We start from the raw sequence: 104,281 nt of genomic DNA on the forward strand, positions 1-104,281 counted from the left end.
GAGAGGACACTCTAGAGAAAACAAGGCTTTAAACATTGCTTACTGGTTTTACTATACATTGGCGACACATTTTAAAGGACATTGTGGTTGTGGCTGGACTGAACCAACATCTTGATCAATGATGCCATCTGTAGGTCACAGCTGTAAACACACTTGAAGAGCTGTCTCACTGTATTTTCACAGCGAACTGATGTGATTCTGTTAAAAACATCAAATCCTAAAAAACAACACAAGCAACAAAAGTCTAAGTTTGAAAGTTTTTTTTTTTATTGCTTTCATTTCCAAAGAGCTCTCTGTTGTCTGGAAAAACGCTGCATTTCTAAGCAGAACTGAGGTTTTCCATCTCATATGCTTCACTGCAAAACCCTGTCAAATGCATATTTCCATTCATTTAGACCCATAAAAAGATCTGGTGTCTGTATACGGGAGCAGCCTAAGTTCAGTGAGGGCAACGGCGCTTGGAACTGAAAGTTTCTATTTAGTTTCACACATAATCTTTAAAGCTTTCAATTACACTTACCTTCATAATACAATGATTATGAACATGTCTCACATTTTCTCATACAGAGTTAATTTAAAAAAAAAAGCAAAACTGAGACGTATTTATACAACAAAGATCAGCAAATAGAATATTTACTTGAAATGGCATTAGTGTTGATGGCAGCTACCCTGGCCACTTATTGATCAATCCTAGGATTATGTCAATAATACAACAAAATAGTTTATATTTTCATCTTTCTTTTTTTTTGACAAGAACACATTGTGCTGGGCCAGGTGTGGACAGAGCATTGATTTTTAAAGGGTGGCCTGTTTGACATGATTTTAAATTTTATGGAATACAGTATAGGAGACACTCCTCGTCCCCGATGTAACAAAATAGCATTAAAAAGTCCAGCAAATTGATATAAATCAGTTTGGCACTGAAGTTGCAGGACATTTTCAAAGCAGCCGTTTTCAGTAAAATGAACAAGTAGACAAAAACTTTATGACAATGCAGTGATAGTTTAACTATTGACGAAAGAATGCTGAATATTCATATCAACATGTTCCTGCTGTAAAAACAACCAATGACAACATGTAAAACCAGAAAGATAGGAAGTGGTTCAGACCATTAGAAAACAGTATAAAATGACATCCTTAAAAAGAGGTTTCAGAGTTGAGTAAAAATGCCAAAAAATGCAGTCTTTGATGCAGTCTAAACCAGCGGACATGTCACCATTAAAGCATTAAAAAGCACCAAATGTGCATGGACACATGTACAAATGTCCCAGATATGTGTAGAAAGAAAAGCAAAGAGTCCAGGTAACAGGAAGGGCAGATGCCACCCAAGGGAGACGGCGTGTGGAAACGAGGTGAGCCAACTCAGTGAGGATGGGACTCTTTGCTGTTCAGTACGCGAGCTCGACTGGAGGGGACCGTTGCACTGCGGATGACCTCCATCCACCTGCGGGCAGACAAAGGGTTTTTTCTTATCAGTTCTCTGATATCCAGGATACAACAAAAACTGCAAATACCTCTTAAAAATCTGTACAATAGGGTAAGCTGTACCTTTCAAAAGTGTATTCACTCTCCGATCGGAAGTAGTAGACGTGGGACTTGAAATGCAGTTTAAAGACATAGTCCTTGTGGATGTTTTCAGACTCTGACGGGATGGTGACGGAGTAACCCAGCAGAGGAAGGCTGGCAAGTGGATAATCGTCCTGAAGGCAGAGTTGAGATAAGAATTCTAATTAAATATATGTAAATAATTACACAACTGAGATAAAAATTAAAGAAAACTAGAAAGATATACACTGGAGTGCACCAACCCTTTTTACAAAACACAACCTATTTGATGTCCAAAAGCAACATCAGACAAAATTTTACAGTCCTTATTACTTTCCATATGATGCAAACATGTTATTCTAATCATACATTTTTACTGTCTTAAAACATTTTCAACTTCTCTTGCAAAATTCTCCCCTCTAACAGAAATATAATGATTTTCTATATTAGTTTTAACCCTTTGTTTTTTAAACATGCCCCTGACATTATATTGGCATTTTACATGATTAATACACATGAATTTTTTTACATGATGATACACAATTTTTAAATCTTCCATATCTGAATTTTAGAGCCTTTAATTTACAGTGGGGTTGCTGGTGGCGCTTTGTTTGACTGAAAAATAATCTAACTTGTCTATGGAAGCTTAAAACTAACAGTATCTGTAGCTCAAAGACATTCACCAAACATTTTCTCAGGCAAGAAGCAAGATGAAAAATTGCATGGGAAAGTTTGTTCATCTCTAATGTAGCGGACAGATTTGACATTCTGCACAGACATGTGATGCTTTTAAGGGCAGTGTAGTGTAAACACTTTGCCTGGCGCAGAGTGAGGAGGGATATTAATGTGGGGAAGAGGTTGTGGTGTGTTCACTGGATATAAAACAGGAGGTTGAGAGTGAATGTTCATCACCTGGTGTGACTTGTAGAAAAACAGGCTGAAGTTGGTGAAGACCACCCAGAGCTTCTGCCAGCCGTTGCTGTTCTTGAACTTCCTCAGTAAGTTTCCTGACAACTGATTCTACAAATACAAAAGACAGCAAGTTTGAAATCTGCAACTTTATAAATCCGCAAACATCATAAGACCACTAATAACATACTTGGATTTTTGACTGAAAATGTGGAAAAGGGATTCATGAAATTAAAGGATAAGTCTTGTAATATTCTATATTTTTCTTATTGTCAACAAATCAAAAGAAAACACTAAAACTTGACAACTGATTGATCCAACTAACAAGTACTGCTTGTCATTAATGTCAGGTTTAGCATACCACTTTGTGCCAGTCGACCTCCAATGTTGTCTAAAAACTATTTAAAACACTGTTGCACTGGGTGCATGTTTCTTTATTAGGATGAACATGGGAACTGTAGTTTATTGACCTACAGACACTGTCCTGCTGCCAGAAACACTCACTAGAGCAACAACTACTGAATGCATTAATCTGTAGCTGAAAATAGTCCCCCAGAAATACACCATTTACTCTTATTTGAGAAACATTTGCTAAAAACAGTACCCAGCTCTATTAAGTAAGTATTTAGCCTATTTAAAAATAAGAAAGTTAATTATTTGTGACCTGCTTTTAAATATTTACATCTTCAGTGGGTGAGTGCCACAGAAGAGCAGGTAAGTCAGAAACAAACACAAACACATTGTTGGCTTTGGTCATTTCATGGCAGTTGTTGACAATCACAAAAATACAGTATATGGCCAGCCTCATCCTTCTTATTTTGCACTTCCAAATAAACCTTAAATCTACTTTTGCTTTAAAAAAAAGATAAACATTTAGTAATTGTAAAACAGGAACTACATTTGTTGGCTCTTATTATTGTACATTATGTTTAATGATCATAGTGCCACGAATTTGAAGCTATGAATCACAAATGTCTATAAAACCAATCAAGAGGTCACTAATCTGTACAGTATGAGGCACCACATCAACTTTAATCCCATGTTTTATTTCTATAAAGCACTTTGTAACTTGTCTTCGTACGGTGCAGTTCAAGTAAGCACACACACGGGGCCTCTCCTGTCTGCCTGGCTCCTTTACCTCTAGACTCCTGCAGGATTCACTAAAGGAGAGGCTCTGAACACGGTACCAGCAGATAACACACAGAGGCACTGGTCCCTGGCCACTGGGGGGCCCCACCGAGGGGGCCTTATTCTCACTGACTGGACTAGGGTCCTCTACCACGGAGGAACGCACAGACGCATGGGGAAAAGAGAGGGAGAGACAGAGAGAGAGAAAAAAAACAGACAGGGAAGGGAAGGACAGAAACACAGAGACTGAGTAGGTGAAACACAAGCATGCAGTGGCAGGGATAAACACGAAGGCCGGCGGTGTGTCCAGGCAAAGCTGTGAAGAGGACGTGGTTACAGCTACAGAGGAAGAGCAGAACTAGATCAGGGCGTGGCTGGGTTGTAGGGAGGCTACATCCCAAAACAGGATCAGTTCTGGTGGTGTGAGATGAGGATGTTTAGCGCATCTACGTACTGCTCCTCTCTATTTACACACGATCAGAGATTTTGAAGTGAGGGGTGGGGGAGAGAAAAAGGAAAGAACCACACAGGAAAGCCACAGTTGTGAGTTAAGATAAGGACTGTTAGCCAAAGGAGGGAAAGGTGGGAACAGTATCCTCACAGAGTTTGCAATTGGAGAGAATAAACAGCTTTAGCATACAGTGACTGACTGACTGATCTAAAAACAGCTCAAACAATATTGATGCAAAATCCCTCAGGCCTACCATTTTCAGTTTTTAACAATATGTATGTGCAGATTTTCAGCTGAATTTTATGTCCCCATGCAGAAAAGTTGTTGAATTCCTGCTGCAAGAAGATTCTGTAGTTTAAAGTAAAGAAAGTCCTTTTCTTGGATGAAAATGCAAATGATCTGTTGTAATGTACCAGAGTCCCCCAAGAAAAAACGAGTACCTGCATTGCATTTGCACCCACATGTATCTATTATTTGACATGATTTTCACCAGTTTAAACCCCCCCCCCCAAAAAAAAAACGTTGAAGTAAACAGCAAATAAGAGGCCTTAAAAATTCTTTATGTGTATCAGGTCACAGTCATTAACGTATATACTTAAGATTAGAAATAAATAGGTGATGGGAGTGTGGCACAGGAGGATACTGTTCCCACTGAGACATTATCACAGTGAGTTAAGATACAGCAAACACTCATAAACAGAAATAGAAAAACAACGAGGCAGGAGGGGAAGGGCAGGTCTGAGGTTGAGGTTTGGCTGGTACCTCCATAGCTATGCTAAAGTCCACCATGGACACACTGGTGTTCCTGTGCCAGCACACGTGCACCATGGTGTTACCACGGTGAGGGGCGGGCCTCTCCAGGGAGGTGTGTGACGCTGTCATGTCGTCCTCAGACTCCGCTTCCACCGAGGACTCCTCAGGGCATTCTGGGAAAGTCAGGAGGTTGTTACTGCTAGACAATGAGCGGGGTGATGAGGGGAGAAGGGCGCTAAAACACAGACAACGTGAGATCATTCACAAATCGATGCAAAGCTGACACTGAGCGGCTTGTAATTCATAAAATCAAGCTGGGGAAGGGAATAGTTTGTTTTACATTTTTCAAGATTCATCAAAACCTCTGTATTTTCTAAGTTTTTTATCCTTTTGTTGGGCAGCAGTGCAAATTAAGGTTTGTCATAGTTACATGCTTGTCAGTTTGATTGTTTGCCAGAAATCAAGAGGGAGAGAGAGCAGCGTGTTGCTAATAGCGCAACACTGTTTTGTTGCAACCGTGAAGGACGATGAATGGTAACTCTCATCCCTGCAGTATTTTTATTTTGTTTCTGTCTGCGTTCACTTGTTAATCTAAATGAATTGAAACCAAAACTGAGTTAAGTGTATGATTGGCAACAAGAAGAGCGTGTGAGCCGGCTCAATCATGTGGCGCTGCGGGGAACAAGTCGAGCTCATCTGGGTTCAGGTAAGGCGTGTATCCCTTCTTGTTGTTGGCAAATGAAGGCATTCAGTGTATGTTGTGGCTTGTTAATAGCTGGTACAGCCATAAGGCAAGGTGGTAATTAAATGCCCTAGACCGAGCAACAAATAACTTTACCACTACTTCCTGTGGCCTGACAAAGTGTGCATGTCATATTCAACAGTAGGTTTATGTAGTTACTTACTGTTGTCAGTCAGATTGCTGGTAAGCAGGTCAGATGAAGGCCCGTTGCTGGTTTTTGCCATCTCTATCGCCATCTTTATGTCTTCCATCCAGTTCTCCATCTCTGTCAAAGAACTACCGGGAGAAATGCACAAATAGACAAAAAGCTCAGAACGTCCGAGGAGCAAAACAGGCATGATGTCACAGCGGGAAGGCCGGGTGGTTAGAAACTGTTCCCTTAACATGTGTTTGATCCATGTTTGTCCAGGTGTCCTGCCAACAGACACTAAGCCGCCATCTGCTTATTCATGGAAACCGGATTAGCAAAATGTTAGTTTGAAGACAAGAAAAGAAGTCATTTTTTTGCTTTTAGTCAGTGAAAATAGTACAATGCAAATGTAAAAATGTTTTTCTGCAAGTTTGTGATTATTAGTGATAACTCAACAGCATGTGCAGAGAGCGCACGTGTGACAGTTCTCAAATGACTCCACACCAAACTCTTGACATTCCAGAGGAAGAAATGCACACATGGCCACCCTGAGTTAACTTTAGATCCAGGTACAAGGCCTCTGTGGGTTGAAAACTGCTGTTCTTACCTTGCTGCAACCACCACCGACTGCTGCTGTCCAACCAATGTGAAGGCATGAGGCACACCCCACTCATCCTCACTCTCTCTGATCTGGTGGAAGAACACAGAAAAAACATTAGAGAGCGGCGGTATCTAGGACAGCAAAGACCAAAATAGACAGAAAGGGAGAGAAGGAGGGAGGGAGGATGAAAAGGCAGTGAGAGAGAAGGACATGTATACATACTGAAATAAAGTCGTGTGTGTGTGTGTGTGTGTGTGTGTGTGTGTGTGTGTGTGTGTGTGTATGGGTTGGGGTGGGGGCAGATGTTGAAAGAGTTGCAGTTCAGCTGTTTGATGCAGCTTATTTTCAGTAATGACAAACTGGTGACAGCCGTTTGAAACACTTTGCGCTCAATTGAGAAACACTTACTGTCATGCCATGGAGCGCCAGCTGCCCGTGCACTTTGAACTGATTGGTCGCCGTCATCCCTCGACTCGTGTACAAAATGACGTCGTTGAACTATCGCCAGAAAGTCAGGAGAGAGGAGAGGGACAAAAAAAAAAAAGAAAGGGAAAAGTTAATGAACGGTCTTACAAAACAAATGGCAATGAGGGTTTTTTCAGCTCAAATTAACTTAATGTATATAATGTATATATCCAGTAAATTCTAAGGAGGCACATATGCTTCTGTCTGTTCTGACACCAAACAACTTGTCATAGCAACTACAAAATATATAAACTTGACCATATGGTAATACAAATGTTAATGATCTGAGAGCCCCTGAAGAAATAAACAGTGAATATAAATGAGCAACATGTGTTATTTTTCCCTACAAGAACCTTTGAAGTTGTAGTAGACTTTCCAACTGCATGATCTATAGCTGTATATGATAAAAGCATGATTATTTTTTCCACTGGGCTCATTCGGCTAAATAATTAGATCAATAACATGAACTAGTCTCAAAGAGTGCGGCTTTACCAAGAAAAACATTCGTTGCTGTAGGCCTTTTCCAGACAGTTTGCTGAGGCAGCCTAACCTGATGAACTCCTAAGAAAAGAGAAAACATGAGTCATTCATTAGACACAGACTGTACTTTACTGCTATAAAATGTAATATCAAGTAGATGTTGAAAAAGTCAGATATAGAGTTAAAAACCTCAATCTTTAAACTCACCCGACCAGGAACAACAAGATTGTCAGTGCCAATCAAATCTTTCCTCAGCTCCAAAAGCTTCTGGAAGTTCTCCATCTTGATTATGCTTCCCTGGAGCTGGTCCACCACCTCAGACACATCTGCCAGAGCGGCTACAGACAGTATAATGTTTTTAGATTATTCTGCTGCACTAGAAGACCTTGGTAAACATGCCTCTTTGAAAACACAAAGCGTGAGCGTGCTACCTCTGCAGTCTCTGAAATCCACATGAGTAGCTGGGTAGTGTTTGCACAGACGCTCCAAGATCTGCTTGTAGTGAATGAGGCGGTGCAGAGGCCGCAGAATGAAGACATTGAGGGGGATGTAGCAGACCTTTTGCAGCTCAAAATCCCTGCAGAGACCCTCTAACTTGCGGGACGCCTTGCACGCCTTCTCCAGCTCCACCAGAACTTCAGACTGCTTATGTAGGTTTGCTGTCAGCGGCTATAGACAGATTTAAGTTAGAAGATGTTGCACATACATGAGCATCAGTGCATTACTGTAATTACAGACACACAGCAGAATTTAACATAGAGTAGTGCCTCACTTTCAAGCCTTGAAGGTTCTTCAGCATGACATCTCCAATGCGCTGGTAGTCTCCTTTAATGTGAGCATTGGAACGTCCTTCCCTAAAACAGATAAACATCAGCAGTTTTTTATCTCTGAAACTTTATAGAGCGATCGTAGACAGGGAATTAATTGACTAAGCTACACAAAAGCACTTAAAGCTCATTGATTATTCAGCGAAGTGTCACCTTACACAAGAAAAATTCCAATGAAGTTGGTGAGAGGTCTTTAAAACTTTAAGAAAGAAATCCACCAGCAGGTGTCTCCCTTGAGCATGACTTTCCCCATACAGGGTGCAAGAGTTAATGTGCTGCCATAACCGGATTCATTCAGAATATTTGATTATTTGGTATGACATTATAACAGTAGCCTAACAGATCTTTGGTGAAATATTTCTCTATCTGTCTGTAAAACAACACCTTTCCTCACCTATGACACACAGCTTTCTAATCATGATCACAACAACAATGGTACATAACTACTAATATTTGAATATGCAAAATGAAAAAAGAGACACATGCAGTGCTAGATAATTTACATGCACATCTGAGTGCGGTTCCTATCAGCGGAGTAGACTCTAATATCACTTTCAGTTTTAATTTGGATACAGGCTTTGAAATAAAAATACTGCATGTCTGCACTTAATGGCTGTAAATTCTGACAGCCTAACGAGCTTTATGCATCACTGTGTGCATGTCTGTGTGTGTGTGTGTGTGTGTGTGATTCAGTGTGTGTTAGATAAAGCACAACATCATTAAGGAGATCAGACAGCAGAAACCCACCGGCAAGAAAAGGCCAGCATTGGTGCAGCATGACTGTTACCATGGAGACGATAGCTCCTAAGGTCATCTAAAGGGACCGAGTTGCCCTGTCAGACTAAATGCCAATAAAACTCATTAAAAAGGGGGCGTATAAGTTGTGAAAAATCGGATCAAAACCAAACCAACACATCACTGGATGTCATCTAAACCCTGCGGGGACAAATCGGGGGGGCGGTGGGGGGGCAGAGTCTCACCACAGAGCCAGCCGCTGCTCCACCTCCCTGAGAAAGCCTGTGTGGAACTTGTGCAGAGGCTCGAAGGTGGAGAGGATTGTGTTCTTCAGAGAGTCTGGAGTCGCCTCATCCTGCCCTACAGCGCTCTGGAAAGACTGAGATCAAAAATACAAGCATATAGTGAGCACTCAAGCAATTTAACATGGTGCAACTCAGAGAATTATGAACCGTGAACATCTCTTGGGTAAAGTTAGAAACCAGAGATGAAATCTTTTAATCTTTCAGTTGGTCTGTGATGGCTTTGAGAGTCCAGAACCTCTCCGCTCTGAAATGAAAGGGAATTCCACAATTACCAAGAGCGATGCCAGAGCTATTTTAGACTATTTTCTGGTTCAGAACAAAGTGACCAGTTACTTGGATGTAATAGGTATGAAAACCTTTAAAAGTGGACAAATCAAGTATTAAACTGCAGTGCAATGGTTAGCTCTTGATGACATCAGGTAACTCAAGTCCAGATATTCTGGTCTCAAGCCTGTAAAGGGTTGTTCAAGATCATAGAAATGGTCAAAGATCAATGACATGCTAATGAAGATTTTCCCAGGATGCCTCCAAAATCCTTCTGTCTTTGTTTCTGCTGTTGCACTTCAGCCTTGTAAGGTCTCTTAAATCCTTTAATTGCCCTAGGATGAATGGAAGAATCAATAGCCAATCATTCTTAACACTGTTGTTTCATTAAGTCAGATTGAAACCAAATGTTGCATTTTGTGCGTTTGGGCACAGCAGACAGAAAATAGCCTTATTAAAGTGACGTGATGGGAAAGGGAAGTGGGTTTTTTGGAAAAGCGAGTGTTTCTAGAAGGGTTTGAGAAGAAGGCCGGGGGGGCACCAGCTGTTGTTCAGATGACTTCACCGGCAGCAGCCAGTGTATGGGAAGGGAGACAGCACGCACACACACGGCTGAAAAAAGAACAAGGACAAGAGCCAACCCAAATATTTATGAGATGTGTTAAAGGCTTCTCTGAAAATTACAAGATGAAAAAGGCTGCAGCTTTTAAAACAGTCGGTGAAAAACAGGAGTGATGCATTTTCTCCACATGCGTGTATCGGATCAGACAACAGCAGCACCGCCTCCTAAAAACGTCCTCCTCGTTTGCAGTTGAAGGAGTGGTGCACATTTAATATCCTGTTTTCTACTGCATCTCCACTGAGATATGATCAAATTAAATGATGTCCATATGCTTGTACTCTGCCACTGAAATCCAAAGGAGCGGACTGAAACAAGGGAGTCGCATGCAGAAGGAACATGCAGCTGTATCCATCTATCTCTTTAAACACAAACACAGTTTAGTATTCACGGCCTTGAGTGAGACAGATAAATGCATTTCAGAGCGCGAGTGTGGTGAATGAATAAAAAAAAATTTAATCGCATCTGCCAAAATATTCCTGTGTCACTGCCTGCCTGTGTTTTGGCGGGTGCTCTGTAATGGAGCAGCTAACCGGAATAATCAATGTTTTCTCCCCAGAGGACAGCGCAGGAGACAACAAACAGTAGAGCGACGTGCTGGCGTGCAAACTTGGCCTGTCTTACCACGGTCACCACCTCCAGGTCCTTCAGATACGTCCTTTCTGTGGTCAGCAGCTCCTTTGCGATGAAGTAGGCTCGATCTGTTGGAAACCTCTGCAAAGGCATAACAAGAGAGAGAGGACACTGAGCAAAAACACAGTTCAGCTAGTGTTTGGTGCTTCGTTTGTTGTATGACCCGTCCTATTTCCCGGAGTGGATTTAGTGGAAAATACTCCGCTTCAGTCCCAGTGGAGAATTATTTAGGACAGGTAGTCTAGGTCTGGAGCTATTTTGAGCATATGACAGTAGCTTTAACTACAGAATTAGCTTAAATGTAAGAACTGATGCAACAAAGCATCTCATAAGAGTATTTATTGCTGATTTTATTATCAGAGGCTCCTCATTAAGCAACAAACCTTCCTGCGAACCTCGTCTTCATCGTCAGTGCGAACACTGCAGGCGTCATTGAGGAGCGGGCTGGTGAGGGGTGAAGGTTGCCGGCCGTCTGGACTGTGACTGCACAGATCTAGTGACTTCTGACCGTTGACCATGCTGTGCGAGTGACCGGAGGATGCAGACAGGTGAGGGCTGTTGGACACCACTCCTGCACGAGGGTAATTTAGTAGCAGCAGTGAGAGGAGAAAAAATCAAAAGTTAGTGATTCAAGCACGCATGAAAACTCAACAATATACCAGATCTGGGCAAAACTCTTCTTAGCATTTGCACTCAACTACTTTCACTTTCTGAGAATTCATATGGAGTCAGGTATACATAATCAGTCATTAACCTGGCTTCAATTCATAATCCAACATGATAAACTTCACTCATTCTGCGAGACTTTACCAACCAATTATTTACAGAAGCTGTCTGACCCAGGATCAGTCTTCCTCAGCCACACAGAAAAACATAATGATGTTCTGCTGGGGACTTGCCTTTAGAAAGTGAAAAATCAGCCATGACTCACTCTATAGTCCAGACAGCTCTGACAGCCTTTGTGCAACGTCAATCAATACACAAGCTGAGACACATACTGCAGGATGATCAAGAGGAACAGCTTACTTTGTGTCATCTACACCCACAATGCCCACTGAGCTTACTTACTATGTTTTAGCAGAAACTTGCCCACCTCTCTCTGATGTCGTCTGGTGCGTCGGCACAAAAAAACACAGCAGCAATTACATGTACACAGACCAGTGCAACTCCGGGGCTGCAATTTGCTCAACTCTGGGAGGGATTTATTTTTAATACTACAGAGGGAATGAGTGGAAACCACAAACTCAAACAAATACAAACATCTACAAGATTGCTTCAAATGAGTGTAAGCAACAAAACCCTCTACAGTCATTCAGAGGACCAACCAACGCTACAACACTACACTACAGGGAGGATGAGGGGGAAAAGTCTACAATGTTCACCAGATGACATTGCTGGGGTCACACAAAGAAGATTCTGAAATCCCACTTCATAAAGGTCATCTTTATTGACTCTAGTGTGACATATATACATTGTTAGATTAATATAAATCTGGAGAAAAGCAGCATAAAAAGGTCCAGTGAGCATCTGGAGTGAGTGAACAAATGAGAGACTGAGTGAGAGAGACAAGGGGGGAAGGGTAGAAAAATAAGAATTCATGCAGTACGTTCTAGGTCTTGCCAAAAATTAAATATAAAAAAAGATTACGAATGTTAAGATCTGAATAAACAGCCTTGTGACACTGTGATTCTGTTATTGTTGGTAATGAGGAAACATAAAGAAGATTCAGTCAATGAATACTAATCGGTTTTACATTCAGTTTACCCGTAATAGTGACAAAGTGAGCTGTAAAAATACTGTAAACTAATACACTGTTTTGAAATGTAGTCCCTGATCATAGTGCAAGGTTTTCTAGTCTTCAGATTTGCTAACATGAATTCTACAATCTGTCATATGAAATGATGAAATCACAGTGAAGTGACAGTGAGTGCTAACTGTATATTACAGCACATACAGTCCATGCAGAGAGCAGCAAGAGCAGAACAGCATGATGTGTACCACGCCTGGTTTAGTGCAGCATGCATTGGAAAAACCAGTGGTTGCAAACACACACAAATCTCACCCACAGACCTGGGACTTTGAGTCAGCCCAACACACAGTTTCATGTAAAACGGATTAGAGTTAAATTATCAATTTTACCCATTTTCCAACTGCTGTAAAATTCGTTGTACAGCTGATGATCATTGTAGGTCTATGGGAGAGCTTTGTGCACCAGACAGGGTTCCCTCACATTGCAGTGATCCAGTAACTTTCACAAATACAGTATCTTTTCATAGATTTCTTAGAGCTCATGGTTATTAATCTATTAATCTAGAAATCTAAACCTTAAATCAGTTGTTAATATAAAAGTCTTGTCGAGAATAGCTATCCATCCAAGTAGGCGCCACTTAAACATACGAATAAACTACAAAATCTCACTATAAAAAATGCCGCTCGACGTCAATGCTAAAAATGTCTGGGAGCACCGCAAAAGCAGTTGACAGTGATGGATGAGCCAAGAGATTTGGTGCTTTGAGGTGTTGCCCTTAAACTGCCTTTCACACATACAGTACACACACACACACACATACTAAAAACTGACTTTATTTTCCTGCATATTCCCAAGCTCCTGTCATCCTGCTCTCTCTCCTCTGGAATTATTAACTGTTAGCTGGATCACTGCAGAGATGGAAACCCAGATACTGGTAATCTTGCCCCCCCCCCCCCACCAACACACATAGTAAGTGACAGAACAGGTTTACATGCATTTTCAGTTTGGAGACAAAAAAAACAACAACAAAAAAACACAAGATACATATGACAGTTTCATGCTGACAGACAAGTGCTTACATTGGACAAAGAAACAGAAAGAACAGAAATGTGAAATAGAGATCATCACTTTCTAAAACAGATGAAACAACACAAACAGGAAGACAGAAGTGCAAAAGAAAACTGAAAAGGAAACTAAAAAATATCAAAGTGCAGTGCTATTTTTGCCAAAAAGATTGCAGACTTTGCAATCTTTTGAAACAAATAAATATGTGGACACCATAGCTTTTAGAGGACTTTGTGAGTATGATATCAAATTACACAGATTGCCAGAGATACTCGAGCATGAGTGAAGTGCAGAGGGGGACATCAATAGTGAGCGTGAGAGCTATAAATTGTTGTTGAGTGGCTAAACTACCTCTGCAACAGCATTTTCCCTTCACCTCGGTCTGACCAGGCCACTGCTGGTCTCTAATGCAATTCTGTATTATTCACAAACATATTGTGGGGTTGTATGAAGTCCTACTGTAGTATTTATTGTCTATTCCTACCACTTTTGTGACTACATCATGACGTAATGGATGTTTCTGTTTCAAGTAAGAAAAGAGCAGAGACTACTGTAAACATTAACAATACTGAACACCAATCAGACACTCAAATTGGTATTTGCAGCATATGGATTAATTTCCACTCCGATATCAAATAAAACAGGACATACTCGAGTCACAAGTCAAATGCTGCAAAAAATGCCTACAAAGTCGAAATTACTGCCATAATTATACATCCACAGGTCTTTGAAGACTCCACAATAGATTGATAATGAGCACAAAGCTCATTTGCAAAAAACGGTATAAAAATTAACCAACTTTGTCTATGTCTATGGACAATTATGGAATGATACTGTATGTTTATTTCCCTAAAGGAAGTCAAAAGGCATCTTAGACATAGAAAACTGAACCAAGCATTCAACAACTCTTACTCTACAAACAGTGTTGTAGACTTTGTTTTTAAGTCCAGTAAACTCAAAGAATGTGAGAAAAAGTGCAACTGGAATGATAATTTCTCTTTTAATCATCCTCAAGTTTAAAAATTGCAAAACAGACTCATTATCTAGCATCTCTGTAGTATCTTAACGACTACAGTAGCAATTAAATGTTAAATCCTAACATGGCACTTGTATTGTTCTGCAGGGACATGTTAATACAATCAAAGAACTGGGAGGCTGAAAGATAACGCTACTCGACAAACAAGAAAACCCTGAACAAATTCCTTCCTTTATGCAATCTTGCAAAGGGCAGCACCTCCCAATGAAAGAGAGACTTAAAGCTAGGCTGTGCTTCTGGTAGGAATGTGGAGATTTGAGTGCTCCCCCTGACAGAAATAATGTGTCACCTAAATGGACACTTTTTCCAGATTACACCATCCTGACCCAGAAAAACCTTTTAAACTCTCTTGTTGGAGAAGGTTTGTGTGCACTAACAGCTGAATATCTGTCCGCCTTCCTCGTCACTAAATGCATGGCATCCGTCCTCATCTGCCTCCTCATCCAGCTGGAGGCTGCCAAAGGAAAACTTGTTTCTAGGTATAGGGGAAGTGGAGTTGGCCTCCACTGGATTACCAAACATGAGCGGGCTGCTGCAGTTGCCCCTGTTGGTCTCCACCTCAGACTCACTGGACTCTGAACCACTAGTAGTAGAGCAATCATTCATTTGAACTGCTCCCACATGTGGGCCACCAGCCTGCCCTAAGCGTTTCTTCCCCAGACTGGTTCTGGTTCTGCCTGGGGCTGAGAGGCCATTTGCTACCATGCGGCGCTCAAGAGCAGCCATACGTTCAGCCCGAGACAGGACAGGACGTGATCCTTGCCCTGGCAAGGATGTTCCCTGGTTTGGGTCTGTGTCAGATTGGTGACGTACTTTGTGTAGCTTCTGTAGGAGAGGAGAGCGGCTTGGGATAGGGGAGTACCTACCCTCATCAAAGTGAGGGGGAACAGAGCTGTAGCCGTTCTGCTCAGCATGACTGAGGGGACTTGATTGATGGAAGGTGTCCATGGCAGGTCTGGTGGAGACACTCATCTGTGGGACTATATGAGAGCTGCTGCTATGCCTTTCTCTACTATGACCACTGATGTCCACCATAGTGCTAGGGAGAGGACTTTGGTGAGACCTTTGGAATGACTGCTTGGTGGACTGGTCCAACTCATGGCTCATGCTGAACGATGGTTTAGAGGAAGAAGGGGAGTCCCTATGCCGCATCCTACCCAGAGAGTGCTCCTGCTGGGCCTGCATAGGCCCGTTTATGCCCCCAGAGCCGGAACCACGGCGAGGCATGGCGTGCTCCCTATAGCTGTGATTCGACCAAATAGCCTTGTCCCTGCCCATATTATATGCACTATCTGTATCACTGCAGTCAATGTGGGCGATAGAAGAGATGCTGCCTCTAGCAGTCTGAGATGCTGGACCTGTATTCAGATGTTCTGGGTGGGCCTGCCGTGTTGAGCCTCTTATCTCCTCGGTCCTGGACACAGACCCCGTTCTGTCCTCATGGCCGTTTCTCTGGAGAGATGGGCTCGCCCTTGTTGTCCGCGATGCAGGAGGGTCTTCTGCACTCACCAGCACTGATTCCTGCCAATGACGCCGAGGAGGAGAGTCAACTCCGTCCCCAGGAGCACCACTCTGACAGAAAGAGGCAGATAATCAAAGAATTCAAGTACATTTTATTCATGATTATGTTCAGTTCAATTACCAGTAGTAACTAAAAGCTAGTTTTTTACATGAAGGAACCCCATGGAGTTTTTGACCCCCTGCGGGGCCATTAGGCACTGTTTTGATGACCAGGTTTGTAGCTTGTGCTCTACTAGCATATGTACATGTACACATATGTGCACAGTGCTGGCACAAATAACTTCCTGCTGGTTTCCTTGTCGACAGTTAGTGGTGATAATGTGCCAATAAATGTAGCTATACTCTTCCAAAAGGCAGGGAAGAAGAAAGCTGCTTGCCAATTTAAACATGGATTTAAATTAGACCTGTAAGCAAATATATCAGGGTCCAAGCACTCAGATGCAACTAGGAACCTGAAGGTACCGAGCAGAAGTGTCAAGAAGTATGAAGCCCTTTCTAAAGAGGGCTTAAACAGATGGCTTTACACATTTATTTGTACGTCTTGGCAGGCTCAGGAACTCTCCTGCAGCACATACTGCCAAGATCTGACCCTGCCTTGAAGCCCAAGGGAGTGTTGAAGTGTCTGCCTCGGGCATTGTTCCCTGTTATTCACTTGACACTTAATAATAAAAATATAAAACAAATGTGAATGGTTCTATTTTTTTTACATTTTCCATTCCTGTTCCAATTACATAATATTATGTACAGAAAATATGACCAGGAATTACAAAACACCAAGAGTGTACTCTGTTGAACAATGCAGATTGTAAAATACATTAAAAAAAACAATGGTCTTAAGTTAAAAAAAAACAAAAAAACAACTTTCCCTGTAAAATAACTGTTTGTTTTTAAGAAAACTCCACAGGGTACCATTAACAACATGATCATAATGAGATGCATAAGGTGATATGAGCCACTCACTTCTGTTGGCACTTCATGGTGGCGTGGTGAAGGCAAAGGCGACAAGCGGATGTTGTGTTGGACCCGACTGTTGTGTTGGACACGACTGTGTTTCCTGGCAGACAGGATGTTGAAGGTCAGTGATATACACTCTGAGCACCCTCTCCTAGACCAAATATGTCAAACGTGTGTGGAGCCCTTTACCTTTCAAACGGGATCTTTTTAAACTCAGACTCCCTTACATAATCCATCACCTGCTTCTGTGTGCGACCACTACAGAGACAAGTACAGGAGAGATAATGATGAGCTGTTCGGGCAAAGCTGTACCAGACTGTTAATGTGATGAGCAGATGCTGCTGTGACTGCAGTCCCGGGAGACTGACAGCAGCTTCATAATGCAAGCACTCACTACCTGAATCTGAAGGAGGAGCCTCGTGTGAACAGCACAGGCTTGGGCTTGGCCTTAGGTTCCTCAAAGAGACGGAAGAAAGCGTGGTACTCCACACAGATCTTCCAGAAGACTTTACAGCAGTCCCTGCTGGCCATCAGAAACTCCAGGGTGTCCTGATATGAGCTCTGGGGAACACATAAAAGACATAACTTACAACACCGACCACTGATGGGTTTTGTATTGTACACAATATGTTTCAGCGAGTTAACTTACATTTAAGTCTGGCCTCAGCTTGATGAGGAAACGTTTCCTCTTGAAGCTCAGTTTACGCACTTTAGACCAATTGAAGGCGTTTATCTTTGTGTGTCCCTGCAACGATGAAAAATGTTATTAACCTTTAACTCAGGCACCTCTTACGCCATCCATCATTAAATCCACCAAGTGTTGCCCCACAAACTAGTGTGACTAACCTGAAAGACCAGAACACCTGTGTGTGCCACAGCAAGGCTCAGCCTCGAACCTTCGCGGTCCTTGGCAGGGTGGAGGCGAATCCCATACATCTCCAGCCTGCGCGCCACTTCTAGTAACTGATAGTCTGATTCTGCTGGTGTTTGACCTCTAGCAACACAAAACACAACAGTCACAATTTCAAGGATAAGCCTAGGGATACTTTATATTTTACTTATTGTCAACAAATTCCATGAAAAGATCAAAAGCAACAATTCCTTTTGATACTTTAAAACCAGTATTGTCTGCTCAGTGCCACTGGCCTCCATTGTTGTCTGAAAACTATTAAAAATGTATCATTGCACTGGGCGGCAGGTTTCTTCAATACTTTGAACGCAAACAATGTAGTTTATTTGAGTCAATCCCAGACACACCATCCTGCTGCTGCATCAAATGTGTATTAATCCACAGGTGAAAATAGTCCCCAACAAATGTACTACTTACTTTTCTTTGAGTAACATTTGCTAAAAACTACAGTGCCCAGCTGTTTAAGGTAAATACTATGCCTATTTTAAAAGTGAAACTATATATATTTGTGACCTGTTTTTTAAGGATTTATGTCTTCAGGAGGAACTATTGAGCTCAGTGCAGAGAGTCAGGAACAGAGTAAGGATGTCAGAAAGTCTTGAGAGACAGTGACACATTGTTACTTATAGTGTTTTCATGAGATTTGTTGACAATAATAAAAACTTAGAATAACACAAGTCTTATCCTTCAATCCATATTGGAAAGGTGTTCCGCAAAAGACTACAGTAGGGTAGGCAGTAGTGAATTAAGATAGCAAAAAAGGGTTAATCTTGCTTCAAGGATTTAACACTTTGACTTGCTCAGTGCAAACTGCAGCCTTCATTATCCTTTCAGCAAATTTTGGACAAATAAATTAAATCCTGGCTCATCATCCTGCTGTGTGTCTCTGAAATTGAGGTGAAATGAGGCATGAGGCATGTCCGAGTGGATTCAGGTTTCTCATATTTATCCGAGCTTTTGGAGAGGTGGTGGAAGGTTGGGGAGGGGTGGCAAAAGCTAACTAACTTTCCAAATTCTTATCAGTGGATAAGCCTTCCTGTTTCCTGTGTGTGGCACTTAATAAGAGATTTAATTCAGCATGGCACCCAGCCAGCAGAACTGCAGCTACAGTTATCAACTACTGTAAGAAAGCCTTAGGGGGATGGGGCAGAGGGGGGGCAGCCTGTTGAAGGTGGGAATGCTGCGCTTTTATTCCACCTCGCTGTTCTGTATAAACGGTATGGACATGGAGTCAGGGGGCTGAGCTGCTCCATCAATAAGCTGGCTACGGAGGTAGTCGCAGAGCTGGATTGACGACTGTGTAAAAGGGAAAGCTGGCACGGCAGGACAAGGAACTGACAGGAAGCTGACGCTGTTATGTTACACGTCACGCCTCTGAATCTGGAACGCCGGCAAAGCTATGGAAAAGCACACGCAGGGGCGGCATTATGCTGGCTTTGTTTGGTTCAGTGTAAAAAAAAGCAAAGGTGGCTTAATGACAGATCTTCTGTACGGCTATAATGTAGGATCTCTGTACACAAGAGCCTAAAGAGAGCAGTCGCATCTAATGGAGCTCTTTTCATGTAGCAGCCGCCCACTATGTGTCCATCTCTGGCACGGCCCACTGTAACATAGAGGTGAGACAAGGGTTGGCAAAGCTTTGGCTCGCATTCAAACTTGTGAACTGATGAGGACATTTTGAGGGAGGATGGTGGGAGGGGATTAGGAAGGTTTCCAGTACTCTCAAAAACACACCATTCTTAAACTAGAGGCAGATACTTGGAAAAGTACTGAGTGAAAAGTGCCAAATTCAATAACAAACTTCACTTTATAGAAACTCGTGCTTTAGACACCTGAGAATAGACTCTGAAAAATCAGTGTTTTTTACCTACAAACTCAGCTGACAATAGCTGTTTGAGTCATTTGGTGGATTGGAGGAAGATTTCAGTATTTAGTGAGGAGCAATACAAGCTGTTGTTGATAGAGCAATAGACAAACTCATATCCACTTCTCAATATAGAAGCCATGCAACAGCATACAAAGACTGGCTTTTTAAAGTTGATATAAACAAGTGCATGTAATTCTCTGAGAAAGAACCCATTCATTTGATGGCTGCTTTCCTGAATGGGTCACCAGTATAATAAAACTTCCCCCCGGGACATGCACAAGGTCTCAAACAACTTTTCCTGTTCACAGGAAGAGAGAATAGAATAATTTGTGTTCAGCCATGGCTTTAGTGACCTTATGAACAGAGCTAAAAAAAACCTACTACAGGATCCAAGTAATGCCTTATTTTAGGATCGACACAGGACACAGTCTCGAATCAAGAGTACTTCAGGCCCAACCTGGCAACTCACACATTCTTTGAGTGAAACTCCATGATCTTATCAATCAGGGGCATTTGATCTGGGATGTAGTTATTGTTGAGGAGGTGTGACCGGCACTGGCTCTCCTCGAAGTCCCCAATCTCAGCTGAAAAGTGAGAAAGGAAAAGGTACATGTTATTGTAGTAAAAGCTGTGAAAACAATGTAATAACAGGATGCACCACCATTCTTCCACAAAATATTTCCTAATATGGTGTTTTTGTGACAAAAATTGCACTCTGCTGCATTCCTATTGTATATGCAGACACAAGATTTATATGATCTCCATCAGCGTGCATGTCGTCTTTGATCACTATTGGGAGAGCTCCCACGGTAACAGAAATGTCAGGTTATGAAAATGCACCATGCTGTGCGGTTGCTCTGAAGCAGTTCTGCAAGATTATGTTCAGACATCCGACTGAAAGGTATCCATAGTAACACACAGATAATCAATTCGCAACGGCGCACAGTGTTCTATATGACAATGTTTGATGATAAGCTCTGTGACAGTTATCTGATCAGTTGACTCTTTGGTCTCTTGAGCTAAATGAGGAAACAGTCATGAGTCATGGGACTTACACTGGATAATGTGGGAGACCATCAGTGCGGCACTGCTGTCGTTGCAGGTCAGACGTCCACAAGAAACATCCTGTTTGATCTGGAGGGCAAACAGGTACCTGGACACAAAACACAGGTGGTTTTCACAGACTCAGAACCTCTGCAGCATCTCAGGAACACCACGTAATGCTGCATTCAAATGTAACGTAATGTAATGTATCCAAGAGAATAACTAGAACTGAAATTCTGATTAAATACAGCATACACGGGCTCTTTCAAGGTTATGCAAGACCTTCTTTGACACACATTTTGGATTCAGTAATAAATAAGTTAAGTGAAGTAATTTAATAAGTTATTGAACATTAACTGAATGTCATGTGTTATACTGCTGCCTCTCTTGGCTGCAAGCCAGAGCAGGAACCAATATAGTCTTAATAAAAGCTGGTTTAAATGATAAAAAAATATACATTGCTAATATCAACAAGCTTGATGAACACAGTATACACAGTATATACACAACTGTGGCAGAGGGACATGACTTTCTTTATGCCCAATATATCTGCACTTTGACTGTGAAAACATCCAAGTCATGAGCCTGTTCTGCAACGAGGAAACACAAACCAGAAAATCATTAATTCCACACTAATCTCCAGAGATCTAAATCAGAAATGTGGCAGCCATGACATATGAATTGCATAGCTCTGGAGGGAATAAATCTTTTGGGAATCGGAGCACATGTTTCATTTATGCCTCCACAATCGCTTTCCGTCACGGCTGAGGTCATTTACATAGACTTATTGTTGATACAGTACATGCGGAGTCAAATGCAAACTGGAAGACAAACATGATGTAGAGATGAAAGGGGTTTAATTATGTGGAGAGGAGCTCACCTCGTCAGCTCCTCCATTAGCTGAGCATGGTCTGGAGGAAAGAACTTCACAGCAAACCTCAGGATTGTGTGCTTCGGTCCTGTGTGGGATAGATGAGTTTTGTAAAAACATGAAATAGATCTACTGTAGTGGACTTTGCTTGGTTGCAAATTACACAGTGTATTTCCTCTTGAAAGACAGAGTCACGTGGATCATACTGTGTAAGTACTCTTAACTGATTTGATGGCTATTTTCTCCGAGACATTCAAAGAGAAAGCTCTGCTAAAAGAAAACGTAACAGTAAACCATTTTGAAACACTTACGCCTGAGCTGCTTGATAATGGGCTTGATATGGTCTACCCAAACCTGTGGAAAAGAGAAAAGCATCAATGTGTAGCTCGTCTAAACAAAAAAAAAATTCTGAGATTTAAAAGATTTGCCTTTCATTTTCTTTCCTCACTCACCATCATCTTTTGATGGTTCTGAAACTCCAGGCCGAAGTAGTCACCCTCGATAAGGTTCATATGGGAGCACACCAGGTCAAACAGCACCTTGCCTGAGGCTTTTTGCTGTGAATGAGAGGATAAAATAAACAAATAATGTTAATTAAAATAACACTCAGCTGGGTTTTTATGACCATGTGCAGTAACTATTCCTATTTTCAATCTGAACATTTGTCCCGAGCAATCAAATCCAATGACTAGGGCTGTAGTCAACCAAAGAAAATCTTGGTCGACTGAAATCGTACATAATCTTCGCAAACATACTAAGCACTGCCCTGTTCCTAAACGGAGTTACGCTACCGATATTTAGCGTTATTTTTGGCATTAAAAAATATCTTTTGGCCTGGCAGGGGTTCGTTGATATTATTACAGAAGAAACGCTGATACAGTACACATTCAGTACGTTCAGTAAACATTGAGTACAGTTAGACCCAGCAGTCTAAATTAGGTTTGGGCAGTTCAAAGTTGTGAAAACAACAGGGGTGTTTTGAATACACCCCCGTTTTCACAGGTAATTTGTTAGTCTGTCCCTCCCGCCGCAGGAAATAATGGGTTAATCCTGGAGGGCTACTGATGTAACACTTTTCTTCTTCTGAAAGTAACACAGAGATTATTCGACCAATGAGAATTTAGTCTGACTAGAGCATATCGACCAACCGGTCGACCAGTCGACCAGGAGATATTTATGTAAATGAAAGACAACCAAGCTCCAGGACACCCCAATGACGAAGAGCAGCCAGAAACAAAACAGAGCTCTACTTTGTAGACCTTTCAAACTCCCTGTCACCCAAATAGATGACAACTCTAAATCCCATCCTGGCCCTCAAGGGCTCAGTTGGCCACTAAAAAGCCTCCATCCTACCTGCTGCAGCTAAAGGCAGATTGATCTGTGATTTCAGTGTCATTGCTGTCAACGATGATGGACTGACGGCCTTTGAGGCTGTTACAGTATCAGGATGGGGAAAGAGACTCCCTGATCACCCCCATCCTCCCCCCACCCCACATACAGTACACACATACACTTGAAGACTGATTTAACCGCCCACTTTCTGACAAATAATTGCACTATGACCACACACAAACCTTAAAAAGCCACCGCATCTTTGGATGCAGAGTAACTTTCCCATGTAAGGTCAAATAAATGTCAGGGATTTCCACAGAAACATTTCTTCTGTTGTGCACGCTGTAAAGACACACAGAGCTCTGTCAGGCACACAACGGGAGAGTTTCTGCCTGGCTGCTTCCTCGTGACTGGTTTGCACCAGTGCAGAGCGTATCACAGCTACAGAATGTGAGTGTTTATAGTAGCAGTTCCCCCTGGCTTGGATAATGATCCAGAGCTGCGTCTGAGTATGTTTATAGGGATCAGTGTCTCCTCTACTTCTACACAAAAGGACAGTGGGTTGCTAAGGCACAAGTTACTTAAAGAATCCCCTTCATACAGCTGAGCCGAGTTAACATCCTACCAAATAAAGGGTTTGCCCGCCTGTGAATCAATGCAGTGTTTTAAAGGCAAAGAATGACACTGTCTGTGTTCCTATTAACGCTTGGAGAATAAAAACTTAAGCTCTACCAGCTTAGTGAGAGGGTTTACACTTCCACAACCGCATCCATAATCTTCCCCAAACAAGCTCCCCCCTCCTTTCACTGCTCCTCCTCTGTGACAGTCCTTCCTGTGAGAAGCGCTACTACTGTGTCTCTCTCCAGGCTGCCTCATGCAGTGCAGAGGGCATCCTACCACTGAGGACCAGCTGTTTCCATATGGTGATGAAGCTGATGAGGGAGTCCTCAAGGAGGCTGGAGGGAAAAAAAACATACCCTTCCCGTACACACACACACACATTGCTTCCTAATGGACTTCTGCAGCCAGCAGGTCGAAACAGCCCCTGAATGAATTATATGTCTCATGTTTTCTGCACCGATGTGGACAAATGTGCTCTGTAGAGGCTCCAGAAACAGCAGAGAAAAGTGAGCTGAGTACAGTGAGGGCTAAAGAGTGTGTCTATCTCACTGGAGCACTCTAATATCCAGCCTTATAAATCTGCTGTCAGTGTAAAATGACCATGAGCCAAGCAGAGATGGGTAAGGCAGAGGCTGATTAGAGCCGGGCAGCGCTTGATTAAATGCAGCTGTTGCACCCCGGAGTTATGGTGCTGCCATTTGACACTGCTGTAGCCGACACAATAAGACCGCTGTCGTTAATGAAGCACAAGTCGCTGAGATTGAATGTCATCATGACGCAGGCACTCAGAGGACACTATGTAACACAGTGTTCGCTCTAAAGTCGCTGAAGTCTAGTTGCAATAATGTAATGATGGAACCTGCCATAAGAGCAACTTGTCTTACACAACTGGTCACGACTGATTACAGACCCAAACATGTTCAGGTGATGTAATACACACTGCATGAGACGTTGGACACTCAAACATCCCATACGTGATTGTTGAATATCTCATTACAAAACCATGTGTATTAATTTGTTGCTATAACAACCTCCACTCTTCTGGGAAGGCTTTCCACAAGATTTTGGAACCTGTTGCTCCTATTCAGCCACAAGCGCATTACTGAGGTCAGGTACTGATTTTGGCTGATAAGGCCTGGCTCACAGTCAACTCTCCAGTTCTTCCCAAAGGTGTTGTGGTGATGCACCCAAATTGAAAAGAACATATTTTTATGGGGCTTGTTTTGAGCACACAGCAATTGTCATGTTGAAACAGAAAAGGATGTTCCCCAAACTGAAGCTCTTAAATATCATTGTACTCTGTAGCATAAAGATTGACCTTAATTTGGACCTAAGGAGCCAAAAGCTCCAGACCTAAATCACACAAAAGTATGTAGACAGAGGGTCCACTTGGCCAGCTACAGATGACTGCATTCATTTAAAGACTCAGCTGTCTCAGTGCTAGCTCATTTCTGTGTTTTTTTTCTTTGCCGTGTAGTCAAAGTTTACAGTCAGGGTGTCACAAAATAGCACACTTTACCAGTGATAATGCCTAACAGCTGTATGATACTATCATTAGTTTCTTTGCTGACTTAACTGCCAAATGTTGTCAAAAACCATGCTAAGACAACCAAGCTAGCAGACATGTAAGGCACAGCAGTGCTTTGAGCTAAATGCTAATGTCAGCTTGCGAACTTACTCATGAAAATATTAATGCTAATGTTTAGCAGATAAAATGTTTACCATCTTCAGTGGTAGTTAATCATGTTAGCATGCTAATATTGGCTAATTAGTACTAAACACAAAGTACAGCTGAGGCTGACGGGAATGGGATTAGTTTTGCCATTAATATTTTGCCATAGGCTATTTATATGACGAAAAATTGTTGGTCATAAATCAAAGTAGTGGAGAAATTGAAATTTTAAGCTTATGATGGCAAAAGATGAAAATGGTATCACACAAGTTATTACAACTCATCCTGTGGGGGAATATTAATATTAAAATCTGTACCAATTTTCATGGTAATCCATCCAATAATTGTTGGGATATTTCAGACTGGACAAAATTCCAGACCAACCAACCAACATTGCCATTCCTAGCTTGAAACTTCACCTCAGAAAGATGGTTTATTGTTAATTCTACCTTGTTGAACCTTTGAAAATACTTACTATAAAAGCAACTTTTTACAGTATACTCCCTATTCATCTAGACTCTAAACTGCTCTACAACAATCAATACAAAAATCTGTTTTCAAATCACACCCTATGACAACCATGTAAAAATACGCAAACTGTAAAATCTGATGTTATTTATCTGCCTGTGGACGATTACACAGTTGTGTGCAAATACAAGACTGTGTACACAAAGCAGAGACTTTGACTTCTTCACCCCGCCACACAGCCGAAAACATGCTTCTCCATACATGTCGTTCGGCCTTTACCCCAGCGGAAAGGTTACAATCTTAAGGAAACACCATGCTCAGCAGCTGACATTTCTTTCATCAACCACAATGCCAAGAAAATGCCACCAATCTCCCTTTTTATGACCTCTATCTATGAAAGCGCCGGAGCTAGTTTGCATAGGGGCAGCCAATTCCCGAGTGAGACGATGCATCCTGATTCAGCGGTCTCAGTTCCAGGCCAGACGTGCAAGAAGAGGCTGTCTGGGCTCATTAGGTTTCAATATAGGCTCATAGAATGCTACCACTGTTTACATGTGTATGAGCCCTAGCATGCTCGCATCGCTACACCGACCTCCACATGCTCCAGCTGACAGCGGAAGGCTAAATAAAGATGACAGCGATGTCTGCACACATGTCCGCTTCAGTTTCCACTTCAGGGTAGACCAAATAACCCCACCCCCCTCAACCCCCACCTCTTGTTAGTAAGCTCCTGTCAGCAAAAAACATATAAAGGTCAGGTGTAAAGTAGGCTTGTGTTCCCTCTGCTGTTCCCCTCCAGGAGTTGTTGGTATGGTCCACTTCACCCACAATGAGCCAGGCCAGGCAGTGCTTACAGTCCTGGGGTCGTGGGGGGTGGGTGGCATGGGTGGTAAACAGACTGCCAATGCCTTTAGGCTCCAGATAGGCAGACAGAACAAAGGGAATCGTGCCCGGTTGAGTCTTTGTAGTGGTGCACTGGAGGAGTTAATGATGGCATTCGAGCCAACTGCTCAGCCACTGTTGGACTGGATATCAGCAGGGATTTAAAGGTTTAACAATTTGACTTGATTTTGTGTTTTCATTCATCTTGGGTCCGGTGGCCCCCGTGGGTTCTGTTGTACTTTGACAGATAATGGAGCAGTCATCTTTCAGTGGGAGGTTTTCAGTGGTGATATTCAGCCACATCAGAGGAAGCTGATCGAGGTCAAAGATGAAAGAGACTGTGTGATTTTAAAGAAGGGAATACGCAAATGGAGAAGTGGGAAAAGGTCATTTTTAGAGATCCTACTTTCTGCAGTACTCATCTGATAAGACGGCAAATAGGCTTAGCAAAATATTGATGTGTTGACTCATGAAGTGATATCAAAAACATTCTGGGACTGACTTTTGGAGGCCAAAAAGTTACTTGAGGAGATGCAGTTTCACCGGTCAAAACTTCTGCATTGCAGCAGCAGTGGCAGTGGAAAACCTCGGGAATGATTTTAGATACTTTTAAGTTAACCAAGGCTCTTCTGCTGGGCTGAGATTACAGAACTGCTTACAGTACAGTAGCAGGCAGATACATTCTCACACATTATCATCCTGGTGCTGTTATTAAAAATATATGTGACCGCCTGTCCCATACTCCCATTGGTTCTGTCGCATTAAAGCAGAAGCACAGCTATTTAAAATATCTTACAGAACATGCAGGCATCTTTGCATGTGTTGTGGTGTGTGCACAAGTGTAAGTGAGTGTGTTTGTGTGTGTGTGTGTGTGTGTGTGTGAGCAGGTATATGCACTGTAAGGGAAGGGTAGGACAGAGAGGTCAGTGGCAGCTAAACCTCATTGAGATTCAGGTCATGTGCTGCAGAGGTTCCCAGGGTGATTCGACTACAGCGGGAAGCTGACAAAGAGAGAACGGTGGAGGGAGGCAAACCTACTGCTAATCCTGTCAAATTACCTGCACGCTCTCACAGCACATATGGATGTGTGACCACGCATATGTTTGTAGTAGCGTGTGCTCGTAATTAGGACAGCTTTACTGTCATTATACTTAGAGGAAAACAAAGTATCAACATTCCTCCTGCTTTTCAGTCCTTTGTTTTTTTTCTTCCCAAGCTGTAGATAAAAAAAAAACAACAACAACAAAAAAAAAATGAATGGAAAAGTGATGATTGGGCTGCCACAGCTGTCAGAGTCATTCTGTCACAGCAGTCCGGCCTCCAGGCCCCGAGAGGACAACCATGAAAATAATGTCCCCTGCATTCAATAGGGGTTGAGGCTTAGATGGAGGTAGCAACCCTCAACAGTCACCGCCTCCTCCTCCTCCCTTCTCGGGACAATTTTTCCCCCCACTTTGCCCGCCTGCCCTCCTAGGAGCCTGCTGCTGCTAGATACATATTGCTTTGCATAAAGAATAATTAAGTGTCCCGTAGTAACCGCTGTGCTGGTGAATACCAGCGCAGAGCTCTGAGCGGGGACCTCCCACTGTTATTCAGAGCATCATAAATCAGAAGACAGATCTAAAAGTTGTGGGTTTACATTGTTAGTGGAGACAGTAACAAAGCAGCCGCAGCAGCAGAGATTCAAACAAACATGCCAACATGTCTGCAAAATACTAAGTTAGGCTATTATGTTAAACATACACTGATGTAAGACATCACAAAATGCTTTCATGCCTGAGCTCAACTTGGAGAATCATTAAAATAAGCAGAGGGCAAGAGGGGGTTTTAAGGCAGCTGGAATTACCAAAAAGATTGGCCTCTTTTTTCCCTTCATCTGCCTGAATCCTTTTCAGAGCGCTTCAAATTTTGGACCCATGCTGAGATTAGTCTCCACAAGCAGCCCCTTCCCAGAGCGGGGGATTACTGTCACTCAGGGGGAGGATGCATCACTTCACATTTAGGCAGAGAATCCACGTTTAGTTTAGCTAGATAAAGGCAGACTGAGGAACTGCATAATACATGTTAAACTCCTATTACCATATAACCATAGGAGATATTCAAGAAAGAAATGAAGAGTTTTGTTCCAGATTGAAAGTTAATATCAAGTTATGTCAAGTATTTTGTTTCTATATTCTTTTTTTATTTCATGGATCGATTCAATCACCTGATGAGCCGCATGTAACAAGTTTCTAAAATCAACGTATTTCATTTTGACATTTGTGGCGAATAAACTGAGGGGAAACTAATATAGCAAGCAGCTGCAACTACGGTTTTCATCTGCATGTGTGATCTCCACCACCTGCCGTATTACAAAACAGCAAATTCCCTCATGCAGCTGTGAATACTGTAGAGCACAGTAACTGTGAAAGTGAAGGCAATCAATAGGTTAATTAAGAGATTAATTAAGTCTAACTGTGAAAGGCAACTCCCACAAGGTCAGGCCAAGAAGGAGACAAGTCTTTCATATATTATTTGAATACAAAAAACATGCCAAAGAGGTAATTCTTCAGGTCAGATGGCATCACGACAGAATACATCAGAGAGCTAATTAAAGAGATTATCAAGTGGGCTACACAGTTTTAAGTAACATCAGGTATGGGCAGTATAGCAGGCGGATGTTTAATGTGTGTACAAATGCATCATGAGGTTAATCTGAGAAATAAACAGCCCAACTCTCAAAACGGACATAAAAATCAGGACCTGGAGGAAAAACTGAGTGAAAAACAAGAACAGCTTCCATAATGGCACTCAGTCCGCATCAGTCCTCTGCATAACAAGCTGGAAGAACTACAAACCTGAAAAAGTCACATTTCCAATTCACAATTTATCACAGTCCACCAAGTCCAAGCCCAAACCGAGCAGGGCTGCCTTCCAGTTTCATGCACCTATTCCCAGTAAACACAGCCAGTACACAGCAGGATCATTTACGTCTCCACTGAGTGTGCCACTTCTTCTCAGATCTAAATTTTAGATGAGCTGTGGAACCGTAAGCTGAAATCTACGTGTCTATTTTTGGGTGGGCACGTGTTTCTAACCCCACTGTTTCAATATTTAGTTTGCTAATGTGCAATCTTATTAAGTATGAACAGTGTTGGAGCTGTAAGACAACATCAGAAATCTCAAATTAACAGGAGATAAGTTTAAGAGGCAGACCAACAGCTGTTGCATCAGTAATCTGGGCACTGGCTTAGACAGATGAGAGGTTGGCCAAGCCTCAAACCCGGACAAATTTATCAGATACGAAACAGATGGGACACTTTCTTGTGGAAAAATTAATATCCAAGGTATGTTAATTAAGTATAAGTTAATGTGTCACCCTGCCTGTAAGCAGCAGCATGCTAATACTGGAACATGCACACTGATCTACATAATCACTGTGATGCTGTGAGATCAGGAAAAAGTAATATTATGGGATGTTATTAAGATATGGCGCACAAGCAATGGCATAATTAATATGGATTTAGATCCTGGCTTGGCAAATTCACAGCCAAAGTCAACAATAATCCTAATGTACAATAACAGTCAAAAGTTTGGACACACATTCTCATTCAAGTGAATGGGAAAGTGTGTCTAAACTTTTGACTGGTGCTGTATACAAATGAAAAGATACTGTAAAATCTGCAACAAACTAAAACAACAGAGAGTTCAAGTGGGACTGAATTGGGTTATATGATGATTTATATACTGTACCAGACATTTTGCCATATGGTTTACACTGAAGTAGCTATCTCTTTAATATGATTGGTCGGGTTAGGTCATTGTGGGCAGTGCTGCAAATTAACGAGCAGGACTGCTTTGTGGCAATATGGGATTTGATGTTTTTTTTGCATCTGTGTGATGACATGCCTCCATTAGTCATGTAGCTACATTAGCCAAAAACAGACTGTTTGGTTATTTATCCTTCAACAGTTTCTCTTTTGATTTGCCAGACGATTCTCTGTATAGATATGACAAAATACATCAATATTGCAACATAAAGCCACTGAGGCTGCAACTAATGATTATTTTCATGATTGATTCATTTGCAGACTACTTTCCAGATTAATCAATTACTTATTTTTTCTATAAAATGTCAGAAAATAATTTAAGATCGCCATTATAGGGCGCCCTCGCCTCAAGGTTAATGTGCCAACCATGAACCACAACTTTCCCAGTTTGAGTCCAGCTGCGGTACTTTGTTGCATGTAATTCCCAGTTTCTCTCCCCTCTATTCCATCTATAAAAATGCCCATTAACATTTCTCAGAGCCCAAGGTTGAATGTTGAAACTGCTTGTTTTCTTTGACCAACAGTCCAAAACCTAAATATATACAATCTACTCTGGCAAAGAAAAGCAACAAAAAAACTCTCCCAACAAAACTTTGGCATTCTTGCTTAAAAAATGACTGAAACAATTCATTATCAAAATAGTTGCCTGTCAATTGACTAATGGATTAATCAACTAATTATTTTGGCTCTAAAGTCTACCATCCATGAGAGATAATTGAATCCACCGCTCCTAATTAGGGCTGAAACTAATGATTATTTCAATTACTGATGAATTATTTCTTCCATTTATTTGATTAATCACAGTCTGACTCATATTGATAAATCAGTTAGGTTCAATACAGTAAACTGACATTTCACAAGACATTTGATGAGTAAGATGAAGATTAATGCGCAGTGTCGGTTTTCAACTGCTGCAGTGCCAGAGAAAAGCCTTTTACTGACTGACAACATCACTCATGATTTAGCACTGTGGGAACCAACTACTGTCCAGAGACAAAGTGTGGCATCAACACAGCCTGAATCAAAGTCTGGGAGAGCAGCTTTCTGCCTCGCCACCTCACTCCAGACCACCGCAGGTTTTATGAGTGGGACACACTGTGAAGAAGATGAGACTAGGGAGTCTGGGTGGTGTTAAAAGAGATTTTTTTCCAGGGTTGGTAGCAGGAAAAGTCTCTTGAGGAATGTGTCAGTACTGTCCCGCCGCATTTTCCTTCCCTTCCCCATAATCTCCACCAGTAATAAATAATGACAGCTGCACATGCTGCTTTACTGGTGAGGCCAATCAATTGGCTTCCTTGAGATTAGCCTTAAACTACTTAGCCCTCTGCGCAGCAAATCCAGAGGGCCTCGGCCCTGTGATGTAGAGTAAGTTACTGTAGTGATGATAGCGGTTGTGACTTGAGCTTTATCAAACATGGCTGAATTCCATCCCACTTTCTGATATACTGTACAGTAACAATCTTCAACAACACACCGTCCACACAGTCTGAAAGCCTCCGAACAAACAGACCGAGCATAGGCTAATTCTTTGTTTTAAAAAGTAGTTTAGTCGGTAGCTGCAAAAACACTCCAGGGATCCTCAGAGGCCAAAAATCCATAAATCAAAGATCATATTTAAGCATTTTATTGTATTTACAGTGAGCCTCTAATTATCATTTGGCCAGTGCGGGGGAGTATGCTGGGATTTCCCTGTCAGAGTATAGTTGACCTTAGGGCACGCAGATGTAGAGACAAGAGCTTCAGACCATGGCTGCACTTCCTGTCGACAAGGATTAAGGTCAACAGCCAGGAAAGCACTTTCTGTTTGAAACAACCGCCGCTGATGTGTACAGTAAGATGCAGACTGAATTTTAATTATGAGTTCATTAGACTGTAGAAACTAGTGTCTTGGTGTCTCTGGGCACACACCGGATGAGACAGCAAAAAAAACACATTAATGAGACACACACATACACAGCCACCGTATTGATGCTCCAATCGAGACAGATTTGTACTTCTGAGACTTTTTTGAGGCCACGGTGACCAATGCTTGGCTCCAATCAATGGCACCCAGCTATAAAAGGCTCTTCCTCCACTTCCACCTCTCTCTCTCTCTCCAATAGCTGTCAAGACATTTAACTCAAAACCACAAATGTCAACCTCGTGGTGGCACTAAAGGGAAAAGTTAAGATCACAAAAATCAGTGGCATTCATCTGGGAACCATGAATGTCTGTATAAAAATGAGATGATTTCATAAAAAATATCCTCTGTTTGGGTCGACTGCAGTTTGACATAGAAGAGGTGTCGACGTATGTGTGCAACTGAGCGGCACTCAAGTAAAGCACTAAACTTGATGGTACAGTAGGAGACTTGCATTGAGAAATATAGGGTTCAGAAACATTCGGAGGCACTTACCTGAACGGTTTGGTGCAGATGCCAAGTAATTTTGACACTTAACATTCAGTGCAGCATTATACATCACATTTTAATGCAGCACAGTTTTAACCTTCAGCCCTCTGCGAGAAACAACCTGCAGCAAGAAAATTAGCACCCGTTTTCCACTGCATGACAAATGCGGACGCTGTCCTGGGGTGAAATCTCACATTTAAGGTTGTCGGTGGAGAACTGGGGCACAAACACCAGGCGGCAAACAAATGCAAGATAGGCGCAGCCTCAACGAAGGCAGCTGTTGCTCCATGTCTGCAGGCCACTGGGTCCAGACGGAATTTAGGCCTCTGTGACTACAGAATACCAATTCCTCTCCACTGGTAGACAGAGCAAGACCAGTAACCATGGCAACATAAGAAAAATGTGATTCCTAATCTCTGAGGGAAAAAAATGTATATATATATACATATATATTTATATATATATATATATGTATATATATAGTAGAATCATCTGGAGCAGGATGGAAGCATGTGTTTAAGACTAAATAGCGAGTAATTATCTCCACATAAATGTTGCCATTTTAATCATTATATATGTGTGCTCTGCATTTAGTGGCAGAGTGTTTAGCTCCATTTCTCCGTTTGATAACGTTATAATTACTGTGACCATAACCAAGGTTTTTGGAAGCTAAAATACATAGGGTGCAAACACCACACCCTGTTCAAGGCTTCTCAAGCACACCCAACACCATTTCTACTTGCTGTAAGGTCAGTGGGACTTAAGCCGAGTAGAAAAGATGTGACACCTTCACAAATCTGGCTCAGGAAATGGGTGCACTGGACTCTTGCTTTAGTGTTGAGGTTTAAGGGGCTCTCAGAGACTGAAACAAGCAACTCTGACTAATTTAACAACATATAAACAATAGATGAGAAGTGAACATGAGTGTTTCTGCATGTAAGAGGTTTAAAGAATCAGCAGTGTGCCCATTCAAGTGTTTTGGGTTCAAATGCAGGTCTAGGGGGTTGGTCTTATCAAGTGAGGTTAGCAAGTCAACGCTTGGTCCAACCTAGGCTTGTAGTCTCACAATGCTGGCTCACTTTTTTTGACTGGGAAGATCTCCATGGTAACCTACAGTATGCATTATGGTTACCTGGCTCTTGAAGTACAGCTCAGAAGATCGGATCAAAAATGTGTAGAACTGCAACCATCAGTTGATTAATCGATTAGTTGCCAACTATTGAATTAACTGCAATCTACTTTGATAATAAATTAATTGTTTGGAATCATTTTTAAGAAATTCTCTGATTCCAGCTTCTCAAATGTGAATATTTTCTGGTTTATTTAGTCTTTTATATAGTAAAATGAATATCTTTCGGTTGTGGACTGTTAGAGGGGACAAAATAAGACATTCGAGGATGTCCCCTTGGGCTTTGGGAAATAGTGATCAAGATTTTTCACCATTTTCTGACATTTTATGGACCAACAACTATCGACAGATTAATTGATAATGAAAATAATCATTAGCCTGGCCTACTAACCAATCACCTCTGTGGAATTATTTGTCCCAGATCCTGACATGGATACAGTGCCTTCACATTTAACCTTTGTGTTGTGTTCTTGATCAAATTTGACAGATTGAAAATGTTTCACTTTTAAAAATAAGATCTTTTGTTCATCTGATTGCTTTAATACTTGATCCATGACCCATGTCTCTGATCTTTGTTGTTTTTGTCGTCTCTCTCCTCTCCTTCAGTGTGTTGTGCCCATATTTGCGATAATTAACAAAAGCACAACATGGGATAACACAATTTTAAAAAAAACTCCCTACTATTGGTTACTCAGCAGCAACACTTTGACAAACTCAAAGCACATGGTTCACATTACGTTGTGCAGTGTTATCACTTCACTTACATCGCAGTCATTTGAATGTAAGTTAACTAACCAAATATATCTGTATTAGGCTAAACGCTTCCATGCTGCTTCTCTGTAGAAAGGTCAAATAAGCTTACGTGAATGAGCACCCTGACAACATTACTCTGTAATAGGTTTAAATGAAATAAGATGAGCGAATCACATTAAAACCACAGACCAGTGTCTCCAACAGAAACGTAAAAACAAGATGATTAGACTGCCAATCCCTAATCCCACTACTCTAAAAATACAAAAATATCTGCAGATTATTCATGTTTACAGATGATTACCCCCACAAGAAATCCAACCTGTGCACAGTATAATACCATGATCACATTGTGCTCTAAAACGAAATGTAATCATCCCAAACCGTAAAGTGAGCTCCACAGTGTGCACTGAACACAGGGTGTCAGCACTTAACATGGCTGACCTTCTTTGGCTAACAAGGACGCTAAACAGACTATGACTTTGACAACAGCTATCTATGCTACAAACCCTGGCAATGACAGATACTCTGAAGCACTCTGGAGAACTGAAACGACCAGAACAGACCAACCCCCACTGGTTGTGTGAAAGAGGACGTCCCCTGGGACAAATCCTTTGATATCTATTAAGGGGCATTCCCACACTGACACCCATTGACAAGAGCTTTGACTCTTTTAGAGCTGAACTTCCGCGCATCACTTTTCAATAGAAACAGCCAGAGAAAAGCTCAACAGTTCTAAAGCTAAGGTCTAAAGCTTAAAAAAGAAGCCCAATCATGCCATAAGAGTACAGAGAAAACCTGAGTAAAGCTATGTGAGTCTTGGGTGTGCTGTTGCCCCTGGACAGATGATTCTACTGGTTTTCTCCCTGGTAGCTTATGCAACAGTTCCCACTTTAATAATGGTGGGGGGCGGGGGGGGTAGTGATGTCAGGTCAATATCTTTCCAGGAGGCATATGTGCAGCTGGGGCAACTGGTTTGAGATTTTCCTCTCTCTTTCCCTCTCTCTCTCTCTCTCTCTCTCTCTCACACACACACACTCTCTGATGCCCCTCCTTCAATCTGTGCTTCATTCATCCTCACTCTCCCTCCCACACATCTCCTCTATCTGCCCAAGAGACCCCAAATTCAATTACCGCCAAGCAGCAGTGGGAGGCAGACTCAGCTGCACAGGTACAAAGGAATTCTGATATGCAACATGTCAAGCATCAAGGGAGAGACTTCACTGTAGGCAAAAGCTACAGCACTGACCGAAAAACGCATCCAGAAATGCGGCAGTTTCTGTTTTAATTACAGCTGAAGCGTGGCAGGAAATAACATGCAAAAAGGAGAGAGCGGCATATGTGCCGCAGCAGAAGCAGCACAGCCTGATAACTTTCTAACAGATGAGGACGGTTCAGGAGATGAGAGCAGCAAAGGTGAGGCCAGAGCACTCAAGGTAAAAGAAGGCACTACAGGATAAGAATAATCCCATGATATTACACTGCTATCGGTTCTAACATATTAATTAGGCTTCTGTATCTCAATGAGAAATTCATAATTCATTGAAGAGGGGCAGCGGTGCTGTGAAGCTGCTGTGCAGCTGAGGCGTACCGGTTCCCACGAGGATTTCGCCCTTTATTTGAGTCCTGGGGGACATCACAGAGAAAGGGTAGATGGCTAGGAGCAGCACCATAGCCACACCCATCATGTACTATGATGTCTACCAACCCTGCTGCTACAGTCAGTGGGATACAGCTCCACAGTTTAAGGGCTTAATAAAAGGATCAGAAAGCTGTCATCAAAGGGTAACATTCAATGGAATAATGCATGTGCATGGGCATGAAAAGTCAGAGGATCCACGTTCATGCATCCGTCATAAAACCCTACAAAGAGATCACAGGTAACGTTTGCGTACGTCTCGTCCTTTCTTTGTGAATTGACACAAGCAAATGGTCACACAGGCAGATAGAGTCGACTGGCGCTTCACAGCTGTCTGAACCAAACAAACATGAGGATCTTCCACAAAGAGACACCCATCTTGGTTACCATAGGAACAAGAAAGACTTATTATACAGGCATTGCTTTTTCCCAAAGCACCTGTGCACAGTATAGAAAGCAATGCAGCATAATGTTCGTCAGATGTAACCTGACAGCTTTCATCAGTAGCTCTTTCAGTCTGTCCTTCCAAGAAATGGCATGAATGATGCAAAGTAAATGGGGTTTCTAGGTAGGATTGTCACGCCATGAATCGTACTACAATTGCTGTGTTTATAGCAGTTTGCTTGTGACGAGTCTTTATGGGAAATGGAGAGCAGACACATAATGAAAGTATTTACTATTCAAACAATGGTCAATTGTTCCACATTCTCCTAAAAAGTGGTTTTCTTTAAGTTTCAGTATCTCTCACAGGAAAGATGTAACAAATATTTCTGAAAGGGAATCACAGCATTTTGTTACAGATGCATGGTGGACATCTAAGTGCAGCATGCTGTTAAGAATATCCCAGTAGCTACACGGGAGGCATTTCAGTCGTATTTTTCAGTCATCCATCTCACACATGTCTCACGGACAGATACAGTTCTGTTTTCATCAATACAACCACAATACACAGGCTACATAACAGCTTGTGTTTCACTTGCAGTATTTACACCAGCGTATTCCAGTCTTCTTACAATCTGGGAAAACCCAGGCTGTTGACAGATGATCATTATTTCACACAGTTTAACTGGTGTGTCCACTAAACCACAAATACTGTTGTACAGCAGTGGTTCCCAACCTTTTTTGTTCGACATTGCCTCACAACCTTGTCAGATGTACTCAACTACCCCTTCGCTGTATCCCTTTGATAAATGGAAGGGCCTTTGTGGAGTGTTGTTCACATTTTACTTTTTCAGTAGGTTTGATCAAGTTATACCACTACCATCTGGAGTGGCAGAAGTTGGACGTTTCACTTTTAGCTTTCCATTTTGATTTTTTTTTTTGCAAAGTTTCTAACTAATTTGTAGAGCTGTAACTAAAGATTATTTTCATTATTAATTAATTTACCAATTATTTTCTTGATTAATCAGTTAATTGTCTTGTCCATAAAATGCCAGAAAATAGTGAAAAATCTCAGTTATAGTTCTCTACAGTCCAAGGTGACCTCTTCTAAAGGCCTTCTTTTGTGTGACTAACAGTCCAAAACCTAAAGATATTCAGTTTACCATGATGTGCAACAAAGAAAAGCATTAAATCTTCACATTTAAGAAGCTATTTCAACATAAACCAGCAATTGTTTTTGGCATTTTTGCTTTTTGTGTCAATCAACTAATCACTTAATCAACTGATAGTTGCAGCTCTGCTAATTTGAGGCAGTCTGCCTATTGAAGCTGGAAGGTAAGCAGTTATTGTGGCAATACAATTAGTAATAAATAAATGTACTAAATATCAGAATTAACACAATTCCCCTTGATTTTCCTTCAAAATGTTTTTATATTTTTCATTGTTTTTTTAATTAGCTGAGCTACTCCATAATCTTTCCAGTTACCCCCCTAATAACTGCAGAGTTACCTGCTTCCATACAAGTACCCCTGTTTTGGAATCAATGAAGTAGATGATTCAACAAAAGTGATCTGATGAAAATGGCGTTTATCTTTACGAGTCAAATCAAAATGTGGTTTCCTTCATTCTCTAGCATGTTAGTATTCTCAGCCATCAGCCACCACATAATTCCCACTGTTGCTCATCTCCTGTGGCTCTCATCCTCCACAACCCAATTACATTTCAGGATGTGAGGGAGGAAGATGGCCGTATGTGGGAAAACAACCACCACCCCCCTTACATCCCGCTGCGGGATTTCAATTTCATGCCACGAGAGAAAGGCAACCAAGGGTTCAGAGTTCATGTAAGGAAAGTATGAGAATATTTTCTGGCAGACAGCAGACAGTCAGTGCAAGAATGATGGCCTGAATGACATGATCACATTACAGCCTCAATTTGTACCTTTCACCAGAGAAAAAAAAAAAATCAGAAAAAGACTCAACATTAGCTCAACACAAACACACAAATTTTCCATTTTGTTTTTATGGTGACACAGAGCATATAACCCCCTCCCTCCCCAAATCCTTGCCATCTCAAACACAATACCATCTTTCAGGGGAAACTGGGTCAATCAGTAATGAAACCAAGATGAGCTAATAATCCCTCAAAACTTATTGTCAGTCATATTTGCAGTCAGGGGATTTGAATACAAAAAAAGCAACTCGCACACGTAACCACAGCACTCAGCGAGGTGGGCTGTGTCTCCTGAATATGTTAGTCATAATTGGTGTGCAGCAGCGTATCCCCATGCTAGCGCGCTACACTCACATTAATGCTCTGCATGAAGACGCCCCCCCCCCCCCCCCCCCTCTCGCCCCCCGCAACCCCCCCATCCCCACCATCCTCCAGCCTCCCCTCCTCCCCGGCAGATATCAGGGGAAGACAGAACTCTGCAACGCGGCAACCGGCTCAGACGCTCCTCATCCACCTCTATGTGTAGCCATGGCAACCCACACGTCGACCGGCACCATTCCATGTGGCCTTTCAAAGATGAACTCGTATAGAGACGAAATTCATAGCAATGTATGTATGTTCACAGAGAGAGCATCATCTTAGAATCCAAGCTGGCACATCAGAGGGAATATAGAGCTCAAAGGCTGTGGTAGTCGTGCCAACAAGGTGCTTTCCAGCAGCAGAGGGATAAGATGGTAAATGGCAAATTCCTTCCAATGGCAGGAAGCCACATTAAGCAGCTGCAAGTGTTTTCTAAGACAGAATTACAATATATTTAAAAAAGGCTGGAACAATGCGATTGGGGCAAGTGTCTTTAAGAGCAGAAACAACAATTTTATCTATTTTAAGACTTCCAAAAGTGAACAAATGCAATGTGTTAGCAGAACAGACAGCAGTGACGAACATCAGACGTCTGGATGCTAGTAATTCCCAACCTCCCTGCTGTATCAAGGCCTCCCTCTGATTGTCTCCCAAGCCAGGCTGCAAACACTTTCCCGGGTGACATGGGAGATAAAAATCAGAGGCGCTATTTATCTGTACACTGTCTCTAACAATCCTTTCCTTCACAACTTTCAAGCTCACTCTAAGCGGGGAGGGGGAGATTGCCATGGTCACCATCTTCATGCATCTCTCTACTGGTTTAATCCCATAGCTCCGTAAAATTAGCCTTTAAAATTCAGTCTCCACAACAGTCACACTATATGAACCTAAAACCGACCGTCTACATTAGAGGAATGCAAGAGTCACAGCACAGTTAATCTAAATAGATCTTACGGTTACTCGTGCATGACTCTTATTAGAGAATGGGGGAGTGACAGTAATGGGTTTAGAAAACTCACTGTAACAAAGAAAGATGAAGGTCCGCACACTGTAGCTCCCTTAGATGCAGTTTATTTAGATATCCACCAGTGACATTTCGAGCCACATGCTCTTCTTCAGGGATCTACAGTCTTCATCTTTCTTTGTTATACTGTTTCTTTGGTCCAGCACCTGTTTGAAGTTTATTGGACGTGTGAGTCTACTATTCTTTAGAAAACCCATTGACATGGTGTAAAAGGTAGATAGATTTTTGGCTTTGGGCTGTTTAGCTGTTGCCCCCTTCTCCCGAATACTGCAACAGCCAATCGAATCCCATTTGTACTCATATTTGGCCAATGAAAACTCATCAAGAAATATTGGTGCCAAATCGTCCTCTGAGCCCAAATCATTTAACCACCACCTCTGTCAGTTCTCCCCCTCAAGCGCTGTGAGGCTGGAGAAGCAGACCGTGTCCCCACCACAGCTCTGAGTTTAACAGGATTTAGTACACTGCTTCGAGACTAGACTGTCCCCCTCCCTCTGAGCTCTGCCTTCCTTAACAGTCGACATGTCATACTTGAAAATACACAACATGAAACATGAGATACTGAGAACCTTTGGGGGTCTGTAACGTTCACAAATAATATGCGGTTTGAATTTCAATTATGCCAACATGTCTCACCGTGCAGAAGCAATGTTGCAGAAGACGAAGACGAAATTCTTCTTTTTCTTCACATATATGTGAGCTTGGATTGCATACCGACTATATGTTGATTGTAAAGCTGACAGTTAGTGTTTAAGCCTCTCATTACAAGATTAAAACTTCCCAGTAACAGAGAAAACAAACAAAATACCAACAATTGCTCACTAACAAGGGGTGATTTCCCTTCTTAAAATACAAACTGCTTCAAAAAAAATAAAAAGTTGACATAGCTAATCTCATGATTTAAATAAAAACTAAAAGACCAGCAAAAATGGAAGAATATATGGTTTATATATGAATCTATCGCATGATAAACAGACTAGTATTTACTCTTACAAGCACGGTATTCCCATAAATCCCTGATAATGTTGCATTCATTGCAAGTAATGATTTCATGATGATTGATGATTTTCATCATTGACTAATCTGCTGGTTATTTTCTCAATTAATCTATTATAGTTTGATCTATAAAATGCTTGAAAATAGCAAAAAAATTATGATCATAATTTCTTAAAGTCCAACTTGATGCCATCAAATTATTTTTTCATTTGACCAACAGTCCAAAGCCAAAATGTATTCAGTCTAAAGGAAAGCAGCAAATCCTCACAATTGAGAAGCTGGAAAACTAAAACAGTAATTTTCTGTCAACTATCTATTGTAATCAATTAATTGATTAATCATTTCAGCTGTTGTAGCTTCAGTATTGGTTTTAGAGCTCCTTTATGTCTACCCTAACCAAGAATAAGCTTTTTCTGTTGTGGTGTGTAGATGATTTACATTGTGAGACTGAAAACATAACTGAAACACAGATTTGTGTAATTAATTAATTGTATTGCATACTAATGACAATGGAATGGGTGTCAAATTTGATAAGTACTCTGCATTAGCCAGTGCAATTAATGAAGTAATTGGTATTCAAATTGGCGCTTAGAAAAAAGGTATTGATGCACCTCTAATAGCTGAGTCTCTGTGTGAATCTGGGCATTGATCCACAGGTGGAAACAGTCCTGCAGTAACACCTCAGCTCTTCTTCAGTATAGCTTAGTCAGTCATTGGACAATCACACTGAAGCTGTTGAAGACAGAGCTGAAAGAAGCCCTTCATCATGTTTTTCTCATTAAGTCAGGACCTCATTGCCATTCAACTGACAACAAGGCACACTGAGGCTGCTCTAATTGCTTCCCATCACAATAAATGGGTGACAGCATATGGGGGGAAAGAGTGTCGAGTGTTGGGATGATGGTAAGCCCTCTGGACTGGTGTGAGAGTCATGCTTTAAAGCTTGGAGGTCCTTCCTTTTGTAGCGTGGCCCCCTTTTAGCCTGGGTGGTCCCTGCTGCCCTGGTTTCTTTGCCCAGTTTCTGGCTATAAACATGCTTTAGTTATGGGAACGGGGAGAATGAAAAAGCATCAGATGCCTCCTCTATGGCCAAATATAAAATTCAGTCAGTGGCAGATTTGTGGTAACTTCACTTCAAATCTCACTCATGTGCACATCTCTAGATCTACTTTGCTTTGAAAAATGTCGGAAACGGTAGTGATAAACTATTGATCTTGGGGATGAAGCATCGAGTTAACGGACAGCACAGTCTGATTCTCAGTAAAAGATGAATTACACCCTGTCACATGAACTCTGTAGCTAATATCATTGTGAGTCAACAAGCTGACCTAAGACCCGCTGCGGTCGAGTGTGGGGAGAGGGCTAGTTTCAGTGTTTTCTAGTATCTTTAGACGGATCACAGTATAATTTGTTATAATGATGGATTATCAGAGGTCAACTGAGTGCAAACACAGCTAAGAGTGGCGTCCAAAAACGTGTTCATCTTTATCCGCTGATTTGTAATCTGAACTTGCTGATCAAAAGCTGCTGCTGAGAGCATCAAAGCCCCCCACAATACCGCTCTGATGCTCCCCACCTATTACGTGCTGTGCTCAGAAAACAGTACTGAGAACATTTTGCTCCATGTTCTGCACGGTCAGTGAATGTGTAAAAACTGGTTTCACTTCTGTGCACTTTTTAATTTGCTGTTGACTTCATCGGTAATTAGCAAAGCAAAAAGTAATATATTTTAGTCTAATGAGACTGTGCTGAGTAAAAATCTCTTCAAATCTCGTATGGACAGCAAATGAAAATACAAAGAGAGGAAGAGGTTTGTAATTAACGAGTTCAGGATTTTTCCCTGCTCAGCAGCCTATTGCAGGGGCTGTCCCGTAACTGTAATGGACAAAGTGATGGCTGGAGAGGACAGATAGCAGTCCTCAGTGGCTCATTATAGTAAGAGATGAAGAACAGAAGTACTAGTGCAACATGAGAGAGAGAAAAAAAAGGGATAAGTGTGTGTCTGAATTTCTACCGCCAGTATTACACAGAAAGTGGAATATTCCATGTTAGGTTGTATTCGTTGGTATTCTACCAGTAAGGTTTGGCTAATGGAGCCTGACTGCTTCCTTCATTCACAGGAATGAGCATGACTCTCTGCTCTGCCTTCACCATCCCATCCCCCACCTCCTAAATCCACACTGCAATCACCCTCCTCACAGGCAACTTCTGCAGAGCTTCCACCAGCCATCAGCAAATATAAACGTCAAAACATCAGCACAGACTGCGTCAGTCTATGTTAGCCTAAGGACTGCAGGACAGACTGGGGGCTGCAGTCTGGATTTCCTGCTCTACTGAACTCGCATGAGCAAAATGGACAGAAGCCGTCCAGTTTCATTTTTAAATAACTCCATGAGACACAAATAATGAAAAGGTGGAACAAGACTGATATTTTAGCTTAAGTGTGCCGTCTGATCAGTGCCAATCTGCTGTTGTCCAGATTTTGTGCAGTCGAACATCATCAGCATTGACACAAGTGTGTTCACAGCAAGTATGCTAAGTAGGCCACAGCATGGTATGTGACCCACGAGATGGCTAGATGGCCCCTTTTTGTTTCTCAAACATCTGATACTCTGCCCGCTGAGGTGGAAACTTGACCCTCTGAATCAGAGGAACAGTAACTGAAGCCTTCAGTATCAGGTATAGGAGGAGGTTGGAGGTTTTATGTTTTCTTAAAGAGACACATAAAATATTCCTGCCTTGAGTCACTTTGACTAGAACATCATCCGGGATGAACCACGTCTCAAACAATACTCTGTGTTCCTCTTATGACATAAAAGACTAGATAATTGCTTGACAAATGTGTTTTGTGGACCATACAGTTATCTCACTTCACTGCTGCGGGGGAAAGATTAATATCAGCAGGATCTGAGCCAAGTTGACGTATGTTTTTGTAATCCCTGCCTCAGCTGGACCCAAAAAAAAAAAATCAGATTTTTGAGTTGAAACTGGGTAAAACAAAAGTTACAGCTAAAATTCAGCAACTCACTCCCTGCCTCCAAATGTCCTTGCCAAGCCAAATTCTTGTGAGTTATCGATGCCTTCAAAGTGGACTCCTTTTCAGCAACTAGATACTTCTGTTGCAAAATATATCCATTCTGTCTTTTGAATCTTGAAGCACCCGGTAATAGAAAACATTTTTACACAATCCAAGACAGAGAACAATTGTGAATTGTGAAAAAAACATTTTTTTTTTTCCAGTTTTCCATCATTTTTTTTCAAGAGGAAAACAGATCTTTCCACCCTGAGTGTGAGTCTATGACTGAGGAAGATGAACTCCTTTGACACATCGGGGCAAAATATCAAGCCTGCTGAGTTTTTTATCTCAAGTGCTGACTTGAGATAGAGGCTATAATGTGTGTTCAATTGAGCATTGAATACAGCTTTCTGTTAGCGGGGGCCTTTTGTTACCCTCTCCTGAGCAGCATCTCCAGCTTGTTTCAGCAGAGCAGTGACAAAAGCTCTATCTAACTCAGTGACAACATCATGGCCCTGCTACTGTACTTCCACAAGAGTGTCAACTTAGTAGTCATGGCCTAAGGGCTAGGGTCATATCCTATGCAGCATTTATTCAAAAACAACACAGGTATCTCACTATGGTGTTTCTTTTTATGGGTATTAAACTGTATGAAACCTGATACAGGCTACAAAGAAGACAGACTAGCCTGAAACTGTTGTATATATACAAATCTCATGTTTCAAGTCAAAAAGTACAAAGAATCAATGTGTTTATAGAACCAATAACAATTTTAGTAGAAAACCTCTGCTTCACGTACATACCTATAATGCACATATCCAGTTCATATCCAGTACTATATTTGTGGACTTCACTAGAGTAGTTTTCTATGATTCACAGTTAAAAAAACTCCTTATTTATCTCATACTGGCCCCTTATGCAACCCCTCAGTTCAGCCTCTGTCTCTTAACAGGCAGTCTTAGTTCCTGCCTCTTTAAGCCCCCCTCCCAATGAGCCCACTCTGTTCTGATTGGCCGACTTCCAGAAGCCTGCCAAGGGGCAGCCATATATAAGTCATGTTAAGTTGCCACCGATGCAAACCCAACATTTCCTTTTAAATGACTTCATAATGGGAGACTTATTGTGAAGAATTTACTGGAAATGAAACATGATCCTCACCAAAGTTTTGTTAGTGCCACTAAAAACTGGTCAACAACAAATTATTGAGATATTTGGAGCTATTGTTCAGGGAATCAGTTAGAAATAATGCAGGGAGGAATAGTACAAGCAGAAACAGCCATAGTGATGATGATGTTTAATGAAGAGCTGCAGACAACCAGCAAACCTCCAACATGTAAACTACTTATTTTACTTACCCTTTATTTCTTGATAAATCGTTCAAGCGTTTTGTTTAAAATGTCAGACAATATTGAAAAATGCCTTTCAAATGTCAAAAACACAGTCCAAAACACAAAGAAATTCAGCTTACTGTCATATATGACACAGAAAGCTTCAAAATTGGAGTGTTTTAGAATATTTGACATTTCTACTCAAAAATGACTAAAACATTATTCAACTATCAAAATAGTTGCCGATTCATTTTCTGTCTATCGATTAATCAACTAATTGTTGCAGCTCTGCCTCGTATTAGAGCTAAGAATCACTGGCTGGATGATATTCACTTCTTAAAGGCTGGTATTGGTAAACTGACTGTTCTAACCTAAGAAAAGAAAAAGCCAAAGGGAGCGCACAAGCATGCTGTCCTAACAACACTGTGGAGCTGAATAGTCCCAAAAAATGTGGGGATGAGGTAAAACAAATCAGGCTTTAATGCCTCATCTAACCCAAAGTACACACAAAATAACATGGGTTAAATGAGGGCAATCAAATGGGATCTTACTGTGAATCTAGTGAACCATAAGTATTAAATACAACACATGATACCACTAGAAAGATTAGCAGTCATGCACAGGGAGCTCCGCTGCCTGCTTAAGGAACAACATTTACCCATATGCCTTGGGAAACAGCCAGGAGGACACATCCAGCCCGCACTGCACACTCACTAACTGTCAGTAATACTCAGCAGCTTTACTGCCAAGCCCCATTCATACACATTAAACGGCTCCTCTGTGCCTGCCGCTCTATCTGTTTCTCTCCATCACCACTTTCCACTTTCCACTATCTGCTCATCTCGCTCCTCTATTCCAGGCAAGAAGGCTTGTGGTCACAGAATATGGCTGGTTCTTCTATTCTAAGACAAATAACAGTCTTTTCACTTACTCCACCCCGACGTCTCTGCCATTAAATCAAGGTCTGAGGACATCTTACCAAAACACCACAAATTCAAAGGAATGCAGGGGGAAATGTGTGGCATATATCCCAACATGATCTCATCTGCTTAAGGGATAAAACTGGTGTCATTCTGCCTTTTTCTCACTGTCAACAAATCGTTTATGCGTCTCTTGATACAACTTACCTACTCTGTATGTACTACTTGTTTTCTCAGCCCATTAGTTCTTAATGAAGACTATTTTTTCAAATGTTCATTATATTTTCTTATAAAAAGGCTCAGTAATTCTGAAAACAGCTGGGCACTGTAGTTTTTAGCAGACAGTACTCAAACAGGAGTAAATAGTGCATGTGTTCTGGACACAGCTGCAAATGATTACACAACTAGTGAGCATGTATGGCAGTAGAACAATGTATGTGGTTTTGACTCAAACTGAGGTACATGTCACTCAGTGCAACATTGTGGTTTATTTATGTGTTTTTAATAGTTTTTGGACAGTAATGGAGGTCTATGGCACAAAGGAATAATCTACATCCAGCTTTGGCTAAACAGGTAATACCAGTTAGAAGAAGAATTTCACTTTCGGTTTGGTCTTTTTGTGGGAAAACACCAGTCTAATCCTTTAGTTAGTAAAAGCAAAATTACAAGAGTTGGGATGATATCTGCAAATTGTCTGCTTTATGTCTACAAATTCAGTTTGTGTAACTTACTATGTCTTTATTTCGGATTTTAAGTGTTATAAGTATATAATAATAGGTAATTTACAATCAGTATCTAATTTTAGCAACATTTTTCATTACCTGTGCAAATGGCTGATACCAGTATGTCTAAATTTAGATCTGTGATGAGAAACTTAATCCTCTAAATCCTGAGATCATGAATGGGATTTATATGGCAGCTCTGCTCATTGAAAGACATTAAGAGGTATAATTGTCTTCCTGCCTGCATTCACTACATAAGAGAGCAGGAGTGTGTCCTTTCATGTCCTCAGTCCTCAGTGTCAGGAGGTCACAGTGGAAATGAAACCAGTGTTTTAATAGACAAAGTAGCAGTCGAGAACGTTTCAGACAGTTTCAGCGGAAGCAGAGATCAGACGGAAAAGACCACCACAATAAACTGGAAGGAAAGGAAAAAGATCCCTCCGGTTTCATCTATGAATTCAACAACTTACCATCATGCAGTTGCCATGCCAACCTGTTACCAGGCTGCTGCTGCTGCTGCAATGGTGAAAACGGAAAATGTTTCTTGGCTACTAAGAGTCAAAATCCCACAGAGAAACGTGCCTGTGCAAGAAGGGATTAACAACTCACCGAGATGTCAAAGAGCTCCTCCGTGTCATCTAACATACGGACCCTGATGGTGACGTGCCGTCCGGGGGGCATGGCTGGCGGTCTGTGCCCGGGGTCCAACGTACTGATGCCAAGAGTCTCTGGGGCTCCGAGACGCGGCCCTGCTCCAGAGGCCATTGGCTCTAGCTCTGGTTCTGCCATGATGCACTGCGCTGCTCACTGCCCAGCCTGCACAGAGGCCAAGACAGAAAAGTCAGGAACACACATACATGCACTCTTTCATTTGCCGCTGCATACATGTGAACACAAGTATAATAGTTAGAATAGTTACAAAAAATGGATCTAACTTGTAAGAAACATCCTCTTACAGAGTATCAGTGGCACAGTAATGCATCGGGGCCCGGAGTACAGGCTGCACAACCCTCTGTGTCACACTAACAGAGTAATTGCAAATTCGGTATTTGCACTCTCCACTAATGGCTGATAATTGTTGCCTGTGGGAGAGCCAATTATTGTGCAAAAAAAAAAAAGAAAAGACTTAAGCATGTTCTTGATTTCGAAGCACAAATCAGGCAGCCTTAATTTGATTTGACAAAAGAATCACGAGGCTTGAGTGTGAAATCAAAGAGTCAATAAAATGACAAAAAGTCGTAAAAGCAAAGCAGCAGGGCCAAAGACACACAGACATTATTTAATTGTTTGAATTGGTCTCATGGGCGTCGATTCAAATAGGTACCAGGACGCTGAATTGAATGTGTTGTGAATTTGGAGAGTAACAGTACAGAATCTAATTAGATCCAGCTGTGACTACAAAAAATAAACCAAACACTTGCATAGAATAGTTAACCATACACACATTTCCATACTGCATCCAGATATCTGATATTTTAATCAAAGTCAACATGCACAACCTGGAATAATCTGCAGAATGACTCTTTGTGTTTTTCCCAGGTGAAGGACTGTGTTTGGACAAAGTTGTTGACTCATTCATTCCTGGTTGACACACACGCAGACCACTATCCACCCCCCTCATGTATCCACACAGCAAGATCCCCCAAGGCCCTTCTTGTCCTGCTTAATTCTCTCTTCATTGCACATTCCAGCTGGCTGATGTCATCTCGAGACTCACCAAGTGGTTCATCAGAGTGTTGAGGCCAGTGGGCAGTTGTTCAGCTGCCGCAGAGGTGAATGACTGCTGCCAAGTTTAAGCTGGAAGCTGAATAAGGCATTTTCGAAGGAGTGGAGAATGTAATTCAGCAGAGTGTGCAGAGTAAAATAGGCCAAGGACAGTGGATACACTAAATTCAGAGTGTCTGTCTGATGATGGTCTGCATGATGCTGAGGACAGGCACAAGAAAAGTTTCCCGAGAAACACTGCAGACTGTAGTTGGAGTGGATTTGAGGAATAAAGTAAGACTCCACAAGTCGAGCTGCGAGTAACTATTATTCTTAGTATTGATTAATTGCAAAAATACTCAGACAGGTTAATCGTTTAGCCTATAACGTGCCAGAAAATTGTCGTAAATCTCCAGAGAATCTTGAATTAGCTTGTTTTGTCCGACCAATAGTCTAAATACAGAGATAGGCTACTCAATTCACAAAGACACCTTACCACATCTTTCTTATTTAAGCTTGAACCAGTAAGTGTTTGGAGTAATTTCTGCTTGATAGATGACTGTTTCAGATGTAATGACTAGAGTTGTGTTCCAGCAGCTGGTTCCTTTTTCAGATCTGGTTCCAAAGTATCCAAATTTGTGAAGCTCCAAGATAAATGTATCTCCTATCGAGTAGCCTACTTATCTTCTCCCTTTTAAAAACCAGTGAAGGGCAATTTGTCATTTAACTTAAATGCAAATGTACAATCTACCTGAGTTTTACATATTATAATATCAAGTTGAGATTTAGTTCTTAATGAACTTTGGTAACTTAAAATGTTTAAAGCTGGGTCAATTCTACATGATTCATAAGGATTTGGATTCAATACGCATATTTAACCATTTAACCACAAGAGCATGTTCTGATCATCTGCACCAGTCTGTGCACAGTCATCACAGAGCACTGGGTGCGAGATGTTGGGGTTTTCCAGCTTAAGTACAGACAAACGCTCCCTTGGGCTGATGGAAACCAGACCTAATGCGGTCACCAGGGGCGTGAATGGAAACATGCATATTTTTCATTTAAAAGCGCCAGTTATTTATGACATTTAATCCTCACACCGTCACCACTCAGCTGCCCTTGCCTCAATTATTGGCGAGTGTTTCATGTCGACTCTGTAAATTCGTGGCTTCTATGACCTGCACATGCATGCCGCGCAACCAGACACCCTTCAAATAAAACACCAGTGAATCAGAGGACAGTGAAAGAGTAGGCAGTGATTATTTCAACCAACACTTACCCTCCTCTGCACCAGGGATCATGAATCAACCAGTCATGAGTGCAGGTCTGAGTGTTCCTATGAATAGGTAACTCAGGTCCAGACAAACACACAAAACAGTCACCAGTTGCACAGCTGGCAGCTTGTTCCTAATGCCATGAGTGTCATGGTGTAGTACACTATACCAGAGGGACGTTTACAGACCCCTCAGTGTTTCTCAGGGTAAATCACCCTGCCTTTGAACTTGTTTGCTTGAAATTCCCCACAAGTGTGTAACATGGAGCTGTGACTGCTGGTTTGCAGAGTCTCGGGGGCTGTAACAGTAGTTCCTCTGTGTGCAGGGGCACACAAGGGCCCCTCAGTGCGGTCCAACACTGCACAGCTGGAATCCTTTAGTGACAGCTGAATGGCCAGAGGCGGGGGCTGATACAGCCAGCTGTCTACCTGTGCCAAGCTCCCAAAACACTGAAAGAAAAAGGGCTCAATTTCCTCTGTGTTCAGCAAAACCACTCTCCAGACACTGATACCTGGGTGTGGCTGGCATTGGCGTGAATCACTATAAGTTCCCACTGAATTATTGACAACATGACATCTGTTCATTAAGTGAAAAGAATGACAACCAAGCAAGATGCATGCGTGTTGTAACCAGAGCCGGGCTGCCATTTAAAAGCCTCCGCATGAATGATGATTGAGGAAAATAGTGCAGAAAATGGTGAAGTGAGGTCCTTCCCTCCATGTAGACTCGCCTCATACGGTCTGCTAGTGTGTTCACACCATTAATGCAATGTAGGTTAATAGAGCAGGCTGCTGTAATCCTCAGGACATGATCAGCTAGTACATGTGACATTAATGCACCGTATGGACTTACCTGGACAGCCTCTGCAAACTGTAAGTGCCAGATAGAAAAAAAACGCACATTTACAGGAGACATCTGGCTTATTTAAATGTCACATACACACACACACACACACACACACACAAGCATGGAGCATTTCAGCTACATAAGCGACTGCAGCGTTTGCGCACATCCATACAGCTAAAATGTATATCTGCGCAATAACGCACAGCGGAGGACACACAGGACAGTTAACCGGCTTTATATGAAGATTTTCCCACAGTGATAGTTATTTCCCTCCCCTCTAAAACCCGCAGGATCACAAAACAATACGGCAAAGATACTCCCAGGACTTAACCCTAATCTCCTCAAACAAGTTGAATCACTTCCCTTAACAGCACACACAGAGAGGACTTGGCTTTTTCTTACCCTCTCTTCTCTCTCGAAATGCGGGTTTATCCACACGTTACGTATTTCCCAGCTGAAAGGAGATATTACATCCACGTACAGCCGTGGTGGAAGAAATAAAAAAAAGAGAGAGACCCGTTTGAGTTTCAGATGCTGCTCGTACCGGAGAGGAGGCTCTTTGCGGTCGCCATGGCGGACGACTGAGTGAGCGAGCGAGCGAGCAGGGCAGAGACGGGATTGGATCCACTCCCGGTGCCTTTACTCAGACAATGAAGGAGGTGTAGCACCTCCACTTTCTTAGCAGCGCCGAGAAACAGAGGAGCAACAGCACCATCTAGCGGTGGAAGCGCGGACATCCTTTATCTGCTGCTTCCCGGATCTGAACTGGCACTAAGAGATATGAACATATTACTCCGGTACATTGGCACATTGATTTTAAACTTCTGCTTATCACTTTGAAAGCATTGAATTGCCTTGCCCCAACCTACATCAAGGACTTATTATTAACCCCCTATGTGCCTGGGTGTTCACTAAGATGGGTGGATGTGGCCCTGCTGGTTGTTCCCAGGTCTCAGCTAGTGACCAAATGTGACAATCTTTAGATATCTCTTCTTAAAACATTCTTTTGTCAGAAAGCTTTTATGAATGTTTGATATGTTTCTGTGTTTTATTATCTCACTTCTGACAGTTTATATTTTTGTGTAACTTCATTTTATTCCCCTCTGTTTTATGATCTCTATTTATTTATCTTTTGTTTTTAGTTGCTGTTTTTAACAGCACCCCCAGTTTTAAAAAAAGAGAGAGAAAAAAAATAGTTATATTAAGCATGTGGGCTGATACTTCAACCTCCTTAGAGCCCCGAGGCAAAAATTTGAGAAAAAACACATAAATATTTTTTGTTTAATCCCTTTTATCATCTTGTGACCCCTCTGATTTAACTTGACATGCGGTTTCCCAGTCCGCAGGGTGGGAAACATTGTTATAGGGTGTCAGTATAACCTGAATTTATTGCAAATTCTATGTATTTTTAATTTTAACCTACTGTATATATCCGATAGGAATACTGAGTGACTGACAAAATCTACATATGTACCATTACTGTATGATGCAAAGTTAAAATGTTAACACCCAGTTTTTGCCTTTTATTTCCCCTTAATGAACTTTAAGGTTGTTAAAATCATCAAATATTATTCCAAACTATGTGACAGTATCATAAACAGTTTTATTCTTGTTTTATTCTTTGTTCCGACTCTGCATTGAAGCCTTATGATGTTCACACAGAATGAAATATTAAAACACAAGATTTCGTGTTTTTTTATGACTGTACCATTTCATAAAATGGAAATATTTGAGATGTCTTGTTTCCCTGAAGTTCAGCTTCACATATCTGGTACCCACTTAGTTCTGTAGGTTTGAACAAAGTTTAGCTGCACAGCGTGAGCTTGTAATAACTGACCCAGTGGGGTTTGATTTTCTCTCTTAAAAGTTTGCTTTGTGACTATTTCTGCCAGACTGATCACTTTTTTTCCATCAGAGATTTTAAATGGCAGAAGTCAGTGTGTGAGTCAAGAAGCTAAACCGTCCTGTAGAATGAAGGAATGCAGAGTCTCCTGTCTGTTGAACATATATACATGTGATTATACAGAAGCACATTTCAAACACTGTCAGATAAGCATCTGCGTGGATTTAGTTTGCAGAATGATGCAGAGATGTGGAGTCACATCCTGAAGCAGATACTGGAGCGTACAGTGTACAAGGTATTGTGTGTGTGGCCTGTTCATTTGCAGGATAATAATAAGAGATTCAGCATTAGTTGTATTGGAACAAATCATATGATACTGACTCAGAGAGGTCAGCGGCAGGGTCAGCCACACAACAGCATCTTCTGGAGCTGACAGAGTTTCTTTATTTAGCTCAAGGACACTTATGCAAAACAGCTGAAAGAGTAAGAGTCATGAGTAAAATACCTTTGAACAATGTGGTTGAGAAGAGAGAGATGAAATTCAGCCTGCTTTGCCCTCTATGATGATTGTTGGTGGTCGTGATACCACTAAACTTTGTCCAAGGTCCTCTTGAGGGCACTTTGGTTTTCCATGGAGTTCAAGTGCCAGCAGCAGTGTAGCAACAAGACAGATGATGGTATGGCAATGGGAACTAGGGGATGCTTAAGAAGCATCGTTAGGCAGGAATAAGGTAAAAATGGACCCAGGGAAATTCAACAACAACAAAAAAAATTAGCAGGAGTAAAACAAACAATTAAATCTGCAGCCTCACAGTAAACTGCCACCTGCTCTCTCCTTCCCATCACTACAGACTGGCCTTTACCTTCTCAGCCTCACTTAACTGGAACATGCCATCTGTTCAGGTTACCATCGGATGAGCTAGACTGATACTAAGCTTTCAAAGCATATAGATTATCATTAATATACCATTTCTCCGTTACTGCTGACAATCACAATTTTCTATGGACACACACACACAGACATCAGTACACCAAATTTAACAGAATGTAATTTAACTACAGAATAGTTTTACCCAGTCACTCACTGCCTGGAGCGCCTAATAATGCACACCTGTATCCACGATCTGATTGCTTATGTAATCTGATTACTGTGGATGTAAGCGGATTACTTATGTAATGTAATGTCTGTAATGTCACAGACATTGCAATAATTTAAAGGAATACTCCCATGAAAACCTATGTTTCTGTATCAAAGATTTAAGCTTGATAGGCAGCTTGTAAATGTTTGTAACTTGCTTCTACATAATGGATTTTTCTGTTACAACGGATGTCAGTGGTTATCCAATTTCCATAGAAACTCTGAAAAGCATGATCCACTTCTGAATTGTCCATCCAGATGCTCAGTATGTTTCCTACAAGTTACAGTGGGATATTCAAAACACAGGTTTTTGCTGAGAATTCCTTTTTATATCGTTCCATTGCTTCATCTTCCTCACCAAACAATTTGCAGTGTTTGTGATTGTTTATTGTAAAACTATGGAGATTTTTTATGTACTTTCGATTCCTTAAACTTTTCTCTTATTTCATTAATTTTATGTATTGATTTTTTTTTCTTGTATTCATTGTTGTTAAGGCACTTTTTTGAGACTCTGAAAGTAATTGTGCTGCTAGTGGAATTATGTGGTTACTTTTTCCATAAACACACAGTGACAGTAGTAGTAAGAGTGAGCAGTAAGTGTTGTTGTTCAGCTTTACGGGTGTTGCTGTAAACTAGAAGTGTCCGGGGTTCTTTAATAGTAGTTGCCTCTAAATAAGGCCATTACATTTTAGTTTTCAATTCTCACTTTAATGGATGGCACTACTCATGTGAGACTATAGGGCTGCAGCTAACATTTTTTGTCTTTATTAATGTGCTGATTATTTTCCTTGATTAATCAATTAGTTGTTTGATATATAAAATGTCAAAAAAAAAAGGCAATCGCAATTTCTAAAGCCCAAGGTAATGTCCTCAGATTATTTGTTTGTCAGACAAACAGTCTAAACGCTCAAGTATTTTATTTGCTATCATATCATGAAGTTCTATTACAGGCAGAGCAGATGGTCACACTGAGCCTGATAGCATCCTGCTACACAACACAAGAGCCACAGACTCTGAACTACAACCCACATTAGCTTTCCTACTAAAATCTGCTTCTTATCTAACTTGCAAACATGAACACACATCTTGTCCTGTATCTTAGCTTATTGAACGAGCCACGAAACAAACATTCTACGGGGAAAAGTGCACTGTTAACGTCAGTTAGCAACAGTATTTTGACATACCTGAAAATGTCACTTTGGTCCTGTTTGATGCTGGTTTGGTCATTCAAAATCCATCAGTTTAGCTGCAGTCCTGGCAGCAGTGACATTAACTTGGCATGATCATGCTACTTTTGCTGCCCAAAAGAAAAACACACAGACAACAGTGTCCAAGTAGAAAATTTATTCCGTCTCTGTAATAGCCAACAAGAGATCTGTAATGCTAATCAACATGTGGATTGTTCCGCAACTGAACTATGTATGATGGGAAAACTGATGGCATGTTTTAGCCTGGGGATTAATGCTGTATGAATCCTGATATGTTGCACCACACTGTATCAAAACCCCAGAAAATAGATAAATCAGTGAACCTATGAATAGTCTGTTGTCTACATTATATAATCACAAGGGTGTAGAGCCTATCTCCTTCCTGTTGCTAACTGTTGCTTTGTATTCCCAGGTTCGACTCTCCTTTTTTGTAGATGGTGGCCTGGGGCTTTGGCTGGGACCGGTGCCTGCACATCACCCACTCCTCTATGTAGCTGCATGCAGGGACTGAGGGATGAAAGACAAGCAGTATGGTAGAAGGCTGAAACTCTGATTTTTTTCCCCCCTTGTCTCTATTTCATGTCTGCTGCTCGCCCACCTTCATACTGGCAGGAAGAGAAGTCTCCTACGCCTAGTGGTGTGGGGACTGAAGATGTAGAAATCACACTCGGTGTCTTGGCAGTTTCACAAGCCCTCTGGATTCACTGACTTGGAACTAAGGCAAAGATGAACATTTCAGCAAGAGCGTGAAAATGAGCAAGAGCTGCGGCGAGAAAGCGAAAACAGAAAAGAGACAATGCTGTTTTGGATTAGTTATGTAAGCAATTGAGATTTTGTGCCATGTTTTTAGTGATTTCTTATCCAGTTATGTAATGATGAAAGGAATCACGAGTCAACTTCACACTGATCACCACAGGGTGAAGAAACACTTGAACACAAATAATATTCTTAGAGTACTTTTTTCTTTGATATTTTCTTGAAGCAATTTGATTTCAGTTCAGCTAATTGTACATTTATCTGACTCAACTAGTGCTAATATATCTTATTTATATTTACATCAGCTGACTTTTACTTTTTAAATAAATTAGCTAAGTTTAGGCCTCTAGATTTCTTCTGTAGCTCTGGGCTAAAGGCTCAAATCACCCATGAAAGAAATGGAAAAACAACACGGTCCAAAATCACATCCCTCTGAAACTTGATCCACTAAATGAAATCCTGCCCTGTCCATTGATGTATCTGTATTAACTCACAAAACTCATAAATAACATCACTTATATAAAAATGTATACTTAAGGTTGAGTATGTAGGCAGAGTCATTTGGCACCATTATATACATAAAAATAGGCTTTTATTCAGCTAAGTAAGACTAATCAATTTACAGTCTTTTATCAGGGACGTGTTGCAAGCCAAAGCTCCCAGATGTGCCGGTCTCGTGTATGATCTTAGGAGGTTTTATATTCCAATGAGTCCATGAACATCTTTTAATCTATTAAAATACACCACACAGCATAAAATACACCAAGCATCCGAAATCACTCACACATGGAAAGAAATAGTGATTATAATATTGAGACACTGTCAGTCACAAAATGTTGATGCAGTGGTACGATTCAAGTGATAATACATGGGAGGGTGAAATGTACAATACTGACATTGGTATCAATTACTATCAATTTTATGTCAGCAGATAGGGTTTCACTATTTATGTTCTTGGTTTTATAAGCTCATGTTAGCTTTCTGAATGAAGCAAATGTATTTGAAACTCTTTTGCTACTTTGACAAAACCATCCCAACTCAATTTAGTTGTCATGGAGATGTATCTGTATCTGTTGACGTGCAAGCTCAGTAGCTGTCATAGCACTTTTTTAGAATTTTAATCCTCAACAGTTAGACATAAAGTTTATGTCAAACTACTATTTCCAAGGTCAAGAATGACTTAGATGCTTATCTGCGGGATCATTTATATACTAACCTTGACAAGCTGACATATAATCATCCAGTGGTCTATTCAACATACCTGACAGCCACCTGAAACACATTTTTTTTAACATTTCCACACTATATCTTTTCTGGGGGTGGAAGATGGAAATGAGATTCCATTTCTATTTTAATCTCTGCAGCAGCTGCTGTATCTCCTGCCCTGTTACTGTTTCCCACTAACATTGAATACCAGGTCATTAGAGCTAGAGCTAGACTTTTACATTTCTCCAACCCTCACTATTCCAGTCAGCCTCACACACACACACACACACACACACACACACACACACACACACACACACACACACACACACATATACACACACACACACACACACACACACACACACACACACACACACATGGTCATGTTTCCATCACTTCAGAGGACATTACATTGATTTGAATTCATTTCCTGGAGACTTATCCTAATCTTAACCATAACCACTACTTGCCTAACCCTGACCATGACCTTAATCTTAACATAACCCTAAACCTAAACTTTAAACCAAGTCTTCACCCTAAAATTAATGATTTACCTTCAGGGGACTTGTTTTTTGTCCCCATAAGGCACAGATTTATGTCCCCACAACATGAGGAATACCTGGTACACATACACACGCACACACACACACACAGCTGTCTGTGTTGTGCCCTAACTATAGTTAATTGCCTGTTCTGCTAGGTTTGGCTCACTTAAAATCATGCCGCCTGCTCTGTTTGGACTCAATTTGCAAATGCCAGAGTTGCATATATTTTATTACCATTGCAACTTTGATAAAAGGGAAAAGAGGGTTGAGTGAGTGTGTGTGTGTATGTGTGTGTGACAGGCTGTAATGCAATGATCAAAACTTAATTGACATCTCATTACAGATGGAATCTACCAAGATAAGCAACATTCGTGTTCATTTTTATGTTCAATCACCTTCCTGATTATTCTTTAATAGTCTTTACTCACTCTTTGCCCCTGCAGCTCCCATACGGCCATCTATTCTTCTCTGGTAATAAAACAAGAGTGGAAAAGTGATGACAGTTTCAAAACCGTAAATGAGACCAACACAATAAATCACGTTCATCTCATAAAACGCGTTACTTGTCAGATATTTAAAGCCTATAAGGTACAGTTAGTGTATCAAATCATAGCCTATTAGTCTCAATCTGAAACATTCAGTTGCTAATTAGAGAGCCAACCAATGATATGATGTTTTGGATTCATCATTATTGTCAGCAAGTGCACTGATTACGTCTGTCTTGAGAAATTTCACATCTTGGTATCTTTCCTGAATAGATATGTGACAGTGACATCCCTGAAATGTGCAAGTTGCCGGTAGGGTTGAGAGGTGGGAAGTTGTTACAGCTGATCAAGCAGAGGGTGGGAATCCGTTTTGTACAGAGAGACCATCCGAGGCTCAAGATTGAGGCTTTCTCCTCTCAGACATGAGCGTCGAAGAGCTCCCACTGAGCCCTCCACCTCCACAAGAGAAGGAAATCAGCGGGGGGAGGTGGGGGGCTCATCACATGCTCTATTAAAAATCAGGAGACAGGCAAAGACAAAATGCTCTCCCCACTGTTACTGAATGCACAGGCAGCGGGAAATAATTTCCTCCAGGGAAATACACTGGAGATTCTCTGCCTAACTACATAACTTGCAGACTTTTATACTACATTTAGTAGCATTTATTAAATACTTTTTTTTTTAATTTGTCACTTTAGTGTATTTATATAGCAGCTGAAAACAGTTTTAAGTGGAGCAAAACTGTGTTGCTATGTTGCCATGTGTTTTTTCTGTGTTTATGTTAACTTGAACAAATGTCAGTCTGGGAGTATTTTCTAGTCCCATGACTAGGAGTACATCAAATCCTTCATCTGTTTTATAAACTCATCCAATTAGTATTTCTATTTATAATTTCAGGGGACCACATGATACAGACAGATGGTATATATTTGGGCCCAGGGATGTGTGAGAACAATTTCACCACAATTGTCGAGAGGTTATGACAACAAAACAGAAATATCCATCAGGGACATTTTGCATGAAACTGTGAACGCTCCTGTCAGCTTTCCTCCATCTCTGAAGGAGTGCTTTTAAAATGTATTTTATTCATTTAAGATAATCATGTGGGAAAACTGAGAAATCAGGAAAAACTCTGTTACAACTTTGTTCCAAGGTGCATTGAGAAGGAAACAGATTTGGCCCCTTAAAACTCAAAGGATGCAGAAGTGCGTCAATTACACAATTGCAATGATATAACTGCAAAATGTTCTCTTGGTTCGGTTTTAGTGAATCACTGTTCTGGGGACTGCAGGCTTGGCTCCTCTCTAGTAATTTGTTTACATAACAGTATTATACATTGCTGTGCATTAGTGTTCATCTAAGCATGAAAAATACAATTAAACACAGTACGAGTCATTCATAATTGCAGATAATAACTTCCGCCCAACAGACAGACAGGTCACCAAAACATATGTGGGAGGTAGATGAAATAACATCAGTAGAATCTGTACAACTCCATGAATACATCTGTTGTGAAACATATAACATTACATTTTTGTTAAGACTGTGTGTGTGTGTATTGTATGGTGTGTTTCCTGCTCACAAGATAACATATTGCATCTTTTTTTGCTAAGCAGAGATGGTTTATTTAAATCCTGAAGCTCTTGTGTCAGTGGCTACAAATCATTTAAAGGTCCTCTCCTTAAATGGTTTAAAACATATTAAAAATACCCTGTTTGGAATAATAATGATAATAATAATTTTTCCACAAAATAAAAAAGTATAATTACCACCTTCAAATCTGTGCTCTGGAGACTCCAAGTTTCCACATCACACTTGGGAAAATTGACAATCGAACCAGGATTGGCTTCCAAACTGTCACTGTTGTGATGTCACAAATAATGCTCACAGGTAAACGCTTTGAACCCAGATTCAAGGTGAGCACAGAGAAACCTCCTACTTTCAGTGGATGAATGAGAAAAAAGTCTTCTAGTGTCAAACTCTGTGCATATACCATTCTGCAGCTCAAACAGTAGGGGATTAACATTCCTAAAGGGTCAGTTCACCCAAAATACAGATATGTATATTTTATCATTTACTGGTGGCATCTAGACATGCAGATAGTTCTTAGATAGTTTTATTTGTCCATTTTTTTTATGATATCTGGTTGAAAGATTTCTGCTGGCATACCAGTACAAAAAAATGATGGATTACAAAAGTCCAGAGTAACGTATCTTTCCAGGAATAATGTCCTAGTTAGTCTGAAAATCTCATAGACCTCATTCTCAAAACTTTTCATTGAAACTACTTGCTACTGAAGAAATATCCCTCACATGACAAAGTGACAAAATATGTTGGGTTTTTTTTGGTCATTTAGGTAAACTCACTCTTTGCTGCCAGTTGCTGATAATAGCAACATGGATTATGACATGAACGCAAGTCTTCAGTCAAAGAATTTTTCTTTGTTTGTACAGATCGTCCCCCGCACATACTCCTGTTACAGCTGCAAATTAGACTGTGAAATTGACATCTCGTGTTGCCATCTGGTTGCCATGACACCTAGCTATTAGGTCCTCTGACAGTCCTAGCTTGGCTTGTTTGTTCCCTCCTGTACATCAACATTGTTTCCCATATAAAAAGACATGAAACATCAGAGGGGCGTTGAGTGTGTGGGCTGATAACAGCAGGAGTGCTCTCTTCAGAGGTGGTGAAGGTACAGCATAATATACTATACCATTAGAAGACACCCTTACAATGTAAGTGATGGAAACAAAATCCACAGTCCATGTTTTGAGAAATAAAAGTCTGAGTTGTCTGAGTTAGTCAAACAAAGTGGATATCTTCCACAGTTACACTATTTTTAGTAAAAACTTCCCCATTTGTGTCTTTTTTCCTGTTAATCTCCAGTGGAAGGATTGTAACAAAAAGAGGGAATATGGTACTAAAAAGACTAACTTTGAAAGATGTTGACTTGATTTGACTTATTTCAGTGGCTGAAGCCTCATATTTGCTTCAAATAAACTTTTAAATACATTCCTGTGGGTTTTGTCCCCCATCACTTACATTGAAAGTGCATTAAGAGATCTCTTAATGGCCAGTATGAACAAGAGGAATGATTACAAAAAGAAAAACATGTGTCAGTGTTCATTTGGGCACCTGACTATTGTTTTAGGACAAACTTGAGAAATTGTGAACCCATCCTTTAACCTAGACATGATGGCATACAGTGTGCCGCTCTGCCTCATTGTGATAAAAAAGAGAGCGTTTCCTCTAAATGTGTAATTTGGCCCTTTACATCTTGCCCTATTAATTTCTACAATTCCTCTGGGCTGAACATGTACAAAAGCCTAATTTCCACACATTTCAGCCCATGTCTGGACCACAATGAGACTTTAATGCTCCAGTGATCAATGAGAGGATTAAAGCAATTTAAAGGACCAGTGTGGAGGATTTAGTGGCATCTAGTGGTGAGGTTGCAGATTGCAACCAACTGAATACCCTTTCCCTCCCCCTCCCCTGCCAAGCATGTAGGAGAAGGTGGCTACGAAACTCACGAAAATCACAAACGGCCCTCTTTAGAGCCAGTATTTGGTTTGTCTGTTCTAGGCTACTATAGAAATATGGTGGTGCAAAATGGCAGGCTCCGTAGAAGACGATCCGCTCTCTATGTAGAAATAAAGGCCTCATTCTGGTAATGAAAAACACAATGATTCTCATTTTCAGGTGATTATACACTAATTAAAGAATACTTATGAATATTATATTCCATTTCTGCCAAGTCCGTTCCACTAGATGCCACTAAATTCTACACACTGCACCTTTAAAGGCTCCTTTGGTTGGTCTGTACATTGGAATCTCCTTCATCTTCAAAACTGATGCGCTGGCAGGGTGTTTCTCCATTACTCAGGATGACACCCTCATGAACTGGCATCTCTTGGTGTAAGCGTGCACAGGGCAGACATGGGCTTTTCTTTTTTTTAATTTTTTATCATGGACTGCTGTATCCCATACAGACACCCCAGGGGCTGAGCTGCAGTCTGGGAGCGGTGGTGGTGGTGTGACTCATACAGCACCCCCCTTTCATCTTGACATTTGACATACTGATGTAGAGGATCTCAGCCGGAAACAAACACAGTGTGCTGTGTCACAGCTGCAATGTCTGTGCCTCTGAGCCCCTGGCGTAGAGGGCTGAGAACAGGTAACAATGAGTCAGCGTCTATTTAATTCATACACCTACATTGCGAAACTCAGGGGGTTGTTTTCAAGCTGATTTTATTTTTCTTTCCCTGTCTGTTCCCCACTGAGATCCAGCATCCTCATGATGCTGCCTAGGATTCATTGAAAGTCATTCTTGATTCAACTTTGCAGGGACTTGAGGAAAGGGGAGCTGGAGTCACGAAGACATTTTAAAATAAACTCATAAGCTGCACAACAACTATTAGGCTGACTCATGTAAACCATTCTGTAATTCATTCTCATTAAATTGCTTTCACCAGACAAGGACATTGTACCTCGTTTGACTATATGTTACCAGAAACACTAATGATGCTGCTGAAGAGTGAGTGATGCCAAGGGGAGTCTGGTTCCTAATGAACCCCACTGAGACCTTATCTTCAGGTCCTTCAGCCCTCTGGCCTGTCTCATCAAGGTGGATAAAGCACCTCAGCAAGCTAGACAGCACAAACAGACCACAAAGGGAAAGCAGGCTCTCTCTTTACTAGCTCACATACGGAAGAGCTGCAGCATCAGGTGGCTGAAGGTGGATATCGAGGAGCAGCTGGGACACACTTCCCAAGATCTATTAAATCGTGATTCCCCCAACAGATCTCTTCCACTCTGCATCAGTGATCGAAAAAAATATCTAAAATGAGTTGGGAGGCAAAACGAAGAGGAAGCAGAGCCGAAACATACTTTAGAGGAACTGGTCTTTTTTAAAACCATGTCATCTTCAAATTCAATTTTTGGTTCTTGTCCTCTTTAAATCCATGCCGCCAAGGATTTATTAAAAAATACATTTTATATGTATATACTTTATTTTATTATTGTGCACTAACAGGTTCTCGTATTTCTTGTTCTTGCTCATTTCTTTAATAACAGCCTGTCTCAAATAAAGCTTGATTCTCTCTTCAGGTTAGGTAGAGTATTTACAGTATATGAATACTTAAGTATTTAAATATTCACCATATCACCATCATATTTAAAGAAGAACCTCCATGTAAGTCATGTTGTCTATTTGCACAATCACTATCCTTATCAGTAATTCAGTTATACTAAACATTATGTGCTTTATGATAATTCAGGATGAATCATGATAACTTTGTCACTCTCATGCTCTCTGTGTTTGACAAAGCAATTTCATAGGTAAAGTGTAAAAAGCACTGTCTTAATAATTTTATTCTTTTTTGTATTGAGGCTTCGTGACAGGTCTGTGTGCTGCTCAGCTACAAAACATCAGGCCCATTGAAACTTAAGTCCAAAAGCATGGTTTAGAATTACTGAGGAGGAGGAAAGACACTGGAGACATACCCATACCATACTCAGGTTAAAACAGCAAATATAAAAAGCAAACAAACTGTCTAGTACAATGTCTTAAACCAGACACAGGACAGATAAAGTCTGTAGACGAAACCCTTTTTGTTAGTCCAAAATGCATGAACTGTAAACAACTGAAAATGAACTGTTGACAGAAATTATACTAAAGTCATGTTTCTGTGTCAAAGTTGTCTCATCCCCTTTTCCAAGCTGGCCTCTCCTCCACTAGCCTCTGCCTTACTGTTATAATCTATTTTTTCAGACAATTTCTGTCTTTATCTGTCCTTTTGAAAATATGAACCAGGGTTTTCTGCCACTCTTCTAAGCTAAATGGGTATCCTATGGTACTAAAATGTGAGCAGATTGTCATTTTAGGTGAGATAAAACAACTGTTACTTTGCATCTCCCTTGCACCTCGAGGCAGCTGTAGTCGCTGAATGCTAACAGTTGTTTTATCTTTCACAAGTTTTTGACAGGGTATTGCCCGTTTCCTGAGATCCCGAACAAGAGATCTGAAGCATAGTTGATTAAAACTGTGCAACACAGCAGTTTCTGTGGAGTGAAATCCGAACACAAAGACCTCTCCTGCTTGTGCAACTGAAAAGAAGGAGGACAAACATGCAGAAATGTCAGTGACTGTTTTGCCAGGCTAGAACTAGCCATCTTCAGTGACAAAGGTACTGACATATTCAGACCAGGCTGGTCTGGAAAAAAACACAAAAACACATGCCATTTGATCCCAGTAGTCTTGCTGGAATGATTCACAAGGAGCAGTGACTAAATTTGAACATTTTGCTTGAGTGTGACTTTCCTGCAAAACACCAATGCGCTTTGTGTTGGGAGGAAGACAGTGCTACCTGGCCCAAGAGGTAGCCCTCCTCACTTATCCTCAATGACTGTCCTGCAACTCTTTGTAGCGGCCAAGTGGTATCTCTTCCTGCTCTCCATGACTTGAATGCAGAAGGAGATTGGGACTGTGGACAGGAAGCAACTGCTAGCCAAAACTACTGAAGCTGCAGTAGCTTCTGTAGGTAGGTAACAGCAAAGGTTAGGGTTTGTATTCACTATGATGACTGATGTAGGTTCTGTTGGGGGCCTTATCACATCCTGTCAAGACCAAGTTGAGACACAATTGGGGACTTAAGTGGCCTAAATAGCCTGATAATGACACTAAATTGCTAAATTGACATTTCGTTTCACCTCATTCAGCCTGATGTGCTCATGTTAGCCAATTTCTTGTTGGAGGGTCACTTGGTTTTATTTTTTCCTAACCAATCAGTAGTGAGAGACACATTGGTCTCATCAAAATCCTTTTTAGTTGACATGGAAACTGCAGAAGTGATTTCTAAGTGCAGTTAGTGTTTCACATTTAGTATGTACAAAATATGTAAATTTAAATCTGTAAGTGGACTTACAACTTGTACAGCTGCTTCAATCTCATCTATGTTTGTCGCAGTTTCTCTGTTGGTATTAATCATGGTTGTAGCTAGGTAGATATTCAGCTGTGTAGGAAGATGACATGCCTATTCCTAATCACATCTGCTACATTCTGATTGATCCCATATGAATCACTGAACAAATCTGCAATGTGGGAAGCAATTCGGAGGTCTGACACCAGGCTATAGAGGGGGAAATGGAAAAAATTTGAGTTTAAAATGAAGTAAGTTTCAACAGCTATCACACAGTCAGCTTGGAGAGAGAGCGGAAGAGATTTTGCTGAGATGCAAATGAAGCTGGGAGATCCTCACAGCAGTCTTCTGGGTGGTACAGCTCTGCTCAGAATGATTTCTACCAAACAGGAGGAAGCACACAGCACCCAGCAGTATTGACTACCAGGGGATTCCTCCCAAGCAGATGTATAAGACTGGATGGGGATTAGCCACCTGTACGATATGAGACCAAGGGAGGCACCACAGCATCAAACAGAAGAAGGTCTTCCTTGTGTGCAGCGTCTCAACATTGCTGCTTTTTCAGATGATGGAAGGAAACCAGGTGGTGTCAGAGTGTTTGAGATATATTCTCATCAAACCCTTTTAGAGGGAAAGACTTCTGTGAAATGTGGAAAAAATGTTAACACAGTTATTATGCAGCATTATAAGTAAAAAAAAAAGAAGCAATTAGATTACAAAAGAAATCTACCACATAAAAGCAGCACTCCTTATAGAGCGCCAATCCATTCAATTGGTTTCACTGACACTTCAGTCGAGTGTTGAACGCACTTTTATTGTTTAGGTGTCAAATGTAACAGTGTCACCATTCAGAGAGGGAATAAAGAGTAAATGGTCACATAAAAAAATATAAAATCAACAATGAAAATGGTCACACGGGGAAGAGTCTGGTTCCCGTGGCAACAAAGATGTACAGTTGAGAGACAGTGTCCAGATCCAGACGTGTATGTGTTTGGTTTGCACATTTCCACAGCCTATAGTAATCTCAAACAATGAAAGTCCTTTTTTTTGTTGTTTACTAGCCATGCATACAGTTGACAATTCCACATGTGTTGAGTCAGTGTCTTTGTAGGAGCTGGCACTTTCAATACAAAATATTTACACTACTTTTAGTTATTCTCATTATCATCGCCGTCATTGTTACTATTTGTTACTATGAATTTGAATACTCTGAGCACGAAAAGAATGAGATCAGGATGTTGGAACTCTTGAGCACCCCATTTCATATCAATACCGGAGGAGAAAGAGAGAGAGGAAAAAAAAGTAAAGTATGACAAATGTTGGCATCTTCACTTTAAATGTCACCCATTCCTGCAATAGAGTTTAGGGAGATCGTCTGTAGAGATATTCAAACACTGAAAGATGAACTCTTTGTCCCATCAGGGTGAAGCAGTTAGTTGTATTACTACTCAGCAATCTGCTGTCATAGTCTCCCGGAGAGGAAAACAAAACATCACACGATATGTGAAAGACTCTGCTAGGTTTACTATTATATCTCAAAGTGAGAAAATAGGAAAAGAGATGACTGCACCAATATTTCAAGAAAGACACTGACTTATCCACCATTTTCTCTCCATTTCTTTAAACGACTGGGAAAGAAAAATATATATATACGAAAATGGAGGTGCTTTCAGGTCACCTCTTTGGTTCAGCCCTGTGATGAGTAGAAAAAACCTCCCAACAACTACTGCACAAAATAAGCTCGGAGAAATTTTGTACATAAATCAAATACTCCTCCATGTTTTGAGACAACTGGATCCCAGAAATCTGTTATCAGGTTTGCGTACAGTAGCTACTTGAAACCGAGTAACAAAAAAAAAAAGCATCTTGGTGTTCTGTGTGAAATACAAACAAAACAGAAGAAAATATTTTGTAAGAACTCATTTGCCATGGCAGAACAATCTAAGCAGTAAGGATCCTGATCTGTAACTCTTTGCTGATGATGAGATTTTTTCCCCCCACAACTGAAAAGATAGAAACAAACAAAAGAAAGTAACATAAGGCGAGGGCATGTTCCTTTTTGTCACTTGTCAAATTTCTCTTGCGGCAAATTCCTGGCGTTCTTCATTCAAAATGTACTCATTACTCACATGTCATAATTATTATGTCACTGCTGATTTTTATGCTTCGTAGAGTTAAAATCCATCGCGTTCAACCATGAATTTATCTTCCATTTAACTGCCATGTGCGTGTGTGTGTGTGTGTATGTGTGTGTGTGTGAGATTGTGTCTAAGGGTGTATCTCTGTTGCTGCAAGTCGAAGTAACTTCCTCTAAGTAGACTTTTTGCCTGGCCTGTTGCTGGAGGCCCCGGGGGCTATTGTATATTGCAAGAAGAGCAGCAGGGGTCATCCTTGTCTGGCTGGGCAGCGTAGTCCATCTGCCGAACAATCTCAGCGAACAGTTCGTCTACCATGGTTTTGCTCTTAGCCGAGGTCTCCATGAAAGGGCAGCCCCACTCCTCGGCCAGGGCCTGGCCTTCGCTGGACGACACCTCCCTCTCGCTCTCCAGGTCCACCTTGTTCCCCACCAGAATCACAGGAACCTTCTCGTACCTGAGAACAGACACAGACCCACATCAGGTTGTCAGGGGAAGACATGCACACACACACACACGAATAAGAGATACTTAGCAAAAACGTATGCTAAGGAACTGTGTCGAAGCAATCAGTGAACTTACTGTGCAGCTTAAAAAGAAAGGCAATTACCCGTTCAGGACTTGGTGCAAGCCTAATGCCACCAAGGCTTTAATTGCATCATTAAATAAAAATTTCACTCCTCGCACATGAAAATTCTTTACATGAAGTCATTATTTAATTATCTATAATCCCTAAATTTCATCAGGCCATCCAACAGTCTTTCTTTTGGGGGAAACAATGGACAACCCTGCCTCATTTATTCATTTTCTTGACCTGCTTCTTCCTGTTCAGTGTCACGGTGGGTAACAGCCTGACCAGGCAGTAAGGGGCAAAAGGTGGGGAAGCATCCTGAACTTGGGAAAGCAATATAGACAAAATAAATATTGTAACAATTATCCACCATTATCTCCAAATGTACGGAAGGGTTCAAAATCACATAATAAAAAGTCAAATTTTTGCTATCAAATTGAAGCATTGTTCATTTACATATCAAAAATATATAAACCCAATTTATTTAATTATTATTATTTTATTTAATTTAATAAACCAAAATGATATGGAGCAATGATAAATGATAAGATTTTTCTTCCAGCCCTTCCATTATCCACATAATTTGTCTGTGAGCGACCAATTACACACTAATGAGAATAAATATGAAATCAGGGTTAAAATATTAGACATTTTCTGGCCACAATTATTGTTTTCTGATGGTTTTAGCATTTCAGTATGCACCAAAAAAGAAGAAAAAAAAACAAAACACTATCTTCTTTTTCCCTCTTGTTGTCTTTCCAAGGCATGGCAATTTAATTTATGTAAACTTAAAGTACTAATTTGTCATCTGTATCTCTCCCTCGAGGTTTATGCTGCTCATTTCCTTACAAGTAAACTGTCATCTCCTCTCTCTGTGACTGATTGCTTTAAAGTCAGTGTTTCACTATAAAAATAAACACAGACACGTCTCTCTGGTTCTGTTTTGAGTGTAAAATAGTGATGTGATTGACAGACAAATGCTGACTGTTAACTGGGGCTTCCAGTAATTCCTCGACTTCAGCTTTGAGGCCTCAACTTTCAAATCACGAGTTTGTACTAGTTCTGTCATCACACATCAGAAACAGAAAATGACTTCAAAGACAACACTGTACAAACATATAAAACAGGAAAGCTCTATTTTTGTAAAGAAAAAAAAAAAAACCTTTTGGAATTTGAATGATAAAAAAACTGGTATACTCAGATTTAAATATGCAATAATACAAAAATCTTTATAAAAATACAATCAGCAGTTCATTTGTGGTTTCTCACCACCGTCTGGCTTCACCTTCTATTACAGATAATATTGTCTGAGTCGTCATTATAGCCCGACTGATACAGGATTTTTGAGGTTGATACCAATATTGATATACAATATTTGAGAGGTTAAAAAAAAATCAGAAGGTGAAACACGGCTGATATTAATTTTCTTTACACAACCCATAACATAAATAAATATTATTGATAAGGTTCCCTTAGATTAGTTTTTTTAGCGATAGCAACTGAACAATGTTGCTGAAATAAATTCAGCACTTCTGTGTGGTGGACAAACATATCTTTGGCACTTCTGTTCTTCAATTTCCTGTCTTATTTTTTTGTCTGACATGTACACCGATACCAATAGGAGCTGAGATTGGCAGATACATGGCCTGGCTGATTTATTGGTTGGGCCCTTATCTTATTGTAATTGTACTTTGTTAACATGCAGTTAACAATAGCAGGAATTAAATATTTTTGTAGGCATGAGGACAAAGTATCTGACCAAAAATCAGGTTAAACAGAAATGTTTTAGTAAAAGAATGCAGATGTTTTTCAAGGCAGATCTGTAAAAAAAAACAAAAATGAGACTTAAGGAAAGGTGATTACAAAAGAGAGTTGGAGCTAGGAATGTTAGCAAAGGTTGACAATCTTTCAGTATGTCAGTTGATTTTAAAGAGCTGGGTTGCCCCCCACTACTCTAGTCTACAAAATAAGCCTTCTCAAGATCACCCACTTGGCCAAATTGTTTCAAAAAGCTCAGTTGGGTGCAAAATACAGACTCATTGTGGGTGGGAAGCCAAAATAGAAATAAAAAGATATGTTTTTAAAAATGTACTCTGGTTTACTTTTGTATACACATGGTCTTTAACTGTGGGAGGCAGCCAGAAATATGCAAGCTTTTCACATATTGAATCGAGGCAGGACCTTGTTGCTACGAGGCAAAAACCACCAAACCTCCACGCCGCCCACCCTGCCTTGTGTAAGTATCTTACACGTCTAACGCCTGACCCAGAACAGATCAGAAAATGGGCAGTACAGCCTTGACCTCTGAGGGTAGGAAGTGGCCATAATCCTTTGAGCTCTGAACTCAGTGCCATGTTGCTAGAGCACAATATGTCACTGTGGAAGCGGACTACTTAGCGGACAGCCAGAGGAGATGGTCAGTCATATTAAATAGGCTACTGCACAATAATTATTCAAAGGACCAGGTCTGACGCAGTTTCACCAATAATTGCTACATCGGTTTTGATACTGGGGAACACGGTGGGCCTCTGAGGCATTTTGTACACATCAGAAGAAAAACATCAGAGACAACAGAGAGATAGCAGATCATACGTATTCACATCCTTTGGTAAACAACAGGTTATTACTTTCATCTTTATCTGTATGTGAGGATAGCGAGGAAGCGCTTTCCATCTGTTAGACCCATCGTTTAAATGTCACTATTCACGACAGAGTAGCAACATCTAACCAGTATCATGCACCCGAACACCCATCAACATCATTAGGGTCTTCAAAATGCTGCCCTCGCTCTATGAAATATACATGCTCCTAAATTATTTACAGAAAGAAAATCATGCTCATCCCTGATCGCTATGGTAACAGGTATACAAGGAAATGACTAACGCTGGAGATACAGAGAGGATGCAGAGGTAGCAGCTGTAATACTTTTCCAAGTCAGGCAGTCTGAGCATCTCTGAGAGGCCAGGGGCTGCAGGTTTCAGCGTTAAATAAGCTTAAACTTGCTCAGAATAGGGAGCCGACTTTGATCTACTCATGAATACATTATCCAGAGTGAACTTTAATCTGAGCTATCCTGTTCCCAGGATCGGCTCGCCAGCGGAGAGGAACTACCAGGATTCAAGAGACAATCTCAGAGGTTGGTCGGTCAGTGTGTAACAGAGAGTATGATAGTGCTCTACACGCCCGGAGGGAACTTGTATGAGAAAGTGCAGCTTATGCTTCCGAACTTTAACATCCAGTGCCCAGGTCTCACTTGCTGCAGTCCTAGTGTCAATAAAAACAGCAACGCTGTTAAATTCCCTCTCTACCTTCAACGAAAAAAAACGAACCCTAAACATAGTTGTGGGTGTGCAGATTGAAAGACAAAACCTTTACTTTTATGGCTGCACCAATTTAGGAGAAGCCACAAGGGGTGCAGCATTTACTTGGGGTAATGGTGCCATTTGGGTGTTTCTTTTAGGCTCCAAGCTGTGGCTTTAGCTCAAATCCCCACACTCTAAATCTCTCAAGGAGGCCTGTGGCGGACCAACTATCTTACATATTACCTACCATCACATGCTGTTTCATACCTGCTCTCACTTTCTTGCCCTGAATGTTATTTACTCCGGAAAAAAATAATGGATGGTTAGAATAAGCTGTAATGATAAGTGTAAGGATTCAAGCTCCTAAAACGAGAAATAAAAGCAAATTATCACAATTATCAATGAATAACAGTAATTACTGTCATCATTATCATCACTATCAAATTATCCACTCTGATCTTTGCCGTAACACCTGAACAATACTTAAGACATGACGTGAACAACAGTGAATCTAACTGCGTTTATTGTCAGAGCTTCCTGCATATCAAACCTCAGATATCAAGTGAAAGAAACTACATATAATTATCAGTGTAATAGGAATAGTTATAGAAATTCAAGTCAGTCATAACAAACACATGAGCATGCTGTGTATTTTTCCTCTTAACCATAATAGAGGATTTGGCTTGGTCAGCTGTATGCAAGTTATGTAGCTCTTTTGGGACTCATCATTACAGGAACACAGCACAAAGACATCTGGTACCAAAGAAGAAGGGTCTATATATAGTCATAATAACAGAGGAGGAAACCGGCACTCCCAGGAGGTGTGAGACGGTGGCTGCCACGGATACCGAAGCTCCCTGGGCCTCAGCGTGAAGGGTGTCGGCCGCACTGTGTCTGGCCCCCCCGATAGTGGCTTTTGCAAGGACACGGGGCTTGTCCGTAACACAGACAACATACAGAGTGGTTAACACGGTTTAAGACAAATGAATAACAAAGCCTGATTGTGCTCACGCTATGACACAGGCAGCTCAAACAACATGTCATGCTTTAGCCTTCAGCTTCCGAGCCTGACAGCGCCCCACAATGGAGCACTCGGACTGCAAACACCCATTCCCAGACACACCTTATCTATAATGCATGATGCATCAACTCACATAGGCCTTGCTGACGGACGGTGGAACCCAAGGGCCCAAGAGTCTCAGGATTTGGCTCTGACCATCAACGGTCAAAACGAGGGAGGAAACAGGCTTTTGAGGAGGGTCTTCAATTTAGTCAGTGGAGAGAATTCAGCTGAGTCAGAGTGGCAATAAGCTCATCTCTTTTGGCTCCAACATCAGGGTAAAGACAGATTTAATCAAGAAAAGATTGCTGGATTGTCTTCTGTAACCCCATGACAAGCATAAAAAGATAAAAAGAATGAATGATTAGAAAAAAGACAATATCAGGGATAGTCATACACACTCAAAAAGTCTCTATTGGATTCTCCCAAGGTTGTAAAAACTAATTCTCTTTTCCCATTTCCTTCTAAATCTGATGCTATTCACAGATGATAGAGACGCTGGCCAAGAAATGTCAAACTGTGGAAAATAAATGAGTAGTGAACTTGACAGACTGTAAAGGCTCCTCATCCTTGGATCTGATGTTGTACATCAATGATAAAGCACACTACGAGCTCCCTGGGGGTAATTATTCCGTCTGAGACAGATTCCTCTTCTTACAAGACCGAAGCGCAAAGTGCCACTGAAATGGAAATTTGTTCAGATTGCCTTTCAATAGAATAGTGGTAAGAAAGGAGAGGAATAAGCTTTTAATAGTTCACAGACTCATTCATACGCTTTACAACCACAGAATATAGCCTCAGTGACTCAGACAGCTTCTCCTTTGACGTCTGATGAAATGATTACTCTACATCAATCTCTACATGTTGCTTAAGAAATTACATTAAACTAATATACAGCAATGTTTTAGTTTGTTGTTAATACTTGATAATGGACAACTTACTTCTGCATGTATGGATAAATTTATCGTTTCACTCCTCAGAAGGCGCACGCTCATGCAGTAATTGGCAGCATGTCACGACTGGCTTTGTGTTTGCTTGTTTGTTTGCTTATTTTTATTCACTGAATGCAACGGCCTGAGAGATCAATGCGTGAGAAGTAACAAAAAAACATGGTTTTGACAGCTTTGTTTTTACCGTAGACAGTGTTCCACCTCGTGGAAAGTCTGAATAAGTTGCCCAACCCAACGTACAACCAATACAGCATAGATTTTCTCCTGCAGTGGAGTAACCTTCGGGTCAGCAACCCTCACTCGGATCTAATCTTCCCCAATCTCAACTGTTCTGCAGATCAATCCAGTAGAAAAGGGGAGCCAAGAAGACCGGGAAGCGAGATAAGTGTGGTGGAGGGCAACAAAGACTAAGAAAACAATCTCTCTCCTGTATTCCCCTGCCTTCCATCATTCTATCAAACACGCAGTCTCTCCGAAATAAAAATGACGAGTTGCAAGCCCATGTACGATTTCAGAGACGTGGCTTTCGGACAGATATTTGGACAAAGAAGTGGTCATTGACGAGTTTGGTGTGCCTCGACTGAGATGCAGGTGTGACTGACATGTCGCAAGGTGGAGGGGTTGCCTTTACATGAATCAACGATATTGCAAAAAATGTTCTTGTCAGAGAAAGACTGTGCATAAAGATGTTGAACTGTTGTCTGTGTCTCTGTGCAAGTTTCCTCAAATATTTGTTTTACAGATACATGTACACAGTTGTATACATTCACCCAAGAGCAAACTTGGATAAAGCCTTGGAGTCTATACCATAACCCAAAGACTGCAATCTATATCTCCCGGTGCTCCAAATTTAGTCCTTGCCTAGTCCTTAATCACTGTTGTTTGAAAAAGACTTTTAGAGACTTTCATCAATATGTTACCTGCCTGACGAGACACAACAAGATGGTGGACCTGTGTTACGGTTCTGTCAAAGGAGTGTACAAGCTCTACCCCCGCGCCGCTGGGTCGGGCTAACTACAAAAGTGTCCAGCTCATCCTGTCGTATTGCGCTGCCCTGAGGAGGGGAAAAAACCCTCATCAAATGGACTAAGAACTAGACTGATTATTCTATCCTGAGTCAACACAGCTGTTACGACTGTGCAGACTGTGGTATGTTTAAGGAGTCCTGTTCTGACATTGATAATCTTACTGATTTTGTCAACTGTTACGTTTCCTGCTGTGTGGACAATGTAATCCCTGATAAGATTGTGAAGGTGTACCTAAATAGTAAGCCATGGGTGACAAAATCACTTGACGTCGAAAGAGGTATGCATTTTGGGAGGGCAACCTCTCTGAATGAACAGGTTGAAAAGGGAAGTGAAATTTGAAATAAGGCGTACAAAGCAGTTACAAAGAAAAGACAGAGAGGGAGCTTAGGAACAACAGTTTAGGTTCTGCCTTGGACGGTATGAAAACTATTGTTGGCACAAGGAGCAAAAGGAACTCTAAGGTTGTACTGAAGGGTTTCAGATGTGAAAAACAGCTTGCACAAGAGTTCAGTGAGTTTTACCTGAGGTAAGACACCTCCAATTTCAGGAAAGTCATTCTAGAGCAGAAAACCAACCTATCCGACAGTGGTGGCATCCCTTTTGATGAACGTGCTGTGGTCAATATGTTTAAACACTCCAGAGCTAGGAAAAGCCCCGGGCCTGACAATATAGGCAGACACCTGCTCATATCCTGTGCAGAGCAACTAGGTCCCAACATTTTCCAGTTGTCCCTCAATCAACAGAGTGCCAAAAATTTGGAAACAGTCTACAGATATCCCAGTAGCCAAACACAATCACCCAAAATTAGTAAATGACTTCAGGCCAGTGACCTCCTTAGTCATGAAGTGTTTTGAAAAACTGCTGAAAAAAGAAGCCTTAGAAAAACAGAGAATCTTTTTGACCTGCTACAGTTTGCTTATAGGGCTAAGCCAGGGGTAGAGGATGCCACTGCTAATCCTGCACCTTGAAGGTAGTAAAACACATGCTAGGATTATATTTGTTGATTTTTCATCCGCTTAATTTAATCCCACATTTTATTAGACAAGCTCTTAAAAAAACTTTGACCTTGATTTTAACATGGTGGGCTGGATTCTTGACTTTTCAACTGACAGAACTCAGGGAGTAAGCTGATGAAAATGATCATGGTCCTGTTGTAGATGATTTTGTACACTGGTGTGACAGGCTGTTCCTGCAACTAAATGTGGCAAAGACGAAGGACATGCTAATTGATTTCAGGTGCAAGCCCTCTTTTCCTCAGAGCACTACCATCAAGGGGCAGGTGGTAGAAGTTGTAGAAACCTACAAGTACCTTGGCAGCCTGATTGACAATAAGCTAAATTTTAACTCCAACACAGAGATGCTTTGCAAAAAGGGCCAGCAACAACTGTCCTGCCTTCATGAACCGTCAAGGTTCCATGTTGATAAGACCCTCATGTCCCTTTTTTACAAATCCTGCATTGAGTCTGTATTAACATTTTCTGTAATCTGCTAGTATGGCATCTCAGCATCAAGGCCAAAACCGCTCTTTCCAAAATAGTGAAAGTCAGCAGTAAAATCCTAGGTATCCAGCAAAGTAACCTCACTGACCTGTATAACAGACAGGTAGTGCGGAAGGCTAAATACATCCTATCAGTCAGTGCTTACCCCCTTCACTTTGAGTTTCAGATCCTACCCTCTGGCTCCTGGTTCAGAGTTCCCCCTGTAAAGAGCAACAGATACAAGCACAAACACTATTCATTCCCACCACCATTTCCCTTCTGAACTCAGGCCAGGGGGGTAGATAGTAGTGATGGTGACGGTGGTGATGATGATGATGATGAGGGTTGTGACAATGTTTCACGATGCTGCCGACCTTGGCTAACTATGCCAATTTTGTTTTGTTTATGATGACATTGTCAGCTACGTTGTTCACATAAGGTTGTTGAACTGTATTTACATATCCATGTTGTACTTATATTTGTAAAATGTTGATATCGTAATTGATGACCCAAAATTTAGCACTTTATTCTTGTATGCAAGTGTATGATTGGGAAGGTCAACCTGTGACCACTGTTGTTTTTTCCGAGTCCACAACATTCACTCAAAAAGGCTTGCTATGTTTAGAGGAGGTGGCTCAATTTTGTGCTACTGGATGATGAACCTGGCTTAGCTGAGTATTTATGCTGCTCATTTCACCAAAGTATAACTAACTTGACATAAAATGATGTTAGCTCATCCCATTTCACTCAAAACAGAAGCAGTTTGATTTATTTCCAGAATAACTCCTCATGAAATCGGATAGTAACGTCTAACATTTAGTTTTACCCTGAATTTGATATGGGAGGCTTTATCTGGCAAAATACTCTAATGTGGTAACTCCCAAAACAGCAGAAACAACTTGTTGGTTATTTGAAACTTTTCACTTGTAAAACCATCCACTGTGTAAGGCCTTTAACACCGTTAACCGTTGAGTAATCGTCACTCAACTTAAGCACAGTTCTTTTGCCCAGTTTTCACAACAGACAAAGACACAAATGAAAGAGGATCTTTCTGGGAGAACTGGGAGACATGCTGCTCTTCCATTTATTGATCTTGAGCCTTTCAACCAGTTGGCACGACATGAACAAGTCCTGTTATGGTAACTCTACAGTTTGTACCCCTTGGTACAATGTCGGAGTGAGTGAGTAGACATGCAGCTTGAATTACTAGTATTTACACAAAGAGCTACAGTTAGGGTTCGTCTAAGCCATAACTGTTTTCTAAATTAATCCATAGAAACATGCACCTGAAACACCTGCAACTACAAATCACTGCAGTGCAAACAGCACGGTTTATCATGGTACCCTATTTCACCTCCTTCTTCTTCGCTATCCTGTGAAGCCACCAATCACAATACATCCCTGGTGTATAGTTAACTGCAGCGGAAGTGAGGAGTGATGAGGTCCCCTACGGACATAGCCAGGCCAGGGTATAATCATGTGCACCCGTGGCCTCTGAGCTAAAGCCTGCCTGTGTCACTAACAGCAGGTACTGATAGATGCTGACAGGGTTCAGAGTGAGAGCGACACACAGCAGCGCCTCTGACCTGAGCGAATGCCGATATGGTCATGACGGGTCGCCAACATTTTGGCAGCATGGAGGGACAGGCAGGCAAGAGAAGCAGTGACAACAGTGTAATATACAGGACCAGCATGGCTGCGGCAGTTTTATACAACACAGTCACATTTCCTGAAGACAGAAGTTAATCACAATCGGACACCTATCTTTTGCTTGAGGGTTATAAAGGAAAATTTCACCATTTTTCAACTGTTAACATCACTTTCTTTCATCGGTCTGAGTGGTGAATACAAGGGGTTGTTTGTGATGAACTGTGCTTTTTTGATGTCTCCGATTTTTTCGATTACTCAACCTGTCATGTCTTCCTCTACTACAGTTATTGATTTTAGTGATTTCCCAAAATGCCTTTCAACTTACCCCAGGGGACGTTCCTGAGCCTGTGCATATATCTAATGTTGTGTATCATTCAAAAATGTTCAATAGTGGTGCAAATATGTGAATATGTGTGTGGTGGGATGTTAACTAGTATCTATAGTGTAGAACCTTTTTTTACGTTTAACAAATAAGCCAAAGTTCTTGAATACATACAGTATGTTGACTTACACAAACAACCATACAATGTTGCATTTAAAATACAATATTAAGATTATTATTAAATTATTATTTAAATCAACCAATATCAGATCAAAGAACAAATAAACAAGACAGAGACCAAGACAAAGCATTCAGTGCCAACTTTTGTTAACATTACAGTTGTCAATACATCATTGGTGTTACAGATACAAGTAGGTTGGTATTAGAGCTGCAATGATTAGTCGATTAGCTGTCAACTACTAAATTAATCAGCAACTACTTTGATAATTGATTAATTGTTTAAAGTAATTTTTTTTTAAAGAAATAATGTCAAAATTCCCTGATTCCAGCTTCTCAAATATGAATATTTTCTGGTTTCTTTAGTCTTCTATGACAGTAAACTGAATATCTTTGGGTTGTGGACTGTTGGTCAAAACAAGGCATTTGAGGATGTTATCTTGGGCTTTGTGAAACAGTGATCGAAATGTTTCACCATTTTATAGATCAAACTAATCGATTAATCAAGAAAATAATTGACGGATTAATCGATAATGAAAATAATTGTTAGTTGGTACCCAAACACAATTGGAGACCCCATCCTTACATATGTTAAAATTACAAGTATACATTTAACTTAACTTATAATCACATTTGTGTGTTTATTTATTATCATTTGTACTTTTGGCAGCAAAAGAAGCAATGACGATTAAAAAGAACTACATACAGTACGTAGGTTCCGTATTGATCTCTAAGGGGTGTATTAACAAAGTCGCCAAACAGTATGTGCCCAATCCAGTCAGTTCAATTGATTTTCATGTATGCAAGCATATCAACTGAAAAAGGGAAGCGCATTTGTATCAATGTAATCGTACAATATGAGTTTATCATATACACTACATTTACAACCTCTCAGGAACAAATACAGTTGTTACCTTATATAACTGCTGTCGACAGAAGCTGTGAATAAGATAAAACTGTGTGTGTAGGTTTAGAAAAGGCTGCGTACAAACAGCTTTATCCTCATCTTTAATACTTCCAGTTGGGTAAAGCAAGCCTTCCCTGATCTTAAACATAATCTTTCAATGAAATGTACTTTATTGCAAGTTTAGTAGCTAGTAAAGTTTGCTGATTTGATGCTGAGGTCTCTAAACCGCAAACAAAAAAAAACAGAAATTCTCTGAATCACCAAAGAAAATATAAACGGATTGCATTTAGCGCTTTACAATTTTGCTTCTCATTCACACGTTCACACACACACACACACGCACACACACAAATGAACCCTGTTAAAGGAAAACTGCATACTGAATGTGGGTCACAGCTTAATAACTGAATTTAAAAAACTGTCCGTGACCTGACATTTCCAAAGTAACTCCATTGATTCAAACATAATCTCAACTTTTTTTTTTTTTTAACCGCACATGACATATAGACTTTGGAATTAGCTATTGTGTAGGAGTAGCGTGTGAAGTGTGATGTTTTTGCGACAGAAAATAAATTCTGCTGTGACGTTGGAGAACAACAACAGACTGTGTGTAAAGTGCGAAATCACACAACAGCCAGGCCGCATCTGGTGTGTGAGCACACACACGTATATCTTAACATATAAACACACACATATTAACACACTGAACATACTTCTCCCTGTTCTCAACTCATATGGGGGAACATGTTGGCCTCATTATTTCATCTGGAGCCACAGATTTATGAATGTTTATTAAGTGTGTTTGACAAAAGTCTAAATCCAATTAGGTGACAAATACTAAAAAAAGCACCTGACAAAAATGAAAATGCAAAATCTGTATGAGGACTAAATGTCATTTTCTGGCGATAGAATGTAACAGCAATTGGCTCTGTCCTCATGCTGAGCTGTTATCTAAAGTAATAAGCTACATTAATAAACAACATGAGCTGCAAGCTGCACTGCTTTAAATATGCTTCCTCATTGGACAGCCTCGTCTCTCTGGAGCTCTACATTGACTGTTACACATTCCCTGACACCTACAATGACTGATGAACTCACACAGCCCGATGCGTGCAGCCTGTAACACACAGAGAACAATCACCAATGATTTAACCAGCAGCATCTGTGACACTGTCTGTTAAAGGTTTTATAACATCATGCCATGTCACCAGGTGAATGTACAGTACAGTATGTCTGTGCAGTACATTGGCCTAGAGCTAAGAAAACACCAATAACATGACGGCACCACCAAACAGCCTCAGCTAACCCCTGCCGTGTATCAATCAGCAGGCTCACGCTGGTGACCTCATATCTGGATCATCTCTGTTACGGCGCTCAGACATCAGACAATCTCACACTTTCAGTTGTGCCGCTCCTCCTAAAGAGCTTGTGCAGCTTGTTAATTAAAAACATGGCTTCTCCTCCGCAGGAGCCGGGTATGCTCCCCCCCCCACCCCCCCAACCCCTACAGTATTTTTGAAGCTCTCTGCAGAGGACCTCTGTTGCACTGAGTCCTGGGTATCCCCGGCCGGGTGTTTCACAGAGGTTGCAGCATCCGGCACACAGTGGACATACAGAACAGCAGCTTGGCAGATTTACAGACAGTATCTAACCTGTTATGACTGGATGACAGAGTGGCCTTCACAGAGATGATGGACAGGACGGATCAGCACTGTTTCCCTGTTAGTATCTGCCATCCCTAAGGTGTAACCGCCTACAACAAAAACACTACAAAGTGTGAAGAAACACTGAAGAGATGAAGTGACTCTTAGAGATGCTGGGACTGCAGTGCAAGGGCATTCGCCTATCTTAAGAGTTCAAAGCATTGAGGGTGAGACTGGCACACCAAAATAGAAACAGGCATGTGGTGTTGTTCTGTAGTCTGTCCTGAAGATGCACAGCAGATCTCCATTCAAGCACAGTTCTCAGACCAGGCCTCGGCCCATCGTGAAACTACAGGGCCTCTTAGGCCAGCTCTATGTCTGAGGAACAATTAACATTCATATTGAACAGTTTTGATATTATTTCTGTGCATCATTTCACCAACCTTTTCACTCTTATGATCTGATCCCTCATCGGCTTTATGTCCTGGAAGCTTTGCTGGTTGACAAGGCTGTAGACCAGTATGAATCCTTGGCCGTTTTTGATGTAAAGGTCCCGCATGGAGGCGAACTGCTCGGTACCAGCGGTGTCAAGGATCTCCAGCACCGAGGGTGAGGAGTCCACCTCGATCTCCTTGCGGTAAAAATCCTCTATGGTGGGGTCGTACTTCTCAATGAACGTCCCGGTAACAAACTGCACAGTGAGGGCGGATTTCCCGACCCCACCGCTGCCCAGGACCACCACTTTATACTCGCGCATCGTGGATTAAATCGAGTCGTAAAGGTATCAATCTCCGCGCGTCATTGAAATGAACTCAAAATGTCACATTCACCATTCGTGTCCCATATTGAACGGGTTGTCAATAATACAGTCTTTGCTCGCCGCTGCTCAGCTATGGCAGAGCACAAAGACTCGCTGCCCCAAGATGGATTTCATTGTAGAAATTCCCCCATGCAGGCCAGACACTGACAGCTAGACGAGCATCCGAGGACTGCAAATGTCCAAAAACGTGCAGAGGGAGGAAGAAAATATCGGCCGATGATGTGGAGCGTGCGGGTTTTCATCTGCTTAGCTCACCCTTCTCTATGCATCATAAAAAAACAAACTTGCTCCATCGAGGGAGGGCAGTGGAAAAACGCTGGGCTGGCCCCGAGAATGAATTGCAGGCGCAGTTTTTTTGAAGCCGGACGCCGCCTCAGAAAAACAGCGCAAACTAAAAGTATTTGGACACTTCATTAAAGAACTTGCGCCTCTTTGTTTCTTTTTCACCATCTCTGGCATGTCTCCGCTTCCCCCTCGCTCTCCAGTGCAATCCCCGCCGCCATACTCTCGGGTGGAGACCCAACACAGCCGCTGCGTAACCAGCCGGTCCCCGCTCGGCTGCCGTACCGAGGCAGAAGGCGTGCGGATCCTCCTCCTCCTCCTCCTCCTCCCCCCCCACCACCCCCCCGAAGCTCAGATGGATGTGCGAACAGCCCAATGGCTGCCCGCCGCTCTCTGTGAGCCTCGCTTGCGCTTGAATGGGAGCCGCACGCAGGCAGCCAGTGAAATCCAGCGGTTACATTTCCGTTCATGTGTTAAAATTCCCATCATTCGGTTGCCCCAGTGACATCCAAAGAGAGCTCATCCAATCACAGACGCGGCCGAGGATGTGTATCCAAGAGGAGGAAAATGCGCCGGATGCTGTTGCTATGGTAACGCTGCATTTTGTTGCTGTCCAAAAAATTGAGTGTGCTGTATAAAAAGCTGCTTAACCGTGTAAAGTGGAGAGATATAACAATGTTTATTGATCTCTATCAATGACATATTGCAACCCAGTTGACATGTGGGGAATAATATCTAAACTAGCAAAACTACACTACATGAAACTGAGAATTTATTAAATAAAACGATGAAGCAAAATGAAAACGCCTTCTGTCTGTGCTTTATGTGTGGGTAACCACATCCAGCTGTCTCTACAAGAAATTAATACAGATAATAATAATAATAATAATGATAATAATAATAATAATAATAATAATAATAATAATAATAACTTTATTGATATAGCACATTTAAAAGCAGAGTTTACAAAGTGCTTTGACAGATGAAGCAAAAACAGGATACCCAGAAGGCAATATAACAACAGAAAGCCAAACAGTAAGGTCCAAACAACAGCAAGACAGGTAAAGATTATGTCTATCCACTGAGAGAGATAAGAGATTATTTTCAGTTGTGAATGGATGAATCAGATTTTTTAGACTATTCTTACAAGAGAATACACAATCCTACATTTGACTCTGGCATTAAAATGATGAAAATAAATATATAGTGCAAAATGAAACAACAGAGCGCACAACATGGTATTTACTTGACATTTATTTATTAACAATATTAGATTTTACCCAACTTTTGAATTTACATGAACAAAACTATTCACATGAAATGTATAATTATACATTTAAATAATAATTTCCACAAGTCATTTTGAAAAAAAAAAAAAAAAAAAAAAAGGGAAAGTTTGTATTTAGGCCCAGCATACAACACTGCAGATGGAGTCAAACAGCACTGGCACAACAGCTTCATCAGAGGGTGTGATCAATATTAATTTAAGCATTTATAATAGAGAGCTGGCCAGTCCTATCAACATCAAGCCTTTCTCAGGATTGTGTTTGGGTTTGTCTGATGAATATCAAATGACATTTTGGTCTCAATCTAAAAACTGTGCAGCAGTAATTACACAGAACAGCTCCATGAAATGGATCTAATTTACCAAACAGTATGGAATTCACAACTCATTCATAACATTACTGAACAAATGCAAACTTAGGAATAGATCAAGGATAAGGCAAAGTTCACAAAAAGCAAGTCTTCTCAGTCATCTGACTGTTGAGAAAGTGCTTCAGAGAAATGTTTCCATCAGCCAGTCAGACCAAACATTCTTACTGTCCGTATCTTTGTGACCGAGGAGGTGCAGGTGTATCCATAACATTCAATCTTTTTGTCAAAAGGTGAAACAAACATTCAGATTTATGCCTTTTTGTTTGCGGGTAAATAAATTAGGGAAAATGTGTCAAAAAAAAAATCTAATAATCTAAACTTTCAAATCAATCTGACAATTTAGTTTTAAACAGCTGTTGAACCATCAACTGACTTGTGTCTGTAAGAGTTTGACGCTTAACAGACTGGATTCTATTTTTACTGCAAGATGTTATAATGATGCAATGGAAACCATAGAAATACAAAATTCACATTTCCAAATATATTTTTATGCACTGGATTGTGTTTCACCATGGCATAAGAAAAGTCAAATATCTGACGGTACAATCTAATGTGTTATTGTGAGGAGGAAAAAAACAAAACAAATCACCTACAAAATACAGTTTTTATCACTGCAACTTCAGACTGCCTCAGCAACCAATCGAAACAATTAAATGACAAACTATCATTACACTACTATGAAAGTTACTTTTTTTTTGTAAAATGTGGCCTGTACAATGCACTTTTGTAGGTCAAAGCATTTCCATGGCCTTGCTCATCATACAAAGGTTTGTTGTCCCTTACAGGTGACAAGGCAGTGACAAGGATGACATGTTTTAAGCTTCTCTGTGCTCCAACATTCGATCCCTGAACACAGACGGCTTTTGTAGGCTATTACAACAGATCAAGGCCTTTTGAGGAACCTAAAGCAGAACTAAAGTCAGTTTAATAAATTACATTCATGATAAGACAGAAGATAATACATTTTAAAAGTGTTCTTAGCTAGTGTTAAACTACTAAAATTTGCAAGTATATTCCTTATATCCCATCCAATGGTGAGTAAAACTTTTTTACAATGAAAACAAATAGGACATAATGGAAAAAAAGTAAACAAGCACAAAGTCTCTTTGTGGATTGTCTGAATTAATCACACGCACACATACACACAAAACCGATATCAGCCACTTTAAAAGACATTGGAAACATTAAAAGGAAAAGTGGATATTTGCACACTGTTTGAAAAACGTAAAGTTATATGAAAAATGTTAAAGAGAAGAATAAACATGTGATGCAAACTGTTTTTAACATGAGTTCTGTTTGTCACTTAACCAGATGTACTGTAAGTTTCAAACAAAGACAATTGCATAATGTGATATCAATCATACACAACTAAACTTCACCTACAGCTACGTCCTTAAAATTCTACTTTACTATATTTTTACTGTGCATTGAACTAGTTAAGAAACATTTTTGGAAACTACTTAATCTTCTTAAAAGTGAAACAAAGCTGGATAATAAATCTTATACGGAGTACATACATACAAATTTTTAGTGAAATTGAAAGTCTAAATCTAAGTGTACACAAAGTACTAATGCACTGACAAAGCATCGCAAAACAAGTTTATTTCTTTCTAAATGTGACTTAAGTAGATTTAATTGAGTGAAGCCTTTTAAATATGCACTGATGTAATTGTATGCACAATTCTTTTAGGCACTTGTAACATTCAAAGAATACAGTACTGACAACCGACTGTAACATTACGGTTAAATTAACAGTTCACACGATATTCAACCCTCATAGGATCACACTAAAGTTTGAACATACAGGTAACCAGAATAAATCCACACACTCTTTATAGAGTGAATTTTTCATGGCTGTGGAGGCTCTTCTCAGAAACATGGCTTTATTTCTAGGTTGAACTAGAAGTGAAAACACTTACAGATACATCAGCACTGTGACCCATAATTATCCAAATATACAGTACCAGTCAAAAGTTTGGACACACTTTCTCATGCAAGGGAATGTGTCCAAACTTTAGATTTGTGCTGTATTTATATATATATTTTTAATTTATTTTTTATTTTTTGTATTTTTTTCAATAATGAAGAGGGGAATATGTAACTGTGTGAATCGTTGTTGCTTCACTGCCTTCAAGAAAAAGAAGTATGTGCAGCAACTGGTCATTGGATTATATAGTATTTTCTATCAGCACACATTCTGTATATGCAATACAAAGGCACACCAGGAGGTGGAGCACTGATCCTGCAACATAACAGGGTTAACAAAACAAATGAACAACCCTTAGGGACATTTTAAAGGAACTTCCATACACATGCTGTGGAATTAGATATCTAAAATGTGGAGATAAAAGTTAAAATAAGTGCTTTTTTACCAGTTAGTTTAGAATAATTAAATCTGGCACAAGATAAACAATCATAAACTGACAAAAATGACACATTCAAGAAGGAACAAGCATTTCTGTCTCAACGTCCTGATGAAAACAATCTTTAAACATTCTCTATTATTTTTTTTCTTTACACCTGTCATTAACATGTATACACATTGAAATGTGATTTCAGATGACATCTGTCAGGCTCATCTCTTCCTCTTGTGATATTTACATCAAAACATGTCAATAAACAACATTTCTGTTTGTTCCAATATCAATTAGCATTAAATGTTTACTATGTATATGTACACTGCCTATTTCTGTTTGATTTCAGAAAAGCTAGTTTTCATTTATATAGGTCTGTATATGGATTGGAGACACACTGCATTTCTGTCGCTAAATGCACCTCTGACCTTTTCAGAATTGGTTTGGAAATAAGAATCCAGGATATTATGCACATTACTGAGGATGCATGTTAATTCAGGTACAAAGGCATGTAGACGTACAAACAATAATCTTCTGTGACAATTCTCCACCGCAGTATAATCCTCATAATTGAGCTATGTAACTTAATACCACAACTTTTTCATCTGTGATGTTATCAGCATGCAGCTTGTTGACGGTTGTGTGTGATGTTAACATCGTATTTACAGAGTGGCTGTTTGTGGCCTTTAACAGCAGCAACATGGCACTGACTTCTGGTGGTTACTTGAGAATGATCTGTTTCAGGGGCAAAAGACAAATGTGGTTTTGTTACATGACAAAGATCATCAAGTGCTCGTCAAGATTTATCATTGTGATAGCTATAAAGTTGATAAAATTGAATGAAATGAATACCTTAACCCCTTAAACTCTTGACATTGGCTATGATTTCACCCTTTTTTAATTTAGAAAAAAACATTTCTTCTCGGCTGCACCATTACTTCAAATTGTCTTATGCTTAATTTTATACACTTTTCCACCTTGATGACATGAATTTGTAAAGATGTACCTACCAGTGGGTATGTTAAGTTTAAAAGTTTGCTATACGCGTATGATACTGCACATATGGAACAAATATTTAAGTTAGGAGGATAATTAAAACCAAATATTTACACCAACTCCTCTACAAATCACACACAAATACACAAACACACAGCTTAAAACTCCTGCAAGGTTCCTCATTACAAATTACCATGTACAAAAATTAAATCTGGATATGGACAGCATCTTTTCACAGATGATATTAATAAAATTAATGCAAATTATTCACCAATTAATATAACCACTGTGATGGGAACCTAAGCTACCATTTGATTTTAACTATGTTCTCCCTCATTTTATAGAAGATTTGGAACTATAACTATACTGTAAAGAAAAAGACACTGAACAAAGCAAAAAAAGCATGCAATAAAGAAAATATGCAACACTATTTGCAGATGGAAGACCTCTCAATAAGTGTTGTCTGTCATAAGGGAAAAAAGGTTGAGATGAAGCCTACTAGTTCTACTGAAGGTCTACAGGTATGTGAAGCTTAATGATAGGCAATGCAAGCAGGGCAACGCTATGCTGACGAAGCAACTCCCCTGATTTAAAGATGGAGCACTTACTCAGAGCTCAAAGATTTATGACAGAAAGCTTCAAAAAGGAGCAAACCTGATTGGCTGGTGCTGTTGCTGCGTAGGGGACACTTGTGGCGGGAGTAGTTGCTGCAGAGACAGTAGCAGGCGTAGCACTGTACATCATGGGGACTTTTTCAGGAAGGGAACCATGAAAGCAATGAAAAGGTAGGTGGAGCATTATGGTAACCGTAGCAATGTTTTTCTCTCTCTCTTGCCAGGCAAATACAAAAAAAATGACATTAGCAGCAAGCCATCATTGGGTTAGACCAGCAGATGGCGTCACACAGCAAAGCGAGACAGCGGGGGGAGAACATAAAAGAAGGGCTGGTAGGAGGTACAATTAGGAAATCTGAAATAATTTCACATCCCAAAAGAGTTGACATGTACAGCAAAGCCACAAGAAAGTGTGTTCTTTATAAGATCTGTAGGTATTTTTTAAAAATGTAAGAACATTTAAGAGTAAAAGAAAACATTGAATTGAATCTCTGGGATGCTGATCAAATTTCCTAATGCATAACTCGTGGTAATTCTACAAACTAAATCTACTAAAATGCTTAAAAGTGTATATTGTGTTTGACCACCTGGAGTTAATAATATATCACAAGTAAGTATATATTACAAGGCTTGCTGATCAAAAAACACACAAATATGTAACACGACCAAAAATATTTACAGAATATGATCATTTTAAGATATGTGGTTTAAATGTGTGATCCTGAATTTTGGATTCAGATTCACATTGGTGCTTCCCTACTGTAGGCTTGAATAACAAGAATTATTACTGGATTAATATAAAAGCGTCACCTGTGTTCTCAATTGAATATGAGACATAGTTTATAAAAAATAAGCAGGGAACCTACCAACGTTGTTAGCAGGAGCCATGCACAAGACAGAACCTGTGTGATTACACAATAGAAAGAGAGAAGGTATTTTAGAGTGATTGGCACACATCAACATAGGAAACAGTAAGGTTTTCAGAAAGATGCAGATTAAATCAGCAGACACAACTCTAGATTTACAGCTAAAATACAGGATACATTTGTTTTTTTCCACTTGTTCTTATAAGCTAACGGACGTCTTGACAGAAAGAGTTTAGCTGACAAGTTTAATTGATCACATCCATGTACAGCATAACAAACATTTCATTATCCCAGTGCATGGTTTTCACAGCAAACATGTTCGCTTGTCATAGCAACTAAAGCACAGGTGTAATCAATAATATTAATTACAGCTTAAGCCCCATTTGGACTGGATTTATTTCTTAAGGGGAAGTGAGGTGATTTTAACAATACCTGTGATTCAGTGATTTTAATCCTGTCCAGAGCTTGTATGTGGGTCATTTTTCACCCCAGTAATAATTACAGCTGCAATTACCTGCTGTTTTTCTGTGAACTCGCTGGTCCTCTCGTGATTTGAATACTGTATGAAGCAAGATACTTGTATTTTAAACTGTATTTATGTGTTTTGTCCGCAGGCTGAGTTGCTTCTCCAGTTGCTCAGTGTGAAATTTGACTTTTGTGTGAAAATGAAGTAAATTGAAAATGTTTTTGCTAATCTGATTGACAGAAACCTGCTAACACCAACATATGGACCTATTTGGGAACCAATTCGGAAACAATTTAAAGCTATCAGAAAGATCACCAAATAAACATTGTAATGTCAGTGACATGTTGGTATGTATGTACTTTTTTGGTTGATCCTGCTGAATGTCCGTGTCTATTACAGACCACATTCTGTAATTTCACAATGATAAAAAACACCGTGCATAACGACGAATTACTGAGGGGCATGGTGAATATTTTATTTCCCACTTCCCCCTGTAATGATAATTCTGTCCAAAATGGGCTTTAGATCAATTTAAATGCCCCGGTTAGAAGACATTTTGATATTTCAGAGTATGAAAATCACATGTGTGAATAATTAAATTGATGATGGCTGAATTCCATTTAGCTGCTTCAGTTTCAGGGTCTTGTTATGATTGTCTGCTCACTGTCACGCTTTCATGGCTTACTGGGACACACATGGATGGAACTGAGCCATCTTCAGTGTCATTAGTAACACCTGTGCTTTTGCTTCTATGACAAGTCAAATTGTCTGCTGTGAAAAAGGCCTCTAGTCAAAATCTTTAGAGTCAGGATTATGATTCATATCATTTTGGGCAGCAAAAGACACATCTAACATATTAAACCTCTCAACCTTTGCCAAGTTCTTATAATAAGTCAGGTGACCACCTTAAGCGTGCGTGATATTTGTGAGCAGTATCTTACCCCCGAGACTTTAGATGCTTACCTGTGGGGTAGAATGCCGCCGTGGGCTGCTGCAGCTGTGTGTTGGCCAGAGCCTGTTGGTAGTGCAAAAAACTGGGGTTGAGGAGAGAGCTGGCCCAGTTGCTCTTCTCCAGAGCTTGTCTCTTTGGTAGGGGTTGCAGGATGCTGTGGGGAAAAGCCTGAAAAGTGACAAGAGGAGACGTGACGCACTGAAACTCCTTCCCAAACACCCCCTCTCTCTGTTCAGCTACGTTGTACACACTCTTAATATTTAGTACTCATTTAAAAACACTGTGAAAAAATGTCAAACACAACTACACAATAAAGATGACTGTTAATCACATAATGGAAAGATCATGCATGGTTTTAGGATACAAATATGAATGGAATAATGTATCAACCAAAAATTTTAAAATATCTGTCTAATTAAGATACTGATGAGACTGACTATGTACACAAAGACTACATGAGACTAGAAGAAGCTCACAATGACAAAAATCAAAAAGCTATCATAGTACAATTATTGGCTACATGCAAAGCAAAAGGTGAAAATACCAGGTCTACAGTTGCCTCGAGGGGTCGCTTCATTGCTTTGGCAGTCGACTGAGTCTTTTAATAGCAGGCAGCGAGCACATGATGGCAGTGGGCCAATGGGATTCAAGCGTATTAACATACAGGTAACAGCAAGCAGAGGTGCATCATGGGGGGACAGCATTGTGGGTAGGTGAGAAGGGGAAAACAAAACAAAATAATCTGAATGTAGTTTACCACATAAAACACAGTATGCATGCACAGTAACCAAAATACCTGATTAAAAGGACTCAATAACTAAAGATTAACCACTGAATTAGTAGGTCAGCAATGCATGTACAGTTTATCAATAACTTCGGCAGAAAAGATTTACAATATACTGTTTTCATTGTATATTGATCACTTAAAATAATATTACTTGATCAAGTTTGTTAATCAAAATCAAAACACTACCGTGTGTATTCAGTGCGACACCATTTCATTCTGGAGTACATACACTGATTTTCAATACAAATCATAGACAAACTCTATATGAAAGATGACTTGATGTTATGAGAGCTTGCCAAAAGCAATATCACACACAAAGAGCTGAAAATAACCACACATCCCACATTATGAAGCACAGAATGAGTTGCTCTGTACTAACAGAAAGACTAACATGAGAGGCACACTCGGCCTTTCGGAGGAATAGCTTGTAAAAACATGAGATGTGTTTGTAAGCAAAAATTACAACCTGAAAGTCATGCAATAAAAATACAATGTAAATGATGGAGGAACCATAAATAAAAAATGATTTACATGAAAAGGAACACAGATGGCCTGTGAAGAGCATGTGAGACGCACATAATCATGAGGAAACACATTTCATTTAAGCACCACGGCTTCAGTATCTCATCAGAGCAAAGTTAAAACACCTGCTGTGCACAACTAATGAAAAGTTATTGAAGATGAAACTCAATGAACGTCTGAATATCAAACTTAGAACTATTACTCTGTGAGGAAGGTGTGTGACGTTTGTGGTAAATTGTGTCAGTTGGTTGACGGGTCGAAGGAGGAGGGAGCGCCGCAAATATTACTGCAAAAATTCAGATATTTTTCATGAAAAATAGTTTTGTATTTGTTTACACCCCAACTACCCCAAATGTACATCTTTCTAATAATAATTTTCCATCTATAACTAATACTTCTAAATCATATGTCAATATACTGTATGCAGTCAAATAAGTTACTGATTTATAACTGAAGGTGGGAAATTAGTTAATGAACTGAGATACTGTAATTGCTGAAATAACATTTTCTGGTCAATTAAACAGTTTAAAATTCAATCGATATTAGACATCAGTTGAATTTTGATGGTATATAATAAGCCACTGCATTAAATGTGGCATTACAACTGACAGCATATCATCCTCCATATTCTATGATGTCATCAATAGTCAGATAGATCAATAGCCAGAGGGATAAGGCTCTGTCTTACCACGGCTGCAGCTGCGGCCTGGGCTGCCACGGCTGTCTGATTGACTTGCTGACTGGATTTGATTTTGGCCTGCAAGTGTGCAGGCGGGTGAAAATACTTGCACTTCTCCCTGGTGCAGCGGCTCTTGATGTAGTCCATGCAAACAGTGACGGTGTTATCAATGCTGTCAATCATTGGACTGTCACTGGGGTGAGCAAAGCGGCAATCTGTCTCCCCTCTTGCACAGTTTCCCCGCTGAAACTCACGGCACACCTGAGAGGAGTGATTATTAAGACGTGAGAGAAATGCAGCTTTTATTATGTCTACACACAGAAGTATTAATGTCTTTTTTTATGTTAAATCACTCCTTGTAGCGCTTCAATACCTCTAGTTTGTCAGTACGCTGGAGCTTCTGTGAGGGGGAAGAAGAAGACGAAGAAGAAGAAGAAGAAGAAGAGGAGCTCTGGAGCGTGACAGGCGGGCTGCCGGGGACAAGAACCTGGGTATTGGGGAGGATGTCCGTGGGAACGAGGTTCATCCCGTGGCTCAAGGGTGTCATGTATGGACTATAACCAAGACCAGTATTTGCGCCAAGTCCCTGTGTGACAGGAAATGTTGGCTATGAAGGGAGAGGTCAAATACCATCACACAAAACTTTAAGGGTGGGATTTCTAATGTTTCAAGTTCCTCCTTAATCACTATTAGGATCTTACCACAGATTGCAGACTGGGTCCAGGGATCATGAGCTGCATCTGTTGGGCAAGCATGGCAGCTGCTGTCTTCTGCTGGATGAGATTGTTGCGCCCATTTATCTCTAACTGGGTTTTTAAGTGTGAAGGTGGATGAAGATACTTGCAGTTCTCTCTGGAGCATCGGCCCTGTATTAAGAGAACATAAAAAAAGCAGAGAAATGCTTAAATTACAGGCTGGTGATCCTTATAGCGCTCCAAATGATCTCAATCTTCCATATGAAATTTTACAGCTTTTCTTTGAAACTGGGGAGAAAAATCTTTTTTTTTGTAAGTAATAGATATGTGATAGAGTCATCAGATTAAAAGTGGAATAGATTTAATATCTTGCTCGTATCAAAACATCCTATTACATTGTCCAAGAGAGTTTTAATATCAAGCATAATTTCTGCAATTTAAGGTTTCTCTGAGCGCCAGCTTTCAGGCACAGTTCCACCAACAGTATCAATTATCGAGGACTTTTTTTCTGCACCCCACTCCCACTCAGTCACAGTGGCAGTGGTGTCATCGGTGTGCTAATCTACATAGCACACATAGCTAGTTATGGCTAGAATCAATCAAGAATCCGGGCTTCTTCTTAACATGGTGCTGGGAAATTTCAGGTTATTCCTTGAATCAGGAATTACACTGTGCTTGTAGTGCAGCCAGGCAGAGAGCACTAAAATCACAGTAATGAGGAAGAGGTACCTTAAAATTACTACCATCTCTCAGATCAGACTTAAAACTGACTTCTACTGTAGACTCCATCTGGTCTATGAAAACAATAAAAAGGCTTATCTTTTATATTACTTAAATTGATATTTGCTGAGTGTGATGGTTTAACAACCCATGTCAGCACAGAGCCTAACACTTTATGGGTACAGTAACCATTTTTAATCATTTGACCTGATGAAAACATTGTCTATTTAGATAAGATTGTGGTTTGTAGCCAGTGTCACACTTTTTTAACATTCATACAATATACACACAGCTAAAAAAACTATAAACAATGGTTAAGGTATCGTATGATTGGGGTGTGGTTATGGTATGGTATATGGTATACTAAAACACTTGGTTAAGGTTAGGGAAAGAGGCCACCATTAAAGCTGCTGTGTGAAGAATTCTTATATAGAAGATCTAATATAAGATCTTTCAAATTATTCAGATTGCATCAGCTTTTATTTGTAGAATAATTAGACAATCTGGTAAAATTTGATGCAGTCCATCTGTTGCTTTTAGTCCTCCTTTTTTTAGTGTCCCTGGGTCCCTGAGGTAAAAGTAAAAAAACAAATTTAAAATTCCAACACACCCATGATACACCCACACAGGTTTTCATTCCATTTTCACTCATTTGGCCTAATTTCTGATGATTTTGTGGGCATGTACAGGCTGTGCATGATTGACATCCCCTTGACCCCCCATGTAGCTTTGTCGCAGCTTTATTATTCTTATTAGTTCATGAAGTTTCCTGACCTCATGTGATTAACTGCATAGCTCCATCCAACTTCAATCTGAGAAGTTAGTAAGTCCAAACACCTGTTTTGGTGTGCAGGGCCTTTAAATAAAGTGGCTATAATTATGTTAGATGGTATAAAATGGTCTAAAATGACATGCAAACTCCTATGAATGTCGGATTCATTACACAGCTATCCATCACCTCGTCCTCCACAATTGTACTTTTCACCTTGCTACATACAATAAAAGGACACACACCATTTACGGCACTGGCATTGGATGTTAGCTGTGGCCCTAAATAGTGTTCTGCAGAATTGTGCAATATAAATGTAACAGACTCGGTTGTAAGAAACATGACTGAGATGGAGACCAGTTAGATGTCAATTCACGGTGCTCTTTAACACAAGACTAAAGCTATTATGAGAGTCTTAAAGAAAGAGCCGACTGGCTACATAAGAAGTCCCTGAGCTTGCCAGCTGTGGGAATCCAATGGTGATTTCAATAGTCCTCTTATGAAGCATGAGTGTCATTATGTCCCTTTAGACTTTGAAATGAGCTTAACGACATTTCATTTCTGTCGATCAAGCATGTATATTGGCCTAATGAGAAGTTAGTTTCCTATGGCCTACATATTTAGATCCTTCAATCAAGTTACTAATTTTACCTCATTTGCATTTCTCCCAAGAGTTTTATATCAATTATTTTCAGTGAATATAAATGTAGGTTTAACTGTCAGCAATTTTAGTTATTAGTTTAGTTATTAGTATTAAAACATTAGTATTAGAAAATACAGTGTTGTGTTGTACAACTTTCTAGTTTTGAGTTGCTGTGTCTGGCATATTACACTGGTGAAGGGGTTCATGTGCCACAACTATGGAGGCTTCAGTCGAATCCAAAGAACAGGAAAGCTGTCGCCCATTGACAACTGTGTCTTGATAGCATTTAGCTTCTTTCTAGTTTGAAGCGGGCAGTTTTGTGAGGGATGTTTGGCAGCATCTGCCCAAAGCTCCTTCTGAGAGTTGCATAGGAGATGTGGGTCCCATTGAGAGAAATCTCAGTAGCAATGTCTGCTATTGCTAACGTTAATTGCTGGTGTGCACAAAAGAGAATGAAGTGTTGAATAAAGTGATGCAGGTCAACAAACTTCAGAGCAAGCAACAGGAAACTCGCTCGTTGTTGAAAGAGAGGAGCAGTTGACATCATTTGCTTGTGCGTGCCCTTCTCAACTGCTTTTATAGAAGTCATGAGATACTAGTTACAATACCAAAGCATATGCACATTCAGTGGTATAATAAAGTTAAGTCTGTTGAGAGTACTTGGTGAATAAGTAAAGAACAATGACAGTAATTGTTTTGATTCTTTATCTGAAATTAACAAATCACATGGCAATAAAATGCCAACAGTGGGCAAGCCAATTACCTAACAGCTGAGTAAGAGGAAAACATTTGCTTGAGAAGCACAGTTTAGACGAGTAGCTCTGTTTGTCTCTCAATAAATAAAGACTGAGGATGAGTAACAGCTACTGAGCTAGTAACAGCTGCCAGTAACATTCAACATTAAATAACGCCTTAGACAAAAGTCTATTCATCGGGAAGAGCTGTGACATCATCACATGACTGCAAAGACTGCAGACTGGCCATCTGACCTTCTTTCCATCCTCAGGCTTAGTCTTAATTTCTGTTTTTTCCACTCACGTAGTCCCAAGAGAGAATCAACCTCTCTTTATTGTACAACTGTTCTATCATTTATTGGCAAAACATATGTTTCTTTCTAAAGTTGTAGCTGTATATTTCCAAACAGGGATGCCCTGATCAAATAGTTTGTCTGCAAAATGGATACAGGTCATTAAATAAAGAGAGCCCAACAATACAGATTTATCAACCAGTGTCTTGTCATAAAATTGAAAGAAGTCATTTGTTCAAAACCTTCTCAAGTACATTATGACCTATCCACCAATCTCATGAGTCTTATCAGTTGAGCTACACTTAAGATCAATGTGTGTATGATCCCACTACACAGCAAAACAGTGCAAGTTTCTGAACTAAAAGTGTTTTTACTGAAACTCATTGAGGTTACAACTTTAAAGCAATACAAGAAGTCTTCACATTTTTTTGTTGCACTTCAGCAAGAGGGCCAAGTTCAACAGATAGTTTCAGTGCAAAGCTGTTTGATTAAATTGCAAAATCACAAATTCTACCATAAAAGGAAATTAAGCATTAGGTACATGATTGAGTGACTCAGCTGTGAGAGGTGCTCAAATTCAAAGCAGTGAGCACTTTGAGAGCTTTAAAACACACTATAATGTAGCTGTCAGCACAATGAGTGTTTATTAATGTATTTCTCATCAACTTTAACTCTTCTTGCAGGCACTCATAGAGGCTGGTACATAAAACATAAACATAAACATAATGAATGATAATATAGTAAAAAACTGTTGTAATAATATAAAATATCTTTGTAGGAGAAGTTGTAATTGTACATTAATAAATACTTAAACATGTCCTTATATATACTTATACCCACATTATAGAGTGTTATAAACCATTTATTAAATATTTGTATACAGTTTTCTAAATAGGATGAGGACTTCAAGTGAAGTGTTATCTAGTGGTTTGTTAAGACAAGTGATCAAGAATGGCAATACAGTCGATCAAGCAGTTTATTAATTGCCCATGGTGAGGCGATAAGACGATGACTCAGCATGAGAATAATCCTGGGGCAAAGCTGTATTGTGTTGTGACAGTGAATGTGTGAGAGTGGATTAAGTCAACCCTGGCCTCATCCTGGGCAACTGAGCTAACTTGAAAATAAACTGGCTGTAATTCAACTAGCTGCCAGAATTATTTTTTTAGTCAACGTTAATTAAGTGATGAAAGTAACATCTACGAGGTACTTTTCTCTCTTTTATGAAAAGTGTGGTTATTACCTTTGATTACATAAAACCTGGAGCCATACATAATGGAAAATAAAGCACTGAGATTGCAGTGCAGTTTTGCTCTGTGGTTTCACATGTTTCTGCATGAAACTGGATGTCAGAGTGGCTTAATTTAGGGAGGGACTTCATTTGAGATGTATTTCAGACATGTTTGTACACTGCAGTGTAGAAAACTATGAATAATATAATGGATCTAAACTACCACCTAAATACACACCTCTACTGATGTGACTGTAAACTTGTAGACCTGCAGGTTTAACTGTATTTCATGGGACAGACAAGCTAGATGGCCTTAAAATCTACAATCACATCCTATTAGATGGAACCTGCACACCCATGATCTGTTTGACGAATAGCAATCATTTAAAAATGTTTCAAGGGGAGCGAAAGGGTTGTAGAAATAATAATGTGAAAATGAATTTTCATACTGTATATTTGGCACATTACAACAGTGAAACCATTCACTCAGAAAATTTCATGGGGTTTTAAATGTTTCCTACTCATCTAAAAAACGGCACAATTTAAGTAAAGATCATTAAGGTGTCACCGATAATATAGTGTGTGTAATATTTCTTACCTTCAGCGAGTCAAAGCAGGCAATAACTCTCCCATTTTCAACTTGGCAGCTCTTCGGTGGATGAGCGAATTTGCACTCCTCATCACTACGAGAACAATTTCCTCGCTGAAACTGTCGACAGACTTCCAGGGTTAGCCATTTTGTGTCTCTTACTGAAGAAATGTTCAACGCCATGTCCAAAGGTTTTAATCATAAATTAAAAATTTAAAAACCAATCCTATTGTCCAGTGCCTCACACACCAAAGCTGTACAAAGTCCTCTTTTAAAACAATCTGATGAGTCCTCCATCAGCTGGAGCAGAAAGATCAAATGGATGGTCAATCACCTAGATAACATCCATCAGTGGGAAACAACTGCAGATCTGTTTTTCTATGTGACACACAAGTGATGGTACCCACTGATATCAGACAAGTGAGGGAATTGTATGCAGACCTGTCGCTTTAATCAGATTTTCTAAGGGCATTATCTTCTGTATCCATACTATGGCTCTATTTTGGGATTCTTTTAGGGTGCTGAAGTTGTGCAAAGCAGTGGCTTTCAGTTGAGGTATCAAATGTTAGTGGTAGGGAGAGTCTGGCCTAAAAGAAAGCACAGGCTGGCCATGTACACCAACCAACTTCAAGTCAGGGATATCTTCTCAAAGGCACTTTCTGTTGGTGATCTGAAAGACAAAGAACATGTACATTACTTGCCCTTGGGGCCTCTTGAAATTGTGTATACATAAACAACATAATAATTAATGGTATCATTATTCTAAAGTCTGTATAATTAAATCATGGGATTCTGGATATGTCTTCTTGTCTCTTAAGTCATCAGTTCTTTAGCAGTTTACAGCAGAAACCACAGTAGGCCAAAACAATAACAAATGTCATCTTGTGTAATTACATATAGTGTTATATGTCAAGAGACAAGCCCAATCCTGTATGGAAAGCAACCATAATAAAAGCCATAGTAGCTTCAGACCTGCTTGTCCTTGTAAATTATTACTGCCATCAAAACCAGTTATTTGATAGCTGACTAGACAAGACTTAAGTAAAACAGTAACGACAAACTAGGAATGCCAAAAAGGATAAGAGCTGAACACATTTTAGAGTCTGAATTTTTACTCCAGCTTGATGAACAAGCTACCAAACTAACATTCAGTGTCTTTTAGGCTAAGGCTGCATTCCCTTCCTCTTGGTATATAGAAACATTTCCACTTTTCTGATTTGTAGTTTACTCCACAATGATTACTCGTTATATTGATCTCCTCTTTTTTACTGTCTTCAGGTTTTTTTCTCTCCAGAATCTGTCTTTGTGTTTTTCCAGCCTCATGTACCTTATGGTAGCTAGTAGGCAGAAAAAACAGATGCTAATCGTAACAACCGACTAGACTTCATAGTGAGGGTCGCTGGGCAACAAGACATGTAATATTATGTCTGCACATCTCACACAGACATAAAGGATACACAGAGAAGAACACACAGAGCCACAGTTGTTGTGCTTGTTGGGGATGTGTAGCTGTGTGGTGTCATGGAAATTAAACAATCAATAATAGAACATAAACATTTACAAAGCTCAAATCCATCCCACAAGATGTGTGTTATGGTATAAGTAAAAAATGTAATAAATTCTGTAATTTCTCTCATGACATGACATTAGGGCTGAACAATAGGTAAAAAAAAATAATCATATTGCGATTATTTTGACAGATATTGTGATATGAGTCAGGATTTAACAGGGAATAGTAATATCTGCATTTCATTTTCACTGAAAAAAATAGAAAATTGATGGTGATGTGATTTTTGCTGGGGTCTGTGCAAAACAAGCATGTTCCCTTACGTCTGGAGGATATGATTTGTAGGCCGTGGCATCTCTGTAGCACTACAATGCCTAATTTATAATGGTATGTTATGACACATTTTACCTTTATCAAAAAATTGCAGCCCTTGCAATTCGGATACTGCACTTGGCCATATTGCGATTTCGATAATATTTTGATTAATAGTTCAGCCATACATGACATCTGGTTACAAATTGCCACAGTCAGATATGCTGACTCTAGGCCCGACAAAAGCACATAAAGAATACAAGGAAAGCAAGACAAAGCTTCAACACACACCATATGGGGAGTGAAACACAGGACAGGATAGACTGACCTGTACACTAAGTGGTAAAACACACAGGAAGTTGCTGAGCAAGGAGAAAAGATGGTTAACCCATGAGCTGAATATACCGTATCTGTACAAGAGTTGAGAAGTTACTCCGATGAGAGCAATTAAAAGGGTCTGTAAATGTAGACAGACTCAAAAACCACATATTTAGAATAAATTATACTATTGTTAACGCAGATCATCTACTGTCACAGCCTCTCAGCCTTCCAGCACGCTATGCCACAGCATACTGCAGCAAATTCCTTTAGGCGCAAGTCAGGAAACGGAGCAAGACAACCTACCTCTCTCACTTCATGCAGCACTAAAGAACTTCTGTCCCTAAGCTGGAATCTAGACTAGTGATATAACTTTTGAGTAGCTTACTTTGTGAAGATAAAGACTGTAAGAACAGCTATCATCCCCCTCTCTGTCCCGAGGATTCAGTGACCAAAGATTTCCTCTTCAACAACAGTGAAAACAGACCGTCTACCCAACTCTGGTTGAAACATTTCCAGCCACCCCCTTCCTGCCTGGGTGCCGGCCTCCGGGAAGACCCTCCCAGTCTGAAATTAGCCAATGGGAAACCAGAGGCTGATGTACTGTGTTCAGAGCTGGGAGCACAGCTTGGAGTAAGACAGTGCTGGCAGTTGACCCTTTCTCTATGAATAAAATTTGCTTTCTTAGAGTTAACAGAATTCAACACTAGACGCATGTTTCCTGAATTAATTACTGCAATTATGAGCAAGTGTAGACCTAAGAAATGATATCTATTAACACTACACAAAACTTTCGATCAAATGTGACCATGTACAGCACATGAAGCATATCAACGCGTGCATTAAACATGCTTAACACAGTCTCTAGACTCTTGGAGTTAATGTAAATGTAGGCTTGTCATAAGCTCTTTTTGCATTATTATATTCTGAATATTGATATCTGAGTACATCAGAGCTTTCCTTAATGGATATAATTAATGGTCCTAGACCATCATATTTACTTTTACTATTATTTACTTATGTTGAACCATAATTTCATTTCTGTTCTATTGCAATGATATTAATACACCATACATAATATGGTCATGTTTGATAATACACTTTTCTGGTATGTAACCAATAATTAAGTGGAAAACCCAAAATAATTCAGCGTTACCTCAAGATTTTATGCCTTTTTAATGTGTGATTGTGTGATGTGTGATGTGTGATGCATACATAATACATTAACTTCCCTACATGCCGCTTCTGATGTGTAACATCTCACACAAAGGGGATCATGTGAGTAATTCAGCATGATAACTTCTCAGATGGACCGGATAAACTCTCAAAACTGATCACGAGGGTTGCTGTATGAAATGGAGAAAGGTTTTTTTTGTAGTAAAATATGATTTATCGCAATGGCAGTATGGTCAACCAGTTAATTTAAAACTCTAAGGATAATGTAACCTCCTCTTGCAGAGCTTACTTTAGGCTTGGGCCACTTTGAGTATCCTCGGTGGGAAATGTTTTCCTGTTTTTGAATATCTTGTTTATTTCAATATATTTTATATTCAGTACAGCAGGACAGATGAGAAAGTGCACATCTACTGTTATACTATAAATAAGCACATGGCTAAAATCATGCTGTGTAATGATAATTATGTTTACAGCCGATAGAAAATACTTCAGACTGTCTGTAGAGGACGGTTATCCATATTTTCGGGAAGGGTAATTGTGAATTTCGCTTGCACGTCCGATAATGGATGCCGCTCCCCCACCCCGACCCCCCAACAACGTTACTGTGTGTACAGTTTTGTTTCTCAACTACAACATGACACTTACACGCAAAAGAAAACACACGACAAGCAATGGATAACTAACCTGACATTAACTAGCATCACACACCGTCTTCCTTGCATAGTTTAGTAACGTTACTTGAAAGGTAAAACGCTATAGTCTCTGATTTGCATTCTCATCCTGAGCTCCTTTAGCTAGCTAATCACAAACACTTGTTAGCAAGCTAAAGGCAGCACTGTCATGGGACTAACATGAACATAACATTAACATTAACATTTATTAGCTTACGTTAGCTTCACTGTTAGCGGAAAGTGCACCTGCTTACCTCATCACCACGGATGAACCGCTTCCCAGAGGAGACAGCAATCACGCACCAGCTAGGACAGACGACACGGCAGCACCGCTAACTAACGAAAACAAGACGCCAAGTACCCCAGAAACGTCTGCTCAACAACCCATTTTGTTCTTACTCTCTTTGCTGAATTATAGCTTCTTATTTCGTCCACGTATCCGACCTCATTTCTGTATTACTTTGCGGCACCGCACAGATTTAAGCAACAAGCTTTTGACAGCTTACTGTACAATCGTCAATTTCATGTGATGGAGGGGTGTCCAAGGGGTGCGATCTGAAGCCTAAACAACATTAAGAATTTAATATACCGCGTTAAAAAAAACTCACAGCACACATTGTGGCATATAAAAATATTACATTCATTATAATGATTTCTACGTAATCAAATAAAAGGGGCCACTCTGTAACTTATACCTCCTAAAACCCCTCTACGAGGGCAAAGTGGTACGGTCCACACGAATGCCAGGAGGCTAAAAGGGCAAGGGTTTGCTTGTTACCAAGGGAACAGCAATAAAACCATGTGAGAGTTTTTTTTTTATTAGTTTAATGAGAAAATGCCTTCTCACACAAATATAAGCATCCAATTAACCAAGTATATCAATATAAATGTGACAAAGATGGTGTGACGTCAAATTTATGTCTGCCCATTATCAATGAAATAGCACATGTGAACTAAATGCTTGTGTATCCTATCTATTTGTGTAAGAAATAATGATAATGTAAGACTTTTTTATAGAGTCCTGATGAAAAGGTGACATTTGACTTGTATAATCTGAATAAGAGGCAGATGCACGGATTACTAGCAGCCTAGTATCACGGGTTTGCTCAAGGTCATATTGGATAGGTTAGATGCTAACCCAGTTATCAGACATGGAGGGTGCAGGGAGGAAGACAGAGAAGGGAGTGAGATTTTGCTGATATGTTTAGCAACGCACATTTGCAACAAAATTAAAAATGAGAGATTAATAAAACTGAGACAGGTCTGCAGACAGTCTCTCTTCTCTGGTTTGTATCAGACTTAATAAAGCAGCTACAGTGTTAACGTTATACTCCTGTTTATTTGGTATGTGCTGAGTATGGTGTGTATATTTTAGAAATCAAAAACCTCACAGTGGACAATGTGACATTTTACCCATTGCATTACTTGTCATGACATTACATGGCACTCAAAACACACACAAATGCACACACAAGTTATGACTAATTGATCGATTCCCTCCTTTTTGCTACTGCAGGCTTCTTGAGATAACAAATGAGCTTTATCGGATCCGTCACACTGACAGCGCTCTTCAACAAACTGGAGATATGGCATCAAGTGCCGCTTGGAAAGGTCACCATATTGCTCTCTTTGAAGAAAATGTCACTGTCAGTGAGTCAGACGGAAGAACAAAGAGAATGCAGCAATTCATGCTTTCATCACTTTGACCTTACCCCTGTTTGTTGTGTTCATATTTTATCATTTACAGACCATTTGATATTACTTGGCAATGCTTCCCAACTTTGTGGCTTTGGTAAGTGTTGGATTCTTTTCATTCAGATGTCACATGGATGTCCACAAATCTTCACTTGAACTTAACAGCGGAAGCAAACGTCACTCAGTCAACTTGCTTTACTTGAAACGCTCCCTTGGAGGATAGTGAATTATTACCTACTACTACTACTAGTTACTATCAAAAGTATTTCCTGAAAAGATTTGTGTTTCGGGGGAAACTTGAGCAAGCCTCTCAATTTTTTTTTTTGATACAGCCTCCAATGTGATGTGGATTACACACTCATGATCAATTATTTGTACTTTTCGCCATTACACTACACATCAAAAAGATACCCTACATTCACTGAAGCGCCCTATGTGAACAAAGGTCAATCTACTTTTCCTCAAGTTTGAAGTTTGTCTCTTCTAAAATAACACAGATCAGTAATGCACTGAGCTTTTTGAACATTTTCCTAATTTAAATTATAAGAACACTCAATGCTCTTATAATTGAAATTGAGTAAATTTTCTTATAATTACAAAATTGTCTTTTAAGAGGTATTGAAATTCTTCTCTTACACTATTGACACAACACTCCCATCTAATGGTAGATAATTGTAAAAGGAGCAAAGCAGATTTGATTTTTGACTGTGTTTTAAAAGAACACACAGACTTAATTTGGAGACAGGCTAATTGCTACTTCTGTTCATTTTACTGTTGTATAAATGGGGAAGTCTTATGTGGTAAAAAGCCCCTAAAACACTCAGCAGGGACCAGAAAAGCAGCACTTCTCTGTAACGGCCAGGAGATGTCAGGATTCTCTTTATTTTCACCTGGTTTTACAAAACCAGAGGCTCAACATAAGGGAGATGGTGATGGTTCAAAAGCAGTGGGGTGTTAGTTTTGTGATGCAAGCAATCTGTATCACGCTCTTGTGCTCACAGAGGGGGTGCAGTATGGGAGTGTGGGTAAATAATGTTGAGATGAGGATAAATATACTTCAGTATCAAGGGACCTGCGTGTCCTGTTCTCTGATCTGAACATTTCTACTCTGGCAAAAGACTAGTTGCACCATCAGCTCTGTCTGGTTCAGGAGAAAGTAATTTATGAACTGCACACCAAATATTTTTTATTTTGTTTAAAACATCATTTCCAAGGCCTTTGCTTTCAAACCTTGATGCCTTATCAGAGACACAACAATGCATCTTTTATCAAGGTAGTATTTTTCTTATTATTATTTAATTTCTTTTAATCTATCTTACTGGTTTTATTATAACATTTTCATATTTTTTTTATTTCTTGTGTGCATTAGTCTCAAATAGTTTTACTGGTTGCATTTATACTGTTTTATAATCAGCTTGTCAGTCATCTGTGAATTGCACTAAACTGTATGAAAAGTGCTGTATAAATAAAGCTGATTGATTGATTTGTGCCAACAAAACTCAGCTCCCATTTATCAACTCAGATGATAAATTGGAGCTTGTGATTTTTCTTACCAAATTTTTAATTTTTTTTATTGCATAGTAAACACACAGCAGAATTCTTGCTTTTCCCCCCAACTGAATGAAGTTTAAGCACTGAACATAATCACTGTTGGTAGTGTTGTTCAATCTAAACGTTTTAAGACCAATTTTCCTTTTTCCTTCTGTTTTGTGATATTAACATTTAAATATGCAATATGGTTGTCCAGTATGCAGTATGGTATCAGGCACCAGATTTTGTGCTGACTA

General features: G+C 40.3%; 3 protein-coding genes across 12 annotated transcripts; all 3 read right to left on the bottom strand.

Annotated features, from left to right (window-relative positions):
* Positions 1-245: 245 nt before the first annotated feature.
* On the bottom strand, positions 246-51,481 carry LOC137192730 (FERM, ARHGEF and pleckstrin domain-containing protein 1-like). Of its 4 annotated transcripts, XM_067603636.1 has the most exons (27): positions 51,223-51,479; positions 47,606-47,812; positions 22,058-22,162; positions 21,917-21,959; positions 21,615-21,693; positions 20,746-20,843; positions 20,160-20,274; positions 17,760-17,907; positions 17,563-17,658; positions 17,311-17,474; positions 17,103-17,171; positions 16,920-17,013; positions 15,797-16,010; positions 10,971-11,158; positions 10,579-10,668; positions 9,012-9,145; positions 7,977-8,058; positions 7,636-7,873; positions 7,412-7,542; positions 7,217-7,285; positions 6,668-6,757; positions 6,266-6,348; positions 5,692-5,804; positions 4,796-4,959; positions 2,458-2,565; positions 1,549-1,700; positions 246-1,444 (listed from the first exon to the last, which is right to left on the bottom strand). In XM_067603636.1, the coding sequence occupies exons 2-27, from the start codon at positions 47,783-47,785 to the stop codon at positions 1,363-1,365; spliced, it is 3,129 nt and encodes a 1,042-aa protein (XP_067459737.1). In that variant the 5' UTR covers positions 47,786-47,812; positions 51,223-51,479; the 3' UTR covers positions 246-1,362. The 4 variants fall into 4 exon arrangements, 3 of the variants coding, with proteins under 3 accessions (XP_067459737.1, XP_067459738.1, XP_067459739.1); XR_010930618.1 differs by lacking the exon at positions 4,796-4,959 and having other exon boundaries at positions 51,223-51,481; XM_067603637.1 differs by lacking the exons at positions 246-1,444; positions 1,549-1,700 and adding an exon at positions 3,593-3,729 and having other exon boundaries at positions 51,223-51,481.
* Positions 51,482-65,717: 14,236 nt separating this feature from the next.
* Positions 65,718-82,003, bottom strand: LOC137192731 (ras-related protein Rap-2a). The gene is made up of 2 exons (XM_067603639.1): positions 80,591-82,003; positions 65,718-67,516 (listed from the first exon to the last, which is right to left on the bottom strand). Exons 1-2 carry the CDS (start codon positions 80,902-80,904, stop codon positions 67,279-67,281), a joined length of 552 nt encoding a protein of 183 aa, XP_067459740.1. The 5' UTR covers positions 80,905-82,003; the 3' UTR covers positions 65,718-67,278.
* Positions 82,004-82,155: 152 nt separating this feature from the next.
* On the bottom strand, positions 82,156-101,346 carry LOC137192732 (muscleblind-like protein 2a). Of its 7 annotated transcripts, none has more exons than XM_067603645.1 (10): positions 101,054-101,346; positions 96,825-97,485; positions 91,843-92,007; positions 91,515-91,727; positions 91,151-91,402; positions 89,698-89,751; positions 89,165-89,321; positions 87,736-87,771; positions 86,910-86,962; positions 82,156-85,994 (listed from the first exon to the last, which is right to left on the bottom strand). In XM_067603645.1, the coding sequence occupies exons 2-10, from the start codon at positions 96,996-96,998 to the stop codon at positions 85,980-85,982; spliced, it is 1,119 nt and encodes a 372-aa protein (XP_067459746.1). In that variant the 5' UTR covers positions 96,999-97,485; positions 101,054-101,346; the 3' UTR covers positions 82,156-85,979. The 7 variants fall into 7 exon arrangements, with proteins under 7 accessions (XP_067459746.1, XP_067459745.1, XP_067459742.1 ...); XM_067603644.1 differs by having other exon boundaries at positions 86,910-87,004; positions 101,054-101,343; XM_067603641.1 differs by lacking the exon at positions 86,910-86,962 and having other exon boundaries at positions 101,054-101,345.
* Positions 101,347-104,281: the final 2,935 nt, after the last annotated feature.

Source organism: Thunnus thynnus, chromosome 11 (assembly GCF_963924715.1).
Source record: "Thunnus thynnus chromosome 11, fThuThy2.1, whole genome shotgun sequence".
Classification (NCBI taxonomy): Eukaryota; Metazoa; Chordata; class Actinopteri; order Scombriformes; family Scombridae; genus Thunnus; species Thunnus thynnus.

What these genes read in the sequence shown, in the direction of transcription:
- LOC137192732 (XM_067603641.1), bottom strand. Translation starts at nt 96,998, where the DNA reads ATGGCGTTGAACATTTCTTCAGTAAGAGACACAAAATGGCTAACCCTG. An exon ending in AGCGTACTGACAAACTAGAG is followed by an intron (nt 91,403 to 91,514) that starts GTATTGAAGCGC and finishes CACTCCTCTCAG; the next exon opens with GTGTGCCGTGAGTTTCAGCG. An exon ending in GGCGGCATTCTACCCCACAG is followed by an intron (nt 87,772 to 89,164) that starts GTAAGCATCTAA and finishes GTAATCACACAG; the next exon opens with GTTCTGTCTTGTGCATGGCT.
- LOC137192731 (XM_067603639.1), bottom strand. Translation starts at nt 80,904, where the DNA reads ATGCGCGAGTATAAAGTGGTGGTCCTGGGCAGCGGTGGGGTCGGGAAA. An exon ending in CAGATCATAAGAGTGAAAAG is followed by an intron (nt 67,517 to 80,590) that starts GTTGGTGAAATG and finishes GTCTGTTCTCAG; the next exon opens with GTACGAGAAGGTTCCTGTGA.
- LOC137192730 (XM_067603636.1), bottom strand. Translation starts at nt 47,785, where the DNA reads ATGGCAGAACCAGAGCTAGAGCCAATGGCCTCTGGAGCAGGGCCGCGT. An exon ending in GAGCAGCGGCTGGCTCTGTG is followed by an intron (nt 8,059 to 9,011) that starts GTGAGACTCTGC and finishes TATCTGTTTTAG; the next exon opens with GGAAGGACGTTCCAATGCTC. An exon ending in AGCAACGAATGTTTTTCTTG is followed by an intron (nt 6,758 to 7,216) that starts GTAAAGCCGCAC and finishes TTCTGGCGATAG; the next exon opens with TTCAACGACGTCATTTTGTA.